Here is a 144179-nt window from a genome sequence, read left to right on the forward strand (position 1 = left end):
GAGACCCCAAACACAGTAAGATAAGCAAAATTAGAAGACAGAAAAACACACCGCAGATGAGGGAGCAAGATAAAAACCCACCAGACCTAACAAATGAAGAGGAAATAGGCAGTCTACCTGATAAAAAATTCAGGATAATGATAGTAAAGATGATCCAAAATCTTGGAAATAGAATGGACAAAATGCAAGAAACGTTTAACAAGGACCTAGAAGAACTAAAGAGGAAACAAACAACGATGAACAACATAATAAATGAAATTAAAAATACTCTAGATGTGATCAATAGCAGAATAACTGAGGCAGAAGAATGGATAAGTGACCTGGAAGATAATATAGTGGAAATAACTACTGCAGAGCAAAATGAAGAAAAAAGAATGAAAAGAACTGAGGACAGTCTCAGAGATTTCTGGGACAACATTAAATGCACCAACATTCGAATTATAGGGGTTCCAGAAGAAGAAGAGAAAAAGAAAGGGACAGAAAATATTTGAAGAGATTATAGTTGAAAACTTCCCTAATATGGGAAAGGAAATAGTCAATCAAGTCCAGGAAGCACAGAGAGTCCCATACAGGATAAATCCAAGGAGAAATACGCCAAAACACATATTAATCAAACTGTCAGAAATTAAATACAAAGAAAACATATTAAAAGCAGCAAGGGAAAAACAACAAATAACACAGAAGGGAATCCCCATAAGGTTAACAGCTGATCTTTCAGCAGAAACTCTGCAAGCCAGAAGGGAGTGGCAGGACATATTTAAAGTGATGAAGGAGAAAAACCTGCAACCAAGATTACTCTACCCAGCAAGGATCTCATTCAGATTTGATGGAGAAATTAAAAGCTTTACAGACAAGCAAAAGCTGAGAGAGTTCAGCACCACCAAACTAGCTTAACAACAACTGCTAAAGGAGAATATTTTCCTTATAATACTTTTAGGAAGCAATGAATAAAAGTGATGACTGGAAAATTGAGAAAACATTTCAAGGAAACATATTTTTGCAATTGAAAAAACTTATCTTTGTTTTCTGGGAAAGCTGCAACACACACACACCACCCCCATCCCCCCCCACCCCCTGCCCACGGATTTACACCCTAGCTCTACTAGGTTTTAGGTGTGGGACATGGGCAAGTTACTTATTTTAAGCTCAATTTCCTAATCCATGAAATGCATAATAGCAAAGATTGTTGTCAGTATTAGTACAATGTATTTAAGCAACTAGCACTTAATTGGTTCAGAAATGCAATTTGTGGAAATGAATTCATTTTCAGGAACTTTGCGTTAAGTACTGAAATATATATGCAATCACTATCATGCTTAGCAGGAACTAAAAAAAGAAGCAATATAAAATATTTTATGTCAAGAATAATATCAGCGTTAGAATTTTTAAAAACCTTTGTCTTTTTATATTATAATGATGGTTTACTGTCACAACGAAAAAATAAAAACAACAAAAAGAAGGCAAGCTTTGTTTCAAGGAATACCAAAAAATTCCAATAGTAAATTTTATCATTTTGATAATTTTTTATTCTCTTGTGTTGAGTAAGAATAAGAAAATATTGCTTATCAATTGCAAACTATATTCACGATTCTTCCCTTGCTAGATATTTTCTTTAGTTGAGGTATCCCAAAGAAAAACAGTAAGTATAGTTGTCTACACTATTTTTACTAACCAAGATTTTATTTAAACAACGCACTTCCTTAGTTTTAAAAAATTGTTAGAATTTCTGTTAGGATCAGTATGATATGTGTTAAAAATTGTATTAGACGCATGAATTCAGTGTGAAAGCAGCAACCGCTGTTCAATAAAACTCCTCTTTTCCATCTACTCTCCAGCTGGGTAAGGCTGGCACAAAGACTGAAATGACCATAGTAAAAGCATGATTTAATGACTTGCAGGGTTTTGCTTGAGTGACTTTTTTTTTTTTTTTCGGTACGCGTGTCTCTCACTGTTGTGGCCTCTCCCGTTGCGAAGCACAGGCTCCGGACGCGCAGGCTCAGCGGCCATGGCTCACAGGCCCAGCCTTTCCGTGGCATGTGGGATTTTCCCGGACCGGGGCACGAACCCGTGTCCCCTGCACTGGCAGGCGGACTCTCAACCACTGTGCCACCAGGGAAGCCCTTGAATGACTTCTTAAGTAGTCTTGGATATATGTGCAATTAGTGAAATTTAGTGGTTGAATAAGTTGTAGATTTAAGAGAATTTTGTAGGTTATCTTGCTATCTTAATTTTATACATAATAGTACTAAGGTCCCAAAAGATTAAAAGACATATATTGTTGCTTACTTAGTTGCTGGAGTTCACAAGTTAAAATATATTACTTTGATAATTTATCAAAACAAATTTATTTGCCTGATTTTTCTGTCCCCACTAAATTGTATAGGCAGGCACTTCTGCACCTTGTATCTCTGCTTGGCACAGTTGAAAAGTGAAATATCCAAAGATACACTACTTTACCATATATTAGCTCATTCATTCAAACACTTTTTGAGGACTTGCCAGGTTTTAGCTACGGAGATAGATACTGGGAACAAAAAGCAAACCAAAGGCACTCTCCTCTCTCAAGGAACTTAAGGGGAGACAGAATTGTAAGCACAGCACATAAACCAACAGTATGTGAAAAGTGACATGATAGGAAGAAGTGGCATGAGCAACAACCCTGCCTGGAAAGATTAGAGAGGCTTCTCAGAGGAGGTGCTTGAAATCGTTTAAAAGACAGAACGAATTGCAGGCAAAAGGGCTCCAAATGACTGTAAGGTACTGCTCCAGGAAGGGATCCATGAGGGGAGTGGAAGGAAACGGGGCTGGGAGGCAGAGCCCACCTCCAGTGGGCCTTATTCTTGGAGTTTGAACATTTTCCAGAAAGCTATGAAGAGCCACTGCTATATTCAAGCAAGGGAGCAATAAGATTCACATTTGTTTCTTTAAAAAACATTCCATGATGAGATGCTTCAGTAGGAAAGTATTGGACCAGCATTGTGTTGGGTGTTGGGGATACAATAATGAGTAAGATAAAATGGCCCTGCCCTTCTGGAGCTTATATTCTGGTTCAAGTAAGAAACACTAAGGATCTAAATTATGGTAGCAGCAGTGGGATTATACAGAAGGAAATGGATGTTATAATAATAATGACAATAACAGCTATTAATAGTAATAGTAGTGCCTATTCCCATTTATTGGACGCTTCCCATATGCCAGGCACTAAACACTCCACATATATTGTCCCTGTTCACTCTCCACAGTAGCCGGATGAGGTCAGTACTATTATTTTTCCTGCTTCACTGATGAGGAAACAGAAAGATTAATTGAATATTTAATTGAAGTTTCTATATCTGGTAAGCGGCAGAACTGGAATTTGCATGGGATTAAAAAAAAAGCTCACCTTTACTGAGCTTGTACTACGTACCCAGCATTACTCTAAGTGCTTTTATGTATACTAACTTGTAATCCTTACAACAACCCAATTTTGCAGATGAGAAAACCAAATCACAGAGGAGTTTATGATTTTGCCCAGCATTTTTGCAGTTGTTAACCTATGCTTTTAACCACTTTGCTATGCTACCTAATTCTAAAATCAATTCTTTAAGGAATATGTAACTTTGCCTCCTAAATGTCAGGAGAGTGAGGAAGAGGAAGAAATCTAGGATTACTAACATTATGATTGGGGACTGCCACAGATGGTAGAGTCATCAATCAAGTCAAAGAATGTAGGATGATTTGGTTTCATTCACCCCTAACTCCAGATGCCTACGTCCACCTGCTTCCTTGATTTCTTCATTTGGATATTAGGATACAGGGTCAGCTGCAGTGAAAGGTATCTAGAATAACCATGGCAGATTATAGAAGTTAGTAGCTGTCTCACACCAAAGTTCACTGGTATACAAACTGTGACTCAGGAAGTCCTCAGGGACACATCTTATTGCTCTAGCTCACAACCCCACATTCCAATCATCAGAAAGGGACAAAGGGAAAGGAGCATCTCATTTCTTTTAGAATATGATCTGGAAGTTGCTCACATCATTTCTGCTCACATCTCACTAGTCAGAACTTAGTGACATGGCCACACTTAGAGAGCTTATTACAGGCAACTGTGTATCTGGCTAGATATTCCATTATCATGTATGAAGAGTAGAGTAGAGTGCATATTAGGGGCCAACTAGCAATCAGTCTGTACTACAGAGATATAGGCATCTCAAATTTAACATTTGCAAAAACCAATTCCTGCTTATTCTTCCAAAACCTGCTTCTCTCCACAATTCTCCACATCTCAGCTAATGATGAAAAATGGGACACAGTCAGCAGTTCGATTTCAGATGTGGATGAATTTGAGGTGCCTGTAGGATATTCAATACAAATTTTCAATAAGGGGCTGAAGATACATGTCTCAAGTTTCTGAGTGAGGTCAGTGTTCAAGATTCAGATTTCATTCCTGACTTATATAAGTGATAGAGAAAGAGTATACATAAACAGTTCTGTGAGAGACTGTAATAATGGCGGGTAAAGAGAACCAAAAGCAGAGAGGATAAGCATTCTGTAAAGAAGACTTGAGAAAGAGTGGTCCAAGACACAGAAGATGGAGAATTCACGGTGATGGAAACCAAGGGACCAGTTTCCAGTAGGTAGTGGTTAGCAGTGTGGAAGGCTGCAAAGTGGTCATATACCATGAAAATTGAGAAGCAACTTTTAAATTTGATCATTATGCCATTACTGACATTAATACTAGCAATGTATATGTTGCTAGTAAAGTGGGGGCACATGCTAAATTTCAGTAGTTGAAGAGGGACTTGGAAGAAAATGGCAATCTGGTAGCTTTTCCAAACAGAAAGGACAAAGTTAATAGGAGAATTAATGAACAGGAGAGGGAATGACTGAGGGATTAAGTCTTGAGGGGCACCTCTCCCCATATATATATAATATATATATTAGCTGTAGAAAGGAAGAAAGATGGCTCATACTTTAGGACAGGAGATCAGGGGGAGTACAGATTTGGGTAATCTGTAGGAATAAGGGTGAAGGTGTGAAGGAGTTAATGCCTGAAGTCCGTAATGATAAACAATGATACAGATAATGCTAATATCACTACAGCTATTACTAAGCACTAACATTTACTGAGCACTTGTCATATGCCAGGCAACGTTTTTCATGGAATTAATTTTGCTACAACAGTATTTCTTAAATACTGAGAGCTACTCATATACTGAAAGCCTAGTCTTTTTCAATAGTTGAGTGTGTAACATTTTGATGCAACCTAAATATAGCAACAGTAACTTTTATCCCACCATATCCAACCATTTTTTGTTCCATTCTTTCAGCTTCTTCCTGATCCCAGGGGCATGCTAGGTAATAAAAAATTGTGTTTTTGCATTTTGATTCATCTGTTGTGACTCACATCAAAAAGAAATCTTGAGCAACAAAACAGCCCTGTTGAAAAACCAACTTCATCAGCAATTTGGGGAACACTGTTCTATAAAAACTGTTGGGTTACTCCAAAATAAATTTCATTTTACTGGTAATTTCCTCTTGGACTGTGAGTTCTTGAGGGCAAGGATAGGGATTGTTGATCTTTTATTGTTTTCCAAAGCCTGGCACAGTTCTGGGTAAATAGTAGAAGTTCAAAGTTTGTTAAAGGAATTAATGCACTATGCTAAAAAAATTAAACTGCTCCTTTCACTTTATACCTGAAATGAGAAACTTAGAAACTACTGGGTCTCATTTTGCCTACAATAGTCTAACAAATTTACTACTTAACTTGGTAGCTACTAAGTTGTTTTTCTGGGAAAACGTACCTGAAGAAAAATATGGGTTTGACTTGGGAAAAAAAATTATTCATAAAAACTGATATATATGGAGATGGAACACTATTAGTATTCTAAGGATTCCTGACAATGTTCCATACTGGTAATTTTTACCAGCAAACATTTTGAAATTTGAACATGGACAAGGCAAACAGCACAGTGGGTTCTTGAAACAAGTCTGACACTAGCATCACACATAAGAATGCCTATTTAATATTAACGAGCTAAAAGGGCTATGGGTAATTTCTCCAGATTTCAAGGAGGAATTGGGATCCTCTTTGATCTTAGTAAAGAACTGGCATTTAACTGACATTTAATTAAGAGGTTTATTTCTCTTGTCTTTAATTTTCTTGGAACTCATGGTTTTCTGCCACATTTGATATACCAGTTTATTACAAAAAAAATTACATTATTCAGACAATTTTTACGTAAGAGGAAGTAGAATTGCTAAAAGAATCTTCATATGCTAGATATTGTAGTAATATTTTACTTTAATGAAGTCTTTAAAGATTTACACTTGCCTATTTTGATAATATGCAAAGATAAATCCTTAAGAGACTGATTTTAACTAATCTCTCCCATAAAACATAACTGCAAAGTTTCCAAATGAGAATCTGTAATGGAAGAAAATGAAAAAATAAGGAACTGAGTTAAAATTGGGCATGCTTTAATACTGTCATTTATCATCAGTTGTCCTAGAATAATTTAAATTCCACTAGCTTATTTTTTGTTGTTGGGAAGCAGTATACAAATATATATTATATTATATATATACATATATACATATAAATATATAAAAGATGTTCTAAGAATGACAGTTAAATTCACTGTTATGTACTATTGTTGATATAAAAAGTTTGAATACTAGATGAATGGGATCTCATACAGTATTCTATGCAGCAAAAGCCGCAAACCTTAAGGATATGAATTGTTAGTGACCCCATTGCAGCTTTGCTAGTAAGTCTTGCAGAGCCATAAAAAAAATCCTTTTAAATAAGATGGTGACCTTGGTGCTAAATATGAAGGCGCACGGCTTTAAATGGATTCAGTCGTCATACGGATCACAATTAGCCTGTATCCAGCTGGGGTCAACTAAGGGGCCACTTTCTCTTTATCGACAACCTACTGAAGGTCAAAATTGCAGGAGACAGGCTTTCACCTTCATGTAAACTAGTGACACATCGTGTGTTGGCAAAAGTCCTAAGCAGATGACCTTGGTCCCCTGAAAGCTGGTCCGCACTCTTGGGCTACCTCTGCAATGTTTACAAAGCAGCTCAGGGCGTAAAAGGGTTGGGATCGGAGACCTAGAATATGGAGTGTTCTGCCCCACCGCGGGGCTAGCAGCTATCAAAGCCCCCTTGGCGCAATTTCGGAGCCGATTCATTCCCCAACAAAATCGGGAGCGTCCAAGTTCAGCCACGTTCCTCGGCTGGGTTGACCACGGGACTCGCCAACACTCCAGAGGGCTCCAGGGCGTTTCCGGAGTGTACCGCCTGCTTTCTGTCGGGCCACAGACCATGGTGGCTCAAAAGAGGCATCGCCCCCTTTTCCCAGTGCCAACATGGCGACCAACCTGGTGGGACTCCGGGAGGCGCTAGCTACTTCCCCTTCCCAACAGCCCCTGCGCTGGCGACGACGGCAAGCAGGAGGGGAGCGGAGCTGGCGGTGGAGGGCGGGGCAGAGCGCGGCGCCCTCCCGCCCGCACACCGGCCCCGCCCCGCGTCCGTGCGTCCAGGCCTGGAGCCCTCGCCCGGCCGGGTGGCGCGCGCTGCCTGCCGGGATACTCGGCCCGCCCAGCCAGTCCTCCCCGCTTACGCCGCGGCCGCGAGATCCGCGTTTTTCCCAAGATGGTGGCGCTGGGCTCGGGGTGACTGTAGGAGACGATAGAGCCTGACTCGCCTTCGCCGGAACCTCGACACACCGCCCTTCTCTTGCTCGCGCACCCCGCCTTCGCGTAGCCTTCCGCCGGCTCGGGCGCCCGCCATCCGCCGCCGCGCCGACTTGCGCTTCACCTCTGCCGACCCGGCGCTCACGGCCGCGGGCGGCGGCACCTCTCTCGGCTCTACTTCGGGGCTGTGCTCGGACCACCTCGCACCTAGCCCTGGCCAGGCGGGCCGCGTAGCCCCCCGGTGCGGACAGGCAGCGGCGGAGCGGCGGCTGGCGACGAGCGCGGGGTTTTCTGCGGCCCCTGCGCCTCCTTTCCCGGTCTCGGTCTCCGGAGAAGGAAGCGCGGGTCCCGCATGAGCGCCGGCGGTGGCGGCAGCGAAAGGGAACGAGGCGGTGGCGGGCGGAGGCGGCGGGTGAGGGCTGCGACGACCAGTGAAGCGGCTGCTGCTGCTGCGGGGGCCGCAGCCCAGGCGCGGGGGCGACGACAGGTCAGTGTGGCTGAGGACTGGGCCTGGGCCGGGGCGGCTGGGTGGCATCTCCCATCGTCTCCTCGGCCGCCCAAGTCCCCCTTCGGGGCAGGCTCCGGCGAGGGTAGGGACGCCCCCACCCCCGCCGGGGCGAGTGTTTGGGGGCGCGCGCGGTCTGGAGAGGCCGGTGCCAGAAGTAGGCCTCTGCTAGCAGCGGCTGCTGCTGCTCCTGCCGTGACTGTCAGTCCTGGCTGGGCGCCGCAGGGAGGGAGGGTTTTGTCGCCCGAGGGGACACGAGCGGGCCCGGGGCGGGGCGTGCTGGCGATCTAGAGGTGGCCCTTCTTGGAGTGGGGCTAGCAGGGCCGGCCTGGGCCTCAGGCTGGGAAGGGCTGGCCTTTTCCTTCCAAGGGGAGCTCTTCCTCGCTGCTTTCGAGGTTTTGGCCTTCTTGGTGAAGAAATATTTAGACGTGTGCTTTGGTGGGTTGGGGTTTTGGGGGTGGACTGGTGGGGAGGGAGGGCGGATGAATTGTTAAATCAAGCCCAAGGGTTGTGTTCACAGATTACTCATCGAGGTTCTGAAATTAAACGTGAGCTACTGGGTTTGCTGGAGACTATTAAATGCAAACCTGCAAACAGTTGGCCCTTATTTTTTTACAGTTGAGAAAATGAAAAGGACTCGTCATGGTGTGGAGGATTTTGTTGGTAAAGTCAGAATTTAATGCGACAGATGTTTTGATCCATAAAATTGTTAAAAATAATTTTAATGTGACGCTGGTTGGTTAATCTTAGAATTCTTGAAAGATAATTTAGTTTCCGAATTTTTTAAAACGTTCTGTGGATATGTTAAAAAAGAAACATTACAAAGTCTGTTATTATATTTATTAAGTGGCTAGGGTGCCGTCGAAAATGTCAGCTAATGGCATATGGGATTTACAGTCCGAAGTTACCCTCCATCAATCAGAAAGGAATACAGGTATGACCCATAATTTCAGATCATTCCACTATCTGCAATATTGAGAGAAGCAGCAGATTACCCCAGAATTTTGTCTGGGGTCGGGGGAGAAGGGGGATTGAAATGGAAACGACCTAAAGTTCAGAAGTACAACTGTTAAAAAGTTACTTGTGAAAGACACTTGAGATACCCAGTAAATGTTGTCAAGTGATTTGGACAAGAGGGCTGAGAAGTGTTTATCTCACACCTCTGACGAGTAAGTACCCTTACTTAAGAGATTATTTTGTAAACCATGTAAAAAAGTTTAGAGTTTAGGAAGATAAAAAGAAGTGGAAATAACTTTGGAATTAGACCCTGCTTGTAAATCTGAACTGCTTATCACATTTTTAATGAAAAAATACAATATTAATGATGGTGCTGCTAAATCCAAAGAATGACCAGAAGCCCATTAAAGAAATTATTAATCATGACAAAACAGAAACAAGAAGTAGCTTGAAGAAATAATGATCTCAGGACTTCCCTGGTGGTCCAGTGGTTAAGACGCTGGGCTCGCAATGCAGGGGGCCGGGGTTTGACCCCTGGTCAGGGCACTAGATCCCGCATGCCACAACTAAGAGCCCGAATGCCACAGCTGAAAGATCCCACATGCCACAGCTGTAACCTGGCGTAGCCAAATAAATAAATATTAAAAAAAAAAAAAAGACTTAAACTCCTGTGGCACTAAAGGAATGCTTTAAATAGCAAACCAAAAACAGTTTTAAAAAAATTTAAAAATTAGAACGTAAACTATGAAAGTCTTATTGTGTCAGTATTTACTAAGTAGCATTAATGTGCTGAGTAGCATGTACACCATCTTCTGACATTGCTGGGTTACTGAGGAGTTTACACAGAGACACAAATTACAATGTTCTGATTCATTTTCACAGGTTTTATATGCTGCTTGTATTTCATATCTCTTAAATTTACACTTTTTTTCATGGCTTAAAAAAAAGCTTCTTAAGTAAGTAGTCAGAAGCGAGAGGAAGACACATTCTCATCCAACTTGCCCAGTCCATTTAACAAGATTTGTTGGGTACCTACAGTGTCTTTGACACGTAACATTTAATGTTTTATTCCTTAAACCATAGATCATTTCTAAATGACTCCTCCTCTCTCCCCTCCAAAAACAATCCTCTCTCCCCTTAAAAAAATATTTGGAATAATTTGCTGTTTCTCTCAATATGTAGTCAGTGGAATAATATAAAACTATGGATCATACCTAAATTTTTCAGCCCAAACACTTAAAGTGTCTGTTTTCTTAAATGATTACTGGTCATGTTCTTCAGTCATGTTTTGCCCTTTTGTTTAGACCTGTAGTTGTATAGGTCAAAATGTAGAAACATGACATTAAATATACATATGCAGCTGTTAAAAAATTAGTTTTATGATTTTTATGAGTGAAGACCAATTTTCAGAAGTGATTTTTTAAGTAAAATACTTGGGTAAAGTTTTAGATGCTCTTTTCATAATGATTCAGGATGACAAAATTTTTGCTGATTGTGATAGTCCCTGCTCTCTCCCCACTGCAAATGTAAAGGTAAAGTATAAAAACCAAAGACATTATGGTATGTATAGTGGAAATAGCTTTGGAGTTAGATCCTGCTTTTAATTCTGGCTTACCCTGGTTGTCTGACCCTTGGCAAGTTACTTAATCTCGAGCCGCAAGTTTTGTCATCTGTAAAATGGGGTGGTGAGACTAACTCAGAGTTGTGAGGATTAAAGCATGTGCAATGCCTAACACATAGGCACTTAATAAGTATTATCCTTTGAAGTCTTCCTACTCAGTTTTTCCGAATGTTCTCAAAGCACCTTATAGACAGTGGACTCTAACATATTATCCTTTACATTGTTACTTTGCTTACTGGTTTTGAACTCACTTTTTAAGGACAAGGACTTCTAGTGTTTACCAGAGAGTGTGTTACCAGAGTATGGATGACTTAGTTATCAGCTAACATTTATTAGGAATCTACTGTGGCTACTCTGAGCTGAGCTTGGTGTAGGGGCTATAAAGACAAGACTCATGTCTCTGTCTTTTGGAAGTGTATAGTCTAGTGACTTTCTCCATATAACACTTTTTGTGAAACCCTGTCAAATAATGGAGCCCCATTCTCCTGGTGCCCTTCCACTCCTCAGGCAGTTCTATGGACTCAACACCTCCTACTCCCAGCTCCTGTTCTAAAGAATATTGTTTTACTGCTTCCTTTATACACTGTCTGGCACATGTTAGATACTTCATATCTTGGTCCCAATCCTCCACCCAGTGTCTGGCACATAGTATGTTAGTGTTTGTGTGTATGTATATGTATTAAAAAAAATAAATTTACTTCGGCAAGTTGCCTGTAAATACTCTGGTATTTTTCTGGGACAGTCATCATTCTGTCTTCTGGTTATAAATTCACAGAAGTTGTGAGCCTGAGTAGGGCTATTCCTGTTTTACACATGAGGAAATTGAAGTGCAGAGCTTTAAGATGGTTTTCTTAAAGTCACCAGGTGGCAGAGCCAGGGCACAAATTGAGCCTCTGGACTCCAGGTCAGGACTCTGCACATAATGGTACATGTTCTGTCTTACCAGTTAGGAGGAGTGTTACTTTGCTTTGAGAATGCCCACCCACCTTATTGCAGTTAAGTGAGTGTTTTCTATGATATTAGTAGAAGGCAGCCTTCAACAAGATGCCTTTTCTGACCATAGCAGTTACTGGAGGAAGTGGGGCTTTTTCTTCTAATAAAGAAAATAAAGTAAAATTACAGTAAGTGGAAATAGTGTTAATCTACAAGCCTATATCTATGTCCAAAACATGAGATGTTTGAAATACTTAAAGATGCTACATAAATAGGTTTTTCTTTTTTCTTTTTTTTTTTTTTGGCTGCACCATGCAAGGTGCGAGATCTTAGTTCTAGGGATCGAACCCACGCCCCCTGCAGTGGAAGTGCGGAGTCTTAACCACTGGACCACCAGGGAAGTCCCTATAAATAGTTTTTTAATGAGATTACTTACAAATACATGATAAATTTCTTTGCCAACTTTTCATTTAATCTCAAAATTGTCACAGTGCTTTGATCTGAGTTATCTGTTATCTTTAACATAAATACCATTATGGATAGTAAGTTAAAAAAAAAAGATCATTAAGTATAAGGTCTATCTGAAAGTGAAATAAGGCTAGTACTTTTTTTTTTTTTTTTTACTGTTGTTTGCACATGAGATTTAGCTGACTGTTATTACTGTTTGATTCTAAGCCTTGTGACTGTGAACGCCCTAAAATTATATATAAAAATTTAAGTGCTTTAGAGTCTCAACAGGTTCTGTGAACGAAAGTCATGGAGAACCATTGATGTGGAGGAAGAAACACTAACTTTGGTGTCGGAAGATTGTGGGTTCATCCTTCTTCTCTAGCTTCCTAGCTGGGCATGAGTAGGCCATTTAGCTTTCTAAGCCTTGGCTCTGTTCCTTCTGTCAAGTAAGGGTGATACTTGCTTTGTTTCTGAGGAATGATTTTCAAATGAGATCATTCTTGAAAAAGTAAATTAATGGTACTCTATAAAGTGACCTTATAACTGATTTAGTGACTTGCCCAGGAAAACAGCTTGGTTAGTGGTAGACAGACTGTTGGAACCTTGGTGTATTTTCATGCTTTTCTTTACTAACATTTTTAACCTTTCCATAGAAATATTATTTTTGGAAATAGTATGTGAATTTATTTTATATTTGGTAACTACATTTGAAATAAACAGTAGATCTTAATAGTTAGTGATGCATTATTCAGTATTATTAGTCCAAAGTCAAATCACTTCTGTAATTTGCTTTACTTTTGACCTCTCCTGTTAATGTGATAAAGGCAAGTGAATCATAAGGTTGACCTGAAAGGAAAAGAGGTTTTGGAGACTTAGAACCTTACTAGATTAAATTATTCCTGAAGTTCAGTTTTAGGAAATCTTCTGGAATCTCACATAAGATGTCATATGTGGATTGTGGAAGAGAATCCTAAGTAAGACTTCATTAATTAAAGTCAACATCTGTGCTGCAAATAAAGCAAGGAGGTGGTGTATGAGCCCTGAACACTTAACCCAAGTAGGATAAAAATCTTCTTTCAATGAAACTCTTGGCTTGCCAGTGTGGAGACTACTGTGGTGACTCTTTAACAGTTCATTGTGTTCCAGAAGTTGATCTTCTGTACCCTTTGGGAAGAGATGAGGTTAGTCAAGCACAGATCCCTTTATGTTACAGAAATAATACATGAAACTTTTTTTTTTTTGACCTGTCTCTTTGTGGTATGCAGGCTTGTAGCTCTTTTTTAGGTCTTAATAGGTGTCCATTTTTTCATACTTTCAGTAATTCAGAATGTTCCTTTTTCACATTTGAGACAAGTAGTGCTACACACAAATTACATAGCTAGGGGCTGAATGAAGATGCTACCAGTACTTTACACATATTCTTTTCATTTGTTGACTTTTGTCTCCTTGTATCAAAAAGAATGGCTTATCCATTTCAAGTCTCTAATAGACGTCTACCTCAGCAGTCTCCTTGAATGTGAGAAATAGTCTTAGGATTAATTGCCCTTGTGAGCTGTAGCCAATATGCTAACTCGGTTATTTTTATATTCTTTGTGATACAGTGTAAATTCTGAATTTTCCTTACAAATTAAATATACAAACAGTAGAAAGAATAATATAACAACCATGTATGTACCACTCAGTATGGACAAATGTCACATTTTGTCACTTGCACTCTTTAGCACCCTTTCTAAAAGGGATGTTCTTTATTCTCTTCTCAGATGATAGCTCTAGCACTGCAGATACCACTACAGGAATTTCTTCATACAACAAATACTTTCCTATCTTTTATCATATGTAAAGCATAATCCTGTTTTTTGGAAGGGAAAGGATGAGATGCCCAGCAGTGTTTTCTATATAAAGCTAATGGGTCACGGAGAAATTTGGGTTATTTCCAACTTATTAATTACCTTAGTACTTTTTTCTTAGGAATTCTGCTTATTGTGCCTTGTGTTTCTATTTGCCAATATTGATAACCTTACAGTGTGTCATGAATAAGGATACTAAATATTTACCTTTGCTAAATAAAGTTTTTGTTTTGAGAATTAAAAAATACCTGTCTTTTGAACACCTATTGTATGTGACATGTATACTAATTGATAAATCCCATTTCACACAAAGAATATTTAGGTAACATTTTTTCTAGTTTTCTGAAGTGAGCTGATAATGTGCCATATTCCATGTTGGTGATAGAAAACTATGCTGTTTAAGATAATCCAAATTTAGAGCTCCTAAGAAATGAAAACCTTCCCTAATTAGTTAAGCTGCTTCATTCATATTCAATTTCTTACACATTTTGCTATGTCTGTAACGTATTGTTATAGAATGTTTATGTCCCCCCCAACCCCCAAATTCATATGTTGAAATCCTGACCCCCCATTGTGATGGCATTAGATGGTAGGGCCTTTGCGAGTTGATTAGGTCATGAGAATGGAGCCCTCATGATGGAATTAATGCCCTTTAAAAGACTCCAAAGAATTCCCTCCCTCCCTTCTGCCACTGCGAGGATCTAGCCAGAGGATGGCCATCTATGAAGCAGGAAGGTGACTCTTGCCAGACATCACATCTGCCGGTGCCTTGATTTTGGACTTCCTAGGCTCCAGAACTGTGAGAAATTTTTGTTGTTTATACACCACCCAGTCTATGGTGTTTTGTTGTATAAGCAGCCTAAATGGACTAGGACACATATCAAACATGTTTAAAGAACAGAGGAGGAAAATAGGAAATAGATAAAGTTTGGTAGCTAACGTAGGGGTACATTGTGCTTGATAAAATGGAACTGCTTTTTTTTGAATTTTATTTTACTTTTTATAGAGCAGGTTCTTATTAGTTATCTATTTTGTGCATATTAGTGTATATATGTCAATCCCAGTCTCCCAATTCATCCCACCACCACCACCGCCCCCGCCACTTTCCCCCTTGGTGTCCATACGTTTGTTCTCTACATCTGTCTCTATTTCTGCCCTGTAAACGGGTGGAACTGCTTCTTAAAAGTTGACTTTAATGTTGACATGAGAACACTTAAGTATAATATATTAGAAAAGCTGAACAAACATTAGACTTTCATATACATAAAACTAGATTTCTGCATTTAAAATCATCTATTTCTTTAAATTTAATTATTACCCAGTGTACTATATTTCATATTATCTTCAAAATAAAAAGTAAAATCTTAGGGTTTCATTTAACTCAGTATCTGAGTCAGTCTCCTCCCTCCTCAAAATTCCTCTTACATGTTTTGGGTAGATGATGGGTAGGGAGGGGTGAACTTAAAAATAGATGGATCCAAGTTGTAAAATATTGATAGGTCACTTATCTCAGCTGAAATTAAACTATTTACTCCTGGATTGAAGATTCTGTGTGAACACTAAATATTTGCTGACTCTCTCTCTCTTTTTTTTTTTTCCGTGTGCTGTTTTAGGTATTTATAAGTGCTGGATGAATGAGCTACTTTTTAGTTAGTTCAGGACTACTTTTAGATATGTGCTGTGGGCTAATGAACTATGATCAGGATATAATGAAGTATGATCTGGAACAATCCTCTAGGCCTCAGAACTTCAAGTAATTTTAAGTAAAGATGGACTAGGGGTCAGCCTGGATAGTGGGCCAGAGACCCACTTTACTGCCTATTCCTGTGCTGAATTTGACAAGGCACTCCTAGGGGAGAGAGAGAGAGAGAGAGAGAGAGAGTGTGTGTGTGTGCGCGCGCGCGCATGTGCTCACACATGCCCATTCCATATTACTAGCTGACACCAGATTTTGAGAAATTGGGGCTGATCGCTGTTCAGCCTACCAAGGTTTTCTCTCCAGCGAACAAGGTCTAATCCCCTTAAGTGCTTTTTTAGCTATGTAGTATGTGTTTAAAATGGCGATGACTCCAATAGTATTTATTTTGTGTTCTTATTCTGATATCTTTCCTTAGTTCTTTTATTAAGGAAGTAGGTTGGATTAGAAGATCTCCAAAGTAATTTTCGGCTTGTATATTATATGCTCACTTTTTTCTTTTTAAAATATATGTATATATTTTAATTAAAAAAACATTTAAAACAGTAAATAATATATCAGGTACTTATTTACCCATCACTCAGAACTATAAATTACGCCAATTTTGATCCTTAGCGAACCAGATGCAGTCTTACATATGCACTTGTAGCCACCTCACCCCCAAGTCCTATTACCTTCTCTCTTTACCCAAGGTAATAACTATCCCGAGGTTCTTGAATTTCATATCCTTGTTTATACTTTTACTGTATATGTGTACTTGTATCTGTAAATGCTATATATGGTGTTGGATTTTGTGTTTTAAAATTTTTACAGAATGGTATTGTTACTGTACATATCTTTCATCAGCTTTTTTTTTTTTTAAACTATTTTTTGGGATATGTATGTTGATGCATGTAGCTCTAGTTTAGTTTAACTGCTGTATAGTACTCCATTGTATGATATATCAAATATATGTGTCCCACTACTAATGGATATTTTGAGTTTTTTCCTTTTTCGCTATTATAAATGATGCTGCAGTGATCATGTTGACACATTTCTTTGTGCACATATTTCTTTGGGAAGATTCATGGAAGTGAAACTGCTGGGAAATAGATTGTGAATAACTTTACTGGATGTTGCTAAATTCTTCTCTAAAATGGTTATGTCAGTATATACTTTTTTTTTTTTTTTTTTTTTTGCTTTACGTGGGCCTCTCACTGTTGTGGCCTCTCCCGTTGCGGAGCACAGGCTCCGGACACGCAGGCTCAGCGGCCATGGCTCACGGGCCCAGCTGCTCCTCGTCATGTGGGATCTTCCCGGCCCGAGGCACGAACCCGTATCCCCTGCATTGGCAGGCGGACTCTCAACCACTGCACCACCAGGGAAGCCCGGTTATGCCAGTATATACTTTATCAGCAGTGTACGGACATTTCTTTTTCCAGCATCCTAGCCCATACTTGAGATTGTCAGATTTTAAAACTTTTGCAAATTTGATGGGTGTGAAATTTTAGCAAAATATTACTCTCATTTTAGCATTTCCTTGATTATTCTGGGTGGTGGATATATGGATATGAATTTTATTATTTTCTGTATGTTTTAAATGTTTCATAAAGAAATGGTTTAAAAGAAAGTAAGAGACGTGTTATACAACGTTTATGTTGTAAAGGATCTTGGAGATCATCTCATCCAGCATTCTTTATGATGCAGCCGGGAAAGTTATCAGAATAAGAATAAAATATAAAACCCTACTTATTGTCCTTTGTGATATTCTCTTTTGGGATATATCTCAATTTTTGAAGTGAAGCTCATGAGTCTTTTCTTTTATGATTTCTGTTTTTTATTGAAGAAATCCCTTTTAATATTGTCTGCAAATAGTTGAGAGGTTTTTGTTGTTGTTTATTTTTTTACATTTAGGTCCATCTGGGAGGGAATTAGGAATCTTTTTTTTTTTAAATGAAAAACGAGTTGTCCCAACATTAAGTATTGAATCTTTTCCCCATTAAATTTTTTAAATATCACCTGTATCATCTGCCAAATGCTTGGGTTTGATTTTAATTTTTTTTTTAAACACTGGTAGTACATTGTTTTATTTCAAATAGCTTTATGTTAAGCTTTGAAGTGTGAGTCAAAGCCTACTCCTTTATTCATTTTCAGAACTTTTATTCTTAGACTTTCACTTTTCCATAATTAAAACCAGTGTATCAAGTTTGTTTGCGGATATTAATTGGAATTGCATTGAATACATCAATTAACTTGAGAATTGACATAGTTTATCTTGCCATTTATTCTGTATTTTACAGTTTTCTTCCTAAATTCCTTTTATACATACCTTGTTAAATTTATTCCTAGATATTTGATCTATACATATTTTTTTGCACTGTAAATAGGATCTTTTTTCTGTTACATTTGATCATTGCTGATGTTAATTTTGTATCCATTAACTTGGGTGAACTCCATCAGTTTTATTAGTTTATAATTCTTTTAGATTATTATAAACAACAATTCTGTCTTTTCCAGTGAACTTTTAAAAATACAAGTCTAACTTTGTTACTTTCTGTTTAAAATTATTCTTTGGCTTTCTGTGGCTTTTAGAATAAAATGCAGAATCCTTAATTGGTCTGCAAGGTCCCATCTGATCTGGATTCTCTCTGCCTCCTAAGATTTAATTCATACTCTCCTTTTTTTGGAACCACCTAACAATATTGGCCTTTTTTTCAGTTTTTTGAACTATCCAGGCTCCTTGTTGCAAACCTTTTGCCCAGTGCATTTCAGTCTGCCTAGAACACAGTTAGCCAACAAATTTTATCCATCCTGTAGGGCTCAGCCTAAATATTACTCAGGGAAGCCTTCCTTTTAGAATCTCTTTGTACTTACTAGTATTAGGGCTTTCTTGTATGGTATGGTTATTGAATTCTGTGTTTCCTGGATAAGTACTTAGCTCAACTGATATTAAATAATTACTTTTGAATTGAAGATTCAATGAGAAAAACAAATGTCGGTCTCATTTTTTTTTCACGTGCAGTTTCAGGCATTTGTCAGTGTTGGATGTTTACTGATTGATCAGAATTGCATTTTTTTTCCAGTTAGAGAAATATTACTCCAGTTGGTAACTGCTCAAAAGAAAATTCGTAATTAGGCTACACTTTAGTATTTTACTAGACATTAATAGAAAATTAAATGTTCTCAATGTTTAATATTTATGTCCTTCGAGTATGGATGGTCTTTAGAAAAACAATTTTCTGTCTTTTAACAGATGCAATCTAGTTCACTTAAAATTATATGTTGTGGATTTTTTGTTTTTTTTTTTTGCGGTATGCGGGCCTCTCACTGCTGTGGCCTCTCCCGTTGCCGACCACAGGCTCCGGACGCACAGCCTCAGGGGCCATGGCTCACAGGCCCAGCCGCTCCGTGGCGTGTGGGATCTTCCCGGACCAGGGCACGAACCCGTGTCCCCTGCATCGGCAGGCGGACTCTCAACCACTGCGCTACCAGGGAAGCCCATATGTTGTGAATTTTTAAAAGCATTTTGAAGTTAAATTAGAAGCTAATGGTCTTTTATCCTTAATTCAGATTTTATGACTTTAGATGCTACATTTGATAGATGAAATGTAATAAATTAAACATAAAATAGTGTTCATGATTATTTCTAGGAAAACTCACCTACCTTTAGTTATTTTAGTATATTGCATTATAAATATTTTTTGTGTGTGCGCTGAATACTAATGTAATTCTGTGTTTAATTTTCGGTTAAGTTCTATGTAAGATTGAACTCAATTTAACTATTGTGCAGAAAGAACCCAGAGGAAAATTTCAGAATAATAAGTCATTGGGACTATGTGTGTGGCACATTGCTTCTGTTTTCAGATCATGGAATTGTTGATTGCAATAAGTGATTTATAATTAAAGTCAGGAAATTGAAATAATTCTGGTACTTTGGAATTTTTAAAGGCTTTCCATAGATGACACTTGGGATCTACACTGAGATAAGATTCTCTCACTGCTAGTAAGTCACATAATAAACACTTAAGTAAACACTGGGGAAAGAGCATTTTAATGTTGGCAGATCATGGGTTTACCTTTTATAGTTTTTCAGACAGGTAAATAAGCATAGTTTGTTTACTTTTGAAAATGTTCACAGAACCCAGAGAGAGGGGAGGGCCAAGGGTCACATTAGAGAGTTCCGTTCTTTTCTAATGCACAGTGATTGTGATCCTAAAATTTTACTCCTGTATATAAACTGACCATGCACCGAGATTTGCCAGCATGGCCTCAATTTTAAATGTTAGGTTATTCCTGTAAATCATAAAACCAGAAATCCTAGAACTTTCATATTTCCAGAGAGCCTTTTATATGTCATGGTTGGTTGCCCCTCCCCTCAAATATTGGTGTGTAGAATTAATTATTTTTGAGAATAAGGAAATACAGAAAAAAATACGTATTTTTAAAGTATAAAAAGAAGTGAAAGTTTTCTCTTCCTTTTTTAGCCAATTCCAAAACTTAACTGTTGTTCAATTTAAATGTAGAAAAACATAAAAACATCTGGTGAATACCAAACAAATATATCTGTGTAACAGATACTTGTAGTTTTATTCTTTTTTGGGGTGGTTTATAAAAAATCATTCCATACACTTTTTATAATTTCCAACTTAATTGAGATATAATTCACATACCATAAAATCCACCATTTAGAGTGGGTTTTAGTATATTCAATTGGCAACCATCACCATTATCTAATATTAGAACATTTTCATCATCCCCAAAAGAAACCCTGTACCTGTTAGCAGTCATTCACCATTCTTTCCTTCTTCAGCCCCTGAAGAGTGGCAACCACTAATCTGCTTCCTTACTTTATGGGTTGCCTATTCTGGACGTTTCATATAAATGGAATCATAAAATATATGTCCTTTTGTGTATGTCTTCCTTTACTTAAATGATATTTTGGAGGTTCATATTACATTGTATGAGTATACACTTACTGTTTATTCAGTAATCAGTTGATAACTTTGGATTGTTTCCATTTTTTGGTTATTATGAATCATGTTACAAACATTCATATATAAGCTCTTTTGTGTGGACATATAAATTCATTCTCTTGGGTAAGTACCTAGGAGTGAAACTGTTGGGTCTTAGCTAACTAACTGTGTTTAACATTCTGAGGAACTGCCAAACTTTTTTTCCAAAGTGGCTGCACTATTTTACAGTTACATCAGCAGTATATGAGGGTTCTTTCTAATTACTTCCTTGCCAAACCAATTGTCTGTCCCTTTTATTTTAGCCATCTTGTGGATGTGAAGGCATCTTTGTGATTTTGATTTGCATTTGCTAAATGACTAATGATCATCATTTCATGCCCTAATTGTACATCTTCAGAGATCTATTTAGATCCTTTGCTGTTTTAAAATTGGGTCATTTTTCTTTTTATTGTTGGCTTTTAAGCGTTTTTATATGTTCTGGATACAAGTCCCTTATCAGATATATGATTTCCAAGTATTTTCCCCCAAAAGGTTGTATTTTCACTTTCATGATTGTTTCCTCTGAGGCACACAAGTTATAAATTTTGGTGAAGTCCTGTTTGTTTTTCTTTTGTTGTCTTTGGTGTTATTTATTGTGTTGGCCAAAAAGTTTGTTCAGGTTTTTCCATACATCTTACAGAAAAACCCGAATGAACTTTTTGGCCAACACAATAAGAAACCATTGTCTGACCAGTCATATAGATTTATACCTGTTTGCTTCTAAGAGTATTGTAGTTTTAGCTCTTACATTTATGTTTGTCATCTGTTTTGAGTTAATTTTTGCATATGGTGTTATATGAGGTAGGGGTCCAACTTTATTATTTTTACATATAGATATCCAGCTGTCTCAGAAACATTTGCTGAAAAAGACTATTCTTTCCCATTGAATTGTCTTGGTACCCTTGTTGAAAATCAACTGGCCATAAATGTAAGAATTTATTTCCGGACTCTCAGTTCTCTTCCATTAATCTGTATGTCTGTTCTTCAGCCATTAATACACATTCTTGGTTACTGTAGATTTGTAGTAAGTTTTGAAATTGGAAAATGTGAATATTCAAACTTGGCTCTTCTTTTTTTGGCTGTCTGGGTTCCTTGAATTTCTGTGTGAATTTTAGGGTTAGCTTGTCAATTTCTGCAAAAAGGGCAGATGGGATTTTGATAAGATTTGTGTTAAATATGTAGGTCTATTTGAGGAGTATTGCTACCTTAGTATTATGTCTTTTGATCCATGAACATGGGATGTCTTTGTTTGTTTAGGTCTTTACTTTTTTTGTGTGTTTTGTAGTTTTCGTTGTACAGGTCTTACACTTCTGTTCAAAAGAAATGTATTTTATATATTCCTAAGATTCATTCTTTTTGATTTTATTGCTTATGGAATTTTTCTTAATTTTATTTACAGATTATTCATTGCTTGTGTATAGATTTTTGTCCTGAACTTGTATTCTGTACAACTTGTTTTTTTTCCCTCTTAACTATTTGTTATAGAAATCTTTTCCATGTGAGTGGTTACATGTGCATCTACCTCATTCATTTAGCAAATATTTATTGAGCACCTACTATGTCATAGGCATTTTTCTAGGTGCTAGTGGAGACAGCAGTGTACAAAATCCACCAAAACTCCTGTTTTCATGGAACTTATACTTAGTAGGGAAAGAGGAATCATAAACATCAAAAACAAGATATGTAGAATATATCGTATGTTGCATAGTACTTCTAAGGAGAAAAATAAAGGAAGTGGTATATGAAGTATTTGAGAGTGCAGGGGATGAGTGCAAATTTTAGTGTGGCCAGAGAAAGCCTCGCTGAGATGATAACTTGAGTAAAGAACTGAAGGAGATGCGAGAGCTAGCCATGTGGATGACTGGGGGAAGAGCATTTCAGGCAAAGAGTGTAGTGAATAAGGAAACACTGAAGTGGGAGAGTGCCTGATCTGTTTGAGGAACAGTGAAGTGGCCTGTGGGGCTGTAGAAAAGTTAATGATGGAAATCGAGTCAGAAAGGGAATGTAGGATGCAGATCATTTGGTCATAATAAAGAGTTTGACGTTTACCTTTGAGTGAGATGGGAAGCCATTGAAGGTTTTTGAGCAGAGTGGAAAGTTCTGACTTAGATTTTAGCAAGATCACTCTGGCTGCCATGTTGATCGTAGATTGAAAGAGAAGGGCAGAATCAAGAGACCAGTTGGCAGGCTATTACAGCAGTACAGATAGGAGGTGATGACGGTGGGTTGGACAAGGTGAGGCCTATCAGGTTGGTGAGAAGTGGCTGAATTATTGATACGTGTTGAAATTATAGTCTGTAGGATTTGGTAATAGGTCAGATATAAGTGTGAAATAAAGGGAGGAGTAAAAGATGACACTGAGGTTTTGGCTAGAACAACTGAAAGTATGGAGTTGAACAGTACTTTTTAGTTACTGCATTAAATCTATGTGTGGTATCACATGCCCACATAACTACAGGTAGTTTTACCATATCAGCTTGGTGGAAAGGGAAGCAAAAGAAAAAACTCAAGAAAGGAAAAGAATGTTAGATGTGGAACATATGTCCTGAAGTAAACTTGATAGAAGACTATCAATCTTTTGACTTCTGTCAGCCTTTAGAACTGAACTAGGAAACTAACTCAGAGTTCATAATATATTTTGAAACTCTTTATTGTGGAATTTAGGTTGTTTAAAATTTTTTTTTTTTTTTTTTTCCCGGTACACGGGCGTCTCGCTGTTGTGGCCTCTCCCGTTGCGGAGCATAGGTTCCGGATGCGCAGGCTCAGCGGCCACGGCTCACGGGCCTAGCCGCTCCGCGGCATGTCGTATCTTCCCGTACCGGGGCACGAACCCGTGTCCCCTGCATCGGCAGGCGGACTCTCAACCACTGCGCCACCAGGGAAGCCGTGTTTTCAATTTTTGATATTACAAATAATGGTACATATTATTTCTGTAAGGTAGATTTCTATAAAATGACTGTTAGACCATGAGGCTATGTCAGCTTAAAGATTTGATAGATACTGTCAATTACTCTTTAAAAAAAAGCTTTTTAATCAAGTTTCATTCCCAGCACATTGTGTAGGACTGCTGATTTACCTCATTGCTTATTATATAGTATCTAGTCATGAAATTAGAATTTTTTGATATAGGTAAATCTATCTATCCTTTATGGCTTCTGAGTTTCACCATGCTTACAAAGATAATACAGAAATCTCATATTTTCTAGGACTTCTATGAGGTTACTTTATAGATTTAGATTTATAGATTTAGATCTGAATACATTCAGCATTTTTTTGAATATTGTATGATTTAGGTTTAGATTTGGATTGCATTTGGCATATGTTTGGATGTTGTGTGAAAATATCTAACTTTTCTAAGTTCTAATATCTAAATATCCCCACTTGGGCAGCTAATTCTCTAGACCAGCGGTTCCCAACCTTTTAGGCACCAGGGACTGGTTTTGTGGAAGACAGTTTTTCCACGGACAGGGGGTGGGGGTGGGTCGGATGGTTTAGGCGGTAACGCAAGCGATGGGGAGCTGCAGATGAAGCTTCTTCGCTTAGTCGCCTGCCGCTCACCTCCTGTTGTGTGGCCCTGTTCCTAACAGGCTGCAGACCAGTACTGGTCCGGGGGTTGGGGACCCCTGCTCTAGACCACCTAAGGGATCCTTTCCCCACTGATTTAAATTACCATCTTTTTATATATTGTTTTCATAAACTAAGAAAAAAATCATGTTTATTGAAGTACTGAATTTATATCCAGTAAAGTGCACCTATCTTTTTTTTATTTTTAAAATTTATTTATTCATTTATTTAATTTATTTTTTTGGCTGCATTGGGTCTTCATTGCTGTGCGTGGGCTTTCTCTAGCTGCAGCGAGTGGGGGCTACTTTTCGTTGTGGTGGCTTCTCTTGTTACGGGGCACAGGCTCTAGGTGCACGGGCTTCAGTGGTTGTGGCATGCGAGCTCAGTAGTTGTGGCTCACGAGCTCTAGAGCGCAGGCTCAGTAGTTGTGGTGCATGGGCTTATTTGCTCCGTGGCATGTAGGATCTTCCTGGACCAGGGATCGAACCCATGTCCCCTGCATTGGTAGGTAGGTTATTTTTTTTTTTTCTTTTTTGCGGTACGCAGTCCTCTCACTGTTGTGGCCTCTCCTGTTGCGGAGCACAGGCTCCGGACGCGCAGGCTCAGCGGCCGTGGCTCACGGGCCCAGTTGGTCCGCGGCATGTGGGATCCTCCCGGACCAGGGCACGAACCTGTGTCCCCTGCATCGGCAGGCGGACTCTCTCAACCACTGCACCACCAGGGAAGCCCGGCAGGTAGATTCTTAACCACTGCGTCACCAGGGAAGTGTGTGGTAGTTTTATGTTTAAATTTATAAGGAACTGATGAACTATTTTCCCAATGGTTATACCATTTTGCATTCTTACCAGCAACGTATGAGAGTTCCGTTTCTTCCAAATCCTTGTCAGCATTTGATACTCTCAAATAAATTGCAGACATTCTTATGGATGTGTAGTGGTATCCCACTGCAGTTTCTTTTTCTTTAATTGTAGTAAAATATGCATAACATAAAATTTACCATCTTAACCATTTTAACTGTACAGTTCAGTGGCATAAATTATACTCACATTGTGCAACCATCATTCTTAACCCATTTTTGAAACTTGCTCATCATCCCAAACTGAAACTCCATCCCCATTAAACAGTAACCCCCCAGTTTCTTCCTCCTCCCTCCAGCCCCTATTCTACTTTCTGACTACGAATTTGACTTTTCTAGGTGCTCATGTAAGTGGAATCCATATGATGTTTGTCCTTTTGCTTTTGGCTTATTTCACTTAGCATAATGTCCTCAGGGTTCACCCATGTTACATCATATATCAGAATTTCCTTTTTAAAGCTGAATAATATTCTGTTGTGTGTATATACCACATTTTGTTTAATCATTCTTTCATTGATGGAGACTTGAGTTGCTTCCTTCCTTTGGCTATTGTGAATAGTGCTGCTATAAACATGGGTGTTAAAAATAGATCTCTTCAAGTCCCTGCTTTCAGTTCTTTTGGGTATATATCTAGGAATGTAATATATCTAGTAATTTTGTGTTTAATTTTTTTGAAAACCAGTATACCATTTTCCATAGCAGCTGTACTGTTTTACCTTCCTGCAAGGGTCCCAATTTCTCCACATCTTTGCTAATACCTTGCTAATATGTTGTTTTTATTTTTAAAAAATAATTGCCGGATAATGGGTGTGCAGTGTCATTGTGGTTTTAATTTACATTTCTGTGATGACTAATGATGTTTTCATGTATTAATTGGTCACATGTATGTCTTCTTTTGTGAGTATCCAAATATTTTGCACATTCTTTTTCTTTTCAGGATACAGGTCCTTTTTTAGACAGGCATGTATTCTGTATCATTACTGATTTTTTTGGGGGGGATACTTACTTTATTAATTAACAAGAGGAATGTTGAAATCTTTAACTATAGTTGTGAACCCGCTATCTTTTCTTTCACTTCTCTTCATTTTTGCTTCCATGTATTTTCTTTATTTATTCTTTAATTTTTTGGCTGCGTTGGGTCTTTGTTGCTGCGCGTGGACTTTCTCTAGTCACGGCGAGTGGGGGCTACCCTTTGTTGTGGCATGCGGGCTTCTCATTGCGGTGGCTTCTCTTGTTGCAGAGCACGGGCTCTAGGTGGGCTTCAGTAGTTGCAGCACACGGGCTCCGTAGTTGCAGTATGTGGGCCCCTAGAGCGTGCGGGATGTGGTAGTTGCGGTGTGCAGGCTCTAGGGCATGCAGGCTTCAGTAGTTGTGGCATGCAGGCTCAGTAGTTGTGGCTTGTGGGCTCTAGAGCTCAGGCTCAGTAGTTGTGGCTCATGGGCTTAGTTGTTCCGTGGCATGTGGGATCTTCCCGGACCAGGGACCAAACCCATGTCCCCTGCATTGGCAGGCTGATTCTTAACCACTGTGCCACCAGGGAAGTCCCCGTGCTTCATATATTCTCAAGTTCTGTTATTAGATGCATTCACATTTAGGACTGGAAGACCTCCTTGATGAATTGATTCTTTATCATTAAGAAATGTCTCTGTTCTCTGGTCATGTTCCTTGTCCTAAAGTCTGCTTTGTCTGGTATTAATATAGCTACTTCTCCTTTCTTAGGATTCGTGTTTGCATATTATATCTTTTGCTGTCTCTTTATTTTCAACTTATATGCCATTATATTTAATAAGTCTTTTAGATAGTGTATAGTTGCATTTTTTGGATTTTTTACAATCTCTGCTTTTTAATTTGAGCGTTCAGTCCACTTATATTTATTGTAATTTTCAATAGTAACACTACCAGGTTACTATTTGTTTTCTAGTTGTACCATTTATACTACCTTCTTTTTTTTCTTCCTTTCCTGCTTTCTTTTGGATTGAGCATTTTTTCAGAAGTCTGTTTTATCTCCAGTATTAGCTTATACCTACCTCTTTTTTTTCCAGTGGTTGCACTAGTATTTACAGTATGCACCTTAGTTTATTTCAGTCTGCCTTCAAAATTAGACCTCTTAGAGTATAATGTAAGAATTCTAATACATTATAAATTCGTTTACCTTTTTGCCATTGTAGTCTTCCATTAATTCCCGAATAGAATTTCTGATTGTTTCTTTAAACAGTCAGTTGTTTTATAAGGAAATTTAAAAACGAAAAGCAGCATTCTTTGATGTTTTGCCCATATTTTCCATTTTCATTTCTTTTCCTTTGTGTAGATTTGTGTGGACTTTTTTCATGGACCTAAGTTTCTATGTGGTGTTGTTTTCATTCTACTTGAAGAATTAAAAAATTTCTAAAGCATCAGGTCTATTGGCCAAAAATATATTTCAGCTTCTATTTGTATGAAAATGACTTTATTTCACTCTTCAACATTTTATTAGGTAAATTTTCAGACTTACATGGATGTGAAATAATTCCAGAATGTAATTCCACAATTAACACTTTACTATATTTACTGTCTTATATCTATCCATCTATTAATTTGTCTTATTTTTTTAATGCTTTTCAAAGTAGGTTGTGGATGTTAGAACATCTCATCCTTAACTTCATCATATATAGTAGAATATCTCATCCTTAACTTCATCATATATAGTCATATAGTCATCATATATAGTCAACTAAAACTTAGAAATTTAGTATTATTTAAATTTAGTATTATTAACTGAATTTAGTATATTGTTCTGGTTATCTATTGCTCCCTAACAGATCACTCCAAACTCATTGTACCCCAAACATCAGCAGTCATTTCTTTTGCTTATGAATCTGTACTTTTGGCAGAGACTGGCAAGGATAGCTTGTCTTGACTTCAAGCGTGTGAGCTGGAGTTGAGGTTCCCTGATAAGTTGAGGCTGTTATCATCTAAAGTCTTGCTCACACATCTGGATATTGATGCTGGCTGTCAGGACTTCAACTGGAGCTCTGGTCTAGAACACTTAGATGTTGCTTTTGTATATGGTTGCTTGGCTTCATTGCCAAGTGGCTGGCTTCATCACTGTAGAGTGGCTACGTTCCAAGAGTGAGTAGTATCTCAAGAGACCAAGGCAGAAGTGCATGGCATTTTTATAACCTAGCATCAAAAGTCTAGCTTATAAAAGAGCACACACTTCCACCGTACTTTCTTGATTGAAAGTCACCGAGGCTGCTCAAATTCAAGAAGTCACATAGACCCTACCAGCTGATGGGAGAATGCCAATGTTAACCTTGTAAGAAGAGCATGTGGGATGGATTATATTGTGGCTGGCCATCTTTAGAATATACAGTCTGCCACATATACCATTCCATGTGTTTTGACAAATGCTTACAGCTTTGCAACACAAAGTCCTATCAAGTTATGGAATCTGTACCCCTTCCTAGCCATTTCCTGCCCCCACATTACCCACACCCCTAAGTCAATCATTGTTGTGATCACTTTAACATAGATTAGTTTAGCTTGCTCTAGAATTCCATATAAATATAAATCATGGTACTTATTTATATAAGGTTTCCCTTAGCATAATGTTTGTGAAATTCATCTGTGGTACTGCATGTGTCAGTAGTTTGTAACTACATTCTTCTCTTAAGGGACACCTGGGCTATTTTCAGTTTCTAGCTGTTGTGAAAAGCCTTCAGTGAACAGCTGTATGAAAGACTTTGTGTAGATATGTATGGTTTCTTTGCTCTTGGCTAAATACCTAGGAGTGCAGTTTGGGTTATAGGATAGTTGCCAGATCTTTTCCCCAAGTTGGTTGTTTTGTTTTATACTCTTACCAACAATTATATGAGAGTTTCCAGTTGCTCTACATTCTTGTCAGCATTTGGGACTGTCAGTCTTTTTGATGTAGCCATTCTGGTAGATGTATAGAGCTTTATCTTCATATTTTGAAGGATATTTATCCCTTGATATATAAGTGATATATCAAGTGATAAATATGTCTAGGTTGACAAATTTTTTTTTCAGCATTTGTTTCTGATGAGAAGTCTGCGGTTATACTTATCTTTCTTCCCCTGTACTTAAAGTCTTTTTATTTACCTCTGGCTTTTCTTTAAGATTTTCTCTTCATTGCTGGTTTTCTTTGTGATTATCCTGCTTAGGATTTATTGAGTTTTTGGTTTTGTTTTTTTGGTCTGTGTTTATGTTTTCATCAAATTTGGAAGAGTGTTAGTCATTATTTCTTCACATGTATTTTTTTAAAGTTAGCTCTCTTCCTTCTACACTCTTTTCCAGGGTTACTCTGGTTATATGTATAATGTTAGACTATTTGATATTATCTTCAGGTCATTAACATTTTTAGTTTTTTTGGTCTCTCTGTGCTTTAGTTTACTTTGTTTTGTATTTCACTGTCCTTTTTTTTCCCCCCTGCAGGGTCAAATACTTTCAGATATTTTATATATTTATATAAATATGTATATATTTATTTACTTTTTGTATTTCTAGAAGTTCCGTTTGATTTGTTTTCATGTATTCCTTTGAATCCTTGAGCATACTTATAATAGCTGTTCGAAAGTTCTTGTCTACTGATTCTATCAATTCTTTCATTTCAGGGTCTATTGATTGGTTTTTCTGTTGGTTATGGGCCGTCTTTTCCTGCTTACATATTTAGTACTTTCCTATTGGATACTGAACATTGTTACAGTCTATTGTTGAGTGGCTGAATTTTGTTGTCTTTTAAAGTGTTAAACTTTGTTTTGCCAGCGAGCTAAGTAACTCGCTGGTCAGCTTGATCCCTTCAAGGCTCTATTAGGGTGTATCTAGAGAAGGCTTTACTTTAAGGCTGGTAGCTACTACAAATGCATGGCCCTTCTTAGTTCTCTACTAAATGTCCCCAGTGTCAGCATATTCTCTTCACTCTGGTTGGGAGAAACTTAGGGATCTCCTAGTCCTGTATGATCACTGGGGATATTTCAGCTCACAGCTCCTCTTTCCCCGGCTTCATATAGTCTTTCCCTTTATTCATGCAGTTTTGTGTATAGTGGCAGACTCGAAAGGACCCCCAAGTGACAGATTTCTGGACTTTCCTCTGCATAGCTCCCCTCTGTGGCAGTCTGTCTTATTAAAAATTCCACCCACTTCAGCCTCAACTCTGACCTCTTGCTTCTTACCTCAGTGAGACTGCTGTCCTCTGACTGGGTTTCCCCTCCATTGACTCAGGTTGGAAAGCCTCCTCCATGAAGAAATTCAAGCATTGGAAGGGTTCACCTCATTTCTGTTCGTTCTCATGGATCAGTCTCACACTGCCTGTTATCCAGGGTCTGAAAACAGCTGTTTCATGTGTTGTCCAGTTTTCTTGTTTTTGACTAGAAGCAACTCTTACATACTTTTGGATCTTTCTCTGGACTTAACTTTCTGTTCCATTTAAACATTTAGCTAATGCTCATACTGTACTGTGCTTTTTAAAATAAACTTTTGATTGAAGTATTAGTACACATACAAAAGTGTATAAATGTGCACGTAGCTTGTTTAACTTTCACACACTGAGCACACACGTTTAGCCAGCATTCAGATCAAGAAACAAGATCAGCTCTTCTGAAGCCCCTTGTGCTCTCTTTGTCACTACCTCTCTTTCCCCAAGAGTAACCACTATCCTGACTTCTACTAGCATAGATTAGATTTTCCTGTTTTTATATTTTATGTAATTAGAAACAGTCACATTTAGTTGTGTCTGGCTTCTCTCAAATAACATTTGTGAGATTCATCTACATTGTTGGCTGTAGTCAGTTGCTTATAATTTCTGTATAGTACACTTGACCCTTGAACTAGGTAAGGGGCTGGGGGTACCCATCCCCTGCATAGTCGAAAATCTGCATATATAACTTTACAGTAGGCCTTGAGAACTTTACATTTCTGTATCTGTGAATTCAACCAATTGCAGATAGTGTGGTACTGTATTAATGTATTTACTGAAAAAAAAAATCCGCGTAGAAGTAGACCTGCATGGTTCAAACCTGGGTTGTTTAAGGGCCAACTATATTTTGTTTTTCATTTTGCTGTTGATGGACATTTTAGTCATTTTTGGTTTGGGGCTACTAAGAATATAGTTACTCTCAATATTCCACTGAACGTCTTCTAGTGAACATATGTACTGATTTCTTTTTGATGTGTACTTAGTGGAATTTTTAAGTCATAGGGTAAATGACTAAACTAAATGATTTAGTTTTAATAGATACTGTCAAAGTTTTTTGAAGGGGTTGTATTGATTTTAATTATACTAAAATATTTTATGCTTTAGTCCCTGGTAGAACAAGTTCTTGGGAGAGAGGCATTCTTCTTCTTTGAGAAAAATGAAAGTTTCATGGTTATTCTTACATGTTTGACCTTCAAAATAAACTTTTGTTAGATTGGCATTGGGTTAAATTTGTGTTAATTTGGAATTAAAGGATACCCTTGTTTGTGCATCCATGAATTGCATTTGGAGCTAGTTTAGAATCCTTTGTCAGGCCATGATCCTTATTCCTTTTTTTTTCCTTGTAGAGGGAGGTGTGGTGTCAAGAAAACAATCCCCATTACTATGAAAATAAACATGGATGAGATGAGCACTACCTTCTACCAGCTTATAGCTAGAGGCACTGAGAAACCTATTCAGATAGCTATAATGTATAAAATAATAAATTTAGGGTGGAAATTAAGAAATTATTTTATAGTATTAGGAACATATAGTTCCCAGACAAGACTGGTTATTTACAGAAGAGCTTAGAGCACTCTGTGAGATACAGCCTTTAAAATGAGTAGAGTTTTTTTAAACAGGGCATAATAGGTGGGTGGGGGGTGGAAGTTAGCAAAGGAGAGAGAAGTATTTCTGAGTGAAGTGTCGTGAGAAACAGAAGCATTGAAATTAGAAATACAGATGGCCAGTATGTGATAGCCAGTAATCCAATGATGGGACTAGATCAAGTACTTGGTAATGATGTCATAGAGTGGGCAGTAAGGCTTGTATGAATGGGTGGAAGCCAGTGGCAGGGACTTCATATGATAGTTTGAAATTTATCCTGTGGGCATTGGGAAAGTATAGATTTTGAGTATGAGAGTGATATGGCCAAATTTGGGTGTTTAGGAAGATAATTCTAGTGGCAGAGTCAAGGATAGAGGAAAAAGTAAAACTAGGTGAAGTAATGAGCATCTATAACATGACTATGCATGGGGAAAAAAGGATGCAAGTGATATTTCAAAGAAAAAATTTACAGGATTTGGGTATAAATTAGAAGTGTACAAGGGAAGGAGCATGGCCTTTACAATCAGACAACTTGTTTTTAATCTTGTATTCATTAGTTAAATGACCTCTAAAGCAAGTCATGTAAAAGAAAACTTTCCTCTTCATAAGATGTTTATCCTGTGAAGTATATTTTGTGAACATTTTCAAGCACTGGAAGTGTAAAAATAAAAATGAATGATATATGTGTTCTCTACAAGTGTGGTCTAGTCTGAGAGAAGAGGCTGGACTGGCAGGTTTTGGCCAAATTTTGTATAGTTTCATAGGAAATGTTACTCTGGAACAAAGCCAACAAAGGAATAATTGGGGGCAATGTTGGAGTGTGGGGGAATTTCTGAGGTAGAATTGATAGCACTGGGTGAACGGTTTGTTGTACTGCAAAGAGAGGGGCCTTCTCTTTAGAATATGACTCAGAATTTTCTAATGGGTGACTGGACTGGCAGTGGTACTGTTATACCTTCCACGGTTTTTCTTAATATGTCTGGGATAAACCTTGCTCATGCCTCAAAGCTCAGTTTATATGTTACTTCATGAAGAACGTATTTCCTTTTTCCCCAGACTAAGTCAGAGTACTGTATATGTACACTTAACCATATCCTGATTTCTTCTTCACAACACTTAACTATGCATTGCAGTTACCTAGTTTATTGTGGTTTTTATTGTGCGCATTTCCCCCATTACATGGAGATACAAGATTGTCTAGTTTCTTTACCACTATGTCTTCATCCACTTAGTAGACACTCAAACATATTTTTAAACTGAGTTATAATTGACATATAACATTGTATTAGTTTTAGCTAGTAGACATTCTTTGAATGACCTTTAGTATCAAACCATACATTGGTTAGGCTAAATAAAAATGAGGGGGAGATAATAAAGAATGGCACCAATTTTTTTCATTCTGTAACTAGTAGGACAACAAGATTAGGCACATTCAGGGTGGAGTACGTTTTTTGGGAATAATTGAGCTTGATTTTAGATGCTAATGAAACAACAAAGTGCATGTGTACTATTGGTAATTGAGAGTAGCAGGCTTATGACTCAAGAGATGAAGGCTTAAAGATGTAGAGTTAGGGATCCTAAGTATAGAGAGGTGCTATAGGAATGGATGATGACATTGCACAGAAAATTAATTCTTAACCTACGAAAAGGGGCTATTGATAGAAACTTGGAGAGTGGCTATGATTGAGGGGTAGGAAGATGAACTAGCAGAAGACTTAGTTCCTGTCAGAGGTAGAAGAACACAGGCAGGTACAGCATTATGGAAGTCCAGGAGGGGTGAGAAATGGTTAGCAGTGTGAAATGCTGCAGAGAAAAAGTAGGATTAAGAGGCCACAGGATTTGGGACATATAAGAATGATGATGACTTTTATAAGAAAAGTTTCAGTATGTGGAAGGTTTTGTATGTTAGCATCTGAGCTAACCGTTTTCAGGCCTTTCTGGCAGTTAAAGGAAGGAGAGTAAGGAAATGGTACTGTAAAGAGTTAATGGAGTTGAGGGAATTATGTTGAAAGTACTATATGAAAGCAGTGTTTTGAATTTTTAGTCTAACTGCAGAATGGACTAGAATGAGGAGAGCCTAAAGACAGGAAAATTTACACAAGAAAGTTATTGGAACAGTCTTTTGTTGTGAAATTTACAAATGTACAAAACTTAATGAGTTTCAACAAGTAGCTTTCCCATAGATTTAAGACACCATAAACATGGCATAAAGGAGAACAAGATTGCTGAGTGGACACAATAAAAAAGTGATAGAAAAGGTAGTCTGAAATTAAGTTTGACCTAGGGTTACAAGGAGGTGAAGGAAATAGGCTGTTGGAGAGGAGATAAAGGACATGACAGATGTAATAATAATATGTATGCACCTGTGTAGAGAGGGAGAGAGAAAGAGAGCAGGCAGATGGGCTATTTTAAGGATAAGTGAAAACGTTACAGGGACAGGTGGATTGGTATAGGCATTTCTTATTATTTGATTCCTTTCTTATTAGATTATTAGACTGAGCCCTCTGTTGGAAAGGAATGTGTATATAAATAAAATAAAGGCACTAGATCTGGTGTAAGAGTGCTAATGGTTAAATTTGCCAAGAGTGCAGGTAACATTTCTGGTGCTTACAGTTTCTGTTACTTATCCTATATCTTCGTAGATTTGGTACATTCTGTGATTATGTGTTCCTAATCTTCTAAGGCAAAGTTTCTCAAATTGGGGTATGCATATCACCTGAAATGTATGTTAAAAATACAGATTCACACACCCCCATTTTATGTACTGAATCACAGTCTCTGGAGGTTGAGATCAAGTAAGTATCTGCATTTTTTGTTTTTTTTTTTTTTTGCGGTACACGGGCCTCTCCCGTTGCGGAACACAGGCTCCGGACGTGCAGGCTCAGCAGCCATGGCTCACGGGCCCAGCCGCTCCGCGGCATGTGGGATCTTCCCGGACCGGGGCATGAACCTGTGTCCCCTGCATCGGCAGGCGGACTCTCAACCACTGCGCTACCAGGGAAGCCCAGTATCTGCATTTTTTACAGGTTCCTTAGGTGATTGTATTATAGAACAGAGTTTGAGACTCAGTCCTCTTAACACTTGGTTAATTTTAAAAAAATATTTATATGCAGTATAATATATTCATTTTCTGCCATCAACCTGTAGGATGCTGGGTGGGTTTCCTTATTTGGTGGGGGACTTGGTTTCTTCATATGCAATAAGAGGAAATGTATTAAAAGACTTTAGTTCCTGTTCAACTGAGGAATGCTCTGATAATATACAGATGAGTTAAGAATTTACGGTGATGATTTGGATGCATGCTTTAAGCTTCAGAATTTGGTTTTTGATAAGTTAAGTTCTGATAGATATATGAAATGTTTGATTTAAGAAATAATATTTGCTACCATACACTGAGGCCCTATTATGCTCCAGGCGGCATTGTCCTACATACTTTAAAAATATTTTCTCTATTACAACAACCTGACACCTAAGACTTACAGGTCAAGGGACCTGCCAAAGGCTGCTACTCAGGAGGTAGTTGGGCAGATGCCCATATATGTACCTAACACAGCAGGTCCTCAGCATAGGGAATTTAATTAAAAGCTTAATTGCTGTAGGTATCTGAAGGAATTACAGGCACGTAGTTAAACAGTTTTCATATATTTTCAGCCATTTTGGAGGGAGGGAAGAGTAAAGAAACGGCAAGCAGTAAGTTCTTTGAATGAAAATGGGTATCATGGTTCTGCCAGCTGAAAGCACTCAGACCACAGGGCCTGCCTAACCACCTTTCCATGCATCCTGGCAACAGCATTAGGGGCATTTGTCTCTTAATATGTTTCTGGATATTCATAAGTATTACAAATGAATTTGCTTTTATAATAAATTTTAGAAAAAATTTTTTCTATGAAAGTTGTCCATCCAGTTGTCTGTGTAAAAAGAATTGAGTGAGGTGTTTTATATTTTAGGTTAAAAATCTGTAAGAGCCTGATTTTAGAATTCACCAGCTCCTCAGAAGTTTGGCGAAATATGGTATGTTTCCGTTTTATTTTTTGGAATTCAAAATTGCATGTATATCTTAATGCCATGGTTAGAATAATGACAAATGTATTCAGCAAATTTGGGTGTCTGCCATTTTTAAAGCATGTGCTAGGTGCTAAATCACTGTGCTACCAGGTAGACTGTATGAGGAATCCAGGTGGGATTCTGAAGAATTTTAGAAGAGGTTAGTATGCTATGAGAAGTAAAATAATTGCATAAGAAGGTTGAGAGGGTAAGTTTGGCTGTTAGGCTATGAGTTAATAATAGCTTCCATTTGTTGGGCTCTTACTATGTGCCAGACACTGTTGTGAACAATATATATGTTTGTTCATCCTCATGACAGCCCTCTGAAATAGATACTACTGTTATCTTAGTTCTGCATATCAGGATACTTAGGCTTGGAGAGGTTAAGTAACTTGCCCAAGATTTTCCATCTAGTAAGTGACCAAACAGGGACTTGAATCCAGACTGACTCTGGAACCTCTGCTCTGTGGAGCACTGGACCTCATGAAAACGGAGGTCTAGAAGAGAGGACTTGCCTCAGTAATTTTCACAATACACGTAGCTCTTTAATGAATTAATTCATCTCAATTACTTAATCAGTTAAAAGGTATTTTGACTTTCTCATTTTTATGTTTACAGGTTGGAAAGTTAGACTTGCAGCTTTTAAATCCACATACACTATTAGTCTTATGAGGACCCCACAGGAAACACTGTTCATTTCAGGGGCGCCTTACCTCTTTCCCATATGACCTCAGGAATATTCTAGGTTTTTATTAGAAAACATGCAACTATGATAGGAAAATCTGGGGAATTTGAATATATATTTATATATATATATTAAATATATATTAATATATTTATTTAATATATATATTAAAAATCCCAGTTATAGGCATACCTCAGGTATTTCAGGTTTAGTCCTAGACCACCGCAATAAGGCAGATAAAGGTAATCAGGTGAATTTTTTGGCTTTTCAGTGCATATAAAAATTACGTCTACACTATACTACAGTCTATTAAGTGTGCCATAGCATTATGTCTAAAAAAGTAATGTACATACCTTAATTACAAAATACTTTATTGCTAAAATATGCTAACCATCATCTGAGCCTTCAGCGAGTTGTTGTAGTAACATCAAAAGTTACTGATCACAGATCACCATAACAAATATAATAATGATGAAAAAGTTTGAAATATTGCAGGAATTACCGAAATGTGACACAGAGACATGAAGAGAGCAAATGCAGTTGGAAAGATGGCACCAATAGACATGCTTGATGCAGGGCTGCTACAAACCTTCAGTTTGTAAAAAACACAATATCCGTGAAGCACAATAAAATGAAGTATGCCTGTATTGGAGTCCCCTGAAGTTAATGTATTCTTAGGCAAACTCTCACCCTTATCTGAATTTGAAGCCCAAGTTCATAGGCTGCAGAGGTGTGGGCTCAAGCATTGATGTTTCATCCCTTCTCTTAGGGTTCTCAGATAACTTGCTATTTTATATAGGGCTCTGGATCCGTGCAGTAAACCACCTTCTGTGGTTGTCTGTTGTCACTTGGAAGGTGTTAACTATCAAGGATCTTTTTTTTTCTTTCCTAATTTTCTCATCTTTCCTCAGTTCACTTTTCAGATTTGGCCGGGATATATAGTTTGGTAGGGAAATCATCAGGGGAAAAACTAGTTGCAGGACATGAGTTCTTGATTCTGGGATATTTTGGATGTGTATCTTTGCCTGAAACTACAGTGTGATTAGGATGCCTGATAAATGTGAACCATGATAATCAGGAATCAGGAAAATTCAGCTAAGGCCAAGTCAGAGGATCAAAAGATACTAGGTTGAAGGAGGAGGAAATGTTTTCATGTTTTGCCATTCTCTCTCATGAAATTGAATATTAGTGGGTTTATGGCTGATGTGGAGAACATGTTTTCATGAAATACCCAAGGAGTTTTGGCTAATGTTAGATTACCCTATTTTAATATGGAATAAGTAGGAATAGACTGGGGGGGTGTGTGTGTGTGTGTGTGTGTGAGTGTGTGTATCTGTGTGGATGTGGGTGTATAACTGTTCCATTAAGCATTTGACTACCTGGAAAACTGTACTACTATTAGTCCCATTTAAATTATTGTAATGGTGGGGTGTCAATCCATATTTTAAATCTTTGTTCATATATGTAAATCATGAGACTCTATAGCAAAACTAAATAAAATCACAGAATACTAACTCTGGATAGGCAGTCAGTATATCTGGGTTTTTAATCCTAGTCCTGGCTTCAACGCTAATACTAAAATCTTGGGCAAGTCAATTAATCACTCTAAGGCTGCTTGGTTTTTTCTTTTTCTTCTTTTAAATTCTTTCTATAGTATCTGCTCTGAATAGGTAGAGCCCAAATTATCTTTAGATTTAAGATGCCATTGACCAAAGTGCTTTGTAAACTGTAACATTTCATAAAAGTACAGGAGATTATTATATTTTCTCAAGTGAAGAAATCATTAAGGAAAAAAAAATGCTGGAAAATAGTCCTTAAAAGCATTTCTATAATTACTCTTCTGATGGTTGTTGCATTGGCACCTAATTTGAACCTTTGAAGATTATTTTTGAACAATGAATTGGGTTTATATATTAAAGTGTTCTAACTAAAGATTTGTTTAATTTATTAGAGTTATTAAACCTACGCTCAGATCAAGTTAGCAGCTAGACTGGTGTGACAACCTGTTTTTAATCAGTGACTCAAAGCTGTGATCACCCTGATGTCACCGAATGGCCACAGCTTGTAAAAGGTAATTTTGAATGTTATTTTACAGCCTTTAAAAGGCTGTCATTGTAAAATACGTGCTGTAAAAAAAATGAAGAAAATGTACAGTTGGCAGGAATACTGCCTGCTAAGAATAGTGGACCTAAGAGTTGACTTGTTTCTCCATTTAATCTCCTTCCTAAAATATTTTGTGCCCTTTCCCCAGACCTATCTGTATGAATAAACAGGAAAGTATTTCTAAAAAGTTTCTAGTTTTTAAATAAACATTTTATTATGAACATTAAAAAAAACTATGAAAAAAGTCTTAATATGCCTTTTAAAGTGTGCTTTTTACGTGGTGAGAGTTTTAATAAATCTAGTATACTTGTCTCCTAGAGAGTTACAGTAGAAGGGCTTGGCTTGCAGGCTAGAGAAGCTGGACCTCATAGAAATCTCTTTTCTGATTTGTTATTCTGATGAACTTTAGGTTAACCTAAGTCAATACTTCTTGGGTTTTTTTCTCCTTTGGTTATATGTCCTCAATTTGGTAAAATTAAAATATGTACCAGATCCTTACTTCCAAGAACTTGAGAGTAAAGAATAAAGAGACTCTTCAGGGGCTAAATTGAAGCTTGGAAACTATTGTTAGATCTTAGGTATTTTATAATTTTGAGAGTTTGGATCCTAATTTTAGGATATTCTTTAGTAAATTATTTAGAAAATTAGTAAAATATTTAGAATAAATAATATTCTAATTATTTAGAATATTTAGAATAAAACAGAATACAATAAGCAGAATGACTAGAAATTTATTCAGGCAGGTACTATTATTGCTCACTGTAAGGTAAAAGGTGCTTCTATTTGTTCAGTGTATATTCACCTTTCTCTGATTAAAAAACAATTTTTGTTTTGAGTAAAAAACAATTATGCTAACTCTGTTTAAGAGACCTAGGATAGATCGTTTTAAGGTAATAATCTTCAGTCCTTATTCTTTTGTTCTTCTTGTTGACTGAATTGGTTTAAATTACTTGGTTTGACTTAAAGTGGTTTTTGGTAGCTCACGTTAATATATGTTAATGTTAAGTGATCTAGTTTATTTACAGTAATTTCATGACATTTTGGTGCTAATGTTTACATATCCTCTTGTTTAGAGAATAGACTTTGGAAAATAGAATGTAGTTACCATTTGATGTATTTAACCTCTATCCCATTTCAGAATCTCAAAACTTTGCAGCAGTTAAAAATTGTGCTTCTGAGACTTGGATTTGTTTTTCCTCTTGCTTGTATCTTACCTTTTTGCAGTAGTAGTTTAATTTCCCTGTCATTGTGTCCTCAGTTTTTCCCCTCTCTCTCTTTCCCTGTTAATTTTGAAAGTTTTGCCGCCTACATGTATGAAAGCTTCTAATCTGCCTCTCTTCCCTTAGTGCCAGCAGGTTTATTTTTTGTTTTGCAAGCCTGCTCTGCCTCCTTACAGTATGACATCTGATGCTGGAGGGTCGCACTTTCAAAAATGAGTCAGCTGGTACATGGGGTTATCATCACTTTTTAGCTCTTCTGTCTGAGAGATACAAGTTTGGAAGCAATCTTGGGGTACTTACCCACAAGGCTGGTGGAGACCAGGTGTGTCACAAAGGTGATTTGCTTGCTCCCTGGGGGAGAGGGTGGAGTGAAATTTTTGCATTTGTGTCACTGCCAAGTCACTGCCACCTCCAGCATGCCCCAGTTTTTAGTTCTAATATCATTTTGTGCAAAATTGAAAATGTAAATATACTGCAAAGAAGATCTAAAATAAATATTTGAGCTGCTGGATTTTTTTTTTATTTTTTATTTTTATTTTTTGCATTCTTGTCCTTGGACCACTGCAGTGAGGGGTAATTTTGAAAGTCTGATAAAGAAGTGAGTTTTTTAAAATCTAAGAAATATGGAAAACAGATTCTTTTCTTTTCTGGTGGCTCTGATTTTAAGATTCTCTTGTTAAAAGTTGTTTAGAATTTGAAGTCTCAAGTCAGTTATAAATTTACAAATCAAGTCCTTGTAATGTCAGTTTGAAAATTTAGCTTTTGACCTCTAAAAAATATTTTACCTGTTTTGTGAATTAGAAGTGTTAGAAATCAGTATTATGTTGATTCACCTTAATACAATATATATTTACTGATGCTGGTTGTAAAAGTGAATAGAGTAACAGGAATTTATTTTTAACAGCATGATGGGGTAGGCAAAATTGGTTCATGCCCCAAAATGAAAATAAAAGGCTTCTTAGTGTCTTAGAATTTTCAGTATTTCTACTTAAAATAGCAGCAGTATATTAAAAAAAAAAAAAAGAAAACTGGCAACTATTTATAACTGAAGTCAATTCACAGTTATCCACAGCAAAATTTTAATACCCTAGGATGGTACAATTTTGACAGGTAGTACATCCTGCCCGTGTATTTTCAGGGAAAGCTGCTTTCATTGTTGAAATAAGGTAATCATGGTTAGAATGGTAAAACAGACTTAAGTGTCTCAAAATTCAGAAGGGTATTAGATTGAAATTTGAATTATCTACAGCAGAGGTTGGCAAACTTTTTCTTAAAGGGCTAGGTAATAAATATTTTAGGCTTTGTGAGCCACATGTCTCTGACAGAGTTTCTCAGCTCTGCTTTTGTAATGTAAAAGCAGCCGTAAATAAATGAGCATGATTCTGTGCCAGTACAACTTTACAAAGATAGGCGGCCAACCCAGGCCTTAGTTTGTCATCCCAGGCAGTAGTTTGCTGATCCCTCATCTAAAGTTTGGGACTGTTAATACCAGTGAATACTTTTGATATTGTGGGTAACCAGTACTTGGCTGTAGAAGGTTTCATAGTTGTGGGTTTTTATTATAAATATTTGACTTTGTGAGTAATTATGATTTATTACACTGGTTTGTATGTTGGTATCTAAATATAGTGTTTACAGTTTCCTTTCCTTAAAAAAAAAAAAAAGAACTGAGTTTTTATTAGTCTAGCCCTTACAATAAATGTGTTGTATGGCAATCTGATTTGATCACTTTTTCACATGTTGAACTTTTAAAACTGTTAACCATTAAATCTTGTTGTCAAATTTGTCTTCCAAAATAAAATGTTTGCCCCTTTTTGAAATATGGAATATTTTGCTTAACTTTACTGAATTGCATTTTACAGATCATCAGGAGAACCTCAGTCTGACGACATTGAAGCTAGCCGAATGTAAGTATAACTTGGTTGAGGCTGTGGTGTCTTTTAAGTTGCTCTAGATTGCTTTAAATGGTATCACATTATTTGAAAATAATTTCCAGTTAAAGAGAGTATAATGCTTTAAAAAGTAAATTGGAAGATAGGAATACGCATGTCTAATATTTTCCCTACCAAATAAATACCTCTAAATCTTGGTAACATGCTACTAGATTTCTACTTCTGGATAGATAATTGCATGCCCCTGGATTCTTACATATTTTTGCTCACCTAGCAGTTTTGGGGAAATAGATGGGGAGGAGTTCAGCTTAACAATCATTTATTAAGTGCCTGCTGTGTATAAGATATTGGGTGCTGTTTTGTGGATACAGAGATGCATAAGATTAGTTAAGCTAAATTAACCTACATAAATTTAGTCTAGTCAGTGTGAAAGACCCAGAAGCAAATCATTTCAATCATTGTGGTAGAAGGATACCCAGGATGGAACATGAACATAAAGAAGTACCAGGGTACTCAAGTACCCTGATGCAATAGGGACCTAATCCAGATGGCAGGGAAATAGGGGTGATCAGGGAAGGCTAAGTTAAGTCTTGAAGTGTGACTGGGAGTTAGGTAGCACGTTCTAGGCAGAAGCAGGAGCAGAGTTACAAAGCAGCATAGTGAATGTAGGGAACAGTAGGCAGTTGAGGATTTTTAGATCATAGACTGACTGAAATGTAGGAAATTGAAGGAGGTGAGACTTGAAAGAAAGGACTAGGTGCTTGCATACTATGTAAAGGACCTTGGCCTGTCTCTCATAGGTATTTGGGAGTCAGTAAAGAACTTGCTAAGTAGGGGTAGTAACCTTGTTAGGTGTATATTTTTAATAACTTTGCCAACAGGGAGGCAGGATTGAGGAGAAATCATGTGGTGGTACGTTGACCAGGGCTTCAGTCAGTGAGGGCCTAAATAAGGGCAGTGGTATATTAGGAATTCAAGATAAAGTTTTCTGGATGAAAGAAAAATAGAAGGTAAAGTAGGTAAGACTTCAGTGATTAGTTGTGAGAATATAAGAAGTTTAAGATAATATGAGAAGTGATAATTGTTGAAGCAAGGTTTTTAAGATAGTAAGGGTTGGAATGAAGAATATAGGTGTAGGGATTTCTCTTGAATAAGAGCAAAGACCCAGATCTTATGAAACTAGAAGAAGGAGGTAAAAATGGATATGTGATGTTAAATGTATTGGTAGGTAAGAATGGGGAAGTCAAAGTCATTTGTGTCTGAACTGTCAATTTTCTTAGTAAATTAGGTAGCTACACCACTGTGTGCTTCTTGAAAAAGTGGTTGTGGATTAAGCTTGGGACATGCAGACTTAAACAGCAGATTTCTCTACTGAAAATAGTGGAAATCCTTTAAAATGCTGATGTACATTGTGCATCTCCAAGAAGGGACTATAAAATGTATTTCTCAAATTTATGTGTCCATGTAACCGTTAAAAAAATTTTTTTGTGGTAAAATGCACATAACAAAATTTACCATCTTTACTATTTTTAAGTATACAATTTAGTGGTATTAAGTACATCCATATTGTCGTGCAGTCATTGCCACCATCATCTGCATAACTCTTTTCATCTTGCAGAACTGAAAATGTACCTGTTAAACAATCACTCCCCATTCACCCTTCTCCCTAGCCCCTGGCAACCACCATTCTACTTTCTGTCTTTATGATTTTAACGACTCTACCTCATTTACTGTGAGCGCCCACAGTATTTGTCTTTTTGTGATTGGCTTATTTTACTTATGTAGCATGATGTCAGGGTTCATCCCTGTTGTAGCATATGTCAGAATTTTCTTCCTTTTTAAGGCTGAATAATCTGTTGTATGTATGTACCGTATTTTGTTTATCCGTTCATCTGTTGATGGACACAGGTTGCTTATGTTTTAGCTATTGTGAATAATGCTGCATTGTACAAATAGCTCTTTGAGACCCTGCTTTTATTTCTTTGGGTATATACCCAGAAGTGGGATTGCTGGATCATATGGTAGTCCTATTTTTAATTTTCTGAGGAACCTCTGTACTGTTTTCTACAGTGGCTGCACCAAATTAGCATTCTGACCTAATAATGCACAAAGGTTATAATTTCTCCACATTCTCATCAGCATTTGTAATTATCTGTTTTTTTCATAGTAGCCATCCTAATGGGAGTAAGGTGATATTTCTTGGTAGTTTTGTGACCCTGTAACTTTTTTTTGTAATAAATTTATCTGTTTATCTATTTATGGCTGTGTTGGGTCTTTGTTTGCTGCCTGTGGGCTTTCTCTAGTTGCGGCGATCAGGGGCTACTCTTCGTTGCGGTGCGCGGGCTTTGCATTGCGGTGGCTTCTCTTGTTGCACAGCACGGGCTCTAGGCACGTGGGCTTCAGTAGTTGTGGCATGCGGGCTCAGTAGTTGTGGCTTGTGGGCTCTAGAGGGCAGGCTCAGTAGTTGTGGCACACGGGCTTAGTTGTTCACAGCATGTGGGATCTTCCTGGACCAGGGCTTGAACCCATGTCCCCTGCATTATCAGGAGGATTCTTAACCACTGCACAACCAGGGAAGTCCTGACTATGTAACTTTTTAAGAAATATTTTCAAGTAGTTCTCATGGAACACGGAGTTTGGTTAGGGGATTTGAGAAGACTGAAAACTTGGAAAGTTACTGGGGGAAATGGGTGAAGAAGTGGACCAGATATTATTGAGAGTCTCATGCTACTGAGTGGCCAGCTAAGGTAGGCTTACTGCATACTTGCAGTTTAAAGACTTTTCTTTAATAGCTAGACGAAGATGCATGGTATTTCAGGGTTGGCTATTAGAGCATATGGGAAGTGGCATATGTGTAGAGTGTTAACATTGGAGTAGTTGAACTTATATGTCATTGGCGATGGCCACTGTTGGAAAGGTTGTGATGCCAGGTGAAGATGTTGGGTTGGTTACAAAAAGCCTGATGGGTCAAAGAGATAGTTCAGTATAAGTGAAACTCTTACAAAGATAGATGATAATGATCAGAGCCTAAGGTGGTGATTGGCTGAAATTGAGAGGAGATGAGGGACCCTCAAGTTAAGAAAGTCAAATATTTTGGGGGCTAGAGTGTTGGGATAAATCATGCACACAGACATTGAAGTCACAATGCCAGCAATATAACTCGGGAAAAATAGAGCCTTTAGTATATGGGTATAATTTACCAGGCCAGAGAGGGAAAGAAGAAGGATTTCAGGTAGATAACATGAGTTTCAAAGAATAAGTTGTGTTTGTGCTGTGCTTTGTTTTGTTTGGGGGGATGGGCATTATTTTTAATATAAGCAATTAGAATAAAAATGGTGCACTTAGGGGTTTGAGTTGTCTATGGAACCCTCACCTAAAAGGATTGCAACGTAAGAAAAGCCTTCGGGGGTAAATCAGGTTTTAGTGAAAGCTAAGAGATTGAGGAACTATTATATAAAGCTGTTGAAGATAGGTGACAGCCTATATCATAAATGTATTTCTAGACATCTTGGTGGAGGAGGTTAGATGGATGAATCAAGAGTAAAGAATGGAAAAGGAAGGAGGCTTGCATTTTGTAGTAAAAACCAAGGATGGCAAGAATGTGAGGTTGATACAGTTTCTCAAATTCCTATACCTGTAGAAATTGTAACCAGGCAGTAGTTTAGTAAGATTTGTTCTACCTTAATCTTGTGGGTCTTGATTTACAAAATAGGTGATGAAGGAATCTTGTTTTTACCTAAGAATTAGCTAGTGTGTTTTATTAATGGCAACATCTTAAATTTATTAAAGCATGATTTTTTTTTAGCACTTTGAGATGCATTTGCATTTGACATCCTTTAACTAGGGAACACCTTGAGTACATTTAAAATAGTAATTTATATAAAATTAAAGAATATGCCTGTTTTTAGGAATTCCTAGTGTCACCCATTTCCTAGAGTGCAGAAAAACATAGTAAAAGTTTTTAACAGCTGCATGCTAATTTATAGTTTAGCCTAGAAATAGAACTAACACAATAACCCAGATCTTTTTATTCAATTATATATGTATTATATACTTGAATTTTGTTTAAATTTATATATACCATGTAGTAGTCTTTTTGCACATATTAATTTAGACTCTTTAATTTTCTTAATGATTTCAAAGCAGTTTCTAGTAACTTCAGATTTCTTATCTTTGGTAGTTACTCCCCAACCCTATCTCTAACACTTAGGCTATGTTTTCAGGTCTATAACTAATACAGTAAGTGGAACCAAGGGTAAATGTATCAAGTGATTTATGGTTCAGTGTTTGGAAAGCCTATTTTTTCTAAATGTTGGATAATGACCAAGGACCTAGTTCTCAGGCCATCATTATCTGTTCTCTCTAGGTAAGAACTTTAACATATATACTATGACAAGTTGCATATTTTCATCTCCAACTCCGACTTACCTTCTGAACTGTAGACATATATATCTAATAATTGGATGCCTGATTCTCACACTTAAGTCCAAAACAAAATAGAGCTCTTGATTTTCATCCTCTCAAATCTGCTTCTCTTGTAATCTTTTTGCCATTTTAATCAGTGGCAACTCTTTTTTTCTTCCAGTTCATCCAAAGTTTTGTTTTGGAAGCATCCTTGTTTTCTCTTTGTCTTACTCACATCAGCAAATCCTATTGACTCCACCTTTAAAATTAATTGATACTTCAACAACTTTTTTTTTTTAAACACCATTTCCACCTCAACCACTCTGATTAAAGCCATCATTTGCCAAAAGAATGAAGTTGTTTCCCAGTAGTCTTGCTGCTTCCATACTTACCCCTTACCAAGGTATTTTCTGTGTAGCAGCCAGAGTGATCTTTTTTAAGATCGAAGTTAAACCATGTTGCTTATACTCAAAACCTTTCAAAGGCTTCCCGTCTCTCTCAGAGTAAAATCAAAGGATCTACAAGGCCCTGTATGAACTTCCTTTCACTTCTGTGACCTTTCCATTTTCTCTTGACCATTTTTGTCTACACTGGCTTTATGCTCTTGCCCTTAATGTTTTGGTGTTCTTAAGATTTGTGCCTGTTTTCTGTGACCCTTCTCTGTGATATCCACATGGCCTCCTTTCTTACTTGCTTTAGAGCTCTTAAATGATACCTTATCAGAGAGGCCTTCCTTGACCAACTTTCTTCAAAGAATGGTCATGCTCTGTCTTCCCTGTGCCCCTTTCTGTGCTGTATTTATCTTCATGGGATTTAATGTCATCTGACTGGTTTCCTATTGATTTCTTTGTTGTCTGGCTCATTTAATACTGTCAGTAGCCTGGAAGCCTAATGAGAGTGCCGGGCATACAAGAGGTAGTAAGTATTTATTATGTGAAAGAGTGAAATGACTACATTTATGTAAAATGTTTATTTCTACCTTTTCAATTCCCTTGTAGAAATGTAGGAAGAATATTCTAGGATCAGTTAAATATAAATAAACTGATATATGTACATAGCCTACAGAACTTGGGTAATAACATCTTCTTGAGCACTTACCATACGACAAGCCATAGTGCTCAGTACTGTACATGCATTATATCATGGGAGAAGTAAGCCTTTTATCAGAGTAGACTATGGTGATATAACTTGTGTCCTCTGAAAGAGATTGTAGAGAATTGGTATAGTTTCTTCCTTAAATTTTTGTTAAACCCTTCTGGTAGTGGTGCTTTCTGTTTTGGAAGGTTATTTTTTTAATTTTTTTATTTTTTTTGCTTTACGCGGGCCTCTCACTGTTGTGGCCTCTCCCGTTGTGGAGCACAGGCTCAGCGGGCATGGCTCACGGGCCCAGCCACTCCGCGGCATGTGGGATCTTCCCGGACCGTGACACGAACCCGCGTCCCCTGCATCGGCAGGCGGACTCTCAACCACTGCGCCACCAGGGAAACCCTGGAAGGTTATTTTTTAATTGATTTAATATCTTTAATAGATATAGGCCTACTCAGGTTGTCTGTTTCTTGTGAGTTTTGACAGACTGTGTCTTTCAAGGAATTGGTCCATTGCATCTAGGTTATCAATTTCGTGGGCATAGAATTGTTCATAGTACTCCTTTATTGTTTTTTTAATGTCCATGTGATTTGTAGCAATGTGCCCTCTTTCATTTCTGATATTAATAATTTGTGTGCCTTCTCTTTTCCTTAATTAGCCTGGTTAGAGGATTACCAGTTTTATTATTGATCTTTTCAAAGAACCAGATTTTGGTTTTTCTCTGTGGATTTCCTTTTTTCAATTTCATTGATTTCTGCTCTAACTTTTATTATTTCTTCTGCTTACTTTGGATTTAATTTGCTCTTTATTCTAGTTTACTAAGGTGGGAGCTTAGATGATTGATTTTTTTTTTAAGATCTTCTTTCCTAATAAATGCATTTAATGTTATGAGTTCCCTGTAAAGCACTGCTTTCACTGCATCTCACAAATTTTGATGAGTTGTGTTTATTTCAAAATATTTTTTAGTTTCTCTTGTGATTTTTTTCTTTGACTTGTGTTACTTAGAAATGTGTTGTTTAATCTCCACATATTTTGAGATTTTCCAGTTATATTTCTGTTACTGATTTCTAGTTTAATTCCGTTGTAGTCTGAATGTAGACATTGTATGATTTCTGTTCTTTTAAATGTGTTAAGGTGTGTTTTTTGGCCCAGAATGTGGTCTGTCTTGGTGAATGTTCCATGTGAGTTTGAGAAGAATGTGTAATCTGTTGTTGGATGAAGTAGTCCAGAGATGTCGATTATATCCAGTTGTTTGATGGTGCTATTGAGTCATCTGTGTCCTTAATGATTTTCTGCCTGCTAGATCTGCCCATTCCTGATAGAGAGGTATTGAAGTCTCCAACTATGGTAGTGGATTCATCTGTTTTTCCTTGCAGTTCTATCACTTTTTGCCTCATGTAATTTGATGCTCTGTTGTTAGGGGCATACACATGAAGGATTATAATATCTTCTTGGAGAACTGACCCATTTCGCATTATGTAATGCCCCTTTTTTAACCCTGATAACTACTTTGCTTTGAAATCTGCTCTGGCTGAAATTATTTATTTTATATTATTTTTGGCTGCATTGGGTCTTCGTTGCTGTGCATGGTCTTTTCTCTAGTTGCGGTGAGTGGGGGCTGCTCTTCGTTGCAGTGCACAGGCTTCTCATTGTGGTGGCTTCTCTTGTTGCAGAGCACAGGCTCTAGGCGCACGGGCTTCAGTAGTTGCAGTACGCGGGCTCAGTAGTTGTGGCTTGCGGGCTCTAGAGCACAAGCTCAGTAGTTGTGGCACACGGGCTTAGTGGCTCCGCAGCATGTGGGATCTTCCCAGACCAGGGATCGAGCCCGTGTCCCCTGCATCGGCAGGTGGATTCTTAACCACTGCGCCACCAGGGAAGCCCTCTGGCTGAAGTTAATATAGCTACTCCTGCTTTCTTTTGATTATTGTTAGCATGGCATATATTTTTTCTATCTTTTTAAATTTATATGTGTCTTTATATTTGAAGTATAGAAAACATATAGTTGGGTCTTATTTTTTGATCCACTCTGACATCTCTTTTAATTGGTGCATTTAGACCGTTAATGTTTAAACTGATTATTGATACAGTTGGTTTAATATCTAACATGTTTGTTACTATTTTCTATTTGTTGCCCTTGTTTTTTGTTCCTATTTTTGTCTTCTATTCTTTTTCTGCCTTTTGTGGTTTTTACTTGAGCATATTATATGATTCCATTTTTTCTCCTTTGTTAGCATATCAGTTATCCTACATTTTTACTTTATTTAGTGGATGTCATAGAGTTTGCATTTACATCTACTCTTAGTCCACTTTCAAATAATGCTATATCACATTACAGGGAGTGTGAGTACCTTGTAATAACAAAATAACCCTAATTCCTCCCTCCTATTCTTTGTATCATTGCGGTCATACATTTCACTTGGATAATAGCATACATACACATAAATACATATATAAGCATATATATACAGATATATGAGCATATATGTACACACACATATATGTACACACACATAAGTATTCGTAACCAAATACATGGTGGTATTATTTTGAACAAACTGTTACCTGATAGGTCAGTTAAGATAAAGAAAAATAAAAGGTTTTACTTTACTTTCCACTTATTTCTTTTACAGTGCTCTTCCTTCTTTATGTAAATTTGAGGTTCTGATCCTGTATCATTTTCCTTCTCTCTAGAGAACTTCTTGTAACAAGAAGGCTGGTCTACTGACAACAAATTCCCTGAATTTTTATCTGTCTGAGTCTTCATTTCTTCCTCACATTTAAAGAAGAATTTCACAGGGTACAGAATTCTAAGTTGGTGTTTTTTGTTTTTTGTTTTTTGAGCTACGCAGGCCTCTCACTCTTGTGGCCTCTCCCGTTGCGGAGCACAGGCTCCGGACACGCAGGCTCAGCGGCCATGGCTCACGGGCCTACATGGCCTAACTGCTCCACGGCATGTGGGATCTTCCCAGACCGGGGCACGAACCCACGTCCCCTGCATCGGCAGGCGGACTCTCAACCACCGTGCCACCAGGGGAGCCCTAAGTTGGTTTTTTTTTCTTTCTTTTTTCCTCCTTAATACTCTATATATTTCATTTCACTCTCCTTTCATAGTTTCTGAGGAGAAGTCAGATGTAATTCTTATTTTTGATCTTCTGTAGGTAAGGAGTTTCCCTCCTCTGGCTTCTTTCAGAATTTTTTCTTTACCTTTGATTATCTATAGTCTGAAAATGATATGCCTAAGTGTAGGGTTTTTGGGGGGGCATTTATCCTGCTTGGTGTTTTCTGAGCTTCCTGGATCTGTTGTTTGGTGTCTGATATTAATTTGGGGACATTCTCAGTCATTGTTTCAAGTATTTCTGATGGTCTTTTCTTTTTCTGGTATCCCTTGTATGTGTATGCTACACTTTTTATAGTTGTCCCACAGTCCTTAGATAGTCAGTTTTGTGTTTGTTAGTCTTTGCTCTGTTTGCTTTTCAGTTTTTGGTGATTGTATTGATATATCTTCAAGTTCAGAGAGTCTTTTCTCAGTCTACTGAGAAAAGTTGTCTCCAGTCTACTATTAAGCCCATAAAAGACATTTTTGAATTCTGTTTCAGTGTTTTTGATCTCCAGGTTTGTTTGTTTTAGTTCTTTCTTAGGATATCCATCTCTCTGTTTACATTGTTCATCTGTTCCTACATGCTGTCCACTTTATTCATTAAAACTAGTAAATTATATATTAACTAGCCCTTAGTTGGTTTAAATTTCTGGTGTGTTAATTCCAACATCCCTGCCATTTCTAGTTCTTATGCTTGCTCTGTGGTTGCAAATAGTGTTTTTTGCCTTTTAGTATGCTTTGTAATTTTTTCTTAATAGCTGCACATGATTTCCCAAGTAAAGGAATTGCTATAAATAGGGCTTTAGTAATGTGATAGTGAGATATAAGGGGAAAGGAAGCATTTGATAATATCCCATCAGGGTAGGCTCTGGTAAACTAGTTTGCTTGAGGACAGGCCTTGGTAAGAAGAATAGAGGGCTCTGGTGTGTCTCAAAATGGTTCTTTTCTCCTATCCCTGTTGGAAGTATGAGAGGATTATCCCCAGTACTTGCTTTGAGAACCTGCTTGAGCTTCTTGGGGTAAGTCTCATAAGAACTGTGGGGGCTCCCCTGTGACTGGGCCCCCCTAGAGTTTTTAACTCTAGACTTACCTATGCTCAGTCTCATGTCCTGTCACAGATTCCTGCTTGTGGATCTCTGCTTCAGTAAAACTGTGTTTGTCTCTTCAGTATTAGGGACAACAGTTTGCAGTTTATGTTCTCCCTCCCTTAGGGATTCAAGAAGAGTTGTGGATTTTTTAGTCTCTTTAGCTTTTTACTTGTTATTGGATTGGAGAAGTGATTTCCTAGCTCCTTACTTGTGGAACCAGAAATCAGAAGTTGAGATATAGCTTGGATGCTGTTTTCAATGTGGAGTGGGAGAAAATATTTCTATACGACTTTCAACTCAAATATACTTACATGTGTATAAAAACATTTATGGATTAAGTAACATCTTGAAATACATTCTGAAGTAAAAGATACAAATCTCTTCAACCAAATAAAGATAGCTCTTCTGTTTTCAGGTTTCTCTCCTATGGGTTCTGATAGCACGTTCTTCTTCACACTGAGCCTTTGCATATTCTTTTGTGTGCATCTGATATACCTAAGAAACTGGGAGGTATCCTGACATCTGTTTCCCTTTATGGTTAAGTACTAGAAAAAGATAGAGTTAATTGACACTGTTATCTAGACAGTATCAGGAGAGAAATTGAAGACTCCTCATTGAGGCTCTGAAATTCACTGGGTTATTTATTAATTTATTAATAAATAAATTACCGGATCATGTGTCTCAGGGAGCTTACCATGTAATTAATAGGCAGTTATTATAAGGTGTACTGAGAGTAGGTACAGGTTACTGTGGGAGCAGCAGTCGTGATCCTGGAAATGATAACTAAGCTGAATCTTTGAGGATGATTAGTTATAAATGTTGAGATCATAGTATTCTAGGCAGGAAGAAAAACTTTTTTAAGACCTGGAGCCAAGGAAGACAGCAGAACAAATCCTCTGAACTGTTATGCTGGAATACAGAGTTACGAGACGAGAGAAGTGGTGAAAAATGTAGTTGGAATTAGAAAGCTAGAACCATATAGTGAAAGGCCTTGACACTACTGAAAAGTCCCTGGTTTTCTCCTGATAGACATGGGAACTAATGAAAAGTGTTAGGCATAGAAGTGACATGAGTCATAGTCTGTCCACTTTTCTACCACAAAGCATTGTAGAAACCTATATATTCTGTTTTGTATACAAGGAAACATGCTTCTGGTTCATGGTAGGGATGGATGAATAGATGAACTGCCTCTGACTGAGTCTTCTCAGAAGGCAGAATGAGCAAAATTCTGCTGTTTTGTTGAAGTACTCCAATGAAGCAGTTTTTAGAATCAGTGTGAATTTTGCATTTTATTCATTATATCTTACGTGTCCTTAAAAAAAGTTTAAGAAATGTTAGTGGGAATAGTTTACAATCCTCGCTCTTAGGATAATTTGTGAAGATTAAAGGACATAATTTACAAAAACCACTCACTGTATGTTAATGAATGTTTATCGTTATCATTTCAGCTTGTAGCGCTACCTTCTACCCAGGTGTCCATCTTAGAAACCTAGGTATTAGCTGTTTCAACTCATTTGCCCCTACATAGCAGTATGTAGTAGCAGTATCTTTTAAATGTTTCTTGCATCAGTTTCCTCTTCTTTCCTGCTACTTCTTCATTCTTTGCCTGGTCTATAATAGTAGTCATCACTTAACTCGATTGCCTGTCTCCAGTTTTGCCAACTTTGGTCCCAGTTTAGAAAATGGAATTATCATAAAGGCAGATTTGACTTAGTCACTGACCTGCTTAAAACCCTTTAGTGACTCCTGCTGCAAGTGTTCTTATCTAGTGGTTTATGAATAGTGTGTGAACGTTCTGAAACTTTTTGCCAGATGGAGTATATGTGCATGAATTTTTATGTGGAGAAAGTTATTAGCCTTTGTAAGATTACTCCTCTGCTGGCTAAAATCTGAATTTCTTATCATATCTTATAAAGTCTCCCATAATGTGGCTTCTCCCTGCCTCTTCATATTTTTTGAGTCCTTCTTTGAACTTTTTACTGTTGAACTGCTTCCAGTTGTCATAAGACCATGTTCTTAGGCTCTTCTGCCTTCACTCACTCATTTCCCTCTTATCTGAACCAGTCTTCCCACCCTTTGTGTTGTCAGTTCCTAGTCATCCTTTGTGATTCATCTTGGTCAAATTGCCTCTCTTTATATTGCCATACCTCTTGAGTCCCTATGATGTTAAAATCTTCTGTTTTTTTTCCCCTTTAAACAGTAAGTTCCTTGAAGAAAGAGCCCATATAGAAATAGCCATAGGAGCTGGAATAGTACTAGTTTCTCAAGCAAAGTTTGAACTATACTGAAGGAGACATTTGGAAGTCATCAGGTGTTCCTAAAGCCTTGAAAGATGAAACTGTCCGAAGAGAAATACAAAAGAAAAAGTGTCTAATGGCTGGTCCCTGGGGAGTATAATAAGCATTTCTAGATTAGGAAGGGAAGTATCTGAAGAACAGCCAGAGAGAAAGGAGGAAATCAGGAAATAGTGTCCTGAAAGCCCACAGTCAGCAATTTCCAAAAGGCCTACATTTCTCAGCAAGGTTAAGTAAAATAAGGAGTGAAAAGTGGTAACTTGGTGAGAACAGTCTCTGCATTACTGGATACAGGGTGCTGTAAGCCTTGACTTTGTTTCCTACACACTGTTACTCGTTTTTTCCACTAATGCTTCTGGACTGTTTCTGTTATTTTCTCAGTATAAGAATCCCTGTTCCTTTGAGGCTGTGCTTTTCTGGCTGTGTCATCTTCTCTCTTCATTATCTAGTTATCTCCCAGGCCTTTCTCAGTCTTTGAAGAACTCATACTTTTGTACTCTGCTGCAGATCTGCTGTCTTTGTTTACATGGGTAACCTCTAACAACATCTCAGTTCCCCACCCATTTTATCTTCAAAAACCTTCACCTCTGCTTCCTGCTCCTTCCCATTCCCATAGGCAGGTAGGTCTGAACTGTTTTACCCCTGAAACCTTTAATTAAAACACCCACCTCTGGTTGCAGACTTTGTGTGCTTTCTTACTTGCTTTCTGTCATCCCATCTGTCCTTCCTTGTCTTTAAGAGATGTCCCTTGGCCCCTCTACTATCTTCCAGCCTCAACCCTCTGGTTCCTGTACTCCTGACATAGACTGTTGAGCCCAGAAGATTGAATAGATTGTATTCCATAGGTTGCCTTTTCACTCTATTGATTGTTTCCTTTGATATTTTTTATTTTTAAGTTTGATATAGTCCCATTTGGCTATTTTTGCTTTCATTGCGTATGCTTTTGGTGTCAAAGAATTCATTACCCAAATCCAGTGTCCTGAAACTATCCCACTATGTTTTCTTCTAGGAGTTTCATAGTTTCAGGTCATATATTTAGGTCTTTAATCCATCTTGAATTAACTTATATATTGTATAGTATAAGTTAAGGGTCCAACTTCATTCTTTGCTTGGGGATATTCAGTTTTCTCAGCACCATTTGTTGAAGAGACTGTTCTTTCCCATGTGTACGCATGGCATCTTTGTTGAAGATCATTTGACCGTATGTGTAAGAGTTTATTTCTGTATTCTCTGTTGTATTCCATTGGTATGTATGACTTGTCTTTATACCAGTACCATACTGTTTAATTACTGTAGCTTTGTAAAGATGTTTTGAAATCAGGAATTGTGAGGCCTCTGGCATTGTTTTTCTTTCTCAAGATTAGTTTTGCTATTTGGGATCCTTTGAGATTCCATATGAATTTTAGGATTTCTTTTTCTGTTTCTGAGAAAATGCCATTGGGATTTCAATAGGGATTGAATTGAATCTGTAGATTGCTTTGGGTAGTATGGACCTTTTAACAACATTAACTAAGTCTTTGAGTCCATGAACATAGGGTGTCTTTCCATTTGTTTGTGTCTTTAGCTTCTTTCAGAAATTTTTTGTCAGTTTCACTGTAAAAGTCTTTTGCCTCCTTGGTAAGTCTGTTCATAATTATTTTATTTTTGATGCTGTTGCAAATGGGAATATTTTCTTAATTTCCTTTTCACATTGTTCATTTTTCGTTTATAGAAGCACAACTGATTTTTGCAAGTTGATTTTTGTATCCTGCAACTTTACTGAATTCATTTATTCTAACATTTTTTTGTGTGGGATCTTTATGGTTTCCTGCATATTCATGTCATCTATGAACAAAGATAATTTTGTTTCTTCCTTTCCTATTTGGATGCCTTCATTTGTTTTTCTTGCCTGAATGCTCTGACTAGGATTGCCAGTACTGTGTTGAAAAGAAACGGTGAGAGTGTGCATCCTTCCCTTGTTCCTGATGTTAGAGGAAAAGTTTTCAGTTTTACACCATTGGGTATAATATTGACTGTGGGCTTTGCTTATATGGACTTTATTATGTTGAGCTAATTTCCTTTTGTGTCTAGTTTGACTTTTTGTTATGAAAGGGTGTTTGTCAAATGCTTTTTCTGCATCAGTTGAGATGATCATGTTATTTTTGTCCTTCAGTTTGGTAATTTGGTGTATGACATTGATTGATTTTCATATGATGAAGCATCCTTACATTCCAGGAATAAATCCCACCTGGCAATGGTATATAATCCTTTTCAGGTGTTGTCAAATTCTACTTGCTAGTAATTTATTGATTTTTGCATCCATATTCATCAGGGATATTGGCCTGTATTTTTCTTGTCTCGTAGTTCTGTCTCATTTCAGTATCAGGGTAATGCTGGCCTCATAGGTAAGTTTGGAAGTGTATGTATCCTTCTCTTCATTTTTTGGGAAGAGTTTGAGAAGTATTGGTGTTAATTCTTCTTTAAATCTTTGGTAGAATTCTCCAGTGAAGCTATCTTATCCTGGGCTTTTGTAGAAATATATTCATTTTTTTCCTAGGTTATTCAATTTGTTGGTGTATACTTGTTGTTAGTAGTCTCTTATGATTCTTTTTATTTTTGTGGCATCAATTATAATTTATCTTCTTTCATTTCTGATTTTGTTATTTGAGTCATTTCTCTTTTTTCTTGGTCTGGCAAATGATTTGTTGATTTTCTTGAAATTCTCCAAAAACAACTCTTAATGTCATTGATTATTTTTTCATTTGTCTATGCTCTATTTCATTTCTCTGTAATCTTTGTTTCCTTTCTTCTGAGTTAGTCTGTTTTTCTGGTTCCTTGAGGTCTAAAGTTAGGTTGTTGATTCAAGGTCTTTTTTCTTTTTTAATGTGGCTGTTTACCACTATAAACTTCTCCAGTACTGCTTCTGCTGCATCCCATACATTTTGGTATGTTGTGTTTCATTGTTGTTTGTCTCAAGATATTTTCTGATTTTTCTTCTGATTTCTTCTTTGACTCATTGGTTGTTCAAGACTGTGTTGTTTAATTTCCATAAATTTGTGGATATTCAAGTTTTCCTTTTGATTTTGATTTTTAACTTCATTCCATTGTGGTTGGGAAAGATACTTGGTATGATCTCCGTCTTCTTAAATTTTGTTAAGACTCGTGCTCTTTCCTGGAAAATGTTTTATGTGCAACTGAGAAAATGTGGATTCTGCTGTTGTTGTGTTGGAGTGTCATTTATTTGTCTGTTAGGTCCATTTGGTCTATTATGATGTTCAAGTCCTCTGTTTCCCAAGTGATTTTCTGTCTGGTTGATATATCTACTATTGAAAGTGAGGTACTGAAATGTCCTACTGTAATTGTGTTACTGTCTATTTCTCCCTTTGATGCTGTTAATGTTTGCTTAGTATGTTTCAGTGCTCTGCATATATATTTATAATCGTAGTGTGTTTCTGGTGAATTGACCCTTTTATTATTATATAATGTGTCCTTTGTTTCTTGTGACAGTTTTTGACTTTATTTTCTTATATATAAATATTTTCTTTATTTTCTGATCATATGTATCTCTTCCCTCTTTTGGTTATATTTGCATAGGATGTTTCTTCTGTTCTTTCACTTTCTGCTTGTGTATGTCCTTGTATCTAAAGTAACTGTTTTGTAGACAACATATAGTTGAGTCTTTTCTTTTTTAAATCCATTTAGCCAATCTATGTCTTTAGATTGGGAGTTTAATCCATTAACATTTAAAGTAAGTACTGATAGGGAACGACTTACTATTGCCATTTTGTTAATTGTTTTTTTGTATATATTGTAGTTATTTTTCCCCCTCTTTTTCTCTGAGATGCCTTCCTTTGTGTTTTGTTAATTTTTTTTTTTTGTAGTGACATGCTTTGATTCCTTCCTTTCTTTTGTGCATCTTCTATAGGTATTTTCTTTGTGGTTACCATGGCAATTACATAAAATCTTACAGTTGCAATGAAGTATTTTAAACTGATAACAATTTCAGTTGTGTACAAAAACTTTACTTCTTTACATCTCTCCCATTTTTGTTAATGACACAAATCACACCTTTTTATATTTCATATCCATTGACATATAGTTGAGTTTTTTAAATGTTTTTATATTTTAACTCTCTACCTGAATTAAAAGTGATTTACTCACCACCATTATAATATTACAGGATTTTGTATTTGTCTATAAATTTACCTTTACCAGAAAGCTTTATACTTTCATATGCTTTTGTGTTGTGTTTTGTGTCCTTTTGTTTCAAGTTGTAGGACTCCCTTTTGCATTTTTTGTAAGGTGGGTTTAGTGGTGGTGAACTATCTCAGGTTTTGTTTATGCTAGGGGGTCTTTATATCTCCTTCATTTTTAAAGTCAGTTTGCCAGATAGTAAATAGTGTTTTGGTTGGAAGGTATTTTTTTCCAGCACTGTGAATATGTCATCCCACTCCTTTCTGGTGTGGAAGGTTTCTGCTGAGAAATCTGCTGATAGTCTAGTGGTAGCTTCCTTGTACATGACCAGTATTTTCCATTTTGTTGCTTTCAAGATTTTTCTTTACCTTTGGCTGTGGACAGTTTGATTATAATGCATCTTAGTATGGGCCTCCTTGGGTTCATCCTAGTTGGAGTCCTTTGAGCCTCTTAAAATTAGATACCATTTTTTTCTTCCTCCTATTTGGAAGGTATTTGGCCATTATTTTTTCAAATAAGCTGTCTGCTTCATTCTCTCTTCTCTTGCTGGTATTCCCCTAATGCATATATTAGTCATCTTGATGATGTCCCATAAGTCCCTTAGGCTTTCTTCATTTTTCTTTTTCTTTTCTTTTCTTTTTTTCTTCTGACTCAAGAATTTCAAAGACCCGCCCATCAGGTTCATTGATTCTTTTCTTTTGCTTGATCAAATCTGCCATTACCTCTTGAGAATTTTTCAGTTCATTTATTGTATTCTTCAACTCTAGAATCTTTGGTTCTTTATATATATATTTTTTGATATTCTCATTTGTTCATGCATCATGATTTCATCTATTTTTCTCTGTGTTCTCTTGTAGTACTGTGAGTTTCTTTAAAGCAATTAGGCTGAATTTTTTGTCATTTAATTCACACAGCTCTGTTTCTTTAGGTCATTTTCTAGAACTTTATTTTGTTCATTTGACTGTGTCATGATTCCCTGTTTTTTTATGTGCCTTATTTTTTTTGTTGTTATTGATGTGGATTTTGCATTTGGAAAACAGCTTCTCTCCCAGTCTTTATGGTCTGGCTTCATAGAGGGGAAGATCACCATCATTCAGCCTAGCTAGAGATTCTTGGTACCTCTAAAACCTTGTAGGGAGTGCATCTTCTCTGGACTTGTGCTTGTAATTTCCCAATTGAAGAGGTTTATTGGTGTTTTTTCAAGAGCTTATAGTATTTTGCCTTCTCTTGTGTCTTTCTGTAGCACTTACGGTTCTCTGAGCAAGCCAGAGAACTGTCTTTTGTTTTCCCTAGGCATCCAGTGTATGCTAGTTCCATCAGTTTTCTGAGTTAGGCAAGACAGAAAATAGTTCTTTGGGCAGCCCCCTTGAGAATGTTGGACATAATTCTTCTCTTTTTTTTTTCTGTTCCCAAGGGTGATGCTGCAAGTTGGGCTTTTCATCACTATTGTGAACTGTGCCAGTTTGAGGAGGGGTTGAGGCAATTGATATGAAACAACTTTTCTTACACATTTCTGGCTGGTTTAGGCTTTGAGCTTGCTTGAGGTACTGCAACTTTCTAATTGATTTTGGAGGTTTCCTAAAAGGTTTTGGGATCACATATAAGTCAGAGTTTCTGTGGGGGAATCAGTTCTGGTGCTTCTTTTTTCTCCATCCTGCTGTCCTTTCTGGTTGGCTGGTTAGTTTTTTTTTTTATCTTTGTTCAGATAAATGTAGTAATTCTACAGTTCAGTTGATAGGAATGCACCTATAAGCTCATTTATCACCTATACAAAGCTAACTTTGATGTGTATTGAATCTTTAGTATAAATTCAAAGTTAAGTCTTAAGAATTTTCTCACCCTAACACTGAAAGAACTCTAGGTGTTTCTCAACAATATTTATAAAAGTTACTAAGTTTTTTAATAACTCCAAGGTTTTCTTAGCTCCCTAACCTCCTAGAAAAGATTATTTTATAAGAGTGATCCAGTTATCTAGAATGCAGAATAGTCTGCCAACCAGATCTTTATCACAGAATTTACAGCATATTGCCTGATCCATGGTAGACACTCAAGTGTATAATTAGTCAAGGTACAAGTTTTGTCTTGATTGTCTTTGAATCAGAAATAAAAATCAAAGACCATATTTCATGATCATCACAGAGAATTAGTAGTTGCTCTACACTAATGCCAACGTGTACTTTGTATTCCTTTCCCTTTAGGATCTTAATTGGAGGGAGGTGGATGGATATATTTTTTATTTTGTTTATTCTTCACTCTAAAATGTCACACTGTTTTAAAAAACAAAAAGTTTTTTTAAGGTGAGTAATTTTGTATAAATATTTAGTTGTACAGTTGTGTTTACTGTATAATGAACTCTCTAGGCATTGAGATTATAAGCCTCAATAAAAGAATACTCAGGAGTTATTACAGTAAACATATTTCTAACAGTAAAAAAAATACCAATTTAAATAAAAACTTTTTTTGTGAAAACTGTATCTTATTCTATAGTTAATGGCTTGTTGCTTGGATCATGGTAATAATGAGTTCACAATTGAAATAATCTAATAATTCACTCAAATCCATTGTAATAGACCCAGCCATAAACCTGATCATGGCTGTGTCACAGATGTATTTTTGGTCGGATCTATTTCTGTAAGGCCTAATACTATCTAGGATGACATTGGTCGTTCTTAAAATTTTTTTATGTTAAATAAAACTTTGGGGAAGGGGTGGAGGATTTACAAAGGCAACATCCTAGAAGGAACAAAGGTGTTCTACTTTCTTTGAGGCTAGTAAGCAGTGGTTATTAGCTTTATAGACTGATTATATAAGCCTTGGGCCCTTTTCTGTTTTATCTCTGGCTTCTTGATTCCTCACGTCTTCATTTGACTTCATTTTCAATTAAAGCCCCTCTACTTAACGTTCACATGTTCTTTTGATCTTTGCCTTTTAATCTCCTTTCATTATTCTGTACTTCCTCCACCAATAGTTCTTAGGTTGCACGTCACAGTTAATATTTCTTTTAAGTTTTGTCGTTTTGTATTATAATTAACAGTCTTGTTTGCTCACTGTTCACTGATACATCTTCACTTTCTGACAGTTGCTTTTTTTTTTTTGGCCATGCCATGCAACATGTGAGATCTTTAGTTCCCTGACTAGGGATCAAACCTGTGCCCTCTGTGTTGGGAGCTCGGGGTCTTAGTCACTCGACTGCCAGGGAAGTCCCCTGACAGTTACTATTTTTACTTCTTCATTTTCTTTGTTCTTGTATTCATTGTTTATTTTCCAACTTCCTACTAAGTTCAATTTAAGATCATTTTCCACTAACATCTCTTATATTGTTGGCAGCTGTTTCAGTGGTTCTGATTCCAGTGGTTTGCCATTGGTATAGGAACATTAAACATACTTTCCTAGTATTTGTGTCCTTGACAGGCAAATTAAGTTGCTGTGTATAATGTGGTCAGAGTTTAACTCTTGTATTTATCATTATTATTATAGGGTTTTGTTTGTTTTTGTTAAGTACCGGACTGTTCCAAAAACAGAGTCGGCAAATGTGGTATTAGTACCATTGATGATGTTGACATTGGTTTTCCTTTTCCTCCCCTGATGGCTGAAACCATTTCCTCTGCCATTTGATCTGCTGTCTAAAAAGTTACAATACGGCAACAGTATTTTCCCCTAGTGTTTTACTTCGAAAACTTCCAAACATGCAGGTAAATTGAAAGAATTGCACAGTTGATGCCATATGCCTGTCATCTACATTCTACCTTTAATATTTACAGTGCTTTATCATATGTCCACCCTTCTATTTATCAATCCATCTTCCTCCCCCCCCATACATTTCAAAGTTAATTGCTGACATCAGTACACTTCCCCCTAAGGTGAAACCATTTTTAAAAGATTTCCGCCAAGTTTTCTAGAGTAACTCTGGCTCTCTATATTATTATTCCACAGAACATTTATTTGTAGGACTGTCTCACTGATTCAGTCATAGAAGTAAAAGAAGTCAGTGGAAAGTATTACCTGTTTTCAATGTGTAAGTAATCTCAAGAGCGTTGAGAGCGCTATCACTAAATGTCACTTGACTTGATAAGAAAAAATCCCTTTATAAAAAATCAGTATATTATAAAGTATAATACTTGGTTTGTTTTTTACACAGAAGAAAAGGCAGTGAGATGTGAGGAAATTATAGAAAGTTAGCCATAGCCCCTCTTGGGGTAGTTTTGAATGACAGATAAGGTGTCACTAAAGGGGACCCCATTGGGAAAAGATGTCTCTTCATTTCTTTCCTTTTTTCTATTTCACTTTCTTCTTCTTTTTCTCTCCTCATCTCTTCTTTATCTTTCTTTTTCCCTCTCTCCTTTGTTTTTTGAAATCATACTTGAGGGAGTTATACATTTTACTGCATAAAATGATTTGCTCAGGGAAAAGAAAGAGTAGGAGGCCATGCGATTGGATGGAAGTGTCACTGGAGGGCAGAAAGCACAGTCTCTAAATTAAGAGTTGGGAAATTTTTTCTGTAAAGGCCAGGTGGTATTTATTTTAGGCTCTGCAGGCTGTACAGTCTCTGTTAAAACTACTCAACTCTGCTGTTGTAATGTGAAAACAGCAGTAGACAGTATGTAAATGAATGAGCTTGGCTATGTTCTAGTAAGACTTTGTGGATGCTAAAATTTGAATTTCGTGTAATTTTTACATGTCACAAAATGTTATTCTTTTACTGACTTTTTCAACCATTTAAAATTTAAAAACCAAACAAGCTATAAAAAAATAGGTGGCATGCTAGATTTGGTCCATAAGCTATGATTTGGCAACTTGATGTATAGGGATTAACCTTGTACAGGTTATTTACCAAAATGTCATTATTAGTGTACACATTCCCAATGTAGAGCTTTTTTATGTGCTCTAAATTAGATGGGGATACAGAATTATATACAGGTAGTTCAAGGTGTCACTGAAGTGAGGAAAGAAGAAAAATACTTGGTGTGGTTGATTCCACTAATAACATGGAGGTTCTGTCTTGGCCTCCTTTCAGTCCTGTTTCATCAGTCTAGCTGCCGTTTCTAAGTCTTGGGGCAGCAAAGCAGATCAAATAGAGGGGCCTACTTTTATATTAAATCTACCCTTAGTGGTATTAAAAGCCCAAGTTTTGAGTCAAACCTGGGTTCAGATCTCTTACTAGATATGTAACTTGTTAGGTAGCAGCTCTGAGCATCAGCAGAATGCAGGTTAATATAGCTAATCATAGACTTGTGAGGATGCTAATAAAAATTGTAACAATAATGGTGGCTAACTATGTGCCATAATTACTATGTGCCATGCAGTGTTCTAAGCACTTTATTATATATTAACTCATTTAATTCTCTCACAGCCATAATAATTCTTCTGTATGCCATCATTTTTAAGATGAGGAAACTGAGACACAGGAAGTTAAGTAAACTCATTCAAGGTGACATAGTTATTAAGTGGCAGAGCCAGCATGTGAACTTGGGCAATCTGGCCTCAGAGTGTGAACTTTTAACTTCTAGGGTTTATTGTCGTCTAAAGCAAGAACATCTGTAAGCCTAGCACGTAGGTCTTCAACAAATTATAAATATATTAAATTTACAGAATATAGTGCTACCTGTTCTTCAGGAAACTGTGTTCTTGTGTGATACCAGGTATGCATAAATTTGAGATTCAAATTATGATTTTTCAGAAGGCATTTTACTTTTTTCAATTACACATTATTTATGGGATTTTTTTTCCATAAAAGTTTTTAGTACTACTATTGTTAAGAATTATTTTGAAATGTATCACCTGTAAGACAATATAGTAGAAACGACTTACACTCTGAAGCTGGAAGACCTCTGGACTCCTGCTCTCATCCTAGTTCTGCACTTTCCTTTGTGCGACCTTGGATACGTGATTTGACTCTTTCAGTTCTGTCTCCTTTTTTGGCTGTGGCCTGAAGATCATCCTCAAAGTCATGGGATTCAGATGAGATAACCTATGTGAAAGTCCCTTGCAGTGTGTCCAGTATGTTACCAGGCATTCAACAAATTATAGTTCCTTGCTCACCTCCCTATTAACAGATTTAGAACTGAAAGGAGTCTTAAAGATGGGAAACTTAGGCCCAGAGTTGTTCAGATAGTACAGCTACTTTGATTCTTAAAGCCGGTTTTCTGATTTCTCAGTCTTGTTCTGTTTTTAATGTTCACACTTGTTTATGTATTACATTCAGAAGCATTATGTGTATGACCGGTATTTTTTGGTTTGTTTGTTTTTTTAGGACAATAAGAAAAATAGCTAGACTGTTTTGGTATTTTGATTTTTGAAACTAATCTTTAAAAACTCATATGGACAATTTAGTAAACCTTGAGGCCATTCAAATCATGTATATGAAGTTTTGAAACCACTAACATTTTCCCTTTTCATATTCATTAATTTTAATATACAAGTAGCATTGCAAGCAAAATGATAGAATAATTTAAAAAACTGATTCAATCACATTATTCAGGGAAATGACTGTTAACACTTTGAAATAAAAATGGCTTCATATGACACTACTTTGTAACAGTCTTTTACAATTAAAAGATCAATTAGTGATCTATGCCAAATTCAGATCTTGATAATTTTTGTTTATTCCATTGTGTGAATGGTTATCAGTTCATTTTAGTAATCTATTTTTGGGCATGACAATTTTTTTTCCAGGTTTTGTAGAAACAAAATTGTCCAATTATTTTCACCCAAAATGGGATCTTTGATTCATATGGTTCATCCTCTGATTCATTTTTAAGACTTTTGATAAATGTTCATAATTTTCTTCCAGAAAGGAAATACATACTTATTTACATTCTCACTAGGGAAAGCTATAGCGTTTTGGAAGAAGAATAGCAGTGTATGGTATAAGCCTTGTAAATTCTATATTTCTCTTTCTTTACATGTTGTCACTTTAGTATTTTGCACAGTGATATATCTGAAATAATACGTTTTAATTTTCAGGAGTGGAATTGTTTATAGCTACATATAATAAAATATCTAAGTGTGTTTTGTGGGTTTTTCTTTTTTCTCTGTTCGCATGCATTGAGTGGTAAATTTGCATGGAACATATGAAAAACAGCACCAGAATGAATTGAATGTGTTTGAGTTATTACTGTTTGTCACTTACCTTGATAGTTTAGAGACAAAGTCCTACTTTTGAGACAAAATTGGACTTATTAGTGTGTCTCTTATTTGTCTTCTTGTAAGTTGTTCAGTTTCTCATGATTAACAAGATGTATCTCATGATTAACAAGATGTAAATTCTAATACCATTTGCCATTTAGTCCTACATGTTTGTGAGATCATTGTAGGAACATTTTGAGAATTAAATTAGATAAATTATTTTTTAAATAGTTTTGATTATTTGTAGTTTTTATTCGTGCATGTCTGTTTGGAAACAAAAGGAATAGCTGTGAATTATGTTTTTTTGGATCCAGTCGACTACTCAAGTTATGGTGATCTCATATCATCAATAGTAGAAGTATAGATCTTAAGAGTTGGAATAAGCCATAGAGATAGAAATTAGTCCAGCTTCTTGCTTGATGAAATAACCCCTTCTTCAATATCCTTGCTAGGTCTGCTAGAAGAGCCATAATGGAACATTAATTCGCATACTTTATGTTCACAAAGTAAGAGTAACATAAGATTTTGCTCTAAAAGGAATTTAAAATATTCCATGTTCCTATGACATGGTATTAATGAGGAAGTTTACTGATACCTTTTGGGTTCAAAATTGTATGTTTTGAGCCACTTTCTTGTAATATAACACAAGGTTTGGATATTTTATTTATAAATTTCTTTTTAAATCTTCCGTATAGTAGATAATGGGGGGGGTCCTTCTTTGTTCCACATAGAAGTTCTATGTTAACTGTAAGTCAAGTATTTACAGGCTGCTGAAACAAAATGGTGATTATATAAAGGAAAGCTGGATTGATACTTTAAATAGACTCTCATTTTCTTAATGTTAATTTTTAAAGTGATAGAATACTAAAACTCTTAGTCATAAAATTTGTGATTTTCAGCTGTGGTGCTAAACAATTGAAGCACATCAAACAAGCGCCCCTCCACTGCGCCCCAAACCAAAGGAAAGCATATTATATTAAAACAATGATTTTTGACAAGCATTGATATTCTTTATCATATGTCTTAGGAAATAAGTATCACATATTTCACCAGTTAAAAGTTTTGTGTAAATAGTGTATCTCCATTTTCTATACCTCATCTTAATACGCAGGTTTATTACTTCAGTGCTTGACTAACTTCTGCCTTGTTGATGATCTGTTGAGCTTTGTACCTGAGATCTCTACTAATCACTGTGCTTATTGTTTGAATGTTTGGTACAGGAAGCGAGCAGCTGCAAAACATCTAATAGAACGCTACTACCACCAGTTAACTGAGGGCTGTGGAAATGACGCCTGCACGAATGAGTTTTGTGCTTCCTGTCCAACTTTTCGTCGTATGGATAACAATGCAGCAGCTATTAAAGCCCTTGAGCTTTATAAGATTAATGCAAAACTCTGTGATCCTCATCCCTCCAAGAAAGGAGCAAGCTCAGCTTACCTTGAAAACTCTAAAGGTGCCCCTAACAACTGCTCTGACATGAAAATGAACAAGAAGGATGGACAAGGAGCAAGAGATGATTTTAAAGGTAAGACGTTATATTTTTAATTGAGAATTTTGGACTGAAAACCACATTGGAGATTTTCAAAATGTGTGAGGTGTTGCTGTTTGCTTTTTTTGTCTCATTTTTGACCTTCGGACATGATAGTATGGTGGAATCGATTTTTTATTGTGATAGAGGACAGAACTAATAGTTGAGTTAATGATTTCACTCTGTTTTACTGTTCCGATGATCTTTAATTAGAAGCAGATTATATTCCCCAAAGTTCCTTTGCTAATGGATTGATTAGAAATTTTAAATATTTTCCACTAGGAAAAATGTATTAAGTAGTAGTTAATAACCTAAACTAGGCCACAAAGTCATTTAGATGTTGGAATAGCTGGACTAAATATCTGGCATGCATTTTGGAACCCGAGCACTATACAGTGAAAGTAGCAGACTGATTAGTGGTCTTTTTCTGTTTCTGAAGGCAAGGCAAAATGTTGTTAATAGTTACCTGAGAAATAATCAATTTTTCTTTCTAATGTATTCTTCCTATATCCTGCTCACCTTCTCCCAGGCATTTGGCACGCTCATACTGCCAAGAATCATTACCTAACAATGGTGGCCTTACCCAAGCCTTATTTTTCTTTCTAAATGATGCTGTATTTCAATACTTTTAAAATTTTTTCTCTTTTTAATAAACTTCAAGCTTTCTTTTTCCCAGTGAAGGCAAATCGGTATTAGAAACAAGTTAATCAGATTTTTGAATGACTGACAGTCCTACCAGAGGTAATTGTATTTTAAAAGAGGAAGCTTTTTGTTTAGGATATATAGAAGTTAGATACTACCTCTAAAGTTTTCAGTAACGTCATTTGAATCAAGTTTAAATTAATTAGTGAAATGGAATTGTGTTAATAGCTTCTACTCTGTTTCCATAATAAAGCTGTTTTCATAACTTTATTACAGCTTATTGCATGACTATTTCTATTCCATGAATTAGCTCACACACCAGATAAATAAGTGAACGTTGTCAATATGTTAATGTGGAAGTTGCATTATACACATTTCCCCAGCAAGTGTGCACCATAAGAACAGCCGTTACTGTGAATGTAGGATGTGCTGCCACAGTTGAAGGCAGGAAACCATATGGGGTTTATAGTGCAGGATGGACGTACCCATCTTCTTTTTGGCTATGTGGTTCATTTTAGAGGTACTTATTGGGTGATTATCCTCAGTCTTTGTGTACTGTTTAAGCTCAAGTTTATATAATTTAGCAGTTCATTGTACTTTCTTCCAACATACTACACTCTTTCCCCCCTGCGCCCTTTTTCCTGCAACATCTGTATTTACTATAGTATATTTTTACTAGGAATTATAAATATATTAACTGCACTAGTACTTTCATTTTGAGTGTTAATTATATATGTTAGCTCTAGTTACAAAGTTTCAGGTGTTGAATAGTCTGCCCCAAACTCTCTTTTTGCATAAGAATTTAAGTTTAAAATTTTATAGATTGAGTATTTTTCAAATACACATATATCATAAAATACACAGGTATGTCATACAAAAATGTCTCATTTATTGTTTTCTCAGTAGAATACCTCCTTTTATTGATACCCAAACGTTAATGAATGTTTATATTTCAAAATGCAGTGTTTTTTAACTAAGTTACATTTATGTCTGAAAAACTCAGTTTAACATTTTAAACAAAACACCACGTGAATAAAGTATTGGTATATTTTATGTAGAATTAGTAGAATGTCAGAATCACTTGAAGATGTTCTGAAGAGCATGTCATGCCAACAGAGGGTGCGTGGGTCTAGAACGCTGCTTATCCGTAAGATAAGCCATATTTACTACATGCAAGGCAACTCTTTGTTAACGTTATTATTTGATGATTAGGATACAGAGTGTCCTATGTCCTAACTGGATAGTTATTTATAATAGATAGTTACTATGTTTTGGTTACATTTTAAGAAATTAGGTGTTTTTTGTTTTTGTTTTTTGGGCCTGGTCTCATAAGAACATATTATAATTTTTTCCAACTAAAGTAGTGCGAAATAAGCTCCCAGTTAGCAGTTTCACACACTTCAGGAAGAGGTTACTGAAGTTTAGCAGAAGATGCCTAAATATCCTGAATAGAACAAACCTTAAGGATCCGTTCTTAAAGAGTTATGGCCCATAAAAGAAGGTGTTGACAGTCTGGTAGCAAGGACCAAAGATTAGATTCGTGGTGTGATAAAATTTGGTATTTTTGTGGTTCAGTTTTTGGAAGCTGCTCATTCACTGACCATTTGCATTTTGTATTATCTTTTACTATGAAGCAAATACAAAAGCAGAAGTAGGAATCATATTAAGAAATTTTATATGTGTTCATTACAAGTATAAGGGTCCATTTGACACAATGAAGATAGGTTTATCTACATGACTCTAAAATTATCCTCTGCCTAAGTATTTGATGACAAGGCTGTCACTCTTTTGATTAAAGGGATTAAGACTTTTGTCAGTAATATTGTTTTACTAGTACATCTTCTTAGAGTTAGACAAAATATATCATTTGTTCTCTTTCCTGTAAAATAACATATCTGAATAGTTAATTCAAAATGGCAAAACCTCTTTATTTGGGGTGCTACATTTTTATTTCTTGCACAGTTCGATAATTTTTACTGGCCTGTATGAAAAGTGGTCTCAAAATATTAGTAAACACTTTTTTTTTTTAATTTGAAGGACAGTTTTATAATTTGTAGAGACCTGTATAGTCTTTGCTTGGGTAATTTGAAAATTATATTAGCTTATTTTGTACATCTGCTAATAAGAATAAATGATTTTTTTTTCTACTCAAAGTATGAGTTAGTCATATTTGTCTCATTTATCAGGAAAACAAATCCTGAGAAGTCCACCAGTAGGCTTCCACTTAGGTCACTGGCAGACCTGTGTCACATACCGCCCCCAATGCAAGTGAGGATTGGAATACTAGTGTTTAGTTTTCAGTTTCTATCACAGTGGCATGTCGGGGTAAAGATGGTGAATAGATTTGGAGTTAGCCAGCCTAAAGTGTCTGCCCAGATATATTAGAGAGCTGGAGGTTGAGAGAGCAGTTTCAGAGGATCACATTTCAGATACAGAACAATGATAGCACTTGCTTTGGAGTTAGAAGTAATTGCAATGAAAATTTAAGTTGATATAGCCATGTAAACTAAACTGCTATTAATCAGGACACAAAAGTCTTGGGGTATTACCCAGCGTTACTCAGCTTTCTGTTAGTTGAGAATGAGATCTTGTGGTCGGTCATTAGAGGTTTCATATCCTTTTGGTAATCGGTTAGTCTTACCTGTCAAACATTTGAGTACTTTGAGTAATGCCAGACATGTTTTATAGTCATTAGGGATCACACACAATGCGCGTGCGCGCACACGCACACACGCTTGCGCACATGCGCACTCCCAGCCACCCCCTTTCAGGGTTTTTGAATTATCTCTGCCCAGAGCATTCATTGTTTTCTTTGCTATTAGAATTGATTTATAAAGTGAAATTTGGTTATCTTCTGTTTAAAGGCTGTTTTCACTTCTTTTATTAATGTAGTTATTTGACTACAGGATTGAAATATTTTTACTTCTGTATTTTCATTTAAAATACAATCGTTTATGCTCCTGTTTATTGCATGCAATAAATTGTTGACTGTTAAAACATTTTATTTTATATCTAGTAATCTAATATTCATGCAAGTCATAACAAAAAATAGTGTTATTGGGTTATATTTCTCAGCTTTGGTAGGTGAAATTTTGTAATTATATAGGCTTATCTCAGAAAATAAGTGAGAGAATGTAGGGTGGGTTTGGTTTTTTTGATAACATTATGAGGGTAGAGTACATTATAGCTAAGCTAATTTTCATTTTAAAATTGTTAGTTTTTTTCTTTTTTTTTTTTTAGTTGAAACTCATGGTAAGTGCCAGGGAGTTTTATGATATGAGGTGTTGAATCAACCCACTGCCTATTGTATGATATTCCCAACCATTGGGATTTACTACTCTTTGAGTTTGAATGTTTTACATTGTTTTTCACTCCAGTCATTGTACTCGGTAACTTCTTTGAAAAAAGTCAAACATTATGAAAGCTCATATTAAACTGCACAAAATAAATCAACATTTGAGTAAGATGAGAACTTGCAGTTTTAGGAAACAGCATGTTAAAATTCATTTTTGTGTGTGTGCTTGTATTTTCTCGAGTAAGAAAAGTGTAAGAGAAGGAACACATGGAGTTTTTCTTTCTTTTTCTAATGTATTTCATGCAGTGGCACTCACCTTAAGCACTCATGCATTCTGTAACCTCCAAACTTACTCTGTTCCTCTCAAGGGAGTATATGTATAGATTTAAATTTTGTTGTTAAAGAGAATGGGAGCTGTAGGTTTATCTGGTTTTGTCTGAAAGCGAATAATAGCAAATGTAAAAAGTCTAATGGCAAAAGCTGACAGTGGAGGCCTAAGCCACTATATTTTAAGACAGATATGAGAAGGAAGTAAAATGAATTCCAGCAAACTGCAACAAACTCTTTCACCCCTGCAACTGTCCATGGCTCCAGAGATTTTTATCTCAAAAAGTCCTTGAAGTATTTTCTTCTTTGTTTCTTCTGTGACTTCATTAGAATTTTAATTTGTTAACATTACGGTAACTCTGAAAATGTGTAGTAAGTTGATATTCAGTCTGGCCTTTCAGGGCCTGCTGTCATTTTTGCCTTTTATGATGTTATTTCTTTATGGGGAAGAATGGATATAATAGAAAATCATAATAAAACTCCCATGGATTTGAATACTACAAGCTGTAAAAACAGTGGTAATATATCATTTTAGGGGGGAGATGGTCATTACGTGTACTTTAAAGGCTCTGAAGGCAAGATGGGGAAAATGAAAGGCTTCTCTACTTGTAAGGATCAGCTAGAATACAATATTAAGTAGACCCCAGAAAGAATACTAGCTTATTACAAACAGTGGAAATTTGTTTCTAGCTCATCTAACAGCCATAATATTTTAGACTGGTAGAGAGTTCTGGTTCATGCAGTCATTCAGAGTTGCAGCTGTAATGGCACTATCTTTAACACACGAGTTTCAGAACCATCCTGGAAGCATCATCCCATTAGCCAGAAGGAGAAAAGCATTAGCCTGAAAGTAGCACTTATCTCAAAAAGCTGGGAAAGCTGGAGAATGTGTCCAACTCTGTGCCCAGGAAGGAGACGAAACAGATTTTGGTGACTACATAGTAGTCTGTTTCACTTGTCTGCTCATAAGTTGCCTTCTTCCCACCCTATTGTTTTCACTGCTTTGTAACTATTTCCTGTCATTGTGTAAGATTTATTCCAACCTGGCTGCAGATGGCAGTGTCTGTCAACTTCAGAGCTTATGGGAAATGATATATTAATCCTTCTCAGTCACCCACAGAATGGCCACCCTGAAAAAAAACTAAGACTCAGAAAGGAAGACTCAGAAAGGAACTAGTCTGGTTTTAGGACAAGGGCTGTTTCCAAAAGAGGACTCTGAAGAAATCTTTATTAAAACCTTGCCTTCCTAGTCTTTTGAAACAGAGTAGTGAAATAAGGAAGAAACCTCTCAGAAAAATAGTGGTGTTTCTGCTCTAAAGTAAAGCGAAGTTTTAAGAGGTATATTGTGATGAGTCAGCACATGATATCTTGGTTCATATTTACAGTTAAAACTGCACGTTAATATATACCATCATTGTGAAAATGAGCTTGAGCTCATTAAAAGCTATATATAAGAATACATATAGAATGTAAAAGAATGAGTAAAGTTGTTAATATTAGTAGTACATTGAAAAAAATAGGTAAGCATATTTTGTTGGTTGAACCTAAGTATTAAGATACTTTTTAAGAGTTGTAAATCATAAATGGTATTTATTGCAAAATGTTTGGCAATTTTATTTTTCACTAGAACTTATTAAAAGAAAGCAAACATACATATATATTATGAAAATAAATGTTCTCTTTTTTCCTAATTTTCTAGATGTGACTTACCTAACAGAAGAGACGGTATATGAAATTCTAGAATTATGTAGAGAGAGGGAGGATTATTCCCCTTTAATTCGTGTTATTGGAAGAGTTTTTTCTAGTGCTGAGGCATTGGTACAAAGCTTTCGGAAAGTCAAACAACACACCAAGGAAGAACTGAAATCTCTTCAAGGAAAGGATGAAGACAAAGATGAAGATGAAAAGGAAAAAGCTGCATGTTCTGCTGCAGCTATGGAAGAAGATTCAGAAGCATCTTCCTCAAGGATAAGTGATAGCTCACAAGGAGATAACAACTTACAAAAATTAGGTCCTGACGATGTGTCTGTGGATATTGAGGCCATTAGAAGGGTCTACACCAGATTGCTCTCTAATGAAAAAATAGAAACTGCCTTTCTCAATGCACTTGTGTATTTGTCACCTAATGTGGAATGTGACTTGACATATCACAATGTATACTCCCGAGATCCTAATTATCTGAATTTATTCATTATTGTCATGGAGAATAGAAATCTCCACAGTCCTGAATATCTGGAAATGGCTTTGCCACTGTTTTGCAAAGCAATGAGTAAGCTACCCCTTGCAGCCCAAGGAAAACTGGTCAGACTGTGGTCTAAATACAGCGCAGACCAGATTCGGAGAATGATGGAAACATTTCAACAGCTTATTACATACAAAGTCATAAGCACTGACTTTAACAATCGAAATCTAGTGAACGATGATGATGCTATTGTTGCTGCTTCCAAGTGCTTGAAAATGGTTTACTATGCAAATGTAGTGGGAGGGGAAGTGGACACAAATCATAATGAAGAAGATGATGAAGAGCCCATTCCTGAGTCCAGTGAATTGACACTTCAGGAGCTATTGGGAGAAGAAAGAAGGAACAAGAAAGGTCCTCGAGTGGACCCACTAGAAACTGAACTTGCTGTTAAAACTCTGGATTGTCGAAAACCACTTATCCCTTTTGAAGAGTTTATTAATGAACCACTGAATGATGTTCTAGAAATGGATAAAGATTATACTTTTTTCAAAGTAGAAACAGAGAACAAATTCTCTTTTATGACATGTCCCTTTATATTGAATGCTGTCACAAAGAATTTGGGATTGTATTATGACAATAGAATTCGCATGTACAGTGAACGAAGAATCACTGTTCTCTACAGCTTAGTTCAAGGACAGCAGTTGAATCCATATTTGAGACTCAAAGTCAGACGTGACCACATCATAGATGATGCCCTCGTCCGGGTAAGTTGGGCTACTGTTTAAAAATGAGTACTAGATTGAATACCTAATGATGGGGAGACTGTGATACAGTTCAGTGAATTCATTTTATAAGTGACTCTTCGGGGGGAAAATGTATGTATATGATTATATAGTATAGGAACACATGGACTTTTTTATTGTAAATGTAAGTACTATATTTTTGTTGCTCCTGTCCAAGTTCATAAATGTTCCACAAAATATTGGTTGTCTTGTGTCATGATCACTCTCTCTTTGAAAAAGAATAAATTTTCTAAATCTTGACAACTAACCCCCAAAGTTTTGTCATTCAGAAGAGAAGTGGATGTTGCAGAGCACAGAAACTAGGGGGTTGTGGAGATACCCAATAATAAGTATGAATGTAAAGTCTTAATAGGGAGAAATGGTAGAATAAAACCACACCATGAAATAATAAGTGGTGTCTAAAAATGCCATCATGTGAGGTTGAGTATTGCATTATTGTGAGGTTAATGAAGTGACCCGGGCAGGTGGTGCATGCTGCTGGTAGGAGTTCCTGCGGGGTCACTCAGAAGGTCCCTGTTTGGCACTGCCTGACTGTAGTAGTTTCTTCCTACTTAAATATACATATGGACTACACCAGGTCTTGGAGTTGGTTGGAACTTCTGGGAAAACAGCAACTATTCCAGGAATCTTGTAATTAGTGGTGTCTGTATTATCAACCCAATCCAGGGAGATTGAACTGGGAGAATACTGAGAACACAGGTACCCACCTTCTAGTTCCCTGTTTCTCCAGATGGGTTGCTTTTTGTTCATTCCTTCCCTCCACAGAAAATAAGAATTTTAGTGCCCCCATTTAAGAATGTAAGCCTTTCCAGAAGACAGAAACCAATTGCCAATCACATTGTACCAACATTTACATTTGTTATAGGGTTCTTTATCACAGGATTTTATTGTATGTATAATATTAGATGTACCTGGCATTGCTAGTTCTTTTTCATCAACTTCAAGTAAAATTTAATGGCAACTAAAATTAAGATATAGTCAGTCTTCTATACTAATAAAGGAAAAGAACCCATGACACAGATAACTAGAAAGTAATGAAATTTATTTCAAAATATATTTTAGTTGTAGAATGGATTTATCTAAATCTGAGAATTTATAAAACTAAACCAGTGGAAAAAGTTGTTTGACATCTTAGAAATTTAAAAGTTGCAGAGGTTCTGCGCTTCTTTTCTTTGTTACCATTTTTTTTTTTTTTTAATACCAAATAGGTCTCTAATGTTGAAAAAGGATTCTTCATTATTTAAACAACTCAGGCAGTTTTTCACCAGAGACAGAAAGGGGCAGTAGTTGCTTAGAGTAATTATTGCTTGCTTGCTTTCTGGTGCCCTTTTAATTTTACTTTAGTAGTTTTGAGCTACATGAATAAGTCTGACTTAATATACTTAATAACAGATCATCACACAGCCAGCAACTTATTTTCCATAGTTTAGCAGAATGATAGGGTATTGTATAAGGGTGTGATGATATTTTATGGAAAGCACGTTGAGGTCTATCTATGAATTTCCATTGTTAGAGCAGAACTACAAATCCCCAAACTACACATTTTATCTTTGTCTTCTTGGGTTAGGATCTTTTCATCTGTTTCCAAAAGCTGTACCTGGCCTTTAAAAGCAATGAAATTACTCTCTGTGACATTCAATCCAGAATTTTAAAAAAATGTCTACCTTTCTTAGCTGCCTTCTCAGAAATCTACTGAGCCTTACTGTCTTCCCCCACACCATCCCATTTCCCCCCCCCAGTAAAGCAAGACTAAGAACCTACGAAACTTTAGGTGCTTATTGTATACTTACTTTATTCTATTTTTAAAATTATCCTCTAGAATTTTGAGGAAACAACCATTTTAGTTTATAAGGATGTCCTTTGAGCAAGTGTTAGGGTAAAGTTAACTGTGAGCTTTTAAATTATGCTAACAAATTGTTTTTTTAGTGAGTTCAGCTTAATTATGTCAAAGCTAAATATTATCAATTTACCTATTATAAACTAGGATTCACTAGATAATATCTGTACTTGAATATTACCACTTCAGAAACCCTTTGTGTGAGGCACTTTGCTAAGCAATAGAGATGTAAAGATGAATCATGACCACTGAGGAGCTTCTTAGGGGTACACATTAAGCAGATTTTACTGCTAACTTTCTTCCTCCCATCTCGTCCCTCCCTTCCTTCCTCCCCACTCCCTCCCTCCCTCCCTCCCCTTCTTTCCTTCTTTAATAACACAGTGTGAAAAGGTTAAAAAATAAAAAGCATCAAAATAGGTCTTGGAAGTCAAATTGATAATCTGCCAATTTTGGGGAAACATTCCTAGCAGGTGATGATCATGATAAAGTTATAGTGTTTTAGTAACAAAAAGTAGTTTAAGGTGATCCTCTCAGGTACACTCTCAGAAGTACTGATGGATTTTCAACATCTTATTCCCCAGTAAGATCTACTTTGCCTTTTTTTTTTTTTTTTTTTGCTGTACGCGGGCCTCTCACTGTTGTGGCCTCTCCCGTTGCGGAGCACAGGCTCTGGACGCGCAGGCTCAGCGGCCATGGCTCACGGGCCCAGCCACTCCGCGGCATGTGGGATCTTCCCAGACCGGAGCACGAACCCGTGTCCCCTGCATCGGCAGGTGGACTCTCAACCACTGTGCCACCAGGGAAGCCCTACTTTGCCTTTTTTAAGCCTCATCTTTTTATATAACAGTTTGACAAACAAAATAAACCTATTGACCACTTTCTTATGACCTGCTAATTTTGAACTACAGAGTAGGGTCAGGAAGAGAAGAGGAAATGAGAAACTTTGTGGTGTGCTCAATATTAATAATTAAATAATCAAGGTTATAGGACCTTAGACTTTAAGAGCTAAAGGGAGCCTTGGAGCTCATCTACTCGTTAGTTTATAAATGAGGCCTGGAAAATAGTGACTATTTCCTGGAAACAATGGCACTCTTGAGTATTTCTGTTGGGTCTTATTTTTCAGTTACTAATTGTAAGACTGACTAGCTTGGAGGGAGCGGTAGTAACTTAATGATTATAGATTTTTTTTATTTAAAGAAAAATATATTCCTTGCTTTCATGTACCATATAATTCAAACCAGAGTAGCAAATTGTTTCCTAACTGGAGTTTTTAGAGGAACTGTTTTTGATGACAATAAGAGTATTAGTGTTTACAATATTTTATCAAACCTGAGATATCTTCACTGGTTGTAGGACACACTGTTATTTTAATACAGCTAAAAAGAACAAATGCTGCCAATTTAGTTTTGAGACGCTGTCAATTTTATGTTATATCCTGATTTCAGAGATGTTAAAATATGAAAACAAAAGCAAATTTTAAAAATCAATGAAATGTAATATATAAGTTGTCTTTCCACAAATAGATATCAGAATCGTTTAAAAACTACCCCTACAGGGGCTTCCCTGGTGGCGCAGTGGTTGAGAGTCCGCCTGCCGATGCAGGGGACACGGGTTCGTGCCCCGGTCTGGGAAGATCCCACATGCCGTGGAGTGACTGGGCCTGTGAGCCATGGCCGCTGGGCTTGCGCGTCCGGAGCCTGTGCTCCGCAACGGGAGAGGCCACAGCAGTGAGAGGCCTGCGTACCGAAAAAAAAACTACCCCTAACCCTTAAATTACTGGAATATTTCTCCCTAGGACTTATTTTCACTACTTTTTGTTGTTCCGTAGGAAATAGTACAGTGATAAACGGGCTCAGAACTCAGCTTTCATTTGAATGAGAACGATCCTAATGTGATGAGGTTTTTATGGTATTTTGCTAATAACATTTATCTATTTGTGTGTTCTTTTAAATTATCTTTTAGATAATTTGTCATTTTTTTCTTAGACAAAACATCTTCAAGGTAAGAAGATGTAAAAAAATTTTTTTTAATTACCTTTTATGTTAGGAAATTGAGTTAAGGGTATGAGTATTTTGGAAGACAGTATTGCTTGTCTGTGAGGTGCCCCAAACTGCCTTCGTATCTGAATGAGAGATTTGTTTAAAAAAAAAAAAAAAAATCCAAAGTTCTACCCTCTAGAGATTCAGATTAGGAGCTCTCGTGTATAGCCTAGGAATATGTATTTCTGTTAGTAACCCCAGGTATTCTGATAAAGCCAGACTGGAAACCAGTATTTGGGAGATGGCTGTTTGTACAAGTTTATATATACATATTTATTGAGGCCATTTTTATATACAATTACATGTTTAGGAACTGGCAGGCTTTAAGAGAGTGTTGAGGATTGTAGGCATAGGGGTAAGGGGTGATATGAGACTTGGTTCAGATTAGTCAGGGAGTCCTAGAATTTTGAGTAGAGATCTAAAGACCAAAAGAAATGGCTGTGATGTAGAATTGGATAGGAAAGTCCAAAAATAAGAACTAGAACATATTAAAGGTGATAGGTACAAATGCAAGCCCTACTGCCAAGAGGTTATGCTCAATCTCTTCTAAAAATCACTCACTCATTTTATTCTGGGCTCTGCTATACCAATACTGTCTAACCCAGTCCCCAGCATTTTTCTTGATAGACACCCTTAGTTATTATTGAAACAAAACTTGATTCTTGTCAATTGACCTACAGTGCTTTAGGAGTAAGATTATTCTGTGCTCCTTTAGGTATGTTTAATTGTATCATCTACATTCACTATATTGTGCTTAATGCAATGGCCATTATAGTTTCTTAAGATTTATTCTAATTGAATTGAAGAATTTCATACCTGATTTTTGTCCTTTAATTAGAACAAGAGAGTGAAATAGATCTACATAGATTCATCGTAAAAAAGTTTAAAGCAATGAAACTTGTCAAACTTCTTAGTTGTTACATGCGAGGAAAATGAAACTCAGATTCTGACCTACAGAAATTAATAACAGAATTGGAAGTAGAACTCAGGGTTCCTGGTCTCACAGGCAGATGTGATTATATGATTTGGCTGTTACCCAGACATCTAAACTTTATATTTAAGATAAACAACTTTTCCTAATCTCTTTACAGAGAAATGAAAAAGCTAAATATACCCAGGTGATCTAAAAATCTCATTCCAGTCAATAGTTTTAATGTACTCACTAGCAAAGTGTTTAAACGTAGATTCTAGTAAGTTGACTGAAGTAGTTTAAGCCAGCCATTCTTATGGATCCTAAGCATTCTTAAGTATTAGGTCTGTTTTATCTGAATACTGCTACTTCTACTTAAATATCCATACCATTAGGAATTTTTTTTCCGACTATGAATCAGGATACATTTGACATAATCTGTCTTTTGCCAGTCTCCATATTAAATTAATACAAAGTGTACTCTAAGAAAACCTATATGTAAAAATCCAGGTCTGTGTACTAAATGAATTTAATTAAAGGATGCATGCAAATTCTCCTTTTTCAGACTGTTCATTGACATATGCTTCCAATTTCCAAATATTCTCCTGCCTTCAAGATAGCTTTTGATTAAAAAAATTGAATTTTAAATGGTATGTGTCTATTACATAAAGTGATATACCTTTACTATTTAATTCTTAAGTCTTCTCTAATTGAACAATGAATTAGAAGTGCTTGTTTTTAAGAAAAATAAAAATAAATGCAGTCCATTCATAATGGCCTTTGTCAAAATAATTATTGCTAAATTTTGTTATGTGTTTGTTACCACAAATGTAATTTTTATAAAAGATAGGCTACTGATGTCATAAATTATACCATATTTTAGAGAACCATGTAGTATATCTGAGAATGATAATCTAAAATAAATAATAATGGGAAATTTTCACCCACGGAATTCAGTTGCAGTCTGTTTTTCAAGCCATTCTTTCTGTGAATATTTACATTTGAATATATCCTGATTCTAAAAATAATATATATTTATTGTAATAAAAAAAGATTGAAACATACAGAAGAGCATAACAATGAAAATCACTCAATATTTTAAAAAAGATTGTTGCTAGTCATTGAGGAGAGGCAGTAAAGCATGGTAAAGAGCTTGGTGCCCGGACTAGAATTTCTGTTCTACCATTTACTGACTGACTTGAGCAAGTTTATGAATCTCATTACTTCAGGGTATGCATCTGTAAAATAGGGTTAATAATATTACCGACCTGATAAGATTCTTATGAAGATTAAATGAGTTGATACGTGTAAAGTGTCCTGGCATATTAAGTGCTATATATTGTTTTGTTGTTAATACCGGAATATTTTTGTTCCGTTATAGCTGAGTCGTTAAATTTTCAGCCAAGCCTGAAAAAAATTTGAGAGCCAATAAAACAAACGTAATAATAAGAGCTAGTATTTTTTTTTTTTTTTTTTTTGTGGTACGTGGGCTTCTCATTGTTGTGGCCTCTCCCGTTGTGGAGCACAGGCTCTGGATGCGCAGGCTTAACGGCCATGGCTCACGGGCCCAGCCGCTCCGCGGCATGTGGGATCTTCCCGGACCAGGGCACGAAACCAAGTCCCCTGCATCGGCAGGCGGACTCTGAACCACCGCGCCACCAGGGAAGCCCAAGAGCTAGTATTTATAAAGAATTGTTGTGCAGGGAATTCATCTGTGCTTCGCATACATTAACTTATTGATATATTTTTATGCTCATTTTACAGATGAAACTAAAAGAGATAAAGTGACTTGTTTATAATTATCATAATAGAACATATTGCATTAAATTCTTTTGGCATTCAAGGTGTGGAACGGAGTGAAGATTGGTGGGAATGGAGAGACATGTAATATTTTATTAAGACTGAAGATAAATTTGCTTCACCTGTGATACGAAGTGTCTTGTGTGGAGCTAAGACTAGAACACGGGGCCTCTGAATTCTTTAGAAACTACACCAAATTCTTTAAAAAGTATGTCACATTGACACAGAGTCAGCTCTCAGTTACAAATGTTAGTGAGGAAGAGATACAGGACACATAATTAAATAACAGATAATTATTTTTTTCCACCTTGGAATAGCTGTACCTGATAGAAGCAGGTTTGTCTTTGTGTTGTAAGGGTGTACATAAACATTGATGTACATTTCTATAACACCTAGGCAGGTGGAAACTGGGAGAAGGAAATTAGCAATGCGTTTCATGGCAATACAGGATATTGGCCTGATGGGTAAACCACATTTGAGCTAAGATGATAATTCTGACTTAGTCCATGGAATTCTTTATAGCCAGTGACTTGAAACAGGTTTCCAACTGGAACTATTTTTTTTCCCCTAAATTATTTTCAAAATTTGAGACTAGGCTATAAAATCAAATTGAGAATTTTTTGTTCAAAGAGCAGAGGTGTTTTAAAAGGTAACAGTATGATGTGTTATCTTAATATCACCCACTCTAGAACTCTTTCTCATACATTCTTATTAAGCCTTCACAACTTCGCAGTGTGAAGAATACCATCCTAATTTTTTTCCCCCTTTGCAGATGAGGAAACAGGCTCAGCTGAGTTCCTTGCTAAAATTTAAAGGTTAAAAATTATGTTAAGTGACAGTTGGGACTAATACAGAGTATTTGACTCAATCTTTCCACAACGGCACTGTCTCAAAGATAAATTATCTTAATACAACTTGGCATAAAAATGATTTTGCAAATGGTAGATAACCACTGTTGTACGGGATAGACATTCCTTAAAGCTAAAGATTCTAAATTCACAGAATCATAGAATCCAAAAGTCGAAGATATCCAGGAGATCATTTTGGCTTTGTTCAAATGTTTTTGATTGCAGCCCCTAGTAAGAGATATTTTACATAGCATTCCAGTACTCATGTGCATATCTGCCTGTACATATAATTGAAGCAAAAGTTTCACAGAACAGTAGGTGCCAGTACTTTGTGGAATGCATTCTGATTTTTTCCCTTATTTGGTTTTCATTACATGGATTGGACTACCCACTAATGAATTGCAGTTGGCAGCTTGAAAAACATTGATCTAGGGCAACTGACCTGAATCATGAATTTGTGAGATTTTATTTTATTTTTTATAGACACACTAGAATGTACAAAATAGTGCTGTTACTTAAAGTAATTACTTTAGGACTGACTATAGTACACTTACTCTGATGATGTTTGCATTGCTCAAAACCATTTTAAAGATTCTAATTGGAATAGTTGCAAAAACCTGAACACCCTTAAATATGTTCTGTTTTGGCAGATTTAAAGTCACTTTAGCAAATAAGGTGGATGATCAGTCAGGCATGCTGTTAGTAAATTTCAGACACATAAGACAACAAATTACAGTATAAATATTTCACATTAGAATACAGTGTTGATTTTATGATTAATCTCAATAACTGAGAGCAATCATTATATTATTCTATAGATACAAAAAGTATTTGGTAAAGATTTATAGTTGAAGAGATGTTGAAACTGGGGTTTGATAACTGTTAGAAGTTAAGAGTAAGGATATAGGCAAGTGTATGTCTCATCTGCTTTAAAAAAAAAGTGGATATAAAATATGTTCTAATCCATTAAAATGGTAATTTGTACCTAAGGTGCTATTAGGAGACCATAAACTGCTTCCCTAAATGTATTTTTCTTAATTGAAATTGTTTTATTTATGGTTTAATAGATATTAAGACTTAATTCTTGAGTTTCTATTTTAGTAAACATAAAGAACTACAAGTGAACAGTTTTGAAGTCAAACTTCTATAAGCCGTTGTTTCTCCTGAAATAATTTGAGTAGTTACTTAAGGCATTTTTGTTATCTTGACTTTTTTCCATGTCCTAATCTTACTGCCCAGGTTTGTTATATACATAATTAACAGAAAACCTAATTCTAATTTTCTACTGTATGTTAATTTCATAACAGATCAGTAGTTAGAAAGTAACCCTTTAGAATTCGATGCCGGTTTTTCTTTTGTCCTATTTTTCCATTATCTGTGAGACTGAATCTTTGCCTTCGCTGGCTTTTTACCAGTTTGCTTCCTGTTTCCATTTAAAATATATCAAAAACGTTATCTTTTATTTGCTCCCTACCCCTACACCTTATTTTTATTTTCTTTCATCCTAATACTGGCATTCACCTTTTCACTTTATCTTTTCACTCACTAGCTAGAGATGATCGCTATGGAAAATCCTGCAGACTTGAAGAAACAGTTGTATGTGGAATTTGAAGGAGAACAAGGAGTTGATGAGGGAGGTGTTTCCAAAGAATTTTTTCAGCTGGTTGTGGAGGAAATCTTCAATCCAGATATTGGTAAATATTTTAGTGATGTGATCATGGTGTCATATCTTTTTGAATTAAGAATTTATTTACCTAGGTTTATAAATATTTTCAGTTATGAAGAGCAGCAGAAGGAGATTTTGGTATGGATTACCTAGAGTCACAGATAATGACTGAATTTGTGGACTTTGGGGATTGGTCCTGCATCACTCATTTATTCAAGTTCTTATTTAGATAACTTAAACAGATATTTTATTTTTTATTTTTTGGCTACATTGGGTCTTCGTTGCTGCGCATGGGCTTTCCTCTAGTTGGGGCGAGCGGGGGCTACTCTTTGTTGCTGTGCGCAGGCTTCTCATTACAGTGGCTTCTCTTGTTGCGGAGCATGGGCTCTAGGTGCGTGGGCTTCAGTAGTTGCAGCATGCAGGCTCAGTAGTTGTGGCACGCGGGCTCAGTAGTTGTGGCTCGCGGGCTATAGAGCACAGGCTCTGTAGTTGTGGCACACGGACTTAGTTGCTCTGCGGCATGTGGGATCTTCCCGGACCAGGGAGTGAACCCATGTCCCCTGCATTGACAGGTGGATTTTTAACCACTGTGCCGCCAGGGAAGCCCCTGGAAGGTGGATTCTTAACCACTGGACCACCGGGGAAGTCCGACCCATAGCATTTCTGAGACAAGAGTTTCATAGAATAATGGTCTGAAGACTGTTGAGAATGTCTCACAAGTGTATCATGCTTAAAGTTTGGAAACACTGGCTGATATCAAATTAATTTGGTTTATTTGCTACAGGATTTCTTGGGCTTAATATTGTAATGTTTTCCCAAACTTTTTGAACTCCAGAACCCTTCTTCCATCCTGTATCTAATAGTATTTGCTTCCCAGAAGAGTTTTCATTGAACACAGTTTGGGAAAAACTGATCTATAATGTATCAGTCTAAAAGTGAAGAATTTGGGTTTCACTGATAGACAAAGTAATAGACAGACTTGGCAAAGTAGAACAGGAAAAAGATAACAGCTTCTTAGGTAGTATACTATTGTATAATTGTGATCTGATTCAATTTCTACAGTATAACTACTTGATTACTGGGTTTGCTTACTTTTAAAATTGATTGCATGACAGTTATAGGAAAAGAATTTCTCAAAAGCTACCATCATAATTGTGAAGAATGTGGCAGAGAGTACTACAGATCATTTCCCTTAAGCTTTGAGAATTGAACCGTTAAAGTCTATTGATTCTCAGTATGTACAGTGAATTGACTTTTCTGTAATTGTTCTTAGTCTACTTGCAAATGAAAATAGACATTTTGAGTTCATGACATAAATATAATAGTTAAGACTTTGTATTTTAGCTAATGTTTGTTAATCAGAAAGCTATGCCATTTTGTATGTAATTCATTCAAAGTAAACCTAGACATATAGAACCATGCCCTTTTTGAGACAGAAAATTTATGACCTTCATAAATTTGGTAAACTTTAGCTGTAGGTTCTGATGTATCTAAAAAAGTTAAACATTAGCTATAAAGTATATTTACATTATATGCAGAAATACTTTTAAGAAAAACCATACATTAAACAGATCCACTTGATAGTAAAACAATTAAAATGATGACAATAGAAATATCAAAAAGGAATATTTTAGAAGAGCCACGCTTTATGGAGCTTTTCTTCCAGGGACCTGAAAATAAATGTGCCCCAAATGGTATCTCCTTGAACTTTAATATTATTATCTTTCACACAGAAAGATGAGAGTAGTGACCTATGTAATTTACATTCTGATTAATTTGTAATTTATTGCACTTGAGACCAAGGACATGCATTTGTGATATTTCATCAAAGTTATTAATTGTAATTATTTTTAACTGTTCTGACCCTGTTACTACCATATTTATAATTAAATGAAGTTTTTAAGCACTTCAGTAGATGTTGTAACTTAGGCCTGTAAAAAAATTTGGATGTAAACTGTGAAATTCAAGTATGAATTGGATAATTTATAAAATGTTATTTCATGAACATTAAATTGCATTAGAAAAATGTCTTAGTTTAATTCATGTTCTTATGATCAAGGGGACCTTTTAAATTTCCCTTTACATTTAACTTAAACTGCATGTGAAAATGAAGAAACATTTTCAAAACTTTTAAAAAACTTATAAATTGATTTATATGCTCTATTGATTTCTAAAGTTTGTTCTATTGGAACTTCCCCCTCTTTTCCAGACCTAATTCTTAAAATATTTTCATTCAGTTTCACAGTAGCAAGTGAAAAACATTTTAGTAAAATGAAATTGTTAATTCAATTAAAATATCATTTAACTTTTATCTTAGATATTTCTTTAAAGGGAAGGAGATAAATCTACCTTGGTAATGGCTATTCAGATTCCTGTTTTTAAATGAGTGATATCAAAAAGGTTTCCAAACTTGCGTTTAAAATAGTGAAGACCATGTGAAACTGAAAGAAGACTACAAATACAAATTACTTTTGTTTTACTTACTGGCTCACAGTTAATGTGTGTATTAAATGGGTTTGATTTTGGGGCATAATCTAAGTTTATCAAGTTTACCTGAGTTTAAGTACTTGGCATCTTTGTTAGAAAGGTGCTGGAAAAACTTCATGGAACCGTTGTGCAATTTGGGGAGAAAACAGACTTTTACTTAATGAAATTCAAAATTGTTTTTTAAAACGGTATGTATGGATTGAATATGTTTTTATAAGTGAAACATTTTCAAAGTATGGTTAGCCTTTTTTCCGTTTGCATTTATTTTTCAACGATTGAGTAGATAAAGTGTGAATGCAGATTAACTTTTCATTTGTGTTAGTAGAAGATTAGAGAACTTGAATTTAATGAACATTTTCCCTAACTTCTTAGAAAATGCCACCAAAATGCCTTATTACTTTATTTCTTTGGCTTCTTAAAAATATATGCTACCATTTGCCACAATTTATAACATTCATATGTATTTGAACTTTGTTTTCTCAAGTGTTAATCTAAGAGAAAAAATATTTCTATACGTAGTGCACATAAGCTTACATGTATAATTATTGTATATTTTTATATTTTATATGTATAAATATTTGTTCATCAGTCTGTAATAAAATGTGAAAGTAATGTATTTTTAAAAATCATTTCTTATAGGTATGTTCACGTATGATGAATCTACAAAATTGTTTTGGTTTAATCCATCCTCTTTTGAAACTGAGGGTCAGTTCACTCTGATTGGCATAGTACTGGGTCTGGCTATTTACAATAACTGTATACTGGATGTACATTTTCCCATGGTTGTCTACAGGAAGCTAATGGGGAAAAAAGGAACTTTTCTTGACCTGGGAGACTCGCACCCTGTAAGTCTTTGGTCATTTTTTCTTCTCTCTTTTAGATTTTATTTAAAAGCAAATACAGACTTTCATTTATATAAAAATTTTAAAGCTTTCATTTGGAACCTTTGTTAATATCTATACCTAGTAAAATAAAGTTGCTTTAATCTGTCTGAAGTACCATAAACACTTAAAAACTCGAAGGGGAACTTTTTTACATATTGCTGTCAGCAAGCTGGCTTTGTAAAGATTGATTCTGTAGGAAAGTGTTTTTAATTTTTTGTTCGTTTGTTTGTTTTTAATGAAATCATGAAATTGCCCAGTTAAATCAGAGCTGCGCTGAGTAAGGGGCTGGTGGCTACAGCCGCTCTTTAACCTTGAGACACACCTCTAAGGTTCTCATAAGAGCACAGTGTGAGATCCATTGCTAAGTAGCTAGTGTGGGGTTTCTCAGCAGAGAATGGGACATCACCAATGACTGACAGTCTTTCTTTAGTTTCTACATATAAACTATTGGGGCAGGAATACTATCTATGCTTTAATTTTTATTGTTAAAGGCTTTTTTTTTTTAATCTTTTCCCAAGAAGAGTGATACAAACTGTTGTATTTTGTAGTTCTGTGGTAGCCTTAATTTTCCATTTCTGATTGTTAGGTTCTATATCAGAGTTTAAAAGACTTACTGGAGTATGAAGGGAATGTGGAAGATGATATGATGATCACTTTCCAGATATCTCAGACGGATCTTTTTGGTAATCCAATGATGTATGATCTAAAGGAAAATGGTGATAAAATTCCAATTACAAATGAAAACAGGAAGGTAATAAATGTTTTTATGTCATCCTTGTCTTTTCTCTTTATTAACAGAATCTTAAATCATATATGCTTCTAGTTTTTAAAGGAGTATCTAATATCCGTACAGAGACCCAAGAAATCAAGTAACCAAGTTATTATAAAGGAAATAACCACAGTTTCCTAAATTTTGGCTGTAAGCTGTATGAGAGCACATGGTTGGGCATTAAGCCCCTTTTAGAGAAAGAAGGCATGCGTAGGAGGTAGTGAATGGCTCAGTGTGGCTGTGGTATAAAGCATGAAGTGGGGTGTTTCTCATATTAAGCTGTAGAGGGGAGGGAAACAGGGACCTTGTAATTAAGGTCCTTATAACCAAACAGATGATAATTGCATTTAATGTACTCACACATACATGTGCCTTAAGTATATGTCTGAAAAGTATTAAAGAATACTTTAAAGAAATCAGTTTTGTGTTTTCTGTTGACTAGAAAAGTATGCATCTGTAAACAGAGGGGAATAACCCAGAGCATAACAGGGAAATTATGATATATATAAAACCTTTAGTAAGTGTGATGTTAATATAATTTTTGATAAAATATTATATTCACTAAGTTAGGATACAAAAGTATATTTTCCATTTATGATTTGGTATAGTAGCTTGTGCATCAATTAAAACCAATATTTTTGTTGAACTGGATACAGTAGGCAGCTCCCCAAATATTCTAGAATAGAAAACATGAGACTTTCTTGTTTGCTTATACATATCCAGTACATTGCACTTTATTAAAAATGTTAATTTTTATAAATTGATGTATAAATGGTTTAAATGTCTCTTTGTTTGCATACCTAATTGAGAGAACTTTAAAATTGTATCAACTTATTTGTGCATGGCCTTTTTACAGTTCAGTATTGACTATAATAGAGAGCTGTGAAATTGTTAAAGGTATTTTCCTTTGTGTGTGTAAAGTTTGAATTTTAAAAAATATTCTTGAATGTTTTTTCTTTGGGAAAATAAAAACAAAAAAGTTATGCAGCCCTGTAGCTCGTTGTGTTTTGTTGTACTGCATATTATAAGACGCTCTTGTGGTTAATATTTTCTGCAGGAATTTGTCAATCTCTATTCTGACTACATTCTCAATAAATCAGTAGAAAAACAGTTCAAGGCTTTTCGGAGAGGTTTTCATATGGTGACCAATGAATCTCCTTTAAAGTACTTATTCAGACCAGAGGAAATTGAATTGCTTATATGTGGAAGCCGGGTAAGAAAGCAAGGGTTTGCAAAAATATCTTCTATTGATTAATTGTTTGTAATGGTGTGGTGTAGATGTTAAGACATGTTTTCTTGAATTTGCAGAATCTAGATTTCCAAGCACTAGAAGAAACTACAGAATATGACGGTGGCTATACCAGGGACTCTGTTGTGATTAGGTAAGTGCTTAATTCTTAAAAGGAAGATTTAATTCACCAAAGGGATGTGTGCTTTATGCTTTAGACCTTTGTCTCCAGGTTTTACTTCCCAAATAAGCAAACTCACAAATTCTCAATCTATAAAATTGGAGGTATATTTGTAATATAATCAGTCACCAGTTCTTATTGTTAATCTTGTGGTTTATTTCCTGACTAATGTGTTTTATGTAAGTGGCATGTTTTTTTCTGCATTGGGGGTATAACGTATCTAATATTCCTAGTAATTCTGGTTAGAATGTGCTTACTGCCAGTTACATGATGAGGAAAATAGAACTATCACTTCCGAGTATTTCTCCTTTCTTTTGAACTCTGTGAAATGTTACTTACCTACCCTATATGAAGCATCTTTTGTGTGAAATGGTACATTCTTTGATTTAATCCTTACAACATGGCAAGGTACATACTAGAATTGTTATTGTACATCTGAAGCCTCCAGATGCTCACAGAAAGAAGCAGAGATTCCCAGTCTTAACTGCTTCCAAGCAAATGCTATTGTCCTCTTTTCTTTACTACTGTCCAGTCCTGAAAGACATAGGCTTCTTCCTCTCCTACTAAGGTGGGTTTAAGGGGACAAAGATGCCCTTCTGGTAGTCACTGGTGGAGTGAGGTGGGAAGGCATTCCTGGAGGTTGTCTCTGAAGGTTATTACTCTAAGACTCAAGTGTGTGAAAACCATAATGAATATCAGTTGTATCTAGAAATAAACAATATGTTATATTATGTTCTCTTGTTTACTTTTGTTCTGTTACTTTATTCTTCATTCTGGTTTGTGGGAGGTTACTGATATTTCCTCTATTTAGCACACCCTTGGTCATTTCTAGCAGCAGTCGTGAGCTTTTTTTACTTTTAGCAACCACGGTTCTGCTATTTACTTGAAGTTCAGAGGTGACCCATAAAAGGGTTGAGATAACATGATAAAAGGATAACCTCACTTGTGAGTATTATCACAGCAGCATCTCTGTTAGTGATATTATTGATCACAGATAGTTATGACTGTGTAGCGTCTTAATGTTTCCCTTAGAATAGTTGAAGATATCTTGTGCTCCTCCTTATGGAGAAATTACTTTTTAAGTTAAGGTCTTAATTTTATTTCTATCTTTTATAATAACATAATTGCTACTTGATACATATCTTAAGATCATATGTGAATGCTTAAAAAAAATTTTTTTTGAAGTATAGTTGATTTGCAGTATTGCAATGTTGTGTTAGTTTCAGGTGTACAACATAGTGATTTTTTTTTTGCAGATTATATTTCATTATAGATTATTATAAGATTGGGTATAATTCCCTGTGCTGTACAGTAAATGCTTGTTGCTTATCTATTTTATGTATAGTAGTTTGTATCTGTTAATCCCATACTTCTAATTTGACTCCCCACCCCACCCCCCATCATTATGTAAGGTCTCTCTTTATGTCTTGTAATTTTCTTTGATCTGAATCTGATATGACTGTAACCATTCCTGGTTTTGTATTGCTTTGCTTTTTGTTTGCATGATATATCTTTTAATGTCTTTTTACTTTTCAACCTATCTATGTTGCTGAATTTGAAATGAGTTTCTTAAAAATAGCTGAGTCATGTCTGTCAATCTTTGCCTTTAGGTATATTTAGGCCATTTGTATTCAAGGTAATTATTGATATGTTAGGACTCAAGTCTGCCATTTTATTTGTTTTCTGTTTCTTTCTTCTTTATGGTTCCTTGTTGATATCTTTTTGCCTTCTGTGGGATACTTAGTTATTTGAACATTTTAAGGATTTCATGATTTTAGTGTTCTTTTTTTGTGTATGTTGCTTAGTATAGTGTTCTTCATGGTTGCTGTTGGTATTACATTGTACATATGTGATATTGCTATCAAAATCTCTTCCTGTGAAGTATGGAAACCCCACCTTTAAATATCGTTGTCTTGAATATTACTGCTGTTATAATTTTTGTAGCAGTCATCACATATGATTTATAAAATTCATGAGGAGGATGGTAGTCTGTTGTATGTACCTGTATTTCTTCTATTTCTGTTCTTTCTTCTGTTTGCCTCAGAGTCCATCTTTTATCACTTCCTTTAGTTAGTCTTCAGAGGCAGATCTGCTAATGACAAATTCTTTTAGTTTTCCTTTGCCTGAGGGTGACTTCCCCTTTATTTCTGAAGAACAGTTTTGTTTGTGCTATTTGGGGTTTCTTAGCTTCTTAAGTCTGGGTTTGTGTCTTTTTCCAAACATGGGATGTTTTCAGGCATGATTTCTTGAAATACTTTTTCAGTACCACTCTGTTTTTCCTTTTTTTTTTTTAAATATTCCTTTATTTATTTATTTTGGCTGCACCAACTCTTAGTTGTGGCATGCGGGATCTTCATCGTGGATGTGGGATCTTTAGTTGCGGCTTGTGAACTCTTAGTTGCGACATGCGTGCGAGATCTAGTTCTCTGACCAGGGATCAAACCCAGGCCCCCTGTATTGAGAGTATGGAGTCTTACCCACTGTACCACCAGAGAAATCCCTCTTTTTCCTTTCTTTCTATGCCTCTCATGATACCAACATTCAGTCATTTGTCATTGTTCACATGTACCTGAGGCTCTATTTATCTTTTTTCAGTCTATTTTCTCTTTTGTTCAGATTTTTATCCTTGGTCATCTTGACTCTACTATTGAGCCCATCTCGTATTTTTCTCTTACTCTGTTTTTTAGTTCTGTAATTTCCATTTGGCTCTTTTTTATTATAATTTTTGCTGAGAGTTTCTGATGTTTCAGTTTTGAAACACTAGAACTTGTAATTGCTTGTAGAATCATTTTTATGACGACCTCATTAAAATCTTTGTCAGTTAATTCCAGTATCTTATTCATCACAGTGTTGACATTGGTTGATTCTCTTTCTTCCTTGTGATTTTCCTGGTTCTTGGTTTGACAGGTGATTTTGGATTGTATGGTGGACATTATGGCTGTTTTGTTAGGAGACCCTGGGTCCTATTACATTTTTTACTTTAGCAGTTTAAAAAAAAAAGTGTGTCTAAATACTGTCGTATTGTGTAGACAGACATGTTGGTTATTTCCAACCCTGTTAGGAGAAAGTCACAGTGAATCATCTTACATACGGATTATTCCATACATATGTAGAGACATCATTAAATTGGGAATTGGTGCTAAAAGTGGGATTGTTGAACCAAATGGTAGATACATATGTAATTTTGTTAAATACTGCCAAATTCTCCTTCACAGAAATTGTGACATTTTGCACTCCCACCAGTAATATATGAGTATCTCATTTCTTACAATTTTCCCAAACCCCATTGTGTTGTTAAACTCAGCTGTTTACCTGTCTGTTAGTTGAGAAATGGCATTTCAGTGTAGTTATAATTTGTGGTTTTCTCATTATGAATGAGGGAGGTTGGGCATCTTTTCTTATATTTAAGCTATTAGTAATTTTTATAGTTCTGCTCATTTTGCTGCTCAGTCATTTTGATTTTTAGAAACTTTATATTTGTATTACGGACATCAGCACTTGAATAAATTGGCAGATATTTTTTCCTAGTTTGTCATTTGACTTTGCTTACAGGGGTGTTTTGCAAATGAAAACTATTATGTTTATGCAGTTAAATACTTTGTATTTCTTTAGTTTTTTTTAAAATACTTTTTATTTTTGCTCTTCTGTTTCTGACCTCCTATGTCCATAGTAGAAATTTTAGTCATACTGTTTCTCCTTTAGTCACCACATAAATTAGCTTTATTTCCAAGTTTATTTTGCATATTTCTTGAGTATTTTAGAGACTTCTAATTTCTATTTCAGATTTGTCCATCTCTTACTGAGTTCCATGTGTGTTTATGTGGCCCAGTGCCTTCTACCTGACTAGGGCCAATTTTTGTCACCTGCTTTCATCCCTTTACAACCAGAAGCTACTTTTAGGGGACACCTCTGCTTTCCAGGGTGCCCCCTATCCCTTTCAGGCATGATGTCTTCCTAAGACTGCCATATTTGGTCCAAGATACTTTCCTCTTGCCAGTGCTCTTACCTGCCCTTAGTAGTTCACTCTTGGGGTGCCCTTTTGGGGTGAACCCTAGCCCATGTAATTCTGCACACCCCATTCTTCCACATAGCTGCTGCTGGACTCTGCTGGTGTGGACTCAGGTGTATATAAACTCCAGTTTACATGTCAGTTTGAGTTTTCCACTCTGTTTTTCTAGTTAACTTAGGCATAGATTATGGGTGTTTTTATTGGAATTTGTCTCCTTTATGTACTGGATAGGTTTTAGAAGATGTGAGTGGGATGCAATCCATACAGCTACCACTTTAATGTAGAAACACAGAAGCTTCTTTTTTTCATTTTCAGTTTTCTAAATAGTTGCATTCTTAGTTCACAGTTTTAATGTAGAACGTAACACTTATAGGAAAAGAAGAATTTTGCTCAGTAAGTGTTTTCATTATATAAACTGATAGGAGTAACCCTAATATTTTAAGTTCTAATTTTTTAGAAAGAACCAAAAAAACAGCTAAACTTGTCACAGTGACCACTGCTGGTCTGCTGTTTCCTTCAGGGTTTGTCTCCTCTACTCAAGGGCACCCGTTGGTCTGCCTCTTCAGGTGTGGCTGATTCAGTATGGCTTTAGAACACTCCTGAAGGGTGAGGAAGCTTTTCTGCCCTGACAAAGGGCTCTGGGTTACAGCAGACTTGCTTTTTCTTGCCAGCCACCCAAAAGGAATGACCTAAACTGTGGTATGATTTCTCTCCTTCCTGAGAGATGTGCCTATACATTCCATGGCCAATTTCCTCTTGTGTAGTTATTTTAAAATTCTTTTCTCTAGGTGAATAGGGGGTTTGCAAGAACTGAAGGGTGGGGAGGATATTAGAGTGTCAGGGAAGGGAAGTGGAGAGAGCCAAGAATGCTAATAAAGCTGCTAAGCTATGTTAGAAATAATGGCATTGCACCAACAAAAATACTAGCATTTTGGTAATAGAAATTGTATTCTAGAATACTAGAATATCAAAAACTAGAATTGTAATTATGGATGTAGGAAGTATGACATTCTCTGCCAAGTTTCTGGAAAGAACTTTCAAATAAATATTAAAATGCATTCTTCAGAAAACTAGAGCTTATCAATGAATTCGGTAAAGTTGCAGAATACAAAATTAATATACAGAAATCTCTTGCATTTCTATACACTAACAATGAAAGATCAGAAAGGGAAATTAAGGAAACAATCCCATTAACCATCGCATCAAAAAGAATAAAATACCTAGGAATAAACCTACCTAAGGAGAAAAAAGACCTGTGCTCCGAAAACTATAGGATGCTGATGAAAGAAATCGAAGACAACACAAACAGATGGAAAGATATACCATGTTCTTGGATTGAAAGATTCAGTATTGTCAAAATGACTATACTACCCAAGGTAACCTACAGATAATCCAATTCCTATCAAATTATCAATGGCATTTTCTAGAACAAAATTTTTAAAATTTGTACAGAAACAGAAAAGACCCCAAATAGCCACAGCAATCCTGAGAAAGAAAAATGGAGCTGGAGGAATCAGGTTCCCTGACTTCAGACTATACTACAAAGCTACAGTAATCAAAACAGTTTGGTATTAGCACAAAAATAGAAATATAGATCAATGGAACAGGATAGAAAGCTCAAATACAAACCCATACACCTATGGTCAATTAATCTATGACAGAGGAGGCAAGAATATACAGTGGAGAAAAGACAGTCTCTTTAGTAAGTGGTGCTGGGAAAACTGGACAGCTATATGGAAAAGAATGAAATTAGAACATTCTCTAACACTATACACAAAAATAAATTCAAAATGGATTAAAGACCTAAATGTAAGACTATACTATAAAACTCTTAGAGGAAAACATAGGCAGAAAACTCTGTGACAGAAATTGCAGCAATATCTTTCTGAAATAATGAAAATAAAAACAAAAATAAACAAATGGGACCTAATGAAACTTAAAAGCTTTTTGCACAGCAAATGAAACCATAAACAAAACAAAAAGACAACCCACAGAATGGGAGAATATATTTGCAAACGAAGTGACCAACAAGGGATTAATCTCCAAAATATGGAAACAGCTCATGCAGCTGAATATCAAAAAACAAGCTAATCAGAAAATGGGCAGAAAATCTAAATAGACATTCCTTCGAAGATGACATACAGATGACCAAAAAGCACATGAAAAAATGCTCAACATCGCTAATTATTAGAGAAATGCAAATAGAAACTGCAATGAGGTATCACCTCACACCGGTCAGAATGGCCATCATCAAAAAATCTACAAAAAATAAGTGCTGGAGAGGGTGTGGAGAAAAGGGAATCCTCCCACACTGTTGGTAGGAATGTAAATTGATATAGCCACTATGGAGAACAGTATGGAAGTTCCTTAAAAATTAAAAATAGAGTTACCATATGATCCAGCAATCCCACTCCTGGGCATATATCTGGAGAAAAGGATAATTCAAAAGGATACATGCATCCCAGTGTTCACTGCAGCACTATTTACAATAGCCAAGATGTGGAAGCAACCTAAATGTTCATCAGCAAAGGAATGGATAAAGAAGATGTGGTACATATGTACAATGGATATTACTTAGCCATAAAAAAGAATGAAATAATGCCATTTGCAGCAACATGGATGGACCTGTAGATGATCATACTAAGTGAGGTAAATCAAATAGAGAAAGACAAATACCATATGATATCACTTATATGTGGAATCTAAAAAAAAATGATACAAGTGCACTTATTTACAAAACAGAAACAGACTCAGACTTCTAAAACCAACTTAATGGTTACCAAAGGGGACAGGTGGGAGGAGGGATAAATTAGGAGTTTGGGATTAACATATATACACTACTGTATATAAAATAGATAATCAACAAGGACCTATTCTGTAGCACAGGGAACTCAGTATTTTGTAATAACCTATATGGGAAAAGAAGCTGAAAAAGAATGGATATATGTATAACTGAATCACTTTGCTGTACACCTGAAACTAACACAACATTGTAAATCAACTATACTCCAATATAAAATAAAAATTAAATTTAAAAAATGCATTCTTTCACCAATTAAAAATGTTTTTAATTGTTTTCCAAAATCTTAAAAATTTTTATCTGAGAAGTAGTGTGTATGTTAAATTTATGGATTATTATTCAAACAAGCATGCCAGGATTGCTCTTAATGTGCTTGCATTTTGTTTTTAGAGTAAGTTTAACAAGCATCATTATAACATGACTTTTATCACATAGGTTTTAGGAATGCCAGGGATTAAATTATTCTCTTAAAATAACTGCAGATGACAGATATATCAGAATAATACCCCATCTCCCCTTCCCCAGCACACACTATTGATATTGATTATATAATAATTGTATACTTTTTTATTAGTACTTTTAGGTATGTGGGTTGTTTTTATTTTTTTCTTTTCCTTTTCTTTTGTCTCTTATCTGTATCACCTTCTCCCCAATGTTGTGTAAGATATGAGCAGACAAAGAAAATAAAGGACGGGTAAATACAATGTATACACACATGCACACACGTAGACAAAGAAAATAAAGGAGGGGTAAATAAAATACACACACACACACCCCCGAAGACATCAGGAGTTAAGTTTTCACAGTACACACATTTTGTCTTTTGTTTGTTACTGATTATATATTTACAGTTTACATAATTATTTCCTTTTGTTGGACACTTAGGTTTACCAGTTATTGCTGTTGTAGATAATGTAGTGATGAACAAAAGCTTTTATATTTTTAAAAACTGTTTCCTTAAGATAAATTTGCGTAGTGGAATTCCTAGGTCCTAGATGACCAGAAAAGAATTTTCAGGGTACTTGATATTAACTTCCAGGTTATCTCCTATTATGGTTTTAATGCAAATCATAAACTTACATTAGTGCTCGTTATAATGAATGCCAAACTAAAATCAGTATTTTATCTTTTCTTATTAGGGAGTTCTGGGAAATCGTTCATTCATTTACAGATGAGCAGAAAAGACTCTTCTTGCAGTTTACAACGGGCACAGACAGGGCACCTGTGGGCGGACTAGGAAAATTAAAGATGATTATAGCCAAAAATGGCCCAGACACAGAAAGGTAATTAAATTGTGACTGTATACTGAAAACCTTGCATTCCACATTACACATGTGTGACGTATCCAGAAGCTTCTGAGCACTTTTGCAATTTTATATAGAAATCTCCAAATCACATGAAACATTAGTTCAGAGAATATTTTGCTGTTAATGTTTGAGAAAATTTTTAAACACTGGCCAGGTTAAAAATTATTATGGAGTTCACTTGATTTGAAATTTTAAAAATTGGTGTGATTAGTTTTTGGTTGAGAATTTTTTAATTGGAAGCCATATTATGTCATCTATTTAGAATAGTAAAGTTGAGGCTCAGGAGATTGTCTATTCAGCCCTATATTATGCTAGAATGACGAATTTCATAGTCCTTACATTGTGTTTCCTCTCCGTCGTGTAAGTTAACATTTGGTGCATAGTGACCGTATGTGAGCAGTAGTATATTTAATAGCTTGAATGTATAGAAACATTTCTATTAGTTTTCTACATTATTTGATATTATTTGGTATTGTCTGTATTATTGGGTATTAATGTAAGTTTATTGGTTATCAAATCAATTACATAGTCATACAAGAATATTTCTAATAAGCATTAAAGAGCCCAGACTTTGAAATTTTGGAAACGAGGTTTGAATATATTACCTCCACCTTTGAGTAAGTTACTTAATTTCTCAGTGACTTCAACTCTACAGTGGGGAAACTGACACCCAGTCTGTAGGTTTATTGTGAGAAAATTTAGTTAAATGAGCTCTCAGGGTTAAGTACCTAAAACAGTATCTGGTATGTAGTAATAATTTTGTGGATGCAATATGTTATCATCAACCATCATCATTATTAGCACTGAGTAATTTATGAGATAGAGACAAACTGCAGTTTGGTAGTTGTATGGCAAGAGCAGAAAGATTATCCATGACTTGTATTAATGTATAGTCTGCATTGCAAACCATCTCAACATATATACCATCTAAAGTAGGATCATTTAATACTGAGCGTATTTCCCATGACTTATTTTCCTATTTTTCCCCTTTCTCTCTATATAGGTTACCTACATCTCATACTTGCTTTAATGTCCTTTTACTTCCGGAATATTCAAGCAAAGAAAAACTTAAAGAGAGATTGTTGAAGGCCATCACTTATGCCAAAGGATTTGGCATGCTGTAAAAAAACAAAAAAAGGGGGGGGAGAAAAAAATTTTAAATTTTAATAAATATAACAAGAGGGATAAAATTGGTGGTGATAGTGACCCAGTACAAAAAGGCTGTAAAATAGTGAACCACAGTAGTCACCTATGTCTGTGCCTCCCTTCTTTATTGGGGATATGTGGGCTGGAACAGCAGATTTCAGCTACTTATATGAACAAATCCTTTATTATTATTATTATTTTATTTTATTTTTTTGCGTGAAAGTGTTACTTTTTCTTTCACTTGTATGTACAGAGAGGTTTTTCTGAATATTTATTTTAAGGGTTAAATCACTTTTGCTTGTGTTTATTACTGCTTGAGGTTGAGCCTTTTTGCATATTTAAAAAATATATACCAACAAACTACTCTCCCAAGGAAAATATTGCCACCATTTGTAGACCATGTAACCTTCAAGTATGTGCTACTTTTTTTGTCCCTGTATCTAACTCAAATCAGGAGCTGTATTTTTTTTTTTAAACAATTTGCTTTTGAAACTTGAAGTCTTGAAAACAGTGTGATGCAGTTGCTGCTGTTCTAGTCCCCAAAGAGTTTTCTGTGCAAAATCTTAAAATCAATAAAGATGGAAGGGAGAACTTGAAATGTTTAACTGCAGCCCTCAGAACTTTACTTTAGTAACAGCACAACGAATTAAAAACAACTCATGCCACAGTATGTTGTCTTCATGTGTCTTGCAATGAACTGTTTCAGTAGCCAATCCTCTTTCTTAGTATATGGAAGGACAGGGATTTGTTGTTGTCGTCACTGTTGTTGTTGTTGTTGTTGTTGTTTTAAGTTTACTGGGGAAAAGTGCATTTGGCCAAAAGAAATGGTAGTCAAACCCTTTGCAAGAAAGGTAGGAAGTTTGTTGTTTATTATAAACATAAAGCATGTGAAAGTGCACTTAAAATAAATTTTTTATTAATTGCTTATTACCCGCATTTTAAATAGACAATCCAAAGTCTTCCCTTCATGTTGCCATCATATCTAATCAGCCATTTTATCAAGGCACATGATCAGTGTTGGAACATAATGGAAAGGATGGCTACTGTGCCTTGTTTTACCTAATCATACAGTAAGCAGAGACCTGGAAGTGAATGGAACTATTACTCTTTAGTCCTATTTACATTGTCTATCCCCAAAGATTAAAGTTTATTTCAAAAAGTAAGTGTTAAATAATACTTTCATGTACTATGGAAAAGTACAGATGGGTTTAAATTACTGGACATTCAGAAGTAAGTAGTTTCTTCCCCTTTCTAGTCTTCTGTGTCTGTGTTGTTAATTTCTTTTATTGCAATATAAAATAAAAGGATTATGTATTTTTAACTGAGAAGAGACATATTGATATATCCTTTTACTACAAGTTACAGCTAATGTGCTGAGCTTGTGCCTCGATGATTGTTTTAACTGACTATGACAGATCAATTTGATGATTTGTTTGAAATTGGCAGGAAAAATACAGCTTTCAAATCATTGGAGGGGGAAAGAGGATGTCTTTAAGAATTATTTTAATTCTTTTAGTAATTGAGACTTAACTGTTATGTACCATAATGCTAAATAAAAGTGACATTTTTCACCATAATTTAGTGGAAAAAGAAGACATTGCTTTCCATATTGTGATAAAGTAACATGGGGTTTTTCTGGGCCAGCCTTTAGAACACTGTTAAGGTATGTACACTACCTTGATGCAAGGGACCCTCATGCTACTACAGTCATCTTAAAAGGCCTCTCATTCCTGTGCTTCTTGTGTATAATGAAAGTGAGAATAAGAGAAATCAAATACTCTGGGGGCGTTTTGTATAATAAATTCATGAAGAAATTTGTGTTCTTTGGTTCTCAAGTTTTATTATCACTACAGTATTGAAGTTCTACAGTTGTAATAATATCTGTGTGAAGTTTTTGAATAGTAATTGAGTATAGGTTATCAGACATAGAATTCACATCAAATAGACTTTTAACAAACAGTTGAAAATAAACCTACTCTTGAAAATATTTTAAGAGAAAAATTCATTGGTTGTCTAGACTAATTGCTCTCACTTGCTTAGTAACTAATTATCCTGGGCATGTTACCACTTCTTTTTATCATTGCCTCCTTTTCACTACTGTTTACAAAACTGTCACGGAACAATATCTTTAGGAAGAGGAAAAAAAATAGAAATTTTGACTGTAGTAGATATCTACCCCAGATGTCATGTTATAAAGTACTCTTTTGCCTGGATCAGCAGGAAGCTCTGGAGGAAATAAAGAACCATAAACTAAAGTAATTGGTTTTCCAAATAAAATACAAACTTTCTCTTATATATCATTGTTACTGAGTATTTCAAACATACAATAAAAACACGGCCTGTAGCCAAACTTCTCTGGAGCCTGGCCGCTTCAGCAAATTGAGTTGGATTTCCTCCCCTATATACTTTCCTGGACTGTGCTTAGTTGTGTGATGAAAAAAAACACGGCCTGTAGCCAAACTTTTCTGGAGCCTGGCCGCTTCAGCAAATTGAGTTGGATTTCCTCCCCTATATACTTCCTGGGCTGTGCTTAGTTGTGTGATTAAAAAAAAAACACGGCCTGTAGCCAAACTTTTCTGGAGCCCGGCCGCTTCAGCAAATTGAGTTGGATTTCCTCCCCTATATACTTTCCTGGGCTGTGCTTAGTTGTGTGATAAAATCCAATGACAACTTCCCTAGCTTTATTTTGGGATACATACCTAAGCAGGGAGATACACGAAATGAGGCTTCAAACAGCACTTACTGATGGTATTCATTTCCCCATTGGCACAGGTCCATCTTACTAGAAAAGACATGATTGTAACCTGGCAACATGACTCCCTGTTCCCATAATACCATGACTGTGCTGGGATTTCAGGCCCCTTTAAGGGGTTTTCTCAAGAATTTCATTCAAACTGTCATTGGAAGGAGTGTCTTCCCAAGGCTGCTCTCTGTAGTCATGCTCCCCTTACCTGTTTACCTTAAATTTCTTTTTTGACCTTCCACTGGCTTCTAAGGACCATCTTTACCCTCCCTACCCCTTCCCTGAGCTGCCAGAGAATTCAAAGCACAGCTTCCTCTGGCTTTCTCTCTTGTTGTCTTTTACTACAGTGTTAGTGTGTAATTTCCTGGGGAGGCTAGAGAGTGTTACTAGTGCAGAGTCTCAAGACTTTTTCTTTTCCCCTATTCAAATCCAGTAGTTGACTTTTGTTAACCACTGTAGGAAGATTTTGGTGCAGATGTGTCCCTGTGAGAAATGCTGCTAAACTATTGCTTTACCACTAAAAATGCTCTCCTGAAAGATACTCATAGCCTCCTACTTGCCAGTGAGAACTCCAGTAACCTTGGCAGCACCCTGAACTTGGTTCATCTGCTACTGTCCCTTTTTCAGTTGGATGGATACTACTATAATTGTAAAGTTCTGGTCTGTACCTGCCCAATTCTGTCTGTTATTCCTCCACCACTCAAAAAGATTCTTCCTCAAATCCATGTCTTCTGCTCAGTCTCTATCCCCAGAATATGTTTCTGGTACCTCAAAATCAATGCAGTTAAAAATGAAACTCTTATGTCTGTACCTACCATTTATTGTTTCTTCCTTAAAAGCATCATTTTCAACTCAGAATCCCTCATCCCTCAGTTATCACTGCTTGTATCATTTCTTTCCCCCTCCATCCTTCAACATACTTCCTTTCAGTCCCTGATCCTCTGACTCACCTGGATGCTGTTAGTAGCTTCCTAACTCATCTGCCTGACTAACGTCCTCTTGCATTCTTTTTTGTTCTGCCAAAACACAATTTTGCTAATTTAAATATCCTTTGCTTCAAAACTTGTTCCCCTTTGAATAAATCTGCAAGCCTGCATCCAAAACCCTCCATAGGCTCAGCCCCACCTCCTTTTCCAATTTTACCATCAGTTACAGGCATGTCTCCCTGCATCCCCACCCACATCTTAGCATGCTGTGTTTAATTATTTCATATTTCTCAAGTAACCTTGAAGGCCAAAATTTTAAAAGCGCCTCACCCATAAAGACTTCTTCATCAACCCCCAGAGTGTCTCTGTAACCTAACAGCAACCCAAACTTCCATGGTAGTTCATGCATGGTTGGGCACATCGAACAGTGAGGAATCACTGGGATTTTTCTTTTTTTCCCATAATCATTACCTGATGTGGGCAGATTCATGGGGAAGATTGTTTATCTTTGTGCCTCTGCCATGTAGTAGTTGCATAATAACTTTGTTAAAGGATTAGCTCTGTTTTTCCACTAGCTTGTCAATCACTACCTGATGAATGATTGAAAATGACTCAGCGTGCCGTAGAATGTTCAATGAAGCTTCTCTTTTTTCCGCTAAAGATGGCCTCAGTCTCCTGTCTCCTCTCCCTCCTCCCCCAAAAAGGTTTTTATTTTAAATATTTGAATATTTAGTGGCTAAAGAACTTGCTCTTGGAGGAAGTGGCTCCCCAGAATAACCGGCTCTGTCATTTCAACCTGTGAAACTGTAGGTTACTAAGAGGGGAAGGATGAAAAGAACAAAGTCCTTGAAGGCAAGATTTTCCTGCTTTATGGATGTGCTCTGGCAACCAGGAGCCTCTGTGCAGCCAGCCTCTGTGGCTACACTCCTCTCCCAGTGGAGATGGGAGCGGGTGTCTTACACCATCCTGTTGTTGCCAAACCCTCACATCAAGGAGCTATTCTTTGCTAAATACTGTGTTTTTTATATTAAATGAAGCACTCACCATGATGAATACCTGTTTTGCCAGAACCTTATAACCATTGCTACAAATTGACCCTTAAATCAGGATTCTTATGTTCAGCTGAACAGGATCTGGAATAATTATCCTATCTTCCAGTCTCCAGGAAACCATAGAAAATGTGATGGGCATGTGTCTAGTAAATAGTGCACAGATTGAGGGTACAACCTTCAGAGTTGGATGACTGGGTCTCAGTCCTGGCCCTGCCCTTCCTTCAGCTTGGATTATCATATCCAAGACTCAGTGAAGTTGAGATACAGATGCTAGGCAACCTGTTGCAAGACAGAAGAGGGAATCCATTGAGAGGCTGGAGATGCTTGTAGTGATTTCTTTTACAGGAGTTGACCCTCATCTACCTCAAAATGGAGGAGGAGTGTTTTCCCTCATCTTTGTTTTTTTAATTAAGATAATTCACATAATAAAATTCACCCCTTTAAGGTATATAATTAGTGGCTCTTAGAATATTCACAAGATTGTGCAAGCATCACATATAATTCTAGAGCATCTTCATCACTGCAAAAAAAAAAAAATCTTGTACCCATTAAAAGTGACTGTCTCTCCCCGCTCTCCAAGTACTAACCACTAATCTACTTATCTACTTTTTGTCTATAGATTTGCCAATTTTGGATATTCCATATCAATAGAATCATACAACATGTGGCCTTTTGTGTCTAGCTTTTTTCACTTAGAACAATGTTTTCAAGGTGCATCTATGTTGCAGTATGTTTCAGCACTTCATTTCTTTTTATAGCTGAATAATATTGTATTGCTATACCATATTTTTGTTCATTTGGTAGATATTTGTGTAGTTTTCACTGTTTGGCTATTATAAGTACTACAACCATGAACATTGTGTACAAGTTTTTATGTGGACATAAGCTTTCATTTCTTTTGGCTATGTACACAGGAGTGAATTCCTGGGTCATATGCCCAATCCTTTCAAGGAACTGCCAACTGTTTTCCAACGTGGCTGCACTATTTTACATTCCCACCAGCAACTTGAGTTCTTATTCCTCCACATCCTGGCCAACACATATTATCTGACTTTGATTCCAGCCGTCCTAGTGGGAGTGAAGCGATATCTCAGTTTTGATTTGCATTTTCCTAATGACTAATGTTGAGCATCTTTTCATGTGCTTTTGGCTGTTTTATCATCTTTAGAGACATGTTTATTCAGAACATTTCCCCATTTTTTGATTGAGTTGTCTTTTTATTATTGAGTTGTTTAATTCTGATGCAAGTCCCTTACCAGATAAGTTATTTGCAAATATTTTATCCCATCCTTTGGATAGTATTTTCACTTTATTGATGGTGTTCTTTGAAGTACAAAAGACTTTAATTTTGGTGATATCCAAATTATCTATTTTTTCTTTTGTTGCTTGTGCTTTTGGTGTCATATCTTAAAGAATCATATGTGTCTTGTAGTTTTAGCTCCTATATTTAGATCTTTAATACATTTTTGCATATGGTGCCTTGTAGGAGTCTAGCTTCATTTTTTGGCATGTGGATATCCAATTGTCCAGGCACCAGTTGTTGAAAGACTTACTTCCCTGTGACTAGTGTTGGCACCCTTATGGAGAAATAATTGACCGTAAATATAAGACTTTATTTCTGGACTCTCAATTTCATTCCATTGACCTATATGTCAGTCCTTATGCCAGTACTACATTGTCTTGATTACTGTAGCTTTGTAGTAAGTTTTGAATTTGGGATGTGTGAATCTTCTAACTTTGTTCTTTTTCAAGGTCATTTTGGCTATTATGGGTGCCTTGCAGTTCCATGTGAATTTTGGGGTCAGCTTATCAGTTTCTACAAAACAGGCAGCTAGGATTTTGATAGGGATTGTGTTGAATCTGTAAATAAATATGGGGAATATCACTAATTTGACAATATAAAGGTATTCAATTCATGAACATGGTTGTCTTTGCATTTATTAAGGTCTTTAATTTTTTCATTGATGTTTCATAGATTTCAGTGTACAATCTTGGTTTCTTTGGTTAAATATTTTCCTAAGTATTTTATTCTTTTTGTTCTTTTGGATTTTCTATATACAAGATCATGCATCTGCCAAATAGAAATAGTTTGACTTCTTCCCTTTCACTCTGGGTTCTTTTTATTTCTTTCTTTTCTAAGTGCCCTGGCTAGCACCTCTAGTACAATATTGAATGGAAGTGGCAAGAACAGATATCTTTATCTTAGTCCTGATTTTATGAGGAAAGCATTTAATCTTTCACCATTGAGTGTGATGCTAACGGTAGGTTTTTCATAGCTGCTTCAGGTTGAGGAAATTTTCCTTCCCTTTCTAGTTTTGAGTGTTTTTTCTCAAGAAAGGATATTAGATTTTGTCAGATGCTTCTTCTGCTTCTGTTAAGATGGTCATGTGGGTTTTGTCCTTTATCACATTGATGGATTTTGGTATGTTGTACCAACCCTGCATTCATGGGGTTATCCTACAGGTCCATGGTACACAAACCTTCTAATATGCTGCTGGGTTTGGTTTGTTTGTATTTTGTTTAGAATATTGCCGAATAAAGGGCACATTTACCAATGATGAGGCTGAAGTGTATGTTTCCTATAGGCCACACCCACATGGGGTCGTTGTAAGAGACTGGTCATGAGCCGTCTTGAAAATTACCCTGCACAAGTGGGCTTCCTGCTCTGGAGCAAGGCATCCAACATCTGAGTACCATCAGATGTAGAAGCTGTGTGAGGAGAAGAAATTGGAAGCTACCAACCAAGCCAGATGTTTCAGTTGGGGTTCCCTGGAGAGTCTGCTTCATGAAAGATAGACATTAACCCCCACCTCTGCCTGAAGGCTCAGTATCCTATTACAGTTGCACCAACTGGATAAGGCAGGATTCTTTTCTCTAATTCCCTCCCTTCCAGAAGGACCAGACATAGCTTTTGAGTGAGAAAGTAGGTAAAGTGAGGAAGAGCCTATCTTCAGGCTTCCCACTCAGAAGAAGCCCTGAGCAAGAGTTATGTCTTCAATTAGGGGAGAGAGTGGCCTTTTGACGTTTCACTAGTGCGGATTTCATACCCAGAAAAATAGATGCTTTGTTTATTACCTGAAAGTGACCAGAAAAACTACATGACCTGAGAATTCATTCCTAGAAAAACAAATCCAGAGCCAGAGAGCAGACTTGCAAAAAGAAAAACATTGTGTTCTGCTGCACCATCCCCCTTACTTCCTTCCTGACACACAGGTTCCTCATTATGTAGTAAATCAGACCTATAGAAAGGACTTAGGCACACTTAGGATGGTGCTAAGGAAAGATCTCTAAGGGAGATTTCAAACCTACCTCTAGTCCTATTCCAAATGAAGTGTGAAGTTTTTTCTGTTCACTAACATTTACCTGGCAAATAGCAGTTGAATGCTAATCATGTTACAGGTTTGCTGAGGTTTCAGATTGATTTCAGAGCTGCTTTGTTCACTCAAGGAATCTTTTATGGGGAGACAGAATCTAGTGGGCCAGACATACATATAAACCACAAAGCGTAATAGACGTATGTAGAAATACAGTTCGGACAGAGAATTCAGATCCAAAAAATTTTCAGTTAGGAGGTGAAGGATTAGCTGAATCTTAACGGGTGGGTGGGTGTATACTAGGCAGACAAGTGGAGGGTGTTCAGTATGCCTGAGTGTAGGGCTCAAAGGGATCAAGACAGGATTGGAAAGGAAGACAGGTCAGATCATGAAAGACCTTGTAGACTTTACCAGTGACTTTGGACTTTTATTTTGCAGATACTGTAATACAAAGATAATTCATTTTGCATTTTATATGTATTATAACACGGACTGGAGGAGCATAAGTGCCACGCGGTCTTTGTAGTTAGGAGACCACTGCCATAATTCTAGAATGGTATATAAGAGCCTGAGGATAGAAGGGAGGGGACAGTCTAAGATATATTAGGAACTGGGACTGGGTGACTGATTAGATATTCCTGGGAGAGAGTAGTCAAAGATAAATCCCACATTTCTGGTTTGGGTTAATGGGTTGGTAGTGGTGGTGTGGGGTCTACAGGGAAGAGAAGCAGGTTTTGGAGGGAACATTAATACTCTTGGATTATGTTTCAGTTGAAGTGTCTGAGAGATACACAAGTGGAGCTGTTCAGAGGCAGTTAAAAAAAAAAAGGGTTTAAAGAAAAGCCTACACAAGATTAAAATGTATGGTTCTTCAGTATAGATGAGCCCTTAGGTAATCACCAGGGAAAGGGAATAAAGGAAGGAAGAAAGAACATGGACAGAATCCCTGGAAAATGCTAGCATTTGAGGGTTACACAAGGAAAGGAAAATGAAAAGCAGTTCACTTATTTGCTCATTTTTATCTGTGTTCCACTAGAAACCGAGCCTGATGAGGGCAGGGACCTTGTCCTTTTTTTCTTTTTTTTTTTTTTAGCGGTACGTGGGCCTCTCACTGTTGTGGCCTTTCCCGTTGCGGAGCACAGCCTCCAGAAGCACAGGCTCATCGGCCATGGCTCACGGGCCCAGCCGCTCCGCGGCATGTGGGATCTTCCCAGACCGGGGCACGAACCCGAGTCCCCTGCATCGGCAGGCGGACTCTCAACCACTGCACCACCAGGGAAGCCCAGGGACCTTGTCTTAATCATGGCTGTGCCCCCAGTGCCTAGAGCAGAATGTAAACAAGCTTTGTAGAGCTACAGAGCAACCAGGTTGCCTCAGAAACCCCTTCCCATCCTCTTCCCTTCTGTCCCTCGCACACTTCTGGCTGATACCCTCCCCCACCTCAATTCTTGCTGCAGTTTTTAAGAAGATCATCCCAGGAAATATATCAGCTATGTGAAAATATTTCAAAACTTTTGAAATGTGATATATATTAACTTGAAAATCATCAATTACAGCAAATGTCCAGCTTTCAGGACTGATCACTGCCTAACACTGCTGGGTTCGGCCCACTTACCAGTGGGTCAAAAAGTTCACAGTAGTGAGATCAAATCGGTTTCTTGAGGCAACTAAGAAGGCAGCCTTGCTCTGGAGATAATCACCAAGGGCAGGAAAATAACCTCCAGTGCTTCAAGCTGAGATTGAGCAGGAGAATCCCAGCTCACCACAACTACAGTGTATGCTTGGGCCTGTCAGATGGAAGTTAGCCTATTACCTAAAAATGCATTTCAGAATTGCCCCCATGTGCTTGCATCCTGTACCCAGACCCAAAGAAAATGCCATTTGCCTTCAATATGTATTGTTAAAAGGACTGAAATATTTTTCAAATTTAAACTATAGTCCCTAAAATATTCATAATTCCAAAGTGCCTTTCACAGTGTATTATTTTGCTTACTTCATTATTGCCTAACTCTTTGCTTAAATTCTACTCCATGAGAGTAGGAATGTGTCTGGTTTTTTCACCCCAATGTTCAGAACGTATTTGTTGAGTGAATGAAATTATGCTTGTATGAATGAAATTATGCTTGTAAAACCAAAGGGCCTGATTTGTCAACTGGACTTCCAGATCTCCACAGAAGCTACCAGTAAAAGTAGTGTAAGAGCTGTTCCTGCATGTGAAGAGGGGGTCCTGGATGGAGCTTTTCTGGCATTCAGGTGCCCCTCACATGTTCCACTGTTCAGGGATAGCACAACCTTATACTGCTTTTATAAATGTAGCTGGTTTTGGAAAGCAATAAGAGGGAAACCAGTTTTCCATATATTCCTAAGAAGATGGTGAGTAAACAATCATGTTTTCCTAAGTAACTTTAGTTTTATGAGCTTCTTTCTCTCTACTGCAGGTCCCCACCCCACTCCCCACTCTAAAATCATGCTTGTAATCCCATTATTTATATAAGGGTGGCTTTTTGTTTCTCATCACAACCACCTGTGTGCTTTCGATACTTCTATGCAAGTAACCCATAGAGGAAATTAGTAAAATTCACACTGAATCCACATGAAGTGGATGCAGTCATTTGGGACAGTGCAGACCACTGCAGTGGACAGGAGTAGCCTCTGTCTGCAGATATGATTTCAGGTGACATTAGCCTGCAATTATTTAGCCATGTGCTTTATAACATTAATTCCACTTACGTTGCTGTCATCATGGGACTTAAGTATTTAGGAAATACAAAGAAATAACATTTAAAGAGAGCCCTACCATTATTCATTTTAATGTAAAATTGCCACTTCTCTGTATGTTTACCTCATGACCATCTAATTGATAACGAAGACCTCAACTTCCTTATATTACCTCAGAAAAAAGTCTGACATGTTAACCAACCACTGGACTGACCACTGGAAGGAAAAAAGACTGAAGATGTTTTATTTTGCTCAAGGGCAGTCATCCAACATCTGCTTTTGTGACAAGTTAACGTAATTGTATTGTAGAGGTGTAAGGATAAAAATGACCTTCTAAAAAATCATCTTCTCCAACCCTCTTTTTATAGATGAGGAAACTTAGGTCTCAAGCTGTGAAGCACTTTGCCCAAGATTACTCTGGTCATTACATTTATATGAATTTATATGAAGCTAGAAAGTAGAACCTCTGCCTCCCATTTGGTGCTCTTATCACATCATCAGGCCACTTGCTTGCTTAAGTCAGCATTTCTTTGCTTAACTAAATGTAAGGAGGCTCCCCATAGGGCTTGCCTGCTGAGGATGGGGTGCAGAGGGAGAGTAAAAGAGAGAGCTCTCTCCTAGTTTTCAAGTCGACTAGTTTTCATTGGTTTGATTTTATTGAAAAAGATAAAAAATTAGGGCCAAGTTCCTATTCCTGTTCCCTCCCCAAGCCACTGAAGAAACAAATTTGCTAACATTCCCCAAATTATTGTCTTTTACTCTCTCTTTTTACAGTAAGAGCATTACTGGCAAAAAGTTTCCCAGAATCATGTTCCTCTTAGATATTCCTCCTTGATGTGGATATGAAGGCTTGCGTGGGAAGCTCCAGATGCGGGCCCAGTCCAGCCTGCTCTGCCTCTGCTGCTCGTGCTTGCTGCTTGTCTCCGTGTCTCCATTTGAAGGGCTGCAGGGCGAGTCGTGACCCAGGTCCACTTTCTTACTGTTAAATCCTGCCTTGGTTGTCATGTTTTTATAGAAGAGGAAAAGCATTTTCTCCCTGAGTTCCGGAGCAGTCTTGAGGTCAGGGGTAAGATTTTTCTTGGTAAGTATTAAGAAGTAGTTGCTGAATGATAAAGGGGTGGAAAGGGGAAGGGTGCCTTAGGAAAAAAGGTGTTCTCGGTGATGAGATTGCTTCCAGTTTGTTTTCCAATCTCTTCAGGAATGATTTTCTGCCCTCTTCCTGCACCCTGTGTTCTAATTCCTGGAGCATGCAGTACTCCTTCACTTCCTTTCTCCCAGGGGCTGTTAGAAGAATAACCTTGAAAGAGAAAACATGTGGGCTGTGGTAGACTTTGGATTCTGTCCTCCAGATACTTGGCTCTTTCACTCATGAGAAACTCCTGCCTTAGGCTGACTTGGATCTGGGTTAGCAGTGCCCAGTCCATTTGCATATCCTCTGGGCCATGTGGGCTGTTCTGGGGTCTTGACCTTTTCTTCTTGGGGTGATCCCCACTTCTGTTGCCATAGACTATGTATTTAAGAAGCTTGTCTTTCAATTTCCTGCCAATGGCTGGATCTTGGAAATGACTCTGCACAGTGCTGAAGGGCCTGCTAGGGGAGTCTCTAAGGATCACTTCTCCCCTGAATAGTGGCCTGCTGTCCACAGGAAGCTTTCTCTGTTTTTCTTCCTGCTCTGGATTATCCAAAGACTCTAAAGATAAAACCAGAGCTGGTTTGCCCTCCCCTCTGGAGGGAGACCCCCTTATTTTTACAGTTGCCCTCCCATTCTTATCTTTAGAGTCTGCCTTTAAGGTTGCTCTGGAAGCTGTAGGTGGCTAGAGTCTGTCCTTGTCCAGGCTAAGTCTGAAGAGCATCTAGTTCTTCTCCCCCTCTCTCCTGTTCTGGATTATTGCCTTCACTGCTGCCTCACTCTCATCCACCAAGTTGGTGGTGTAGTTACACAACATATTCTTGGAGGTGAGCTGTTTGACCAAGTCCTTGTTGCCTAGCAACCAAGCATGCACCAGCTCTGACTTTCAGAGCTTCGAATGGCATCGTTTATAAAAGGCTTTCTGCTCCATTAGCCAGGCATTAGCTTCGTATTTCTTCCTGGAGTCCAGAAAACTGAGTTTCTTTTTCAGCAAATTCTCTTCTTTCCAATTGAAGGACAGAAATGAGTAGGACTTCTCTGTTTCCATAAGCTTTATGTTCTCTCCTAATATGGAATAGCACCTATGTCCCTGATTTTTGGTGCTAACAAGCTCTGATGGTCACTCTGTTGGTGGCTTTTCCAGGAGATGCCCAGTTTGGTCTGGAGCTCTGACATTTCTCTGCCCACTTGGAGACCTGGCAGCCAGTGTTCTGTCAGCAGACCTGTGAAGGAGCTTAGTGACGTGTGGGCACTATGACCAGAGGGTTCTATTCCAGGCTCCAGTGTTTGTTGTTAAGGACTGTGGATCATCAAGGGCAAGTTCTTCTCCCAAGGACAGAGGTCCTGGGAGGCTTCTTCACTGACCTGTTGAGCACAGGCCCAGCTTCTACCTGAGAACTGTCCCCATTCCAAGGGGAAGGAGACTTAAATGCCATCTACCATCTCTGAGTGATAGGACCTGAATTGGCAATATCTCCCTGGCAGGTGGTAATGGGGAAGTATTTAATAAGATTAACAACAGAGATATGAAATTTAGAAGTATAATAGGAGAACTTTTATGTAGGTGGTTGAAAAAAGAACTTTTTATAGTTTTATTGTATGAATATCTCAAGGATAGAGTTGGTCAATTGGTTAAAGTTGGGCCCTTTCTTTAATTGTGTTATATAAGAATTTTATTCAAAGATGAGGCCTCCCAAAAGTTAAAAAGGGAGGTGGTGGGGAGGTGGGAGGTAGAGGAGGAGGAAGAAGAGAAGGTAATAAATGAGGATACATTTGCTGAGGGTGCATCAGCTGTTGACAGACTGTCCCTGGATCCTGAGCTCAAGAAATGTGGCCCTAATTGTAGACCTTCTCTAGATAGACTCAGAGAGGGTGACAACAGGGTGGCTCACAGAGCCTGCTAGAAGGTGCTTCTGCCAGCCTGCAGATGTCCCAGATTCCTAATCCTGGCTCCCTTATTCCTCAAACTGTAGCTCCATTTACCTAAGCACCTTCAAATAAACTGCTGCGTTTGTTCTACCAGGAATTTAGTGTGTTAGTGACCCAGCCACTTTGCAACTCAGAATGTTACTTGTTATGGTTTCTTTTTTTTAGCAACTGACCTTTTAACAACTATTATCTTCCTCTCCTTAGGGGTCCATTGATTGTTGCCCATGTAGTATGTAAATCATCTGTCCTCTTCCTCTTCCTCCTATCCCTTTTACTCCTGTTTCCCAGTCTATCCTCAACTCTCCTCAAGAGCAGCAGACCCCAACCTCTTTTACGTAAACGTTGTATTCCCGAAACAGTGCTGAGCCTTCCTTCAGCATACCAAACCTTCTCTAAACCTTAGACTTCCTCTGTGTTTGTTCCCCTTAAGAGTTACCGCTTTGCCAAACCCTGCCGTGTAAAATCACAAAGCTTTGATAGCTCCCACACCTTTCTGGACCTTATCCTTTACTTACATTTAAGGTAAAAGTGTTATTTTTATTAGTAAAATTAAATTCTATAAAAGTGATTTCTAAATTAGAAAGTATTATATAAATCTAAATGAGTTTTCATGAATTCAGGTTGCCTCCCAAATATCCAGGCCATGTTTCTCCAACTGAATGACTATCATTCAGTTTGGAGGGCAGACCCAGCCACAGGGGTAGATAGGTCCATCTAAGCCAATCAGAATAATGCCACCTGCCTTACCACAGTTGATTGGCTTGGATTGGGTCCGACCAAAACCACTATGACAGGATGTTTACTATAGCTTGAGGAAAAGAGCATGCTTCTCTTATGTGGGTTTTAAGAAGCAACAAGCTGCCTGAACAAGGAAGCATGTTGTTCCAGTTGCTATTAACTCCAGGTGCTGTCATGCCTTCCTACCAACACACACACCCAGCCTTGAGATGATGCTGACCCACGGATGGTTGTGTGGTGGGACAAAACCCAGATTTTAAATCACATGGCTGAGCCATTTCATCAAATCATCCTGGAAGTCTTCAGCTAATGGTATTTTAACTGACATAAGAAAATTTTACTTCTTAGCAAAGTATCAGAACTCCTTTGTAGGGGTAAGTGGCTGTGGGAGAATGATGTTGACCCATTGCACACTGTAGAGGAAGGTCCTTCTTTCACTTCACTGACTTTAAATAGCAGGACAACCATCACAATGGTTTGCATGGTTTGGTTGTATTATTGCAACTGGTGAATGAGCTGAATTAATCCAGTTCTCGTTTATTGACTGTCTTTCCCTTCTCTATCAGGGTTGTTTCCCCTAGTCTGAGCCCCTACAGATTAGAAGTGCTAGTTTGTTTTATAGTCAACAGAGCCCATCCAGGGATAATCTTCAAATATTTAACAATGTGGCACCAACCAATTGGAACAGATGCCAGCTGTAAACAACCTTTGAAGCTGAGAACACTTCTCTACCTGAAATGCTACTGCCTTTAATTATACATGTTTTATAAAAGTATATAACTTTTAATTTAAAAAGTATTATCAAGTATTATAAGGCTTTTAAACTATACACTGTGATAGGTATAATATCACTTGTAGGTACACTGTAATAAAGAGGTATATAATAAACCCTAAGGCAACCACTAAGTTAATAAAATTGTAATTAGTAAGCCAACAAAGGAGATAAAATAGAGTCATATAAAACACTTGTTATGGGTTGAATTGTGTCCCCCCAAAAGGTATGTTGAAGTCCTAACCCCTGATACCTGTGAATGTGACCTTATTAGGAAATAAGACCTTTGCAGATGTAATCAACTGAAGGTGAGCTCATTAGGATGAGACCTAATTCAATGTGACTGGTGTCCTTATTAGAGGATGAGAACAGCACACACAGGGAGAAGATGGCCATGTGATGATGGAGGCAGAGATTGTAGAAATGAATCTAAAAGCTAAAGAATACCAAGGATTGCTGAAAAATATCAGAAGGTAGAAGAGGCAAGAAGGATTCTCTCCTACAGGTTTCAGAGAGAACATGACCCTGCTGACACCTTGATTTCAGATGACTAGGCTCCAAAACTGTGAGACAAAAATTTCTATTATTTTAAGAAACCTGGCTTGTACTACTTTTTTACATAGCTCTAGGAAATGAATACAATACTCAACCCAAAAGAAGGCAGAAAAGGGAAAGAAAAAAAAAACAAAAAACGATGAGACAAATACAAACCAGATAACAAGATGATAGACTTAATATTAGCCATAACAATAATCATATTAAGTGTAAATCATATAAAAACTGCAGTAAAATGGTAGAGAATAGCAGATTGGATTTTTTAAATATATATATATATATATATACACACACACACACACACACACACACACAGGAAGGAATAATAAAGTTTTACTTCATAATCATAAAGGAGTCAATTTAATAAGAGGACATAACAATCTGAAGTATTTATGTACCTAACAGGCCTTCAAAATGCTTAAAGTAAAAATTGATAGAAATGCAAATAAAAACAGATCAGCTCCATGCTTTGTGACCACCTAGAGGGGTGGGATAGGGAGGGTGGGAGGGAGACACAGAGGGAGGGCATATGGGGATATATGTGTACATATAGCTGATTCACTTTGATATACATCAGAAACTAACACACCATTGTAAAGCAATTATGCTCCAATAAAGATGTTAAAAAAAAACAACAGATAAATCCACAATTAAAGTCAAAAATTTTAATACATCTCTTTCTATTATTGATAGAATAAATGGACAAAATCAGCAAGGTTATAGAAGACTTGAACACCACTATTAACCACCTTGACTTAAGTGACATTTGTAGAACACTCCACACAATAGCAGCGGAATACACATAATTTTCAAGTGAATGGGATGTTCACCAAGATAGATCATATTCTGGGCCATAAAATAAGTATCAATATATTTAAGGTTGAATACAGAATAGTGATTTCAGCAAAATGGTGACCAAGGAAGCTCTAAACTGTTTTTCTCCCATGGAGATGTAAGAAAAGAACCAGAAACTGGCTAAAATAACTTTGTACGAGCTCTGGAAAGCAGACAAAAGTCTATAGCAAACATGCAAATGCTCAATCAAGGAAAAAATCACATTCAAAATAGTAGAAAGTTTTATTGCTGTTTTACTCCTACATGCACCACTGACTCCCTCATGTGGTGTGGTCTTGCTTTGATAAGGTGAAAGTTCAGTTCCCAATTCCCTCCTTTAAACCAGAGGGAGCAGAACAGACCTCTTTGCAGCTTTCTAACCTGCCTGGGGGCTTCCTGAAGGACTGCTGTCTGTCTCAACTAACTGAAATCTCAGATGGGGAAAATTGGCAGGCACTGGTCGTGAAAGTTGCAATGATACTACAGCTGTGCAGACATCCAGAGCAAGAGATTATGGATGGAGACATACAACAGACCATTTAAAGTCCTGGGGAGAAGCCGAGGTGAGACTCTTTGAGATATTAAGACATGAGAATTGAGAAAGTCATAAACAGGCATGAGCAAGGTACATGCTCTAAGAAGACCTTAAGCTTTTATCTCAGCTGATCCCTAGGTTCAGAACATGCCCAACTAATCAGTGAAGGACTGCTCTGGCACAGAAACAGTCTACAAAGACTGGGAAAGCTGACTGTTTTTACAAATTCAAATTTTCAACAAAGAGAACTTACAAGGCATACAAAGAAACATGGCCAATTAAAAAAAAGAAAAGAAATTGGCAGAAACCACCTCTGAAGAAGCACAGACACTGGACTTACTAGGTAAAGACTTTAAAGGAACCGTCTTAAATATGCTCAAATAGGTAAAGGAAAACACACACACACAAACTAAAGGAAATCAGGAAATTATATATGAACAAAGTGAGAACACCTACAGAGAGATATAATTATAAAGAGGGACCAAAAAGAAATTCTGGATCTGAAAAATACAATATCTGAATTGAAAAATTTACCAGAGTGGTTCAACAGCAGATTTAATAAGGCAAAAGAAAAATTGGCAAACTTGAAGGCAGGACAATTGAAATGAATCAAGTCTGTCAGGCAGAAAGAAGAAAGATTAAAGAAAAGTGAACAGAGCCTTAAATACTTGTGAGCCATCATTAAATAAACCAATATAGGCATTATGGGAGTCCCCTATGGAAAAGAGAGGAAGATTTAAGAAATAAGGTTGAAAACTACCCAAATTTGTTGAACGACATGACTATAAATCTAAGACTCCTAACAAACTCTGTAGGATAAGTTGAAAGAGACTTATGCCAAGACACATTATAATCTAACTGTCAAAAGACAAAGACAAGGGAGCTTCAATAAAATTATCAGTTGAATTAATTCAACAGAAATTTTGGTGGCCAGAAAGCAGTGGAATTATATATTTAAAAGGCTGAAGGGGTGGCGCTTCCCTGGTGGCGCAGTGGTTGAGGGTCCACCTGCCAATGCAGGGGACATGGGTTTGTGCTCCAGCCCGGGAGTATCCCACATGCTGTGGAGCGGCTGGGCCCGTGAGCCATGGCCACTGAGCCTGCGCGTCCGGAGCCTGTGCTCCACAACGGGAGAGGCCACAGCAGTGAGAGGCCCGTGAACCACATAAAAAAAAAAAAAAAAAAAAAAAAGGCTGAAGGGGAAAACAAAAAACAAAAACCTGTCAACCAAGATTTCTATATCCAGCAAAACTGTCCATCAAAAAACTGAAGGACAAATTAAGACATTTGCAAATAAACAAAAGCTGAAAGAGTTAATTATCATGAGACCAGCTCTATAAGAAATGGCTAAAGACAGTCCATCAGGTTGAAATGAAAGGATGCAAATAATTCAAAGCCATATAAAGATATAAAAATCTCTGGTAAGAGTAGATACATGGACAAATATAAAAATGTCTATTCAGAATATCTAAAGAATTCTTAACAATTCTACAATAAAGACAACTCAGTTAAATAATGGGAAAAGTACATAAATAAACATTTCTCCAATTAATGTGTACAGTGGCCACCAAATGCCTGAATCAATGCTCACCATCATTATTCACTAGGGAAATACAAATCAAAACCATGAGATAACACTTCACACCCACAAGATGGTTATAATTTTTAAAAAAAGGAAATTAACAAACGTTTGTGAGAATGTGGAGAAATTGCAACACTCATCCATTGCAAGTGGGAATATAAAATGATGCAAGCACTGTGGAAAACAGTTCGGTAGTTCCAAAATAAACTAAATTTAGAATTACCATATGACCCAACAATTCCTCTAATAGATATATGCCCAAACGAATTGAAGTTTTAAACAAAAACTTGTACACTAATGTTCATAGCACTATTCACAATAGTCAAAATGTGGGAAAAACACAAATGTTTATCAATTAATGAATGGTTAAACAAAATGTGGTATATCCATACAATGTAATAGTATTCAATCATAAAAAGGAATGAAGTACTGATACGTGCTACAACATGGAAGAACCTCAGAAACATTATACTAACTGAAAGAAGCCATATGCAAAAGGCCACTTTTTATATGATTCCATTTATATGAATTGGTAGATCTATGGAGACAGAAAGCAGATTACTGGTTGTCAGGGGCTGGGAGAAAGAGGAATGAAGATTGACTGCTTAATGGGTATGGGGTTTCCTTTTACATTAAAAAAAATATTTGGGAACTAGATAAAAGTAATAGTTGTAAAAAATTGTGAATGTACTAAATGCCACTGAATTGTGAATTGTACACTTTAAAATGGTCCATTTTGGTAATTACCTGGCAGTCCAGTGGTTAAGACTCTGCGCTCTCACTGCCAAGGGTGTGGGTTCAATCCCTGGTCAGGGAGCTAAGATCCCACAAGCCACGCAGTGTGGCAAAAAAAAATTAAAAGTTCATTTTAGGTATGTGACTTTTTACCACAGTAATAAAAATTAATTCTGAAGACATACAAAGCTTGTTTCCAGACCACAATGGAATTAAATTAGAAATCAATAACAGAAAAATCTCTGGAAAATCATGGATATTTGAAATTAGTTACCAAATATACAAAAATCCAAAATGAAATTAAGAAAAATTTTGAACTAAAGAAAAATGAAAACACAACATGTAAAAATATATCTTTTTTTGATATTGAGCTGCTTGTATATTTTGGAGATTAATCTTTTGTTTGCAAATATTTTCTCCCATTCTGAGCATTGTCTTTTTGTCTTGCTTATGGTTTCCTTTGCTGTGCAAAACCTTTTAAGTTTAATTAGGTCCCATTTATTTATTTTTGTTTTTATTTTCATTACTCTGGGAGGTGAGTCAAAAAAGATCTTGCTGCGATTTATATCAAAGAGTGTTCTACCTATGTTTCTTCTAAGAGTTTTATAGTGTCTAGTCTTACATTTAGATCTTTAATCCATTTTGAGTTTATTTTTGGTGTATGGTGTTAGGAAGTGTTCTATTTTCATTCTTTTACATGTAGCTGTCCAGTTTTCCCAGCACCACTTATTGAAGAGGCTGTCTCTTCTCCATTGTATATTCTTACCTCCTTTGTCAAAATAAGGTGACTGTAGGTGTGTGGGTTTAACTCTGGGCTTTCTATCAAAATGGATGGAAAACCTAAATAGACATTTCTCCAAAGAAGACATACAGATGGCCAACAAACACATGAAAAGATGCTCAACATCACTAATTATTAGAGAAATGCAAATCAAAACCACAATGAGGTGTGGACAATGAGTGCATTGACATATATACACTACCATGTGTAAAATAGATAGCTAGTGGGAAGCTGCTATATAGCACAGGGAGCTCAGCTCCATGCTTTGCAAATGATGTGGCTGACAATGGGTTAATATCCAAAATATACAAACAGCTCACAAAACTCAATATCAAAAAAAAGAACAACCCAATCAAAAAATGAGCAGAAGAACTAAATAGACATTTCTCCTAAGAAGACATAGAGATGGCCAAGAGGCACATGAAACAATGCTCAGCATCACTAATTATTAGAGAAATGCAAATCAGAACTACAATGAGGTATCACCTCACACCAGTCAGAATGGCCATTGTCAAAAAATCTACAAATGATAAATGCTGGAGAGGGTGTGGAGAAAAGGGAACCCTCTTACACTGTTGTTGGGAATGGCAATTGATACAGCCACTGTGGAGAACATTATGGAAGTTCCTCAAAAAACTAAAAACAGAACTACCATATGACCCAGCAATCCCACTACTGGGCATATATCTTGAGAAAACCATAATTCAAAAAGACACATGTACCCCAATATTCATTGAAGCACTATTTACAATAGCCAGGACATGGAAACAACCTAAATGTCCATTGACAGATGAATGGATAAAGAAGATGTGGTACATATATACAATGGAATATTACTCAGCCATAAAAAGGAATGAAACTGCATCATTTGTAGAGATGTGGATGGACCTAGAGTCTGTCATACAGAGTGAAGTATGTCAGAAAGAGGAAAACAAATATAGTATATTAATGCATATATGTGCAATATAGAAAAATAGTACAGGTGAACCTATTTCCAGGGCAGGAATAGAGATGCAGATGTAGAGAAAAGGCATGTGGACACAGGGGAGGAAGGGGATGGTGGGATGAATTGGGAGATTAGAATTGACATATATACACTACCATGTGTAAAACAGATAGCTAGTGAGAACCTGCTGTATAGTGCAGAGAACTCGGTTTGGTGCTCTATGATGACCTAGATGAGTGTGATGGGGTAGGGGGCAGGAGGGAGGGGACATATGTATACATACAGCTGATTCACTTTGTTCTACAGCAGAAATTAACACAACATTTTAAAGCAATTATACTCCAATAAAAAAATATTGTTGAATTTCACCAAAGTAATAATTAGGGCAAAATTTATAACACTAGCATCTATATTAGAAAAGAAGAAAGAGATCTCAAATGAATGACATCAGCTTCCAACTCAACAAACAAGTTAAACCCAAAATAAGCAGAAGAAAGGAAATAATAAAGAGCAAAGCAGAAATCAGTGAAATGTAAAACAAAATAATAGAGTAAAATCAATATAAAAATCAATAAAATTGACAAACTTCAAGCCAGATTTATCAGGTCAAAAAAAATGGAGAAGACAAAATTGCTATTTTAAAGACTAAAAGTGTTGACCTCACTTCAGATTCTACTGATGCTGAAAGGAGAACAAGTGAATATTGTGAACATTTTGTCAATGAATTTGACAACTTAGATGAAATGATCAAACTCACCCAAGAAGAAATAGATAAATGTGAAGAGCCCTATGTCTATTAACGTAATTGAATATGTAGTTGGAAACTTATCCACAAAGAAAACTTCAGACCCAGATGTCTTCCTTCCTGAATTCTACTCAACATTTAAGGAAGAAATAATACAGATCCTACACAAAATCTTCCAGAAAATTGAAGACAGTAGAATATTTTTCAAATTATTGAGTCCAGTGTTACCCTTGTAGAAAATCCAGACAGTTTTTAAAAGAGAGAAAATTATAGAACTATAACCCTCATGAATATAGATACAAAAATTCTTAGCAAAAGTCTATCAAATTGTACCCAATAATATATTAAAAAGGTAATGTATCAAGACCAAGTGAAGTTTATCCCAGGAAAGCAAGTTTAGTTTACCATTTGAATGTCAATCAATGTTATTCACCATATTAATATACTAAAAAGGAACCACATATTCATTTCAATAAGCACAGAGAAAGCATTTTAACAAAATCCACTTTCAATCCTCAGTAAGCTAGGAATAGAATCGAACTTCCTCAACCTGAGAAAGGTTATCTATAAAAATCCACAGCTAACATCGTACTTACTAGTGAAAGATTGAATTATTTCCCCCTGAGACTGAGAATAAAGCAAATAAGTCCAGTCTCTCAATTTTGATTTAGCATTTGTACTAGAGGTTCTGGCCAGTCAAATAAAGAAATCAAAACAAGTCATTTAGGTAAGAAAGGAAGAAATAACAATGCCATTATTCACAGATGATATGATCATCTCTGTAGGTAATCTGATGGAATCTACAAAATTGCTCTTAGAACTAATAAATGAGTTCAGCAAGTTTTCAGGATACAAGATCAATATAATAAAAAATTATGTATTATATACCAGCAGTGAACAATCACAAATTGAAATACAAGCTACCATTTACCATCAAAAATCTGGAATACTTAGTGATAAATCTGAACAAAAGGTGTGAAAAACATGTATAACAAAAACTAAAATCGGGCTTCCCTAGTGGCGCAGTTGTTGAGGGTCCGCCTGCCGGTGCAGGGGACACGGGTTCGTGCCCCGGTCCGGGAGGATCCCGCATGCTGCGGAGCAGCTGGGCGCATGAGCCATGGCCGCTGAGCCTGCGCATCCGGAGCCTGTGCTCCACAATGGGAGAGGCCACAACAGTGAGAGGCTCGCTTACCGCAAAAAAAAAAAAAACTAAAATCATCACTGGAAGAAATTTAAGAACAGCTAAATACATGGGGAGATATGTCTTGTTTATGGGTTGAAAGACTCAATATTTTTAGTTTCAATTCTCCTCAAACTGATTTAGAGATTCAATGAAATCCCAAACAAAATTGCAAGAAGTTTTTTGTAGATATCAATAAGGTGATTCTAAAATTCGTAAGGAAATGCAATGGACTTAGAAGAGCCAAAATAACTAAAAATAAGAAAAAAGTGAGTGGACTAAAACTGGCTTTGAGACTACTTATAAAGCTACAGTAATCAAGAATGTGCTTTTGACATAAATATAACAAAATGGAATAGATAATCTAGATATAGACGTAAACAAATATTGACAGTTGATTTTAAGCAAGGAATCAAAGGTATACTTCAGTGAAGAAAGGTTAATCTTTTCAACAAATTGTACTGGAACTATTGGATATCTACATGCCAAAAAAGAAGAAGGAGGAGGAGAAGGGGAAGGAGAAAGAAGAAGAAGAACTTTTATCTGTACCTTGTACTATATACAAAAATTAAGAAAAAAAATGGATCACTGATCTAAATATAAAACATAAAATTCCTAGAAGAAATATTTTTGACCTGGGGCTAAGCAGAGACTTAAACACGACACAGAACTCCATTGCACAAAAGAAAAAAGTTTGATAAGTTGGAATTAATAAAAATTAAGAACTTCTGCCCTTTGAAGACAGCAAGAGAGTGAAAAGACACTAGTTTCTTCTAGTAAACTAGAAGAAAATATTTGTGTATCACATATCTAATAAAGGACTTCTATCAAGAACATATTTAAAAACTATTAAATCTCCACCATAAGAAAACACAACCCAATTAAAAACTTGGCAAAACATGAAAATACATTTCACCAAAGAAGATATATGAATGGCAAATAAGCACATTTAAAATACTCAAAATTATTAATCATTCAGGAAAAGCACATTAATGTGCAATTGAATACCACTGCACACTTATTGGAATACTAAAAATAAAAAGACTGACCATATCAAGTATTGACAAGGTTGTAGAGAAACTAGTTCTCTCATACACTGCTGATGGAAATGTAAAATGACATAATTTCAGAAAACAGTTTGCCAGATTCTTAAAAAATTTGCACATACACCTACCATATACATAATCCAGCCATTCCCACTCCTAGGTATTTATCTAAGAAAAATGAAATCAGATGTCCTTACAAAGACTTGTACATGAATGTACATAACAGCTTAACTTGTATAACTCCAAATTGAAACAATCCAAGTGTCCATTAACAGGTGAATGAATAAATAAATTGTGGTATATCTATTCATAAAAAGGAATGAACTGCTGATTCTCATAACAACATGGATGAATCTCAAAATAAATATGCTGAGTGAAAAAAGCCAAACCAAAAAGTACATACTGTGAGATTCCAATTATATAAAATTCTTCACTAATATATAGTGACAGAAAGTGGCAGTGGTTTCCTGGGGAGGGGAAGAAAGAGGAAACTTAGTGGAAGAAAAGAAGTTGTGGAAGAAAAGTTGTGAAAATAGTGGAGTGATGGATGTGTTCAGTGTTAAATATGTGTAGTTTATGATATGTCAATTATGCCTCAATTTAAAGAAAAATGTTGAGGTATAACTTGGCCTTTGGCACAGCTGCATGCAGGGCTTTCATGAGGTCTTCAGAAGTTTATCCCTCTGGGTTTTTTTCCACATGGTGAGTAGGACAGCCAGCAGCTCAAGATTTACCCCAGGAGAAAGAGAGTTTCTCCCCTGTTGGATTTTTTGGGTGGAAAAAAATCCCAGCGAAGACACTGAATGCTCAACGTTGTGTCATGTGCCTATCCCTAGACAAATCACTATGTCCAGGGCAGTGAGCAGACCTAAATAGCCTACCCCATTCCCCTGGCTAAGGCTATGAAAGTGGATTGTCTGCTTTTCTCCTGGCACACACATATCCAACAAAGTAAGTATGTTTAGGGATCATGAAGAGGCACAGACCATAGCAGAGGCAGCAGTCTCTCCTCCTCACACTCATTTCACCCAGAAGCTGTGGACCAGCTGCCACATGGCATCAAGAATGGATTCTTTCTAGACTGTATTTGTTCCCCACAAAGGGACCATGCTACATTACTGAGTCCTATAGGTGTGCTAGACTGAGATAATCCTTGAGCCAAAGGCACCAGAAACTCATGCTATAGTCAATTATAGGTGATTTTGATTAAGCCACCATTAAAGATTATCTGCATTCCCATTAGAGAAGTTGTTTGAATACTGACCCCACCTAGGAATTTTATGTTTATGTACTTAGCACAATGAGGTCTGCATCTTAACTGAGAGCTGTTTTGCCTGTAAATAGGCAAATACAAAGGTCTGCTCAATTTAGAAGTTCTTGCAGTAGATGGTTAATCTTTTCCTTGGACACTAGCAAAAGAGGTGAGTGGCATTAACAATCCATCAGTATTTACAGAGCTCAGCTTGATTTCCATCTCTGAATTCCATTCTCCCAGAACCTGGTTGATTAAATCACTTTTGGGGGCAAGTTCAGTGTCTGCAAGTGTATGAGAACATTGTCAATCCCCCTGCCTAGGGCCTTCAGTGACATCTCTCTCGGCAGTGGGAAGCATGAAAGCAGGGGAAGAGGACTGGTAGCTCTCCTTGGAAATGATATGCCTTTTTCTCAGCTCTCTCTCACCCCAGTGTAACCAGGGCCCTTAGCCCTGAGGATTATATCCTCAGTATGGCTTTGAGAAACACTTGCAAGATAATGGCACATGAACGTCATATGGACATGGGCAGTGGATTAAGAATTGTACTTAGATTTTAATTCCAGATCTACCCTTCAGATTGTCATGGCTTCTATAAAGTTACTTTAACTTAACATATATCATCCATAAAATCCATTTTATTCAGCAAATAAATTTTTAGCAAGTATTCATTGATCTCTTACTACAGCCACATTGTACTAGACACTGGAGACATAAATATTGTATTTGCTTTCAAGGAGCCTAAAGTGAAGTTGAGGAAAAATGTGCCAGTTTATAATTGCACACTTGAATGTGGCAAAGTGACCCATCAAGTGTGTTTATATGAGGCAATGAAAACATAAAATTGGTGTTCAAATCTGCCTCCAGTAGTGGATATCCCGGGAAAGAAATGTCTGCCCTAGTTTTGAGAGAGCAGGGAGGAGTTGGAGAGAAGTTACTCTAGGCAGAGATGCTCATAGATGATCTTGGAAGGTCAGTGGGTTAAAGGGCCTGGAGAGGATGGTGTATGTCAGGAGGTATAGTATATGATAGGTAAGCAGAGGCAGATGATGAGTTCACATATTCTGCGGGATTCAGATTTTATTTGGAATCAATTAAGAAACACAGAGGGTTTCATTGGTCACCCTGGCAAGAGCATGTAAGACTGCAGCAGGAATGCAGGGATAGAATCAGGGATGCAGAGGAAGGGGGAAAAAATCTTGAAATTCTAAGGTAAGTTTCCTGTGAATGTGCATAAGCACTGTTTTCTGAGAGATTGTCCAGAGACTCCATCAGATCCTGTCAGTTAATCTCCATGGGACTAGACACAGGAGACCAGAAAGAATGCTGATGTAATAATCCCAGTGGGAGATGATGAAGCTGAGGACCAAGGCAGTGTCACTGGGGTGGGAATGTGCTCTGTGAACTGAAGAGCATTCTATAAATGTTAGATGCTGTCACAACTGACCAATCTCATTCATTCAGACTAGTTGAGGGAAAGGCAAATTTAATTCTCTGCAAATGCAAAATGAAAACTATAATTCCTCCACCTCTGTCAGATGGCCATCCATTTAAGCCGTTTAACTTTTTATAAGAAACTATTTGCTTGAATCTACCTTCTGCCCCAGTGAACGGGAAAGCAAAAAACTTCACCCTTGATTAGCAACAAAGAGCTGTTTTTCCTCTCCCCCTCCTTCTTCTCGTTCTCCTTCTCCTCCTCCCTCTCCCTCTCTTTCTTCTAATGCTGCTGCTTCTGCTACTACTACTACTACTACTACTACTACTACTACTACTACTACTACTACTACTACTTTTGCCAGCAGCATTACATTACATTATTTATTGCTTGCATTTCTAAATCTTAATTTTGGAAAGTAATAGTTAAGGAGGATTTTTTTGGAGAACACACAGTCCGGCTGCTCCACTAGTATCCTAAGTTTACCCTTAGATGAAACTATATCACCAGAGATTTTTTGTTCAGTCCTTCATAGAAGTGTCACGATGACTGTGCTCTGGAGTGATCGTGGTTTGCCCTAAGAAATGTGCACTTTGACAGTATGTAAGTAAAGCTTTAGGGAATGAACTAGCAATTCAGCATACATGAATTCATCCTAATGAAATAATTGGATAAAAGAGAGTAGATGAAAGAGCAGAACTTGAACCTGACCTTACGTTGGACATTGTTCTTGGACTTCAGATCTAGGTAATGATGTTGGAACTAGACCTCAGACCTGGACCTGGTCCTTATATTTGCATTATGGTTCTTGACCTTGGCCCTGGTCATGTCCTCGGACCTGGACATTGTACCTGAATTTGGACGTTGGATCTAGAACTTTCACATGGATTTGAATTGGACCTTTGATCTGGACTTCAGACAGGAACCTGGACCTTGGACCTGTACTTGTTCTTGGATCTTGACTTTGGACCTTCAACCTAAATTTTGGATCTGTACCTTGGATATTCTCTTCTTGTTTTTTGTTTGTTTGTTTGTTTTGTTGTCTTGTGGTACGTGGGCCTCTCACTGTTGTGGCTTCTCCCGTTGCGGAGCACAGGCTCCGGACGCGCAGGCTCAGCGGCCATGGCTCACGGGCCTAGCTGCTCCGCGGCATGTGGGATCTTCCTGGACCGGGGTACGAACCCGTGTCCCCTGCATCGGCAGGTGGACTCTCAACCACTGCGCCACCAGGGAAGCCCCGGATATTCTCTTCTTTTCCATCCCCAATTCCCCATTCTGACATCTGCCAATGTATCAGCATTTTCTCTCACATCCTCACCACTTCTTACATCTGTGATTCTCCCAAATTTTCACTACCTTCTTTCCCTCTACTCTACTTCTGTATTTGGTACCTGCCAATTTTACTTGATTATCTCTAGTATTCTTCACCCATCTCCTTTTTCTAGAGCAAGCCAATTCTCCAAGAATTTCTTCCCCCATTTTCCCAATGTCGTCTCCAAATTTCCCTTCCTACTTCTTCCCTTTTCTACCCTTACTTGTCCATGCCACTTTTATAAGATTTTATCATCCCTTTTTCTCATTCTCACTCTGGAAAATTCTCCATGATTTTTTCCCTCTTTGTCACCCTTCACTTGTCTTCTAATCATTGCCAATCTTCACTATTTTCTCCCTTTTGAAATCTTCTGATTCTTTAAGATTTTCCTTCTTTTTCTCTCTCATCTTCCCATTACGACACCAGTTGATTCCCCAAGATTTTACTCCCTTCTTTTACCTCATCTAATACATGGTGACTGCAGAATTTCTTCCCTCTCCTTTTATTTTCTGCTTCTGCTATTTGCCTATTCTCCAAGATTCTCTTGTTCCTTCTCCCCTTTGTTCCCCTTCCTTCTAATACTTGCCAATTATAAATATTTTTTAAGTTTTATATTGGCAATTAAATTAAAAACAATAATCTCATATTTGCTTTCTTACTGTAAGAAGAAATCAAGATGAATCTAAGCAGTATTTATGAAAATGAATTCAGAATCACACATTGTCCTCATAAGTTCTCTAGCTCAAAGTTCCTACTTTGAGCTAGAGAAAAATGAGTCAAAGTAGTATTTAAATTAACATAATTGTAAATGATCTCAATATCATATGTTTTTCTGACAAGTATATTTTTATTGCTAATAGAAGAAATTTGGATGAAACAAGAAGTGTATGTGCACCAAAAATAAATGAACAAAAAAATCCACCAAAACCCCCAAATAACAACAACAAAAAACCCAACATGAAATGAAGCTCAGAATCAGACATTTCTTGCTAGAGAGAAAGGTCTCTTTAGCCATTAGAAAAAAAAATGACATGACTCTAAGTTTTACATGAGCAAAATAGCTCAGAAACACACATTTGTATCAAATGAACTTTCTTGTTAGAGCAGGTTGAGATGAATCTAGCAGTGTGTTTGAACGTCATCTCAATTATTATGTTGTGCTCAGTACAAAGGTGCTTCTTACTAAATTTACAGCAAATGCAGTGTTTGTGAAAATAGGCAGTATTAGAGCAAAGAAGTTACATCTCAGACAGTTTTCTCAAAAGTAACTTCTTTTTTCTTCTTAGAATAGAGGTGAACATGAAAAAAGATGGCCAAAAACACACCATTGAAAGAGCAGTTTTATAAAAAAATGGACAAAACCTTTACTCATAAAGCTTATGTGTTTATAAGGTGATAACCTTATAAACTTATATGCTTATAATCTGGCAAGATAGTTATCAAATGGCATATCAGATTGTGACAAAATCTCTGAGGGAAAATAAACCAGGATAAGGGAGAGGAAATGCTGCGCTTCCAAATTTATGTAGTGGGAGCCAAGGAAGACTTCAATGAGAAATATATGTACATATATCCTTGTACTGAGCATCTCTGACTGGACTGTAGCCTCAGTGTGAAAACTCAAGAAAATTGTGTCCATTGGCCAGAAATTATAGAATTGTCCTCAGGCTCAACCATGCCACTGTAGAAAAAGAGCATAATATTAATCAGTATTTTATACCTACATTAATCATAATAGTATGAGGGGGAAAAATCTCAATATCTATATGAAGAGGTACTCTATGACAGATTTCAAAATAATGGAACATTCACTATCTACGTAAGGTGAAAATTCTACTTATTTCCACACGTTATCCAATCATATGATGAACTAAAAAGAGAAAATTGGGAAGAGAACATGCGCACAACTTTGGAAAAACTGTATACCGTCAAAGAGATGGAGGGATTCGGTATGAATTTTTTAATAAAGTTTCTTCATTACACAAGAAACAATTTCTCTGTAAAACAAAATTTTGTTCTCTTTACCTATGATCAGAACTAACCTTAAAGTATTTTCCTCCTTGCAGAATTATTTAGGACCATGATTTTCTTTCAACTGGCATACTGAATTTATCTGAAGCCACAATACTCTAAACTGTGCCATAGTATCTAGAGGAATGGATTTACTGAAGGCATAAAGTACTGTCCTGCTGGATAGTTTTATGCCAGAGACACTGATCATTAGTTCACCTTGACTTGAAGTAAAAAGACCATCACAGGCTGGAGAAATTTCTCCAAGCAAGTGTGCTGCTCTTCTGGAGTGAAATACATAGAGTGTCTAGAACAACTGGAGGAAGGAGACCAAGATTTAAAAATAATGCTTAGATTTGCCAAGGAAAAATTCTGGAACTGTAAATTTCTCAATCTATAAAATATGGTATGCTACTGAATGTGTCTGTGGGGACTTTGGGAGCTCTGGGAGGCCTGCAGCATGATGTTTGAACATACTGTGTTGTTCCCTGTTTTGATGGACACCTCTGAATGGAGGTGATGTATGAATTTCTTAGAAGATTGTAAAACATCCATGAGCTTTATTACAAAGTTGAGTCAAAAAGTCAATGAGACACAGCAGTGAAGGAAGTCACACCAGGAAGACCAAAATAATGTCCAGTTGGCTTTTACATAAAACCTCAAAACTTTTTGCTAAATCACAATGAATCATTTCAGTAGAATGTGATCACAGTTTCTTGAGTTCAGGCAATTGAAATATGGAAGGGAGATAAATTTTAAGCCAATAAAGTAGTAAGAGATTTCTGATTAAGGCCAAAAGAGAGTATCCCCCTTATTCTCAGATTCTCCCCCTTTCAATCAAAACTCCCTAGACATAACATAACAAACAAGCATAGGAGGACTCCAACAGTCCTACTGTGTGGAAGGAAGAAGGTGGACTACCTAAGAAACTTGAGACTTGAGGAATGTTGTAGTGAGGTCCCCGTGTTTCTTTAATACTTCCCATATATTCTAGGTAGGGCACTGCTTCAAGCCTCCAACTTGAACTGCCAATAGGCACAGACATAAGGAAAAAAATCTGTTCCTATTAGACAAAGAACCTAATAACAGACTCTTTGGCAGTATCCATCTTACTTCAGCCACATACCAATGGAATAACTGTAGACCCCTTCTCTGAATGGGGAATTGTTATTCCATTACATTTCCCTGCACCATGGAATAGGTGATAAGACTTTGATTACCTGGCAGGGTGGTATTACTGTGCTGATCTTCCACCCTCTATCTGGTAGAAGCATGCAGTGTACATCAATTCCCCAGCTAGAGTAGTGTAATCAAGACTGAACAGAGAGCTGAACTTCCATTACTTACCAGGAGGAAACAGTGATGCCACGTTCCCAAGTTCCCACCCCCCACACATGGTAGTGTCAATGGAGTTCAGTAGCAAGCTGAGCCACCATGTAGAATGAGACTTAATAAGATACTGTGAGGCAAGACTAGTCACCACTTTTCACTCTACCCCATATAAAGTGAACCTTGATAACAATGGGCCCATTGGACGTCTGAGATTCTACTATCACCTGATATAAAGTGAGAATGAACAGGGCATAGTTTTTCCTCAGTGGGATGTCAGCAGGGTCCAGTAGGGAAGTGCCATTTCACCCCCACTTGGAGACAACAAAGTGGTGTGAGTTGGCACCTTACTTTTGCTGGGGTGTCAACAGGGCTAAGAGGGAAGCTGGACTTCTCACACACCATAGCAGTGTGAGTCATCACTCCACTTTTGCTGAAAAGGTGTATGTGTAGGAGGAATGGGCAATAGAAAGCCTACAATACACCCTCACCAAGACCTTGAACTACACCTAAACAAAGGAACTGCCTAATAAAAAAGGATTAAATAGGATCCAGAGTCACAAAATATAATATCTAAACTGTTCAGGATAAAGTTGAAAGTCACTAATCATACCAAGAACTAGGAAAACCCCAACTTGAATGAGAAAAGAGTCTACAAGTGTTAACACCACCATGGATGAGATGTTGAAATTATCTGACAATTTTAAAGCAGCTGTCATGAAAATGTTACAAGCAATCATGAATTCTTTTAAAACAAATAAAAAATAGAAAATCTCAGCAAAACAATAGGATTTATAAAAGAGAACAAAATGCAAACTTTAGAAAGGAATAATACATAGCCAAATTAAAAAACTGATAGATGGGATCGAATAATAGAGTGGTGATGACAGAGGAAAGATTTAATGAACTTGAGAGCAGATAAAAAGAATTTGCCCAATCTAATCTGAACAATAAACAAACAAACAAAAAGACTAAAAAAAAAAAAGTAGTCTTGTGGACCTGTGGGCAATAACAAAAGAACTAGCATTCAAAACATTGGAGTATCAGAAGAGAGAAGAGAGTGGAACTGAAAAATATGAAAAAAAATAATGGCTTAGAATTCTCCCAAATTAGAAAAACACATTAACCTATAGATTTAGGAAGCTAAACAAACCCAAATAAAATAAACCCAAAGAAATACATGCCAAAACGCATCATAATCAAACTCTGAAAGTTAAAGAAAAAGAAAACATATTGAAAGAAGCTAGAGAGAAATGACACATTTAAGTGTGTTAAGGAAAGAAAATAGATTCAAGTGACAGTGCATTTCTCACTTGAAAACATAAAGACCAAAGGAAATAGCAAATGTTAATGTAGAAAAATGTTAATTTTTCAGGTACTAAAAGACAATAATCATCAACTACTTTTTTTTTTAACCCAGCAAAACAATCTTTCAGGGTAAAAAAGAGAAAATAAACACATTCTCAGGTGAAGGAAAACAAAGAGAATTTCTCTAACAAACCTATCAGTAAAGAAAGTTTAAAGGAAGTTCTCTAAACATAAAGGAAAGAATAAAAGATATCTTAGAACTTAAGAAAGAAAAGGAGAACATTGGAATGGGTGAATACAAGAGTAAAAATATAATAGATTATCCTTTTCATGAGATATTTAAACATGTTTGATGGTGGAAATAAAAATTATAATACTATCTGATTTGGTTCTTAAAATAGGTAGAGGAAATACTTCAGATATGTGTATTTTAAAAGTGTGGATGGTAAAGGAACCTAAATGGAAGTAAGGTTATCATTTGAAGTGGCAAATGCCAATATCAAAAGATTATGACATGGTATATGTTTATAATGTTATGCCCAAGGAGGGCTAAAACTACAAAAAACAACTATAAAAATTCAAAGACACTCATAGATAAATCAGATTGTTCCTTAAAAAATATGTTCAAGTGATCCATAGGAAAGCCAGAAAAGGGAAACAGAAAATAAATAGGAAACAAATAAAGTGGTACATGTAAGCCATAAAATAATAATTTCCTCAAATGTAAATGGTCTCAAATACCAATTAAAAGACAAAGGAGCAACATCACCAAAAATTGCAAAGTAGAGAAAAACAGGGCTCCGGCCCTTCAAGCTAACAACCCTTCAAAGAAGAAACTAACAAGCTAACAAAAACTTGCCTGTAAGGAGCTTAGAAACCACCATTCCTAACAACAAGTAAAATGCTGAAAAAACTGAAAAATCAACAACTATTCTTAGATCCATCAGAGAAGAGAAACCACAAGGCAGACCACTGCCTGAAAAATTGGAAAGATATACAGGCAGATACAGAAAATCACAATTTACTACAGGAGAAATCCATGAGCAGAAACCTCTGTGGGAACCAGTGCTGAGTTAGGAAAACCTGAACTGTAATTGATGAACTGAAGGAGATTCAGAGTGGACAATTTTGAGAGTTCAAATCTCCAGTGGAACCAATACTTTTGTCAGTTTTCTCTCCAGGAGCTCAACCTCATTCTCATAGTATATATCAGAGGAAAAATCCCCTCATATTTTTAAGCAGAGGAAGGGAAAAATAAACCATTTTGAAATTGGCCAGAGCATTCTGCTCTTCTTAGTAAGGCCTGCCAATAGGAGAAACTATTTTACCTACATTGGGAAAGGGAAATATCCAACTCCAGCCTTCTCTAGCACTCCTGTTCCACTTAAGGGAGAAAAAAACTGAGGAGCATCTGTGAAGTTGACAGTCCAGGGGCACAGGCTCACCAAATGACTGAGACCTAATCAGAGAAGTATAGAATACTTTTCCTCCTGACACACCACACCACCACATTACTACAGGCCTGTTTAGTGCAATTCCTTTTACCCAGTATATCAGGTTCATCTTTCAAGAATAAATTACAAGCCACACTAAAAGGCATAAACACAATCTGAAGAGACTAGGCATCAGAACCAGAGTCAGCTGTGACAGAAATGTTGGAATTATCAGATGAGGAATTTTTAAAACCTGTGATTAACATTCTAAAGACTTTAATAGAAAAAGAAGATAACATGCAAAAACAGATAGATAATGTAAGTAAGAGGTGGAAATTCTAAGAAAGTTTTAAAAGGAAATATTAGAGATAAACACTGTAACAGAAATGAAGAACACCTCATTAGTAGGCAGGACATGGCTGAGGAAATAATCTCCAATTTTGAGAATATGAAAAATTTTCCACAGTGAAAGACAAAGAGAAAAATTGTTTTTAAAAACATAACAGAATATCCAAGGACTATAGGACAACTACAAAATGTGTAACATACACTTAGTAGGAACAAGAAGGAGAGAAAAGGGACAGAAACATATTTGAAACAATAATGACTAAGGATATCCCCAAATTAATGTCATGCACAAAACCACAGATCTGGGAAGCTTAGAGAACACCAAATGGTAAATAACAACAACACAGGTAGGCATATCATTTTCAAACTACAAAAAAATTGAAGATTAAAAAAAAGTCCTGAGGGCTTCCCTGGTGGTGCAGTGGTTGAGACTCCACCTGCAGATGCAGGGGACACGGGTTCATACCCCAGTCTAGGAAGATCCCACATACTGTGGAGCAGCTAGGCCCATGAGCCATGGCCACCGAGCCTGCACGTCCGGAGCAAAAGAGTGGAGTGAAATATTTAAAACATTGAGGAAAAATCCCAAACTAGATTTCTGTACCCTGTGAAATTATCCTTCAAAAGTGAAAGAGAAATAAACAATTTTTTAAATGGTTGGTAGAATTCACCAGGTTCTCTACAATTTTGTTCAGAAGCTACAAGCAGAAGAAATAGTTCCTAATTTACTGTGTGTGGCCAGCATTATCCTAGTACCAAAACCAGAGAAAGGCATTGTAAAGAAGGAAATTACAAAAGAATGTCTCTCATGAAGATACGTGCAAAAATCCTCAAGAAAATATTCACAAGTTAAATCCAAAAAAGTGTAAAAGAAATTATACATCACAGGGACTTCCTTGGTGGAGCAGTGGTTAATAATCCACCTGCCAATTCAGGGGACATGGGTTCGAGCCCTGGTTCGGGATGATCCCACATGCCACGGAGCAGCTAAGCCCACGAGCCACAACTAATGAAGCCACAAGTCTAGAGACCATGCTCCACAACAAAGAGAAACCACCACAATGAGAAGTCTTCACACTGCACTGAAGAGTAGCCCCTGCTCGCTGTGACTAGAGAAAGCCTGTGTGCAGTAACTAAGACCCAATGCAGCCATAAATAAATAAATTAATTAATTTTAAAAAACAAATTATACATCACAACCAAGTGGGATTTATCCCACATATGCAAGGCTAGTTCAACTTTCAAAAATTAGTTAATGTAATCCATCAAATCAACAGACAAAAGAAAAGTCTCATGATCATATCAACAGATGTATTGATGCATAAAATGCATTTGACAAAAAATCCAATTCTCATTCATGATAAAAACTCTCAAAAAACTAGGGATAGAGGGGAACTTTCCCAACTTTATAAAAAACATCTACAAAAAACCTTACAGCTAGCATCATACTTAATGATGATAAACTCAAAGCTTTCTCACTAAGATCAGGTACAAACAAGGATGTGGTCTTTCACCACTGCTCTTCAATATCATACAGGATGTTCTACATAATGCAACAACAAAACAAGGAAATAAAAGTTATACAGGTTGTGAGGGAAGAAATAAAACTGCCTTTGTTCACTGGTGACATAATTGTCTTTGTAGAAAATCTGAAAGAATTGAAAAAAATTTTTTTCCTAGTTTATAGAAACGTTGCAGAATACAAGATTAATATACAAAAGTCAATTTTTTCTAACATACCAGCGATAGACATGTGGAATTTGAATAAAGACACAGACCTACTAGAGAATGGACTTGAGAATATGGCGAGGGGGAAGGGTAAGCTGTGACAAAGTGAGAGAGTGGCATGGCCATATATACACTACCAAACGTAAAATAGATAGCTAGTGGGAAGCAGCCGCATAGCACGGGGAGATCAGCTCGGTGCTTTGTGACCACCTAGAGGGGTGGGATAGGGAGGGTGGGAGGGAGGGAGATGCAAGAGGGAAGAGATATGGGAACATATGTATATGTATAACTGATTCACTTTGTTATAAAGCAGAAACTGACACACCATTGTAAAGCAATTATACTCCAATAAAGATGTTAAAAAAAAGAATACATTACATTAACATTCCCCCATATTAAATACTTAGGTATAAATCTAATAAAATGTGTAGAAGATCTATATGAAGAAAACTATGAAGCTCTGATGAAAGATATCAAAGAAGAACTAAATAGAGAGAGATTTCATGTTCATTGATAGGAAGGCTCAATATTGTCAATACGTCAGTTCTTCCCAACTTAATCTATAGATTCAATGTAATTTTAATCTGAATATTAACGTTATTTTAAGGATATTAAAAAATAGTTCTGTAATTTATATGTAAAGAAAAAAAGCCCAGAATAGGAGGTAACATAGGAGAAAACCTAGATGACCTTGAATATGGCAGACTTTTAAGACACTAGGGATATAATTCATGAAAAAGACAATTGATAAAGTGGGCTTCATTAAAATTAAAAACTTCTGTTTTCAGAAAGAAAATGTCAAGAGAATGAGGAAACAGTCCATAGACTGGGAGATGGTATTCCAAAAGACACCTCTGGTAAAGAACTCTTATCCAAAATATACAAAGAACTCTTAAAATTCAACAATAAGAAAATAAACAACTGATTTTAAAAATGGGCCAGCTCAGTGCTTTGTGGCCACCTAGAGGGGTGGGATAGGGAGGGTAGGAGGGAAACACTAGAGGAAGGGGATATGGGGTTATATGTATACATAGAGCTGATTCACTTTGTTATACAGCTGAAACTAACACAATATTGTGAAGCAATTATACTCCAATAAAGATGTTTTAAAAAAAATGGGCCAAAGACCTTAACAAACACCTCACCAAAGAAGACATACACATGGCAAATAAGCATATGGAAAGATGCTCCACATTATTGTCATCAGGGAAATACAAATTAAAACAACGAGATACCACTACAAACCCACTAGAATGGCCAAATTCCAGAACATAGACAATACCAGATGAGATTGGCATTGGTGATGATATGGAGCAATAGGAAACTCATTCATTGCTGGAGGAAATGCAAAATGCTACAGTCAGTTTGGAAGACAGTTTGGCAGTTTCTTACAACACTAAACATACACTTAACATACAATCCATGTATTGTGATTTTTGGTATTTAACCAAATAAATTGAAAACTTCTGTCTACACAGATGTTTATAGAAGTTTATTCATAACTGCCAAATTTGGAACAACCAATATGTGCTTCAGTAGGTGAATTTATAAACTGTGGTGTCCACAGACAGTGGACTATTATTCAGCAGTAAAGGAAATTATTTGTCAAGCCATGAAAAAACATGGAGGAAAATTAAATGCAATGTGAAAAAGCTCTCTACTGTTATATTCCAACTACGTGGTATTTTGGAAAAGGCAAAACTATGGAGATAGTAAAAAAGATTAGTAGTTGACAGGGATTAGTAGGGAGGAAGTGATGAATAGGCAGAAAGTAGAGAATTTTTAGGGCAGTAAAATCATCCTGTAAGATACTACAATGATGGATACATGTCATTATATGTTTGACAAAGCCCATAGAATATACAATTCCAAGGCCAAACCCTAATATAAACTGGACTTTGCATAATAATGATTTGTTGATATAGGTTTATCTTATAAACCTTTTAGTACATTGTACATTGTCTTTATAGTACATTATAAAAAATGTACTGCTCTGGTGAAAGATGTAAGATAGTAGGGAAGGTGTGCATGTGTGGGAACAGGGGATGTTTGAGAAATCTCTGTATTTTCCACTTAGATTTTCTGTGAACCTAAAACTGATCTAAAAAATAAAAATTTTAGGGCTTCCCTGGTTACGCAGTGGTGGAGAGTCTGCCTGCCAATGCAGAGGACACGGGTTCGTGGCCTGGTCCGGGAAGATCCCACATGCCGCGGAGCGGCTGGGCCCGTGAGCCATGGCTGCTGAGCCTGCACGTCCAGAGCCTGTGCTTCACAACGGGAGAGGCCACAACAGTGAGAGGCCCGCGTACTGCAAAAATAAAATAAAATAAAATAAAATAATAAAAATTTTAAATTAAAAATTGTCATAATCAACTTGACTAGAATTCTGGATTTTAGTTAAAAAACTCACAAAAGGCAAGGGAAAGCTTGTTGAAAGAAGGAGCAGGTGCTTTGGGGTAAGAGTATTATGGTATTTTTAACTGCCTACCTACCATCTCACCACATGCCAGATCTGTAGTAGAATTATGGACTGAATTGTGTCCCTCCCAAATATGTTGAATTTCAGTTCAGTTCCTCAGAATATAACTCTATTTGCATATAGCCCTCAAAGAGGTAATTAAGGTTAAATAAAGTAATACGGGTAGCACCTAATCCAGTCTGACTGGTATCCATATAAGAAGAGGAAATTTGGACACATAAAAGAGACAAAAGGGAAGTGCATGCACAGAGGAATGGCCATATGACAATGCAGTAAAGGGAAAATCTGCAAGCCAAAAAGAGAGTTCTCAGAAGAAACCAAACTTACTAACACCTTGAGCTTGAACTTCAAGCCTCCAGAACTGTGAGAAAATAAATTCCTGTTAAGCTACACAGTTTGTGGCATTTTGTTATGGCAGTTCTAACATAATAATACAAATTTTGGTGCCATGAAATGTAACAAAACCCAAAAATGTGTAAGTGGCTTTTAAACTGGATTATGGATAGAGGCTGGAAGAATTTTGAGGTACATGTTAGAAAAAACCTAGACTTTCTTGAAGAGACTGTTAGTAGGAATGTGGACGTTAAATGTGATTCTGTTAACGTCTCAAATAGAAATGAATAATATGTTATTGGTGACTGGAGGAAAGTTGATCTTTGCTACAAAATGGCAAAGAAGTTAACTGAATTGTGTTCTAGTGTCTTGTTGAAAGTAGAAATTGTATGTGATGATCTTGGATCATCACATAACTGAGGAGATTTCTAAACAAATTGTTGAAGCTATACTTCGGTTTCTCTTTGCTGTTTATAGGAAAATGTGAGAAGAGACGGAAAAATTGAAGAAATTGTTAAGCAAAAAGGAACCAGAACTTGAAAATTTGGAAAATTATCAGCCTATCCATATTTCAAAATATAAGAAGGCATGTTCTGAAGAGAACACCAAAGTGTGACTGGAAAAAAACTCCATAAAGAGACTTACAGGTGTGACTCACTGACTAACAAGCAATCTCAGCTGAAGCCAAGAATTGAGATGTGTTTTAACAGCAAAAACACTTCCAGGTTGGCCTAAGGAGGTAGAGATGGGGCAAAATGAGGGAAAGCTTTTGGACTTCTGGGATTCTACAGGAGATGACAATAGACTTATTTACCTGTGAACATGATTTTTCCTTCAAGTAAAGGGGAAAATGACCCAAAAGGTAATTCAGTGATCAACACGGCTGCCATCGAGGACCCAGAACCATCACCCTGATAGTCCAGGAAGTCAGAACACTGAGCTAAGGAGGACTATTCTTGAGTCTTAAAATATAATGGAATTTTCCCTGATAGGTCGTGGACTTCTTGGGACTCATCTTTCCTTCTTTCTGATATCTTCCATTTGGAAAAGGAATGTCTATTCTATCCCTGTTTGTATTTTGTATGCAGATAACTTGCCTGGTTTCACAGGTTCACAGCTGAAGAGAAATGTTGCCTCAGGATGAATTATACATAAAGTCTCACCCATACCTGATTTAGATGATATTTAGATGAGAGTTGGAAATTAGAGTTGATTCTGAAATGAGTTAAAACTTTTGAGTCTCTTTGGGATGGAAAGAATATATTTACATGTTAGAAGAAGATGAACTTAGGGGATCCAGAGAGTGGAATGTTATAGAGTGAATTGTGTACCCTCAAAATTAATGTGTTGAGGTTCTAACCCCCATTATTTCAGAATGTGACTGTATTTGTAAATAAGGTCTTTAAAGATGCAATTAGGTTAAATGAGGTCATATGAGTTGAGCCTAATCTAATCTAACTGGTATCTTTATAAGAAGATAAAATTTGGGCACACCAGGGATGTGCATGCACAAAGAAAAAGCAGTTTGAGGACACAGAAAGAAGATGGCTATATGGAAGCCAAAGGGAGAGGCCTCAGAATAAGCCAAAGAGGCTGATATCTTGATCTTTGACTTGTAGCCTCCAGAACTCTGAGAAAATATAAATTCCTGCTATTTAAGTCACCCAATCTGTAGCATTTTATTATGTAGCTCTAGCAAACTCATACAAGCAACCATGAGGAGGGCAGCCCCAATCTCCTAATGCAGGTTATTAGGGCCACAGAAACCAATTCAGACCTTATTTTCAAAGAATTGTGGTTGTGAGCTTTGGTTTGTCTTGTGCCTCCCTGAAAGTACAGTGCATGGACTTGCCTTTGTTTTACCCAACTCAGAGCAGACCCATGGCTGGGGAAGCTTCCAGATAGGTTGTGCTGAAAACATTTAAAGACACAGTACTTGCTGCAGCAATCTGGGGGCAAGAAACAACAGTTGGGACAAACAATAAGCAGACTGAATATGGTGGAAAGAAGAGATTAGGAAAAGAGATATATGGAAAATGAGGCCTTTTAAAAGCTCCTGCATATACCAAAAAATTGAAAAGACCATGCACGTACCCAAGGGAAGAATCATGCTCAGAAAAGACCTGAGAAGATGCTAAGCTTTTACCCCTTCAGATACCACACAAATAGGAAGTGAAGGCTAAGGTAGAGTTGTAAATGGCCTGGCTATATTTTGGAGAAAATCCCATACACAGAGCCAAAACTGGGAGAGTTTTTGTAAAGGTCTTTTATTTTTCCTCCTTTTTTTCTTATTTTCTTTTAAAATTTAATTTAATTTCTTCTTTGCTCCAATAATTTGAGAAAATTAAAAAAACACTAGCTTACCATGAGGTTAACAGAACACAGAATTCAGTAGCCACAAATGACAAATAATATGGTTTTTCAAAAATGGTTTAGAAAAACCACTAAACAAGAAAACAACACACAAAAATCAGTAAGTACTAAGGTGGAGAGATCATCTGATTTCCAGAATGAACATATTAAATACTAGAAATGTCCAGTTTTCAAACAAAATATTACATGGGCCACTCACAGAAGAAAATAATAGAAATTATCTTTGAAAAAGCCCAGCCATTAGACTTAGCAGAAAAATACTTTTAATCAATTGTCTTAAATATGCTCAAAGAGCTAAAGAAAATTACACACAAATAATTAAAGGAAACCAAGAAATTTATGTCTCTCCAAATAGAGAATATCAATAAAGCCATGAATTTTATGAAAAGGAACTAAATAGGAATTCTGGAGATGAAATGTACAATAAATGAAATAAAAAACTCACTAGAGGGATTCAAGCAGATCTGAACACCAGAAGAAAGAACAAGTAAACTTGAAAAAATGGATCAATTGATATTATCCAGTTTGAGAGGCAGAAAAAGAAAAGTGTGAATAAAATGAACAGAGCCTGAGACTTGTGTATATCATAACCAAATGGAATTTATCCCAGGTTTGTGAAGGTGGATCAACATATGAAAATCAATCATGTAATATAGCACATTAATAAAATAAAGGAAAAATACATGATAATCTCAATTGATACAGAAAATAATCTCACAGTATCAAACCCCTTTTCTTGTAAAAACACTCAACAAACTAGGGATGGAAAGAAACTTACTTAATGTATTAAAGGATATTTAACAAAAACCCACAGCCAACATTATATTCAATTGTGAAAGACTGAAATTTACTCCCTTAACATTAGAAACAAGACAAGTATGGCTGCTTTTACCACTTCTATTCTATTTTATATTGGAAGTTTTAGGCAAGGAAAAGAAATTAAATATCCACATTGAAAATTAAGAAGGAAAAGTACCTCTATTCACAGATGGCATAAATATATATAGAAAACCCTAAATAATCTTAAAAAACCTTTAGAGATAATAAATGAATTCAGCAAAGTTGCAAATAAGTAGATCAACACACAATGTATCAGTTGTATTTGTTGTATTTATACACCTGCAATAAATAATCTGAAAGTAAAATTAATGGAACAATTTGATTTAAATAGTACCAAACAGGATAAAATACCTAGGAATAAATTTATTCCAGGAGGTACAAGACTTGTACACAGAATATTACTAAATATTGCTGAAAGAAAGTAAATAAGACCTAAATAAAGACAAAGATATCCATGTTCATGCATTGGAAGACTTAATATTGTTTAAATGACAATACTATCCAAAGTGATTTACAGATTTGATGTAATTGCTATGAAAATCCCAACTACAATTTTTTGCATAAATTGGAATGCCAATCTTGGAATTCATATGGAATCACAAAAGACCCCAAATAGGAAAAAAACCCTAGAAAATGTAAAACAAAGGTGGAGGATACACATTTCCCATTTTCAAAACTTACAATAAAGCTACAGTAAATAAAATAGTGTGGTACTGACATAAAAATAGACATATTATCAATGGAATAGAATTTAGAGTCTGAGATAATCCAATATACCTATTGTCAATTGATTTTTGACAAGAGTGCCAGACCATTCAGTACTGTAAATAGTCTCTTCAGGAAATGATGCCATATATAAAAGATAAGGTTGAACTTCCTTCTTTACAGAATATACAACAATTAACTCAAAATGGATTATCAACCTAAATGTATGAGCTAAAACTGTAAAACTCTCAGAAGAAAACAGGGAAAATTCTTCATGACACTGAGTTGGGCAGAAGCACAAGCAACAAAAGAAAAAAGAAATTGACTCATCAAAATTAAAAATTGTGCATCAAAGGACACTATAGGAGACTTCCGGGAAGATGGCGGAAGAGTAAGACGCGGAGATCACCTTCCTCTCCACAGATACATCAGAAATACATCTACGCGTGGAACAACTCCTACGGAGCACCTACTGAACGCTGGCAGAAGACCTAAGACCTCCCAAAAGGCAAGGAACCCCCCACGTACCTGGTTAGGGCAAAAGAAAAAACTAAACAGAGACAAAAGGATAGGGACGGGTCCTGCACCAGCGGGAGAGAGCTGTGAAGGAGGAAAAGTGTCCACACACTAGGAAGCCCCTTCGCGGGTGGAGACTTCGGGAGGCGGAGTGGGGGAGCTTGGGAGCCGCGGAGGAGAGCACAGCAACAGGGGTGCGGAGGGCAAAGCGGACAGATTCCAGCGCAGAGGATCGGGCCGACCGGCACTCACCAGCCGAGAGGCTTGTCTGCTCGCCCGCCGGGGCGGGCGGGACTGGGAGCTGAGGCTCCGGCTTTTGTCGGAGCGCGCCGGGAGAGGACTGAGGTTGGCGGCGTGAACACAGCCTGCAGGGCGTTGGTGCGCCGCGGCTGGCCGGGAGAGAGTCCGGGGAGGGGTCTGGACCTGCCGAAGAGGCAAGAGACTTTTACGTCCCTCTTTGTTTCCTGGTGCGCGAGGAGAGGGGATTGAGAGCGCTGCTTGAGAGAGCTCCGGGGACGGGCGCGAGCCGCGGCTAGGAGTGCGGAGCCCAGAGACGGACGTGGGACGCTAGGGCCGCTGCTGCCGCCGCCAGGAGGCCTGTGTTCGAGCACAGGTCACTAGCCACACGCCCTTCCGGGGAGCCTGTGCAGCCCGCCACTGCCAGGGTCCCGGGATCCAGGGACGGCTCCCCGGGAGAACGCACGGCGCGCCTCAGGCTGCAACGTCACGCCGGCCTCTGCCGCTGCAGGCCCGCCCCGCACTCCGTGACCCTCCCTACCCCCCGGCCTGGGTGAGCCAGAGCCTCCGAATCAGCGGCTCCTTTAACCCCATCCTGTCTGAGCAAAGAACAGACGGCCTCCAGCGACCTACATGCACAGGCGGGGCCAAATCCAAAGCTGAGCCCCTGGGAACTGTGAGAACAAAGAAGAGAAAGGGAAATCTCTCCCAGCAGCCTCAGAAGCAGCGGATTAAAGCTCCACAATCAACTTGATATACCCTGCATCTCTGGAATACCTGAATAGACAACGAATCATCCCAAATTAAGGAGCCCTGTGGATGAAAGGCTCTTGGTGCTGCAGCCAGGAGTCAGTGCTGTGCCTCTGAGGTGGGAGAGCCAACTTCAGGACACTGGTCCACAAGAGGCCTCCCAGCTGCACATAATATCAAACAGCAAAAATCTCCGAGAGATCTCCATCTCAACGCCAGCACCCAGCTTCACTCAACGACCAGCAAGCTACAGTGCTGGACATCCTATGCCAAACAACTAGCAAGACAGGAACACAACCCCACCCATTAGCAGAGAGGCTGCCCAAAATCATAATAAGTCTACAGACGCCCCAAAACACACCACCAGACGTGGACCTGCCCACCAGAAAGACAAGATCCAGCCTCATCCACCAGAACACAGGCACTAGTACCCTCCACCAGGAAGCCTACACAACCCACTGAACCAATCTTAGCCACTGGGGACAGACACAAAAAATAACAGGAACTACGAACCTTCAGCCTGAAAAAAAGGAGACCCCAAACACAGTAAGATAAGCAAAATGAAAAGACAGAAAAACACACAGCAGATGAAGGAGCAAGATAAAAACCCACCAGACCTAACAAATGAAGAGGAAATAGGCAGTCTACCTGAAAGAGAATTCAGAATAATGATAGTAAGGTTGATCCGAAATCTTGGAGATAGAATGGACAATAGAATGGACAAATTGCAAGAATCAGTTAACAAGGACCTAGAAGAACTAAAGATGAAATAAGCAACGATGAACAACACAATAAATGAAATTAAAAGTACTCTAGATGGGATCAATAGCAGAATAACTGAGGCAGAAGAACGGATAAGTGACCTGGAAGATAAAATAGTGGAAATGACTACTGCAGAGCAGAATAAAGAAAAAAGAATGAAAAGAACTGAGGACAGTCTCAGAGACCTCTGGGACAACATTAAACGCACCAACATTCGAATTATAGGGGTTCCAGAAGAAGAAGAGAAAAAGAAAGGGACTGAGAAAATATTTGAAGAGATTATAGTTGAAAACTTCCCTAATATGGGAAATAATAAAGTCCAGGAAGCACAGAGAGTCCCATACAGGATAAATCCAAGGAGAAATACGCCAAGACACATATTAATCAAACTGTCAAAAATTAAATACAAAGAAAACATATTAAAAGCAGCAAGGGAAAAACAACAAATAACACACAAGGGAATCCCCATAAGGTTAACAGCTGATCTTTCAGCAGAAACTCTGCAAGCCAGAAGGGAGTGGCAGGACATATTGAAAGTGTTGAAGGAGAAAAACCTGCAACCAAGATTACTCTACCCAGCAAGGATCTCATTCAGATTTGATGGAGAAATTAAAAGCTTTACAGACAAGCAAAAGCTGAGAGAGTTCAGCACCACCAAACCAGCTCTACAACAACTGCTAAAGGAACTTCTCTAGGCAAGAAACATAAAAGAAGGAAAGGACCTACAATAACGAACCCAAAACAATTAAGAAAATGGGAATAGGAACACACATATCGATAATTACCTTAAATGTAAATGGACTAAATGCTCCCACCAAAAGACACAGATTGGCTGAATGGATACAAAACAAGACACATATATTTGCTGTCTACAAGAGACCCACTTCAGACCTAGAGACACATACAGACTGAAAGTAAGGGGATGGAAAAAGGTATTTCATGCAAATGGAAACCAAAAGAAAGCTGGAGTAGCAATTCTCATATCA

General features: G+C 36.9%; 1 protein-coding gene across 6 annotated transcripts; it reads left to right on the plus strand.

Annotated features, from left to right (window-relative positions):
* Positions 1-7565: 7565 nt before the first annotated feature.
* UBE3A (ubiquitin protein ligase E3A) lies at positions 7566-98259 on the plus strand. 6 transcript variants are annotated; one of them, XM_060293921.1, is made up of 14 exons: positions 7566-8170; positions 35829-35892; positions 38562-38681; positions 40060-40268; positions 41796-41840; positions 66313-66617; positions 72584-73830; positions 82853-82997; positions 86096-86301; positions 86927-87091; positions 88167-88322; positions 88418-88491; positions 96467-96610; positions 97638-98259. In XM_060293921.1, coding segments are annotated over exons 5-14 (2565 nt in total). In that variant the 5' UTR covers positions 7566-8170; positions 35829-35892; positions 38562-38681; positions 40060-40268; positions 41796-41838; the 3' UTR covers positions 97759-98259. The 6 variants fall into 6 exon arrangements, with proteins under 6 accessions (XP_060149904.1, XP_060149902.1, XP_060149903.1 ...); XM_060293919.1 differs by having other exon boundaries at positions 40060-40255; XM_060293920.1 differs by having other exon boundaries at positions 40110-40255.
* Positions 98260-144179: the final 45920 nt, after the last annotated feature.

This window comes from Globicephala melas, chromosome 2 (assembly GCF_963455315.2).
Source record: "Globicephala melas chromosome 2, mGloMel1.2, whole genome shotgun sequence".
Lineage (NCBI taxonomy): Eukaryota > Metazoa > Chordata > Mammalia > Artiodactyla > Delphinidae > Globicephala > Globicephala melas.

Excerpts from the sequence above, each read along its gene's own strand:
- UBE3A (XM_060293918.1), top strand. The coding sequence starts at position 38,662 with ATGGCCACAGCTTGTAAAAG. Across the intron at positions 73,831-82,852 it reads TAGATGATGCCCTCGTCCGG|CTAGAGATGATCGCTATGGA; the intron begins GTAAGTTGGGCT and ends TTCACTCACTAG. Across the intron at positions 82,998-86,095 it reads AATCTTCAATCCAGATATTG|GTATGTTCACGTATGATGAA; the intron begins GTAAATATTTTA and ends CATTTCTTATAG.